Source organism: Rutidosis leptorrhynchoides, chromosome 11 (assembly GCF_046630445.1).
Source record: "Rutidosis leptorrhynchoides isolate AG116_Rl617_1_P2 chromosome 11, CSIRO_AGI_Rlap_v1, whole genome shotgun sequence".
Lineage (NCBI taxonomy): Eukaryota > Viridiplantae > Streptophyta > Magnoliopsida > Asterales > Asteraceae > Rutidosis > Rutidosis leptorrhynchoides.
The window spans coordinates 365821177-365965355 of NC_092343.1; the positions used below are offsets into that span (position 1 = coordinate 365821177).

At 34.3% G+C, this 144179-nt stretch overlaps 1 protein-coding gene across 1 annotated transcript; it reads right to left on the reverse strand.

Annotated features, from left to right (window-relative positions):
• Window positions 1-4531: 4531 nt before the first annotated feature.
• On the reverse strand, window positions 4532-107062 carry LOC139875906 (uncharacterized). Its single transcript, XM_071863204.1, has 9 exons — window positions 107018-107062; window positions 48611-48952; window positions 47200-48562; window positions 47003-47082; window positions 6876-7054; window positions 5889-5900; window positions 5792-5807; window positions 5589-5633; window positions 4532-4612 (listed from the first exon to the last, which is right to left on the reverse strand). Exons 1-9 carry the CDS (start codon window positions 107060-107062, stop codon window positions 4532-4534), a joined length of 2163 nt encoding a protein of 720 aa, XP_071719305.1.
• Between the last annotated feature and the right edge of the window lie 37117 nt (window positions 107063-144179).

Consider the following 144179-nt stretch of genomic DNA (forward strand, 5'->3'; position numbering starts at 1 on the left):
TGCGAGCATTAAAGCTGCGCCATTCGAAGCATTGTACGGAAGGAAGTGTAGATCTCCTATCTGTTGGAATGAAGTAGGAGATCGACAATTAACTGGTCCCGAGATCATACACGAAACGACTGAGAAGATTGTACAAATCAAGGAGAGATTGAAAACAGCCCGTAGTCGCCAAAAGAGCTACGCCGATGTCCGAAGGAAACCATTAGAGTTTCAGATCGGTGACATGGTTATGCTAAAGGTGTCACCTTGGAAAGGTGTAATACGTTTCGGTAAAAGAGGTAAACTGAACCCAAGATATGTAGGCCCGTTCAAGATCATCGAACGCATTGGACCGGTAGCTTATCGACTCGAGTTACCGCAACAACTCGCCGGAGTACATAATACATTTCACGTCTCGAACCTTAAGAAGTGTCTTGCAAAGGAAGACCTCACCATTCCTCTTGAAGAAATCCATGTTGACGAGAAACTACAATTCATCGAAGAACCAATCGAAATCATGGATCGTGAAGTTAAACGGCTCAAGCAGAGCAACATACCGATCGTTAAGGTTCGTTGGAATGCTCGAAGGGGTCCCGAGTTTACTTGGGAACGAGAGGATCAAATGAAACAAAAATATCCACACTTGTTTTCCGATGACGCAAAATAGGTACAATTTTAAAATTTCGGGACGAAATTTATTTAACGGGTAGGTACTGTAATGACCCGCACTTTTTCGATCGTTCTATACTTATAAGATTAATATTTATATAAATTAAACCTTACCAACATGATAAGCAATCCAAATTGTTAAGATTTATGTTTTTGAAAAGAGTTTTACACAACGTTTGACCGTCTAGTTTGACCGATGATATCACGAACTATACAATATATGATAATTATACATACATATTTAACATGATCTAAGGATGTTTTAATATCTCATTTTGTATTAATAACAAAAAGTCATAAGTATATTTTGAAACTACTAACTTAAGTTTTCAAAACAATAACCTACGTAACGTTATTTGACATAAATACTGATGATTTATAATGTTTATACATATATCGTATAAGTAATGTATTTAATCATTTTTAAAGGGATTTTATACATAAAACAATATAAGTATATTTACAAAAGATAGTTATATTTGAATTCTCGTTCCGTTTCCTCAATAATCCTATACGTATATCTAGGGTACTATACACAGCTTCTAGAAGTATTTACTATTGGTATATACCAATAGAAATCTTCAATTATTGGAATAATATGTCATTCATGACATAATAAATTTTAACTTATCTTAGATATTTTCACTAAAAACCAAATTTTCAAGCCTATAAATAAGCACCATTTCTAACTCATTTTTACACATTCATTTTCCAAATTTTACTTCCAATTTTCACACACACTTGCAAGAACTCTCTCAACTTTTATTTTACTACTTCTTTCCAGCAACTTTACATTTTAAACTTGAGGTAAAAACTCTACTTCAACTCTTTTTCAATTCATATATTTAAAGCTATATATATAAGAGTTTATAAACTAGAACATAGTTTGAATGATTTCAAACTTGTTCGCAAACTAAATAGATCCTTCTAACTTAACTTTTAAAATACTTCAAGACCTGTAACATATCTTAATTATATGCTAACTTAACAAGGTATAACTTGGTTTTTCAAAGAACACCTTAAAAACTGAATTTACGACTTCGGAGTGCAACCGGGGGCTGTTTTGGGTTGGATAATTAAAAACCATCTTAAACTTTGAATTGGAGGTTTATTTTCTGGAAAAATGATTTTTACTATGAATATGATAACACATAAAAATTTCATGATTTAACTCAAAGTATAAGTATTTTTAGAAAAATAATCATTTGAGGTTGTTTACATGATGGAAAATGATTAACTTCATAAGTTTCACTAAAGTTTGACCTATGCCGTGTGATTTTGAATACAAACTAAGGTATTTACAGTTCATAGTCTTAAAGAGGGACTCGATCCAAGGAGATGGCAAGTTGAATCAACGAAAACGGAGTTGTAACGAAGAAACTATGACCAAAACGAGATCGGATATCTAAGACTAGTTTGGCTACGAAAATAATTGGAGAAAATTAAATAAATCACATCTTTTTAAAATAACATGATATTTTATATATATGTACTCATAATTTAATTTTATATGGTTCAGGATCACCCGTAAACAATACGAGAAGATTAATCATAAGATCCCATGATTGTACGCAACACGTCATTTGACAACACCGGTACTTTATGTACGCAACACGTCATTTGACAACACCGGTACCATGGGTCAAGATTAATCTCGACCAATACATATACGATGGGGGTTTTTATTTATTTCATTGGGGGTTTATTAAACACCTAAAAATGAACCATTAAAATTGAATTACTAACATCGGACTGCTAACTACGGACTAAGAAATTATTAAAACTATTAAAAGTATAAAAAGTATATATATGTGACGATTGTTTAAAATAGAAATATATTGATAAACTATATATGGATAGGTTCGTGATATCAATCGGAGACCAAGTCGAAATTACATATCTTCAAGACGAAAGTGAGTATATAGTCCCACTTTTAAACTCTAAATATTTCGGGATGAGAATACATGTATTTTATGTTTTACGTTATGGACACAAGTAACTGAAAAATATATTCTACGTTGAGTTGTACCACTGGCATACTTCCCTGTAGCTTGGTAACTAATATTTACAGCGGTATTGTAAACGCGAATCCTGTTGATAGATCTATCGGGCCTGACAACCCCAACCGGACTGGACGACCAGTATTCAACGGTTGCACAGTACTTCGTTTCGTGACTACACTTGGTACGGTGTAGTAAGATTTCATAATAAAGGGAATATGCGACGTGATTAAATGTTAAGTATGGTTACCAAGTGCTCAACCACTTAGAATATTTTTATTAAACTGTTTATATATGAAATCTTGTGGTCTATATATATATTGCTGCCGGCACTAAACCTATATCTCACCAACTTTATGTTGACGTTTTAAACATGTTTATTCTCAGGTGATAATTAGAAGTTTCCGCTGCATCATGTTGAATCTAAGCAGGATCTTGCGTACGCATATTTGTGTCAAAAATAAGACTGCATATCCAAGAACTTGTGTTGTAAAATATGCTAGAAATCGGGTTGTTATTATCATTTGTAAAGTTTGTAAGTCGAAGATTATCGCTAAACGATAATCATCTTTACTTTGTCCAAATCTTGAATCAAAAATAAGGATCATGGTTTGTAATGTATAATATATGCAGTTTTTCTTTAAAAAAATGTCGCATATAGAGGTCAATACCTCGCAATGAAATCATACGTTATCTAACACGTTCTTATGGTTAAGGACGGGTTATGACAAATACCCCGTCAGAATCGACTAACCGCGTATTAACTCGGGTCTCATAGTTAACGGTCACAGCCTCTATATGAGACATTTTCGAAAAAGCATTCGCATTAAAGTTTAATAAACAAAGTCATTAAATAAATGTACTTCAAAATAGTTTAACAGAAATAACTAATGTAAATGACTTTCGAACATTGTTTAAACAAACGAAAAGATTTCATAATGCGAATGTATTTTATTCTTGAGAGAAATAGTAAATAATGCAGGATTCCACTCTAGTGTATGCAATAAGCAACCAATAAGACATCAGCTAACGAAAGCAAACCTCTAAGGACTTGAGATAAAAATATACGAAAAGTCAACAAAATTGTTGAATGAATCTACAGGTTTAGTAAAACATTTATCTTAAGTTAGGCCAAGAGATTTCATTGAAAGCTTCGTAATTACATTTGTCATGAGCACTTGAATATAAGACTTTAACCAGCGCATAGCTCATTTGCTACGCGTCTTCCTTTTACCCTTTCTAAGCATACACCGATCAAGTGTACAAGTTACAACAAAATAAGCACCCCCGTGTATTGGGGCGAGGTTTGTCAAACCTAACGGTACCAACCTTATAAATCGAGCTTACGTAAAGTAATTATTATAATCAAGCTAAGGGATTTATGATCAAACTCATATGTATATTGTTTAGTTACTCGTGCCTAATATGTAAAGTAGTTGAAACAGTATGTTATCTCATCCCAATAGAAAAGTAGTAGGGACTGTAGACTCACCTTGCGCACAGTAAAAGTTTAGTAAAACAGTACGATAGTCGGACGATCACAAACGTATAACGCAACCTAATCAATTAGATTACCTTAAATAAGTACATAAGTCATACTATGTCAACCCATAGTGTACGCGTAGTCCTAGTGCTCAGACTGACTCAACATGTAAGCAAAAGTCAACATCAAGTCAACAAATCCAAGTAAGTCAACAAAAGTCAAACCTTGGTCAAATTTGTCAACCATAACAGTAGGTCATGAAATCTTAGTCAACATGTCAATCCTAGGTCCACTAACATGTTTTAGTTCACGGTTTGTCAAGTATACGTTCACAGTTTATCGTATAACATAGAATTCAGGCACACCTTGCAAACAACGAACATAAATCACAACACATAATTCATGGTAACAAGGCAAACTCCATATAATAAGTGGACTCGTAAACGTTTCTAAAAAACCTAGCCAAGCCCTCATACGATGTCTACAAGTCACGTTTCAGATAAGGTTTACCAAAACAGTTTTAGCACGCGTGAAAGTTTTAGAAAAATTCTCATTTAATATAAAAAAATGAAAATGACAAACGGCCAATTGGAGATGACTCTAGACACACCGAATTATCATTGGTAAAATAATCAAAGAATTTCATATAGCCAATGTGTACAGTTTTGACCATCTTATCGGACATTCTGATTTAGACGATCAAAGTCTCAAATAATTTCTAGTTCATGTTAGGTCAATTAGAATGCATGTGAAATCAGTTTCGGAACAATACAAGTTACCATTATTCGTTTAATCATATCGAGAGCTATACATAACCGTTTAACATGATTCTTAAGTCTAAATTGAGTGGTTTTTAACAAAGAATCCAATGGTTAGCAAAACAATCAACAACAACAACAACAACAACAACAACAATAATACCCAATCCCAAATGAGTGGGGTATGGGGGAGGTGAGATGTAGACAATCCTTCCTCTATCCTAGAATAAAGAGAAATCATTTCTTCACCCCGAGTTAAACACTCACAAGAGCGGAGAAAGTCCTCCCTCTATCTATTCGACGGGTAAAGAGATTGCTTTCAAGGGGACCTCCGGCCATAAAGAATGAAAAAAAAATGAAATAAATAGAAAAATATATATAAAAAAAAGTAATAATAAATAAGAAAATAAAAAAATAAAATAAACGGAGACGCCATGAAAATGGTAGAATCAAATTTTTATAGGTTTTACATCGTGCCTGGAGTTCAATTTAGGCTCTAAGCGGCAGTCAAGTCGCCAATAAATCGACGCTTGCTAAGCCTCGCTTAACAGAACCGTGTATATGTGTGTGTATATATATATATATAAATAATAATAATACTCATAGTACAAAAAAAAGTATATATATATATATATATATATATATATATATATATATATATATATATATATATATATATATATATAAATGAGAACGTACCTTACGCTGCTGAGCAGGGCTCCAGACAAAACGAGAAAAGCTACACTAAAAATAAAACATAAAACATACATATCTACAGACATAAACCAACATACATACATACATACATACATACATACATACATACATACATACATACATACATACATACATACATACATACATACATACATACATACATACATGCCCCCATACATACATACATTCAAACAACCGTATCTAAACAATACATAAAACAAACACATATGAAACATACAAGCGTACATATAAACCTACCCACAAAGACAGAAACATACAAACAGACTAACAAACCTACATCCATAAACATACAAACAAAGAAACAAACATTAGCATACTTACATACGCATACATACAAAAACATACAAATATCCATAAACATGCTCAAAGCAACCATAAATGAACACATATAAAATACATACCCAAAAAGCATCCGTACCTAAACATGCACACAACCATACCCTAAACCCTAAACATGCGTCCAAACATGCACGAAACTCCGTACAAACACACACATACCAGCACACACATTCAAACCCAATACCAAGCCGGGGTCCTGGTTAAATGCAAAGCACGGAATACCCGATACATGAAGATAAATATGTACACAAACAATCATACAAAGAACACTACAAAGGAAGACACAAACACACAATCCCCCAAACCCACATACTCACACGCCCCTACCCGCGTACACACAAATAAACCAAAGCCTACTCGTATATTCTAATTCTAGCCCTCCACGCATTCCTATCAGAAGTCATGTCCTCGGTCAATAAAAGCTCCTTCAAGTCGAGCTTTATTCTATCCTCCCACCTACGTGTGGGTCTACCCCTTCTCCTTACACCGTCAACTGTAAGTGCCTCGACTCTTCTAACAGGTGCATTAAGCGGTCGCCTCCTCACATGCCCAAACCATCGAAGCATTTCTTCTCTTAGCTTGTCGATGATGTGTCTAACTTTCAGGTTCTCCCTAAAAACACTATTTGGGATCATATCCAACATCGTCTTCCCACATGTCTACCTAAGCATCCTCATCTCTGCCACCTCCATCCTTTTCTCTTGCTCCTTCGTCATTGGCCAACATTCTGATCCGTATAACATGGCAGGTCTAATTGCCACCTTGAAGAATTTCCCTTTCAGCTTTAAAGGGATCTTCCTGTCGCATAAGACTCCGGTCGCTGCCCTCCACTTCACCCACCCTACTTTGATACGGTGAGACACGTCTTCATCTATCCTCCCCGATTTGTGGAGCATCGAGCCTAAGTACCTAAACGAGGTTTGTGGATGCAAGATCTGGTCTCCAATGCAGATGTTCACCCCATCATCTTGTTCATCAGAGTTTCTATCAAAATCACATCTAAGATATTTTGTCTTTTGTCTACTAATTTGTAGACCATTAGCTTCTAAGGCTACCCTCCATTGCTCCAGTCTTCTATTAAGTTCCTCCTTAGATTCGAAAACAAGCACAATGTCATCAGCAAAAATTAGGCACCAAGGGATACACTCTTGAATTCCTCGAGAAAGCTCATCAAGGATCAAAGCGAAAAGAAAAGGGCTAAGGGCCGATCCCTGATTGTGATGACCCGAAAATTTTTGACCAAATTTAAACTTAATCTTTGTATGATTAACATTTCCGACACGATAAGCAAAGTCTGTAAAACTGAATCTCAAAATTTTTGAACTACTTTCATATATTCAAATACCTTTCGGTTGTTCTTGAAGATTCACGAACAATTATATGTATATATATATATATATATATATATATATATATATATATATATATATATATATACTATAACTTGAAAACGTAACAATGTATTAATTGTTTGATACCGTACATTAAACTTATTGGTTTAAATATTTATTTGAATATATATGATAAGTTGGAATATTAATTATGTGAATAACTTGCGACGTATATTTAAAACGTGTTTATGAATGTTGAAAATATATATTAACTTGGTCATAAAATGATTTGTTATTATATATATTAACAAATAGCGAGACAATGATTTATAGAAGTAAATGACAAAAACACTCGAAAGTTTAAGATACACTTTGAATGATATAGTTTATTGATAATTTAAGACTATATTTTGACAAAGGTACGAGTCACAAAACGTAAATTGCGAGTTTTCTAAGCGTACAAAAATGCGTTCGAGAAACCGGAACTGAGAAATTAGTCGAGCATAAACGTACGAGTCATCGGACCAAAAATTAAAAGTCAACTATGCACGTGAATATAATATAATATATAATTAATTAATATAAATTATATATTATATATATATTATAAAAATATGTCGACAAACAAAACAACAAAAAATTATGAGCTGGATTTTGGGGTCATGCGATCGCATGAGAAATAGGCATAAAACCCATGCGATCGCATGGGCATCAGATTCCAAAAAGTTGCCTATAAAAGGTCAGTTTTTGCTCGAGTTTTGTTTACACTTATACTACTCCCTCTGTAATATTAATATTATTTATTATTTATATTAATAATATTATTATTATTATTATTATTATTAAGATTATTATTATTATTTATTTTATTATTATTAGTAGTATTATTATTATTACTAATTATATCACTTAAAATACTACGACGAGGTCATGAGCGTGTCACTTTTAAAATGGGTTTTCAAGCGGGATAGAGCTAAGGAAACTATGGGTTATTACTAAAGAGGTTTTGGGTATTGTTCAAGGGTTTTGCTCGTGAGTCAAACTAGTATTTATCATCTCCGCTGCATCTACGTACTTTCCTAAAATATTGAATCACAATATTCATATGTAAGCATTTATATCTTATCTATTATATATTAATAGTGTATCCCTGACTAGTGCTCGAGTATATAGGATTATGCATGCTAGTACGATTAATTTTGTCGTTAAATAGTTTATAATAGATCACGAATTTAATACATATATTACTGATATAAGGTATATGATATGCATGTTTTTGGAAAGCTGACAAAAAATCAATAACTTTTCTTTTAGATATCGTATGATTTCGATGAACGAATTAAAAGATATGATCAACTGAATTATGATTAACGTTAATTGAAATTGCTTTTGAATCTGCAATTAATATTTAAACAACTTGTTTATAAGATTGATAAATTGATTTTTTAAATATTATCAGCAGAGTAAATGAATTCTCATATAAGGCACGTCTCGTTTTGTTGAACAATTGTCAAAATTGATTGTTTTATCATATTTTAAAGCCTTATAAAAACTATAGTTTAATTTTACAAAAATTAGGAAACTATGTGAAATATTAAAATGTTTCGATTATCATGATCATTCAACTATTGTATTGAGTCAGATTGACTTTTTGAAATGACTTTTGATAACTTTTATATGTCGATCTCGAGCATTAGGATTGTGATACACTATGACCTAACCTAGCTTGATAGACATTTATTGACCAACATACGTTCTCTAGGTTGAGATCTACGGTTATTTGGTAATCCGAGTTTCGGTCACATTTTGGTGAACGACTTTATATGCTGCTAAGGTGAGTTTCATTGCTCCCTTTTTAATTGCTTTTGCAATATATTTTTGGGCTGAGAATACATGAAATTTATTTTAAACGTAATGGATACAAGTACATACTTAATTCTACACTGAGTTTAAACCGAAAATCCCTTAGCTTTGGTAACTAGTAACTGCCAGTACATAGGATGTGGACTGGTGGGCGCGAATAACAGTATATGGATCCATAGGACTTGACATGCCTGTCCGAGCTAGAGCGCTAGCCTTTTAACGGGCGTGTGTTATTTGAGTTTAGGACACGTTGGTTTGTGTGTATTATTAAAATGATTATACAAAGGGTATAAATTATATATACGTTAAGTTTAGTTACCAGGGTGCTCAATTTCGTAGAATATTTTGATAAACGTTTCTGGATGAAACAACTGAAATCTTGTGATCCACCTTTATGTACAGATTATGCAAAACATTAAAACTATAAACTCACTAACCTTTGTGTTGACACTTGTTAGCATGTTTATTCTCAGGTTCCCTAGAAGTCTTCCACTGTTTGCTTATATGTTAGACAAGCTATGTGCATGAAGTCTTACATGGCATATTTTTCAAGGAAACGTTGCATTCACCAAATCATCACCATGTATCTTATTTTGACTGCATTGTCAACGGAAGTACTATTGTAAACTATTATTTAAGGTGATTGTCTATATGTAGAAATCATCAGCTGTCGAAAACCTTTGATTTAAATATTCATTTATGGTGTGCCTTTTCAAAAGAATGCAATGTTTACAAAATGTATCATATAGAGGTCAAATACCTCGCAATGAAATCGATGAATGACGTGTTCGTCCATATGGATTTGAAGCGATCGTCACAGTTGGTATCAGAGCTGGTATAACGCCGTCCATGTGTGGCGGGTTAGTCGTAAAGGAGGTTCTCACAGTGTTACCTGTGACGAAGCATTGGCTCTTACTCCTTGCGATCCCTTACGAGGGTTGGCAGTAGCCGAGAGGCAAGCCCTAAAATCAGTATCTGAGGTACACTCAGTGGTCACCAGGCGGTTAGCTGGGAAGGCACTGGGTGGGACGGTGGTTGTCCCCAACTGTTCTACAATTTGTATCAGAGCGTTGGTCCTAGCGAACCAGGTCTTGCATGAGTGTGTCTAACTGATAGTTGTTAAGATGCATTAGTAAATCTGGACTTCGACCGTGTCTGCATGTTAAAAGTTTTGCTTATCATTTCTTGTCGGAAATTACATGCTTATCATTCTCAAGTCTAGACACATTTTCCTGCATTTATTGCATAAATAGTGTATAGACAAAAATTCATATCTTAGCGTATCTGTTACTGTAAACTTTTCCTGACATCTTTCGAAAATTTCTTCGTGATTTATGGAATTTGGTATTATATATACATATGTAAATTATGTATTGAAGAATACCAAACTAAATTCTATAATCTAATTCATATCAAAAATCATCTCCCTAATTATACAAGATGGATCCTGTATCTAGTTCAAATTCCTCAAACTCCGACAGCTATTCCGATATGGATATTCACCTGAATTCCGAAGACAGTGTAACCCGAATGGATCAACCAATCAGCCATCACCTATTCTGGATGAATTGGGGATGGGTTCGTAGCCTACTTAATTATTGGAGACAAGAAGAAGGCGATCCCTTCCATCCACCACATTGCCCTCTTGGCGAAGAACCTGAAGCACTTACCGGCGAACCTATTCGAGACATCATTTTCTCTCTCATTTCCAGAGTGTCTCGTCATGATTATATATTATCTCAAATTCTAGATCTTATTCGTCCACTAGTCCGAACCAAAAATCACCCTGGTGTAATAGAAGAAGTCAACGAGCTTCGCGCTCGGGTAGTGGCTTTGGAGAATGTGGTGCAAAGGTTACAAGCACCAGCAGCAGCACCGACAGCAACAGTACCACCATCAGCAACACCAACAGTACCATCACCACCACCAACAACAACATCCGTATCCCACACCTCAACATCATAATCTGTACCTCAAACATCAACGTCATAAGCACCATAGATACCAAGGAATACCAACAACAACAAACGATGAAGTATTGATTCATAACTTCATCGAAGAAATATTCTGCAGAGAATATGTAGTTTCTAAAAGTTTTAGAGATTATATATTCTAGTCCTAGTCGAAAACCAGATGAGATTAATATTATGTTAACTCATTAAATCCATGATTACATCTAAGGAAAATATATATGTAGGTATATTTTCATAAAGATTGTAATTAAGAAAATTCTTTTGTACAAACTGTTAATGGTGAGAATATTTTAACGGGTAGGTAATACCCGAGAGATATATAAATTCACAATTAATATGTTACATTCTTCGATTCTGATTCAACAAATCCTCAACTATACTCACTACTTTCACAACAATATATATACTTTTATAAAAATCAAAGCAACCATCCTCATCCAAATTTAATTACATATTTTGATTTTGACAAATCAAAATCCAAGTCAAGATTTAACAAAAGACATAATTCTTAGATTCCTACATCTTTCGAAGCTATACTTTGACTTCAAAACTGTGCTAGAACATCATAGAACCCAGAAAAGTATTTGTATCATTCAAATTCCTAGAACATTATATGAATATTAACGATTACAATCTATGTTCAAATCCCTCGAAATTCCTGAAGACACTTCAAATAATGAACAATCGAGATGATGATCCAACCACATGTTAACCGCAGTCTTGTACCTGAAAAACCCTCAAAACCAAAGTCATAGTGTAACACGTATCCGTGTAATACCCTTTGGCATTTATTAGCTAAAATAACTTTTCAATCCCTTTTCAAAATAGACTGTTTTGTCACAGCTCCAGCAAGTCAACTTCGATTCTTCAGTTGAAACAGCCTTATTATAACCTTGATATATACGTTGCCTCTTTCGCCATAGTTACTGGGGAACCGTTTATGTTCCACCACAATAGCAATAAACTTACCATCAACTTCATTGATCTTTGACTTCTCGAAAAATCATTATATTTATTGAAACCCCATCATTTACTCATCTGCATCTTGTAACAAGAATTGTCTTGCCAATTACTGGGAATCAGCAATCCATATTTTGAAATCTCGCAGCATGTATATACCAACAGTTATATGTGTATATATAACATCTATCTCCTATACTTACGTACTTTGAATGTGAAGTTTCTGAAAAACACCCTAAATGCGAACTAATTCTCAAAATTTTGAAAGATGCTGATGAAGCAGCAAAAACTGTAAACGACCTTAACAGTAAAAAGTTTGATGATAAAGAATAGTGTGTTGGCAAAGCTCAGAAAAAGAGAAGGTTTGAAACTGGAAAACGAATTGAGCAAAGTATGAAGGAGGCTGTGGACAAATCACAAATACTAAACCTGCCTTCAAAGAATACAAATGATTCAGTATCTGCTGAAGTCATTAACGAATACCTTGCTCCTAACTCTAAACCGTCACAGACAAATCTTCTTTACCATCCGTTAATATTAGAAATTCTAAGATATTATCGTATCTTTCATTATAAATATCCTCGATATTTCTGAAGATATTTTCATAACTATTATTATCTGAAATTATTTATCTCTTCACAATATCTGTGTTACATCATAAAAGAAACTATTTTAGTTTCTAAATTCTGAAACCTTCGAGTTTAAAATATGAATGTGTTTGAAGTAGCGTTGGGAACTGAAGTGATAATGCAAAAAACGAACATATATTTCATAGCATTATTCCTCAAGAAAGACAAGCTTTTAGTTGCAATTGTTCTATTTACAAGTGATATTCGTTTGTATAATAAAAGGTGAAGACAAAAGACAGATTCGACGAATTTTAGACGCAAACGACCAAAAAGCTCAAAAGTACAAAAGACAATAAAAAAGGTTCCAATTATTGATAAGAAACGTCTCGAAATTACAAAAGTACAAGATTCAAAACGCAAAGTACAAGATATTAAATTGTACGCGAGGACGTTCGAAAATCCGGAACCGGGACCAGAGTCAACTCTTAACGCTCGACGCAACGGACTAAAAATTACAAGTTAACTATGTATATAAATATAATATAATATATAATTAATTATATTAATTATATATATATTATATTTATAAATAAAAAACCGTCGGCAGAGAAAAACTCCAAGGACTGAGCTGTAAAAGTAACCTCCGCGACTCGCGGATTTTGAAGAGGTTTTCACCGCGAGTCGCGGAGCCCCAAAATTGAAAACTGCCTATAAAGCCAACCGAATTCTGATCAAAATCATCATCTTTTTCTTCCTCATTCATACGTAAAATTTATATTTATATTTATAATTTATATTTTAATTTTAATTATAATTCTAATAATAAGGGTATGTTAGCGAATATTGTAAGGGTGTAAGTCGAAATTCTGTCCGTGTAACGCTACGCTATTTTTAATCATTGTAAGTTATGTTCAACCTTTTTATATTAATGTCTCGTAGCTAAGTTATTATTATGCTTATTTAAAACGAAGTAATCATGATGTTGGGCTAATTACTAAAATTGGGTAATTGGGCTTTGCACCATAATTGGGGTTTGGACAAAAGAACGACACTTGTGGAAATTAGATTATGGGCTATTAATGGGCTTTATATTTGTTTAACTAAATGAAAGTTTGTTAATGTTAATATAAAGATTTACAATTGGGCGTCCCTATAAATTACCATATACACTCGATCGGACACGATGGGCGGGGTATTTATATGTACGAATAATCGTTCATTTAACCGGACACGGGAATGGATTAATAGCCACTAGAATAATTAAAACAGGGGTGAAATTACATTCAAGGGTAATTGGTGTAATTGTTAACAAAGTAGTAAAACCTTGGTTTACACGCAGTCGATAACCTGGTGTATTCATTAAACAAAGTATTAAAACCTTGTTATAATTCGAATCCCCAATTAGTTGGAATATTTAACTTCGGGTATAAGAATAATTTGATGAGGACACTCGCACTTTATATTTATGACTGATGGACTGTTATGGACAAAAACCAGACGGACATATTAAATAATCCAGGACAAAGGACAATTAACCCATGGGCATAAAACTAAAATCAACACGTCAAACATCATGATTACGGAAGTTTAAATAAGCATAATTCTTTTATTTCATATTTAATTTCCTTTATTTTATATTTAATTGCACTTCTAATTATCGCACTTTTATTTATTGTTGTTTAATCGCACTTTTAATTATCGTACTTTTTAATTATCGCAAGTTTATCGCACTTTTATTATTCGCAATTTCATTATCGTTATTTACTTTACGCTTTAATTTAAGTCTTGTATTTATTTTATATTTTACATTAGGTTTTAACTGCGACTAAAGTCTTAAAATCGACAAACCGGTCATTAAACGGTAAAAACCCCCCTTTATAATAATAATATTACTTATATATATATTTGTATTTTTAATAAAAGTAAACTAATATAGCGTTGAGCTTTGTTTAAAGATTTCCCTGTGGAACGAACCGGACTTACTAAAAACTACACTACTGTACGATTAGGTACACTGCCTATAAGTGTTGTAGCAAGGTTTAAGTATATCCATTCTATAAATAAATAAATATCTTGTGTAAAATTGTATCGTATTTAATAGTATTTCCTGCTAAAATTAATAACTATTTTATATACACCTCGCATAACATCAAGTATTTTTGGCGCCGCTGCCGGGGAACACTCTTAAACGCCGAAAGCGGAACGCTAATATAAAAAAAAAAAAAAAGAATTTTTAGTTAACTTTTATTAAAATTCGTTTTTGTAAAAATACGTTTTAATTATTCAAAACTATAAAAAGAAAAACAAAAATATAAGTATTTTTAAGATTTTGTTAAATATTTAAGTTTTATAAGTTTCTTTATCTTTATTTTAATTTATAAAAATATAACTTTTATTAAATATCTTTTATATATAAAAAAAACAGAAAACAGAAAAAAAAAAAAAATAAAGAAAAAACGCGTCGAATATTCAAACCTGTCAGCTGAATTTCTGAACCCCGCGAGTCGCGGGGTTTGATGTATTAATTACCGCAACTCGCGGAGCCTTTCTGACAGGCGACAAAAAACCCTAATCCTGCATTAATTACGGGTTATTATTAATTATAATTATTATTTAAACCTAATTATTATTATTATTAGTTTTATTTTTATTTTTACTTTTTATTTAATTTATGTATTTAGTATTAATTAGTTTTATTAAATTGTAAAATTAGTAGTTTTATTAAAAAAATAATATAAAAATAATATTTTTATAAAAAATTGTACTTTTTACAACTTTTTGTATATTTTTATATTTTGTCCCTTTTTAATCGTTGTAGCATAACTTTTGTATTTTTAGCTCATATTTAATTTTAAACTTAGTTTTTGCTATAGTTATTTTTACTCCTAGATTTTTAGGCTTTGCCGTAGAATTCCTTAAGTGCTTTTTCTTTAGACTAAGATTTAGGTGCTTTAGAATTTTGCGACGCCTTTTTAAGTTTTAGTTTCTTTTTAAGTTATTTCCATTTGGGATTTAGTTTCTCCTGTAAGCTTTAATATTTTTAGACCTTTTACTATGTATCAATTATCATTCCAATTAGTAATTTCAATTTGCGATTATAATTTTAAGTTAGTTGTAGTAATAAGATTAGGTTAGTAAAGTATTTTTAAGTTTTTATAAGTTTCTTTTATTTTTCCGTCACCTTTTATTTTTCAACCATTTTTCTTTTTCGACCTTTTGCGACGAACTCTTTTTCTCTCTTATTTCTCGCCATTCTAGTTTTTAGGACTTAGAATTTTTTCTACTTCTTATCTAAATTTCTTAAAATTACGAAAATTTATTTTAAGTGGTTAAATTAATAGACATCAAAATTTTCTGGTTCGTAGTAATAGTTGGATTTGTACGTGGACCGGGTTATTGGAGCCAAACAGTCCTCAATTATATTGAGACCAAACGAATCCTGCCCCTCTGCTGCATCTTTTGGCTATTCGAAACGTGGGCAAAATCAGAAAAGTCTATTAATTGGATAACTTATTATAATTTTTCTTTCCTTTTAAAAACTAATAGGATATTCAGTGAATGCACCGAGCAAGACGTTCATCACCTTTTGTACGTTCACCACCTGTAACTAGATCAAGACATTTAGCAAATATAACCGCCGTTGATTTTTCTTTAGAATCGTCATCTAGTCAACCAAGTACTTCAGTTCAAATTTCCGATAATCCATTTTTTGAACCCGACCTCACAATTGAGAATCCGGAAAATATTCAGGAACGGTTCGTAGATCCTGAACCACTAAACTTTCCTCCGGAACCACCAATCATTCAAACAGAGATTGTTGAGGAACGAACCATTAAATCAGAATCATCTAGTGATACCGATTCAACAAATTCAATTATGGAGAATCTGGAACCTTTAAGTATGGAAGACCGAATGAGAGCTAAACGCACTGGCCAAGGTCACGCAATTACTCATCCAGACATTAATGCTCCAGATTAGGAAATCAAAGGACAAATTTTACACATGGTGACTAATCAATGCCAATTTAGTGGTGCGCCGAAGGAAGATCCAAATGAACATCTACGTACCTTTAATAGGATCTGCACACTATTTAAAATACGAGAAGTGAAGGATGAACAGATATATCTCATGTTATTTCCCTGGACTTTAAAGGGAGAAGCCAAAGATTGGTTGGAATCGTTACCTGAAGGGGCGATTGATACATGGGATGTTTTAATTGACAAATTTCTTAAACAATTCTTTCCTGCATCTAAAGCCGTAAGACTTCAAGCAGAAATTGTTACGTTCACACAGAAACCAAATGAAACTCTATATGAGGCGTGGACAAGATATGGAAAGTTGTTAAGAGGATGTCCGCAACATGGTTTAGACACCTGTCAAATAGTACAAATATTCTACCAAGGATGCGACATCACTACAAGGAAAGACATAGATATAGCAGCTGGTGGTTCTATTATGAAGAAAACCGAAACTGATGCTTACAAAATTATTGATAACACTGCTTCCCACTCACATGAGTGGCACCAAGAAAAAGATATCATTAGATCATCTAAAGCAGCTAGAGCCGATTCTAGCCATGACTTAGATTCCATTTCCGCAAAGATAGATGCTGTGGAAAGACGAATGGAAAAGATGACTAAAGATATTCACTCAATACGAATTAGTTGTGAGCAGTGTGGAGGACCACATTTGACAAAAGATTGTCTCAGTATTGAATTAACAATGGAACAAAGAGAGAATATTTCATACATAAACCAAAGGCCTGGAAATAATTATCAGAATAATTATCAACCGCCAAGACCGATTTACAATCAAAACCAGAATTATAACCGAAATATTCCATACAACAACCAACAAGGTCCTAGCAATCAACAAGTATCCAATAATACTTATAATTAGCAAAGACCTAATTTTCAAAACAAACCACCACAACAAACCGATGATAAAAAGCCGAATTTAGAAGATATGATGACGAAGCTAGTTGAAACTCAAACGCAGTTTTTCACATCTCAAAAACAAACTAATGAACAAAATGCTCAAGCATTTAGAAATCAACAAGCTTCTATTCAAAATCTGGAACAAGAAGTAAGTAACCTAGCAAGGTTAATAGGTGAAAGAAAACCGGGAAGTTTACCAAGCGATACAAATGCTAACCCCCGGAATGAAACAGCTAAAGCCATTACCACAAGAAGTGGTACAACACTTAAACCACCTGAAATACCTGTAACTTCTGATGAAACTATTCCTACTCCACAAGAACCACAACCTGATCAAGATAAGGAAAAAGAACCGGTAGTTGAAAAGATTAATGAAGATAACACAGTTAAGGATAAACCTTATGTTAAACCATACCAACCACCACTTCCTTATCCGAGTAAAATGAAGAAAGAGAAACTTGAAGCCGAGCAATCCAAATTCTTGGATATGTTTAAACAGATAAATGTAAATCTTCCTTTCATTGATGTGATTTCAGGAATGCCAAGATATGCTAAATTCTTGAAAGATCTAATCTCAAATAGAAAGAAAATGGAAGAACTCTCGGCTGTTACTATGAATGCTAATTGTTCAGCAGTGCTGTAGAATAAGATACCAGAAAAACTATCTGATCCAGGAAGTTTCACAATTCCATGTTTTCTGGGTAGTCTTAGTTCAATAGAAGCATTGGCAGACTTAGGTGCTAGTATAAATCTAATGCCGTATTCACTATACGCTAAACTAGACCTTGGAGAATTGAAACCAACCAGAATAAGCATACAACTAGCCGATAGATCAATAAAATATCCTAGAGGGATAATGGAGAACATGCTAGTTAAAGTTGGTACTTTAGTATTTCCAGTAGATTTTGTTGTTTTGGACATGGAAGAAGATTCTCAAGTTCCTCTCATATTAGGAAGACCATTCTTAAACACGGCTAAAGCAATGATAGACGTGTTCGGTAAGAAATTGACCCTAAGTATAGAGGATGAGAGTGTTACCTTTTCAGTTGATAGAGCAATGCAACAACCACAATCTGCAGATGATACATGTTATTATATTCAAACTATAGATGCACATGCAGAATTATTAGAAGAATTTCCAGAATTACAAGGAACAGGAGAATGTTCTTTAGGAGAAGGTAATGAACCAATTGATGAAGCTGAAATGTTAGCTACACTTATAGCTAATGGATATGAACCAACAACAGAAGAAATTCAAATGCTAAAAGAAGAAGACAGATATCGATATAAATCATCGATAGAAGAACCTCCGAAATTAGAGTTAAAGCCACTTCCAAACCATTTGGAATACGCTTATTTACATGGTGAATCTGAATTACCTGTAATAATATCGTCTTCTCTTACTAAAAATGAGAAATCACAACTCATTTCTGTGTTGAAAGCTCATAAACCAGCCATTGCATGGAAGATTCATGATATTAAAGGAATAAGTCCTTCGTATTGCACACATAAAATCCTTATGGAAGAAGGTCATAAAACGTATGTGCAACGCCAACGAAGACTAAATCCTAATATGCAAGATGTAGTTAAGAAAGAGATTATTAAACTGCTAGATGCAGGTTTGATATATCCAATCTCTGATAGTCCATGGGTAAGCCCAGTTCAATGCGTACCTAAGAAGGGTGGCATGACTGTCATTACAAATGAGAAAAATGAGCTTATTCCTACTAGGACTGTAACAGGATGGCGTGTATGTATTGATTATAGAAAATTAAATGACGCCACCAGAAAAGATCACTTTCCCTTACCTTTCATAGATCAAATGTTGGAAAGATTAGCCGGAAATAGTTACTATTGTTTTCTAGATGGATTTTCCGGATATTTTCAAATTCCAATAGCACCCGAAGATCAAGAGAAAACCACTTTCACGTGCCCTTATGGTACTTTTGCTTACAAACGCATGCCATTTGAACTTTGTAACGCCCCTGCAACCTTTCAAAGGTGTATGATGGCGATTTTTCACGACATGATAGAAGAATGCATGGAAGTATTCATGGATGACTTTTCAGTCTTCGGTGATACATTTAAATCATGTCTAGTTAATCTGGAACGAATGCTAATTAGATGCGAACAATCAAATCTAGTACTTAATTGGGAGAAATGCCATTTCATGGTTAAAGAAGGCATCGTTCTTGGACATAAAATTTCAAAAGAAGGAATTGAAGTGGATAGAGCTAAAGTAGATGTAATTGCTAAACTTCCACATCCCACCAATGTTAGAGGAGTTAGGAGTTTTCTAGGGCATGCCGGTTTTTACCGACGTTTCATAAAAGATTTTTCTAAAATTGCCACTCCTATGAATAAACTCCTAGAAAAGGATGCTCCATTCATCTTTTCAGATGAGTGTATCAAATCTTTTAATATTCTTAAAGAAAAACTCACTAATGCACCGATCATGATAACACCAAATTGGAATCTACCATTTGAACTAATGTGCGATGCAAGTGATTTTGCAATGGGAGCCGTTTTAGGACAAAGGATTGAAAAACGATTTCAACCTATATATTATGCTAGTAAGACGTTACAAGGAGCACAAACGAACTATACAACTACTGAAAAAGAACTCCTTGCTATTGTCTTTGCTTTTGACAAATTTCGATCATATCTCGTTCTAGCAAAAACGGTGGTCTATACCGACCATTCTGCTCTTAGATACCTATTTTCAAAACAAGATGCTAAACCAAGATTAATCCGTTGGATCTTACTCTTACAAGAGTTTGATATTGAAATCCGAGATAAAAAAGGAGCAGAAAATCTCGCCGCTGATCATCTTTCTCGTCTTGAAAATCCCGAATTAGAAGTTCTAAATGAATCAGCCATACAAGACAACTTTCCTGATGAATATCTATTGAAGATAGATTATAAAGAAATCCCATGGTTTGCAGACTATGCAAATTATTTAGTATGTGGATTCCTTGAAAAAGGATTATCGTACCAAAAACAATTTTGATCACTATTTTGACACCACAGCTAACTAATTGTGGGGAGAATCAAGTCTTTAAAGGATAATATGTATTTCTGTTAGAGTTAGATTGTCTGTTTTCGTGTAGTTCTCGAAAATGGAACCCGAATGGTCTTTCCCTAGCAGACCCTAAAGAACTAGTCTTCTTCCCCCATTCTGAATTTTTATTTTTTTTAGGTTTTTACGAAATGAAGACTGCCTGTGAACTAAACCATGGTCTAATGCTACACGCTTTGATCACTAAACGTAATAATGACATACTACCGAGTGAAATAGTATCAGTAATCAGAGAAAGAATGGACGGAGTTAGAAAAGAATCCAGATGCGAAGATAATAAGTTACAATTTGGTAAAGGAAAATCAAAATCCGCAGCGAAAAGAAGAGCACGACACCTAGAAAGATGTCACAAATGCGGAAAATGGTCACATGGAGGTAAATGTTTAAATAATCAAACCTATTCAAATACCGAATTTGTTACTTTATGCAGAGACGGACCGTTCATATGTTTAGAAGAAAAGACACTGAATGCTCGAGGTTACGCCTATGTAGCCATGGAAAACCAATTAAACCGACTATCTTATGAATGGGATAGATCATATAACTAAGAAATCTATTCCAAAGGTATGTCTGTACAGTTTTTATTTTTATTTTTATTTTTAACCTTTTGATAATAAACGCTAATTTGTTCGCTAAAAAGTATTAAATTGGTATTAAATAAAATTAGGTTTGGCGACCGAAATTATTGATATCATTCAAAAATTTATTACATCACTGCGAAATTTAACGTTTATTATAAGGTATAAATATCTTTAAACAATCAACCCAAAATATTTCAAAAATTCGTCATGAGTTAAATTAGGTCTTGGAACCGAAATTAATTTACCGAAAAGAGGGGCGCATATTTTTGATAATATTTGATTGATTAAAGTGGGATAAAAAGACAAAAAGATTTTTAAATTTATTTTTACCATGTTTTTAAAATTAATATTTAAATCTTAAATTAATATTGTAAACTTTGTAAAAACAATATATTTAAAATATTTGAAAAATTAATATAAATTTTTAATTTTATGCATTTCAAATTTTAAGTTTGGTGTGAATTTTTAATTTTTAAAATATAAAATTTTAATTTTATGCATTTTAAATTTTGAGTTTGGTGTGAATTTTTAATATTAATTTTGAATTTTATATTTAAGTTGTGTGAATTAAAAAACAAAAATTTACTTTATCTCATTAAGTTAAAAATATGATTTTTAAAATTCGTCGTAAGTTGAAGACTAGGTCTTTGAACCGAAATTGCTTTACCCAAGGGAGGGACGAGAACTTTTATTATCATTATTTTTAATCTTATTAATTTAAAGTATGCCAAAAACATTAAAAAACCCAAAAATCTTAGCTTTTAAAACAATCGCTACAAAAAGACAAATTTTAAAATTTTGTCGAGAGACGGACTAGGACATCGATCCGAAACGACCTCGTCCTAAATAACAAGGGAAACAAAATTTTAAAATTAATTACTTAATTGTTTTAATAAGTTAATGATTATAAAAAAAAAAAAAAAAAAAAAAAAACTCCGCAAGTCGCGGAGTTTGAAGGGTATTTCACCGCGACTCGCGGAGGTACCGAAAATCAGAAAAAAAAAATAAAAAGAGCTGAACGATCAGTACACTACACAACTCAAAAACACAGCGAATTTCACATGTTATTTGAGTTGATTTTTGAAAGATAATGCCATTTGAGACTTGTTTAATTGCTAGTAATGATTATTTTGACATGTTATTTGAGTTGAATGCTTATGAACTTGGCAAACATTTTCGTATATGCTTATTTGAAAAAGTGTAGATTTGATAAAAAATGTGAAAATGAGCTTAAGTTTGATATAAATTGATAATGTCATTGTAATTATTTTGATTGATGATTTTGCTGACACTAATGCATATTTGGATGCACAAAAATTGTGTTTGATGTGTTTTGCAGAATGAAAGGGGTGAATCTTCATCCCAAGCCCGCAATGCTCCTGTTGAGAATTTGGAACAACAGGAGGTGGATAACTACTACAAGCAGGATGTACCTCATCCAGTCATGACCTTTTCTGATATGCATTTGGAAGAGTTGCACCCGAACCTGAGATTTGACAGACTTTGGATAGATTATCCAAAATATCAACGGGGTTTGCATACTCTTCATTCTAAGGTTGTTGAGGTACCGAGGGTCATAGAATGGGGACCCTTAGAAGCTGTAGAATTGGCCGGGCCAATTAGGGAATTACTTGTACAGAGGTATGGTAATTCTTCTTTTAATGACTGGGTATGTTTATTCACCATACGTAGACCTGTATATAAAGTATGGTGTGAAGAATTGTTATGTAGTATAGAGTTGAATGATCGGGTAGCTAGTTTAACCGATCGTTCTTTTATTAGATTTTTGTTAGGCGGTTCGATGCGCCACATGTCTTTACTGGACATGGCTCAGGCTTTACGTATATATACGCCTGAGGAGTTAGCATCTGCCGATTGTAGAGGATTGATACTAAACGGTAGAAAGATAGATGAAAATTTTGATACACACGGTGTGTGGAGTCAAATGACAAGCCATCACCGTTTCAAAGGGGGAAATTACTCTTATTTGGATATAGATAGAGCCGAATTAAGAGTGATACATAGGTTTTTAGCTAATTCGATTACACAAAGGGGTAAGATCAAAGAAAAAGTAAATGAACAGGATTTGTTTTACCATATGTGTATTCGAGACCCACAAAGCGCTGTAAGTATACCATATTGTGTGGGTTATTATTTATCAGCTATGGTTCGGGGGATGCGACCACATAGCATAATAGGAGGTGGTATTTTTATTACTTTGATTGGTGAATATCTCGGTGTGGATATAAGTCGTGGGGGATTATTACTAGAAGAGCCGGAACCCCGCGATACTATAGGTTTAAATGTATACCATGGTGCGAAAGTTTTGAAGAGGCGAAATAACGCCGCAGTACGATACCATGGTAGACATCCACAGGTGGAGAGAAACCAGCAGCAAGGTAATGTAGGAGGGGGGAATGAGATGCAAGAAATGCATAGGTTTATAGCTTCTCAGGAATACGAAAATGCTAGACAGAGAGCATTTGAAGATTGGCAAGTTCATCAGAACCAAATCATAGCTCATTGCCAACATATAGGTAGAAACTATATTCCTACACCGAAACCCATCTTCCCTCCTTGGTCTATAGAGATGCAGCCACCATATCCTACGTATGACCCTGCCGAAGCATTCTATAGCACTTATGGTTATGCCTGGAACCCCTATTGGTACCAATATCATCCTTAGTTTACTTATTATTTTTTATTATTTTGTAATTTGTAATTATTGATACGTTTAATACTTTTGTTAATATTGTAATCATTTTTATAAGTATCTAACTTTTATTCTTAGACTTTAATAATTTTTGAATGTGGGGTAATATACCAAACTTCAAAAATATGTATATATGTTTGCAGTTTATCTTATGTACACAACAGGGTAAAACAACGCATTTTCAAAGACTGGCATTAAGTTCAGCAAAAGCAACTAATTTTGACGACAAGATGCAAAATATATGTGAAATAACAACAAGACGGAATGAACAAATGATGTGCACCATTTATCATTCAGCAAACAAACGCCAATATATTTGGAAACTTTGGTAAAAATTTAATCATTTTCACACAAATCACCCTCAATAATTTAAATTGTTACTGATTTCTTGCAAATGAGGGCATTGCAAGATCTTAAGTGTGGGAAGGGGTTAAATTCTTTCGGATTTTAAAATTTTTTACTTTATACACTTGGTTACCATTAAAAATACTAGTAAAGCAGTAGTTGTATTAGAATCTAGTGCTCTCTGATAAAAAAGAACAGCCCTAGTCTTATATACTGACTACCCAATTCTAGTAAAATTTTTCAATTAAATGAATTCAAATCATGTTTATACATATTTATGAACGATAAAACTAGGTGTTAACACCAAAATTATTGTTATCTCAGAAAGAACATAAATTAAGAAACAAACTAAAATGTCAAAATTCATTTAAAATGGAATAGAGGACGATAAAAAGAAAAATAAAAAGCCAAGTGTGGGAAAATTTACCAAGTTATTTTAAACATATGTCACATATATCTGTAACAAATAACTGAAAATACTTTTGCTTTGGACTAAACTAAACTGTTTTACCCGATGAAAGAAAAGAAGAGATGGATCTACATGATGAATCAATTCCATCATTAAAAGGAAGTAAAGTCTTCCGAAAAAGAAACGCGCTTCTTGATTTAGGTCATGAAGTTGTCGTCCAGACCAGCTGTAGGTTGACGAAAAATCTAGAAAAGTCATCACTAAAATCAGCAGGAAATCCACGGACCTCAGTATTAAACAGGGTCGCCAAGTGGTCAGATTTATCCTAACCATGAGAAGGATTTATCTCGTACAATGGGGGGGCACCATGCAAATTAGCTGGATAAGACTAATGAATCAGATCCCCAGAAAGGATAATCTCCTTAAAGATTAAAAATCAGCTTTTAAGACTGATATTACTCAATCCTAGAGATTGACCTTAAAGATTGAGAATTCAAACTCATGGAATTCAATGATATCTAAACTCGAGCTTAAACGAGAAAATATTTTGATCAAAATTACAAACCGATTTGTTTTCTGAAAACCCTATTTTCAATGCGTTCATTACCATTGAACGTAAAATCCTAGGAATTCACCTGGAATTCATTAGGTCACCTGAACCAAATCGGGTGTCAACCGTAAGAACGGTGGTTGTATAGTGGTCAAAGACAGGACCTTGTGCCAGACCGAAAAAATTATAAGGGTGAGCTTTACTATTGCTCCTACCAAGGATAGTAATTGCGTCCGACACGTTATAGACCATAATTAAAAGCATGTCAGGGGACATTGCCTTAACAGTTGCTTGTTCAACGCTTTCCTTTACAACCGGACGGTAGTTTACCGAAAGGTAATATACGGGACAAGTAAACTGGACGTGTTGCTTTCCAAATACAAGGTTAGCAAGTGGGTGACACAAAACCGCAAGTTTTGAGCTAAAATTTTCAAATCTGAAACCCACCAAACCCACAAAAATATTTTGCAAACACCGGTAAAGGGTTATTCCGGAAAACTTATCTAGGGTAAAAACTAGATTTCAAAAGATCAAATGTTTTCATAAAGATCCAATTTCCTTAATGGATCTAAATTTTTATAGTCATGTGGGACTGTAAACCATATCGTTACTACCATTGTTTATACCGCCGTATAGAAATCACTGATGTACAAAGTGTGAAGAATAAAGAAGTGATTCTAGTATTTCAAGACAATATTGCTTGAGGACAAGCAACGCTCAAGTGTGGGAATATTTGATAATGCTAAAAACGAACATATATTTCATAGCATTATTCCTCAAGAAAGACAAGCTTTTAGTTGCAATTGTTCTATTTACAAGTGATATTCATTTGTATAATAAAAGGTGAAGACAAAAGACAGATTCGACGAATTTTAGACGCAAACGACCAAAAAGCTCAAAAGTACAAAAGACAATCAAAAAGGTTCCAATTATTGATAAGAAACGTCTCGAAATTACAAAAGTACAAGATTCAAAACGCAAAGTACAAGATATTAAATTGTACGCGAGGACGTTCGAAAATCCGGAACCGGGACCAGAGTCAACTCTTAACGCTCGACGCAACGGACTAAAAATTACAAGTTAACTATGTATATAAATATAATATAATATATAATTAATTATATTAATTATATATATATTATATTTATAAATAAAAAACCGTCGGCAGAGAAAAACTCCAAGGACTGAGCTGTAAAAGTAACCTCCGCGACTCGCGGAGTTTGAAGAGGTTTTCACCGCGAGTCGCGGAGCCCCAAAATTGAAAACTGCCTATAAAGCCAACCGAATTCTGATCAAAATCATCATCTTTTTCTTCCTCATTCATACGTAAAATTTATATTTATATTTATAATTTATATTTTAATTTTAATTATAATTCTAATAATAAGGGTATGTTAGCTAATATTGTAAGGGTGTAAGTCGAAATTCTGTCCGTGTAACGCTACGCTATTTTTAATCATTGTAAGTTATGTTCAACCTTTTTATATTAATGTCTCGTAGCTAAGTTATTATTATGCTTATTTAAAACGAAGTAATCATGATGTTGGGCTAATTACTAAAATTGGGTAATTGGGCTTTGCACCATAATTGGGGTTTGGACAAAAGAACGACACTTGTGGAAATTAGATTATGGGCTATTAATGGGCTTTATATTTGTTTAACTAAATGAAAGTTTGTTGATGTTAATATAAAGATTTACAATTGGGCGTCCCTATAAATTACCATATACACTCGATCGGACACGATGGGCGGGGTATTTATATGTACGAATAATCGTTCATTTAACCGGACACGGGAATGGATTAATAGCCACTAGAATAATTAAAACAGGGGTGAAATTACATTCAAGGGTAATTGGTGTAATTGTTAACAAAGTAGTAAAACCTTGGTTTACACGCAGTCGATAACCTGGTGTATTCATTAAACAAAGTATTAAAACCTTGTTATAATTCGAATCCCCAATTAGTTGGAATATTTAACTTCGGGTATAAGAATAATTTGATGAGGACACTCGCACTTTATATTTATGACTGATGGACTGTTATGGACAAAAACCAGACGGACATATTAAATAATCCAGGACAAAGGACAATTAACCCATGGGCATAAAACTAAAATCAACACGTCAAACATCATGATTACGGAAGTTTAAATAAGCATAATTCTTTTATTTCATATTTAATTTCCTTTATTTTATATTTAATTGCACTTCTAATTATCGCACTTTTATTTATTGTTGTTTAATCGCACGTTTAATTATCGTACTTTTTAATTATCGCAAGTTTATCGCACTTTTATTATTCGCAATTTCATTATCGTTATTTACTTTACGCTTTAATTTAAGTCTTGTATTTATTTTATATTTTACATTAGGTTTTAACTGCGACTAAAGTCTTAAAATCGACAAACCGGTCATTAAACGGTAAAAACCCCCCTTTATAATAATAATATTACTTATATATATATTTGTATTTTTAATAAAAGTAAACTAATATAGCGTTGAGCTTTGTTTAAAGATTTCCCTGTGGAACGAACCGGACTTACTAAAAACTACACTACTGTACGATTAGGTACACTGCCTATAAGTGTTGTAGCAAGGTTTAAGTATATCCATTCTATAAATAAATAAATATCTTGTGTAAAATTGTATCGTATTTAATAGTATTTCCTGCTAAAATTAATAACTATTTTATATACACCTCGCATAACATCAAGTATTTTTGGCGCCGCTGCCGGGGAACACTCTTAAACGCCGAAAGCGGAACGCTAATATAAAAAAAAAAAAAAAAAAAGAATTTTTAGTTAACTTTTATTAAAATTCGTTTTTGTAAAAATACGTTTTAATTATTCAAAAATATAAAAAGAAAAACAAAAATATAAGTATTTTTAAGATTTTGTTAAATATTTAAGTTTTATAAGTTTCTTTATCTTTATTTTAATTTATAAAAATATAACTTTTATTAAATATCTTTTATATATAAAAAAAAACAGAAAACAGAAAAAAAAAAATAAAGAAAAAACGCGTCGAATATTCAAACCTGTCAGCTGAATTTCTGAACCCCGCGAGTCGCGGGGTTTGATGTATTAATTACCGCAACTCGCGGAGCCTTTCTGACAGGCGACAAAAAACCCTAATCCTGCATTAATTACGGGTTATTATTAATTATAATTATTATTTAAACCTAATTATTATTATTATTATTATTAGTTTTATTTTTATTTTTACTTTTTATTTAATTTATGTATTTAGTATTAATTAGTTTTATTAAATTGTAAAATTAGTAGTTTTATTAAAAAAATAATATAAAAATAATATTTTTATAAAAATTGTACTTTTTACAACTTTTTGTATATTTTTATATTTTGTCCCTTTTTAATCGTTGTAGCATAACTTTTGTATTTTTAGCTCATATTTAATTTTAAACTTAGTTTTTGCTAAAGTTATTTTTACTCCTAGATTTTTAGGCTTTGCCGTAGAATTCCTTAAGTGCTTTTTCTTTAGACTAAGATTTAGGTGCTTTAGAATTTTGCGACGCCTTTTTAAGTTTTAGTTTCTTTTTAAGTTATTTCCATTTGGGATTTAGTTTCTCCTGTAAGCTTTAATATTTTTAGACCTTTTACTATGTATCAATTATCATTCCAATTAGTAATTTCAATTTGCGATTATAATTTTAAGTTAGTTGTAGTAATAAGATTAGGTTAGTAAAGTATTTTTAAGTTTTTATAAGTTTCTTTTATTTTTCCGTCACCTTTTATTTTTCAACCATTTTTCTTTTTCGACCTTTTGCGACGAACTCTTTTTCTCTCTTATTTCTCGCCATTCTAGTTTTTAGGACTTAGAATTTTTTCTACTTCTTATCTAAATTTCTTAAAATTACGAAAATTTATTTTAAGTGGTTAAATTAATAGACATCAAAATTTTCTGGTTCGTAGTAATAGTTGGATTTGTACGTGGATCGGGTTATTGGAGCCAAACAGTCCTCAATTATATTGAGACCAAACGAATCCTGCCCCTCTGCTGCATCTTTTGGCTATTCGAAACGTGGGCAAAATCAGAAAAGTCTATTAATTGGATAACTTATTATAATTTTTCTTTCCTTTTAAAAACTAATAGGATATTCAGTGAATGCACCGAGCAAGACGTTCATCACCTTTTGTACGTTCACCACCTGTAACTAGATCAAGACATTTAGCAAATATAACCGCCGTTGATTTTTCTTTAGAATCGTCATCTAGTCAACCAAGTACTTCAGTTCAAATTTCCGATAATCCATTTTTTGAACCCGACCTCACAATTGAGAATCCGGAAAATATTCAGGAATGGTTCGTAGATCCTGAACCACTAAACTTTCCTCCGGAACCACCAATCATTCAAACAGAGATTGTTGAGGAACGAACCATTAAATCAGAATCATCTAGTGATACCGATTCAACAAATTCAATTATGGAGAATCTGGAACCTTTAAGTATGGAAGACCGAATGAGAGCTAAACGCACTGGCCAAGGTCACGCAATTACTCATCCAGACATTAATGCTCCAGATTAGGAAATCAAAGGACAAATTTTACACATGGTGACTAATCAATGCCAATTTAGTGGTGCGCCGAAGGAAGATCCAAATGAACATCTACGTACCTTTAATAGGATCTGCACACTATTTAAAATACGAGAAGTGGAGGATGAACAGATATATCTCATGTTATTTCCCTGGACTTTAAAGGGAGAAGCCAAAGATTGGTTGGAATCGTTACCTGAAGGGGCGATTGATACATGGGATGTTTTAATTGACAAATTTCTTAAACAATTCTTTCCTGCATCTAAAGCCGTAAGACTTCAAGCAGAAATTGTTACGTTCACACAGAAACCAAATGAAACTCTATATGAGGCGTGGACAAGATATGGAAAGTTGTTAAGAGGATGTCCGCAACATGGTTTAGACACCTGTCAAATAGTACAAATATTCTACCAAGGATGCGACATCACTACAAGGAAAGACATAGATATAGCAGCTGGTGGTTCTATTATGAAGAAAACCGAAACTGATGCTTACAAAATTATTGATAACACTGCTTCCCACTCACATGAGTGGCACCAAGAAAAAGATATCATTAGATCATCTAAAGCAGCTAGAGCCGATTCTAGCCATGACTTAGATTCCATTTCCGCAAAGATAGATGCTGTGGAAAGACGAATGGAAAAGATGACTAAAGATATTCACTCAATACGAATTAGTTGTGAGCAGTGTGGAGGACCACATTTGACAAAAGATTGTCTCAGTATTGAATTAACAATGGAACAAAGAGAGAATATTTCATACATAAACCAAAGGCCTGGAAATAATTATCAGAATAATTATCAACCGCCAAGACCGATTTACAATCAAAACCAGAATTATAACCGAAATATTCCATACAACAACCAACAAGGTCCTAGCAATCAACAAGTATCCAATAATACTTATAATCAGCAAAGACCTAATTTTCAAAACAAACCACCACAACAAACCGATGATAAAAAGCCGAATTTAGAAGATATGATGACGAAGCTAGTTGAAACTCAAACGCAGTTTTTCACATCTCAAAAACAAACTAATGAACAAAATGCTCAAGCATTTAGAAATCAACAAGCTTCTATTCAAAATCTGGAACAAGAAGTAAGTAACCTAGCAAGGTTAATAGGTGAAAGAAAACCGGGAAGTTTACCAAGCGATACAAATGCTAACCCCCGGAATGAAACAGCTAAAGCCATTACCACAAGAAGTGGTACAACACTTAAACCACCTGAAATACCTGTAACTTCTGATGAAACTATTCCTACTCCACAAGAACCACAACCTGATCAAGATAAGGAAAAAGAACCGGTAGTTGAAAAGATTAATGAAGATAACACAGTTAAGGATAAACCTTATGTTAAACCATACCAACCACCACTTCCTTATCCGAGTAAAATGAAGAAAGAGAAACTTGAAGCCGAGCAATCCAAATTCTTGGATATGTTTAAACAGATAAATGTAAATCTTCCTTTCATTGATGTGATTTCAGGAATGCCAAGATATGCTAAATTCTTGAAAGATCTAATCTCAAATAGAAAGAAAATGGAAGAACTCTCGGCTGTTACTATGAATGCTAATTGTTCAGCAGTGCTGTTGAATAAGATACCAGAAAAACTATCTGATCCAGGAAGTTTCACAATTCCATGTTTTCTGGGTAGTCTTAGTTCAATAGAAGCATTGGCAGACTTAGGTGCTAGTATAAATCTAATGCCGTATTCACTATACGCTAAACTAGACCTTGGAGAATTGAAACCAACCAGAATAAGCATACAACTAGCCGATAGATCAATAAAATATCCTAGAGGGATAATGGAGAACATGCTAGTTAAAGTTGGTACTTTAGTATTTCCAGTAGATTTTGTTGTTTTGGACATGGAAGAAGATTCTCAAGTTCCTCTCATATTAGGAAGACCATTCTTAAACACGGCTAAAGCAATGATAGACGTGTTCGGTAAGAAATTGACCCTAAGTATAGAGGATGAGAGTGTTACCTTTTCAGTTGATAGAGCAATGCAACAACCACAATCTGCAGATGATACATGTTATTATATTCAAACTATAGCTGCACATGCAGAATTATTAGAAGAATTTCCAGAATTACAAGGAACAGGAGAATGTTCTTTAGGAGAAGGTAATGAACCAATTGATGAAGCTGAAATGTTAGCTACACTTATAGCTAATGGATATGAACCAACAACAGAAGAAATTCAAATGCTAAAAGAAGAAGACAGATATCGATATAAATCATCGATAGAAGAACCTCCGAAATTAGAGTTAAAGCCACTTCCAAACCATTTGGAATACGCTTATTTACATGGTGAATCTGAATTACCTGTAATAATATCGTCTTCTCTTACTAAAAATGAGAAATCACAACTCATTTCTGTGTTGAAAGCTCATAAACCAGCCATTGCATGGAAGATTCATGATATTAAAGGAATAAGTCCTTCGTATTGCACACATAAAATCCTTATGGAAGAAGGTCATAAAACGTATGTGCAACGCCAACGAAGACTAAATCCTAATATGCAAGATGTAGTTAAGAAAGAGATTATTAAACTGCTAGATGCAGGTTTGATATATCCAATCTCTGATAGTCCATGGGTAAGCCCAGTTCAATACGTACCTAAGAAGGGTGGCATGACTGTCATTACAAATGAGAAAAATGAGCTTATTCCTACTAGGACTGTAACAGGATGGCGTGTATGTATTGATTATAGAAAATTAAATGACGCCACCAGAAAAGATCACTTTCCCTTACCTTTCATAGATCAAATGTTGGAAAGATTAGCCGGAAATAGTTACTATTGTTTTCTAGATGGATTTTCCGGATATTTTCAAATTCCAATAGCACCCGAAGATCAAGAGAAAACCACTTTCACGTGCCCTTATGGTACTTTTGCTTACAAACGCATGCCATTTGGACTTTGTAACGCCCCTGCAACCTTTCAAAGGTGTATGATGGCGATTTTTCACGACATGATAGAAGAATGCATGGAAGTATTCATGGATGACTTTTCAATCTTCGGTGATACATTTAAATCATGTCTAGTTAATCTGGAACGAATGCTAATTAGATGCGAACAATCAAATCTAGTACTTAATTGGGAGAAATGCCATTTCATGGTTAAAGAAGGCATCGTTCTTGGACATAAAATTTCAAAAGAAGGAATTGAAGTGGATAGAGCTAAAGTAGATGTAATTGCTAAACTTCCACATCCCACCAATGTTAGAGGAGTTAGGAGTTTTCTAGGGCATGCCGGTTTTTACCGACGTTTCATAAAAGATTTTTCTAAAATTGCCACTCCTATGAATAAACTCCTAGAAAAGGATGCTCCATTCATCTTTTCAGATGAGTGTATCAAATCTTTTAATATTCTTAAAGAAAAACTCACTAATGCACCGATCATGATAACACCAAATTGGAATCTACCATTTAAACTAATGTGCGATGCAAGTGATTTTGCAATGGGAGCCGTTTTAGGACAAAGGATTGAAAAACGATTTCAACCTATATATTATGCTAGTAAGACGTTACAAGGAGCACAAACGAACTATACAACTACTGAAAAAGAACTCCTTGCTATTGTCTTTGCTTTTGACAAATTTCGATCATATCTCGTTCTAGCAAAAACGGTGGTCTATACCGACCATTCTGCTCTTAGATACCTATTTTCAAAACAAGATGCTAAACCAAGATTAATCCGTTGGATCTTACTCTTACAAGAGTTTGATATTGAAATCCGAGATAAAAAAGGAGCAGAAAATCTCGCCGCTGATCATCTTTCTCGTCTTGAAAATCCCGAATTAGAAGTTCTAAATGAATCAGCCATACAAGACAACTTTCCTGATGAATATCTATTGAAGATAGATTATAAAGAAATCCCATGGTTTGCAGACTATGCAAATTATTTAGTATGTGGATTCCTTGAAAAAGGATTATCGTACCAAAAACGAAAGAAATTCTTCAGTGATATAAAACACTATTTCTGGGAAGATCCACATCTGTTTAAAAGTTGTCCCGATGGAATAATACGCCGATGTGTATTTGGAGATGAAGCTAGTAAAATTTTAAACCATTGTCACACAGGACCAACAGGAGGGCATTATGGGCCTCAACTAACAGCAAGAAAAGTTTATGAAGCTGGATTCTATTGGCCTACAATTTACAAAGACGCACACCTTCTTTGCAAATCCTGTGATGCATGTCAAAGGGCCGGAAAAATAAGTCAACGTGATGAAATGCCACAAAATGTCATCCAAGTATGTGAAGTATTTGACATTTGGGGTATTGACTTTATGGGTCCATTTCCAAAATCTCATAATAATCTATATATACTCGTAGCCATTGATTATGTATCTAAATGGGCGGAAGCACAAGCTCTCCCAACTAACGATGCACGAGTTGTAGTCAACTTTTTAAAACGTCTTTTTGCAAGGTTTGGAACACCGAAAGCTTTAATAAGTGATCGGGGTACTCATTTCTGTAATAATCAACTTGAGAAAGTTCTTAAAAGATATGGAGTAACTCATAAAATCTCCACCGCATATCATCCACAAACAAGTGGACAAGTTGAAAATACCAACCGAGCTTTAAAACGTATTCTAGAGAAAACTGTAGGATCAAATCCGAAGGAATGGTCCATTAAATTGGAGGATGCACTCTGGGCTTTTAGAACAGCCTACAAAACTCCAATTGGAACCACACCTTTTAGACTTGTTTATGGAAAAGCATGTCATCTTCCAGTAGAAATTGAACACAAAGCATTTTGGGCTTTGAAGACATGTAATCTTGATTTACATGAAGCCGGACGTCTACGATTAAGTCAACTAAATGAATTAGAAGAATTAAGACATGAAGCATACGAAAATTCGTTAATCTATAAAGAAAGAACGAAGAAATGGCATGATAAAAGAATCAGAAGTTCAAAAGAATTTAAAGAAGGAGACAGAGTTCTTCTTTTCAATTCACGATTCAAGCTATTTCCTGGAAAATTGAAATCAAGATGGTCTGGACCATTCATAGTCAAAAGAGTTTTCCCATACGGAACGATAGAATTAATAAATTCAAATGGGATAGAATTTAAAGTTAATGGTCACAGAGTTAAACATTACATACATGGTCCGATGGAAGTCGACAACGAAGTTAATCACAATTTTGACACCACAGCTAACTAAGTGTGGGGAGAATCAAGTCTTTAAAGGATAATATGTATTTCTGTTAGAGTTAGATTGTCTGTTTTCGTGTAGTTCTCGAAAATGGAACCCGAATGGTCTTTCCCTAGCAGACCCTAAAGAACTAGTCTTCTTCCCCCATTCTGAATTTTTATTTTTTTTAGGTTTTTACGAAATGAAGACTGCCTGTGAACTAAACCATGGTCTAATGCTACACGCTTTGATCACTAAACGTAATAATGACATACTACCGAGTGAAATAGTATCAGTAATCAGAGAAAGAATGGACGGAGTTAGAAAAGAATCCAGATGCGAAGATAATAAGTTACAATTTGGTAAAGGAAAATCAAAATCCGCAGCGAAAAGAAGAGCACGACACCTAGAAAGATGTCACAAATGCGGAAAATGGTCACATGGAGGTAAATGTTCAAATAATCAAACCTATTCAAATACCGAATTTGTTACTTTATGCAGAGACGGACCGTTCATATGTTTAGAAGAAAAGACACTGAATGCTCGAGGTTACGCCTATGTAGCCATGGAAAACCAATTAAACCGACTATCTTATGAATGGGATAGATCATATAACTAAGAAATCTATTCCAAAGGTATGTCTGTACAGTTTTTATTTTTATTTTTATTTTTAACCTTTTGATAATAAACGCTAATTTGTTCGCTAAAAAGTATTAAATTGGTATTAAATAAAATTAGGTTTGGCGACCGAAATTATTGATATCATTCAAAAATTTATTACATCACTGCGAAATTTAACGTTTATTATAAGGTATAAATATCTTTAAACAATCAACCCAAAATATTTCAAAAATTCGTCATGAGTTAAATTAGGTCTTGGAACCGAAATTACTTTACCGAAAAGAGGGGCGCATATTTTTGATAATATTTGATTGATTAAAGTGGGATAAAAAGACAAAAAGATTTTTAAATTTATTTTTACCATGTTTTTAAAATTAATATTTAAATCTTAAATTAATATTGTAAACTTTGTAAAAACAATATATTTAAAATATTTGAAAAATTAATATAAATTTTTAATTTTATGCATTTCAAATTTTAAGTTTGGTGTGAATTTTTAATTTTTAAAATATAAAATTTTAATTTTATGCATTTTAAATTTTGAGTTTGGTGTGAATTTTTAATATTAATTTTGAATTTTATATTTAAGTTGTGTGAATTTAAAAACAAAAATTTACTTTATCTCATTAAGTTAAAAATATGATTTTTAAAATTCGTCGTAAGTTGAAGACTAGGTCTTTGAACCGAAATTGCTTTACCCAAGGGAGGGACGAGAACTTTTATTATCATTATTTTTAATCTTATTAATTTAAAGTATGCCAAAAACATTAAAAAACCCAAAAATCTTAGCTTTTAAAACAATCGCTACAAAAAGACAAATTTTAAAATTTTGTCGAGAGACGGACTAGGACATCGATCCGAAACGACCTCGTCCTAAATAACAAGGGAAACAAAATTTTAAAATTAATTACTTAATTGTTTTAATAAGTTAATGATTATAAAAAAAAAAAAAAAAAAAAAAAACTCCGCAAGTCGCGGAGTTTGAAGGGTATTTCACCGCGACTCGCGGAGGTACCGAAAATCAGAAAAAAAAATAAAAAGAGCTGAACGATCAGTACACTACACAACTCAAAAACACAGCGAATTTCACAGCGAAAAAACCCCGAAAAACCACCCAAAAACACCCCAAAAATCACGATTTTTAACCGTTAATCATCAAATCTTTTGCTAAAATCATGTTGAGAAGGATGCTATCTAAGAATTACTCAAGAAAAACGGTAAATTTCTACACCTAAACACCATTTAATTCGAAATTTGATGTTCTTGAGCTATTTTTTCCCCAATTTGATTTTGATGCTTTTTAGTGTAATTAGGCTTAAATTGTTTATGTATTATGCTTGTATAACCTAGATTGATACTGTTTAACATGATTAGAAGCCTTAAACTTCAAATTTTGAATAATCTAGGGTTTGTGTTCTTGAGCAAATTTGGGGCTTTTTGATATAAACAGGTTATGGCCGATTTTTGTCATGAATTGTTGCTAAATTGAGTAGTGTAACATGTCTAGGTAGTTAAATGATCCAAACTTTGAGCCTAAACATGATTTTGAGAATTAAAGTGGACTTTTTCAAGTCTAAAATTCATGAACTTGATTTTTGAAAGATAATGCCATTTGAGACTTGTTTAATTGCTAGTAATGATTATTTTGACATGTTATTTGAGTTGAATGCTTATGAACTTGGCAAACATTTTCGTATATGCTTATTTGAAAAAGTGTAGATTTGATAAAAAATGTGAAAATGAGCTTAAGTTTGATATAAATTGATAATGTCATTGTAATTATTTTGATTGATGATTTTGCTGACACTAATGCATATTTGGATGCACAAAAATTGTGTTTGATGTGTTTTGCAGAATGAAAGGGGTGAATCTTCATCCCAAGCCCGCAATGCTCCTGCTGAGAATTTGGAACAACAGGAGGTGGATAACTACTACAAGCAGGATGTACCTCATCCAGTCATGACCTTTTCTGATATGCATTTGGAAGAGTTGCACCCGAACCTGAGATTTGACAGACTTTGGATAGATTATCCAAAATATCAACGGGGTTTGCATACTCTTCATTCTAAGGTTGTTGAGGTACCGAGGGTCATAGAATGGGGACCCTTAGAAGCTGTAGAATTGGCCGGGCCAATTAGGGAATTACTTGTACAGAGGTATGGTAATTCTTCTTTTAATGACTGGGTATGTTTATTCACCATACGTAGACCTGTATATAAAGTATGGTGTGAAGAATTGTTATGTAGTATAGAGTTGAATGATCGGGTAGCTAGTTTAACCGATCGTTCTTTTATTAGATTTTTGTTAGGCGGTTCGATGCGCCACATGTCTTTACTGGACATGGCTCAGGCTTTACGTATATATACGCCTGAGGAGTTAGCATCTGCCGATTGTAGAGGATTGATACTAAACGGTAGAAAGATAGATGAAAATTTTGATACACACGGTGTGTGGAGTCAAATGACAAGCCATCACCGTTTCAAAAGGGGAAATTACTCTTATTTGGATATAGATAGAGCCGAATTAAGAGTGATACATAGGTTTTTAGCTAATTCGATTACACAAAGGGGTAAGAACAAAGAAAAAGTAAATGAACAGGATTTGTTTTACCATATGTGTATTCGAGACCCACAAAGCGCTGTAAGTATACCATATTGTGTGGGTTATTATTTATCAGCTATGGTTCGGGGGATGCGACCACATAGCATAATAGGAGGTGGTATTTTTATTACTTTGATTGGTGAATATCTCGGTGTGGATATAAGTCGTGGGGGATTATTACTAGAAGAGCCGGAACCCCGCGATACTATAGGTTTAAATGTATACCATGGTGCGAAAGTTTTGAAGAGGCGAAATAACGCCGCAGTACGATACCATGGTAGACATCCACAGGTGGAGAGAAACCAGCAGCAAGGTAATGTAGGAGGGGGGAATGAGATGCAAGAAATGCATAGGTTTATAGCTTCTCAGGAATACGAAAATGCTAGACAGAGAGCATTTGAAGATTGGCAAGTTCATCAGAACCAAATCATAGCTCATTGCCAATATATAGGTAGAAACTATATTCCTACACCGAAACCCATCTTCCCTCCTTGGTCTATAGAGATGCAGCCACCATATCCTACGTATGACCCTGCCGAAGCATTCTATAGCACTTATGGTTATGCCTGGAACCCCTATTGGTACCAATATCATCCTTAGTTTACTTATTATTTTTTATTATTTTGTAATTTGTAATTATTGATACGTTTAATACTTTTGTTAATATTGTAATCATTTTTATAATTATCTAACTTTTATTCTTAGACTTTAATAATTTTTGAATGTGGGGTAATATACCAAACTTCAAAAATATGTATATATGTTTGCAGTTTATCTTATGTACACAACAGGGTAAAACAACGCATTTTCAAAGACTGGCATTAAGTTCAGCAAAAGCAACTAATTTTGACGACAAGATGCAAAATATATGTGAAATAACAACAAGACGGAATGAACAAATGATGTGCACCATTTATCATTCAGCAAACAAACGCCAATATATTTGGAAACTTTGGTAAAAATTTAATCATTTTCACACAAATCACCCTCAATAATTTAAATTGTTACTGATTTCTTGCAAATGAGGGCATTGCAAGATCTTAAGTGTGGGAAGGGGTTAAATTCTTTCGGATTTTAAAATTTTTTACTTTATACACTTGGTTACCATTAAAAATACTAGTAAAGCAGTAGTTGTATTAGAATCTAGTGCTCTCTGATAAAAAAGAACAGCCCTAGTCTTATATACTGACTACCCAATTCTAGTAAAATTTTTCAATTAAATGAATTCAAATCATGTTTATACATATTTATGAACGATAAAACTAGGTGTTAACACCAAAATTATTGTTATCTCAGAAAGAACATAAATTAAGAAACAAACTAAAATGTCAAAATTCATTTAAAATGGAATAGAGGACGATAAAAAGAAAAATAAAAATCCAAGTGTGGGAAAATTTACCAAGTTATTTTAAACATATGTCACATATATCTGTAACAAATAACTGAAAATACTTTTGCTTTGGACTAAACTAAACTGTTTTACCCGATGAAAGAAAAGAAGAGATGGATCTACATGATGAATCAATTCCATCATTAAAAGGAAGTAAAGTCTTCTGAAAAAGAAACTCGCTTCTTGATTTAGGTCATGAAGTTGTCGTCCAGACCAGCTGTAGGTTGACGAAAAATCTAGAAAAGTCATCACTAAAATCAGCAGGAAATCCACGGACCTCAGCATTAAACAGGGTCGCCAAGTGGTCAGATTTATCCTAACCATGAGAAGGATTTATCTCGTACAATGGGGGGGCACCATGCAAATTAGCTGGATAAGACTAATGAATCAGATCCCCAGAAAGGATAATCTCCTTAAAGATTAAAAATCAGCTTTTAAGACTGATATTACTCAATCCTAGAGATTGACCTTAAAGATTGAGAATTCAAACTCATGGAATTCAATGATATCTAAACTCGAGCTTAAACGAGAAAATATTTTGATCAAAATTACAAACCGATTTGTTTTCTGAAAACCCTATTTTCAATGCGTTCATTACCATTGAACGTAAAATCCTAGGAATTCACCTGGAATTCATTAGGTCACCTGAACCAAATCGGGTGTCAACCGTAAGAACGGTGGTTGTATAGTGGTCAAAGACAGGACCTTGTGCCAGACCGAAAAAATTATAAGGGTGAGCTTTACTATTGCTCCTACCAAGGATAGTAATTGCGTCCGACACGTTATAGACCATAATTAAAAGCATGTCAGGGGACATTGCCTTAACAGTTGCTTGTTCAACGCTTTCCTTTACAACCGGACGGTAGTTTACCGAAAGGTAATATACGGGACAAGTAAACTGGACGTGTTGCTTTCCAAATACAAGGTTAGCAAGTGGGTGACACAAAACCGCAAGTTTTGAGCTAAAATTTTCAAATCTGAAACCCACCAAACCCACAAAAATATTTTGCAAACACCGGTAAAGGGTTATTCCGGAAAACTTATCTAGGGTAAAAACTAGATTTCAAAAGATCAAATGTTTTCATAAAGATCCAATTTCCTTAATGGATCTAAATTTTTATAGTCATGTGGGACTGTAAACCATATCGTTACTACCATTGTTTATACCGCCGTATAGAAATCACTGATGTACAAAGTGTGAAGAATAAAGAAGTGATTCTAGTATTTCAAGACAATATTGCTTGAGGACAAGCAACGCTCAAGTGTGGGAATATTTGATAATGCTAAAAACGAACATATATTTCATAGCATTATTCCTCAAGAAAGACAAGCTTTTAGTTGCAATTGTTCTATTTACAAGTGATATTCATTTGTATAATAAAAGGTGAAGACAAAAGACAGATTCGACGAATTTTAGACGCAAACGACCAAAAAGCTCAAAAGTACAAAAGACAATCAAAAAGGTTCCAATTATTGATAAGAAACGTCTCGAAATTACAAAAGTACAAGATTCAAAACCCAAAGTACAAGATATTAAATTGTACGCGAGGACGTTCGAAAATCCGGAACCGGGACCAGAGTCAACTCTTAACGCTCGACGCAACGGACTAAAAATTACAAGTTAACTATGTATATAAATATAATATAATATATAATTAATTATATTAATTATATATATATATTATATTTATAAATAAAAAACCGTCGGCAGAGAAAAACTCCAAGGACTGAGCTGTAAAAGTAACCTCCGCGACTCGCGGAGTTTGAAGAGGTTTTCACCGCGAGTCGCGGAGCCCCAAAATTGAAAACTGCCTATAAAGCCAACCGAATTCTGATCAAAATCATCATCTTTTTCTTCCTCATTCATACGTAAAATTTATATTTATATTTATAATTTATATTTTAATTTTAATTATAATTCTAATAATAAGGGTATGTTAGCGAATATTGTAAGGGTGTAAGTCGAAATTCTGTCCGTGTAACGCTACGCTATTTTTAATCATTGTAAGTTATGTTCAACCTTTTTATATTAATGTCTCGTAGCTAAGTTATTATTATGCTTATTTAAAACGAAGTAATCATGATGTTGGGCTAATTACTAAAATTGGGTAATTGGGCTTTGCACCATAATTGGGGTTTGGACAAAAGAACGACACTTGTGGAAATTAGATTATGGGCTATTAATGGGCTTTATATTTGTTTAACTAAATGAAAGTTTGTTGATGTTAATATAAAGATTTACAATTGGGCGTCCCTATAAATTACCATATACACTCGATCGGACACGATGGGCGGGGTATTTATATGTACGAATAATCGTTCATTTAACCGGACACGGGAATGGATTAATAGCCACTAGAATAATTAAAACAGGGGTGAAATTACATTCAAGGGTAATTGGTGTAATTGTTAACAAAGTAGTAAAACCTTGGTTTACACGCAGTCGATAACCTGGTGTATTCATTAAACAAAGTATTAAAACCTTGTTACAATTCGAATCCCCAATTAGTTGGAATATTTAACTTCGGGTATAAGAATAATTTGATGAGGACACTCGCACTTTATATTTATGACTGATGGACTGTTATGGACAAAAACCAGACGGACATATTAAATAATCCAGGACAAAGGACAATTAACCCATGGGCATAAAACTAAAATCAACACGTCAAACATCATGATTACGGAAGTTTAAATAAGCATAATTCTTTTATTTCATATTTAATTTCTTTTATTTTATATTTAATTGCACTTCTAATTATCGCACTTTTATTTATTGTTGTTTAATCGCACTTTTAATTATCGTACTTTTTAATTATCGCAAGTTTATCGCACTTTTATTATTCGCAATTTCATTATCGTTATTTACTTTACGCTTTAATTTAAGTCTTGTATTTATTTTATATTTTACATTAGGTTTTAACTGCGACTAAAGTCTTAAAATCGACAAACCGGTCATTAAACGGTAAAAACCCCCCTTTATAATAATAATATTACTTATATATATATTTGTATTTTTAATAAAAGTAAACTAATATAGCGTTGAGCTTTGTTTAAAGATTTCCCTGTGGAACGAACCGGACTTACTAAAAACTACACTACTGTACGATTAGGTACACTGCCTATAAGTGTTGTAGCAAGGTTTAAGTATATCCATTCTATAAATAAATAAATATCTTGTGTAAAATTGTATCGTATTTAATAGTATTTCCTGCTAAAATTAATAACTATTTTATATACACCTCGCATAACATCATGAAGCATGAGTTAGTATAATATAATGACACTTGATCAACGTGAATATATTATAGTAAGTCATGCTGAGTTTCTAATGGAATGTGATAAAGGTTCACAGATCATACCGTCATCATGTGCCATGTTGCACGACTCTTACATTCTACCCAATCTCCAAACATATTAAGAACATATCTTTATGATAGTTCTATCTTTCCGGATATTCTAGTAATTTGACAAATCAAGATCGTGCCATTACGATTACCTTCTTAGAACATTAACTATGTTCATCCAAAACTCCATACCTACGAATTCTGGACCATTATTCGCTTGACTTGAAGTCGGGAAGGAAAAATAAAAGCATGAAGCTCCGAAATATAATGGAGAAGATAAAAACCCCGAAATTACAAACCGTGTATATCAATGCGTATAGTAATATAAAGACACGGGAGAATGAAAAACACTATAACCCCAAGGTAATAGTAGAAGAAAATAACCTCCTCTGGTGGCAGATGAAAAAGAAGAATGAAGGATACGATAGTCAAGAAAATATCAAGAATCAGAACTGGATTAAGCATTTTCAAAATCTATTAGGAAGTATGAAATAAGAAAGAAGCTTATAGGAGTGGTGAAAATAAATGAAACGGAAGAGGTCAATTTATAGTAAAATATCAGACATAGCAATCGAGGTATATTACGCATTTAATTAAAGAAGATCTTAATCTCCTTAATTTCCGAAGAATCAAATCTTATTTAGATTATGAAGATTTTCTATTCCTTAAATTCCGAAAATTAATCGTTAATACGTCAAAAGTTAAGATGAATCTCTATTCCCTCATTTCACTTTATTACGATAACTTCTCTCATATGCTTCGAATAATCGGATTGTTTTATCCATATTATTCAACGGTGATAAAACTCTATTTATCAACACATATACGTCATGAAAACATTTTTATTGTTAGTCATGACGACCTCACTCAAATTTCGGGACGAAATTTCTTTAACGGGTAGGTACTGTGATGACCCGGAAATTTTTGACCAAATTTAAACTTAATCTTTGTATGATTAACATTTTCGACACGATAAGCAAAGTCTGTAAAACTGAATCTCAAAATTTTTGAACTACTTTCATATATTCAAATACCTTTCTGTTGTTCTTGACGATTCACGAACAATTATATGTATATAGATACATATATATATATATATATACTATAACTTGAAAACGTAACAATGTATTAATTGTTTGATACCGTACATTAAACTTATTGGTTTAAATATTTATTTGAATATATATGATAAGTTGGAATATTAATTATGTGAATAACTTGCGACGTATATTTAAAACGTGTTTATGAATGTTGAAAATATATATTAACTTGGTCATAAAACGATTTGTTATTATATATATTAACAAATAGCGAGACAATGATTTATAGAAGTAAATGACCAAAACACTCGAAAGTTTAAGATACACTTTGAATGATATAGTTTATTGATAATTTAAGACTATATTTTGACAAAGGTACGAGTCACAAAACGTAAAGTGCGAGTTTTCTAAGCGTACAAAAATGCGTTCGAGAAACCGGAACTGAGACATTAGTCGAGCGTAAACGTACGAGTCATCGGACCAAAAATTAAAAGTCAACTATGCACGTGAATATAATATAATATATAATTAATTAATATAAATTATATTTTTCTAATATATATATATATATATATATATATATATATATATATATATATATATATATATATATATATATATATATATATATATATATATATATATATATATATATATATATATATATATATATATATATTTATTATAAAAATATGTCGACAAACAAAACAACAAAAAATTGTGAGCTGGATTTTGGGGTCATGCGATCGCATGAGAAATAGGCATAAAACCCATGCGATCGCATGGGCATCAGATTCCAAAAAGTTGCCTATAAAAGGTCAGTTTCTGCTCGAGTTTTATTTACACTTATACTACTCCCTCTGTAATATTAATATTATTTATTATTTATATTAATATTATTAATATTATTATTATTAATATTAATATTAATATTATTATTATTATTATTATTATTATTATTATTATTATTATTATTATTATTATTATTATTATTATTATTATTAAGATTATTATTATTTATTTTATTATTATTAGTAGTATTATTATTATTACTAATTATATCACTTAAAATACTACGACGAGGTCATGAGCGTGTCACTTTTAAAATGGGTTTTCAAGCGGGATAGAGCTAAGGAAACTATGAGTTATTACTAAAGAGGTTTTGGGTATTGTTCAAGGGTTTTGCTCGTGAGTCAAACTAGTATTTATCATCTCCGTTGCGTCTACGTACTTTCCTACAATATTGAATCACAATATTGATACGTAAGCATTTATATCTTATCTATTATATATTAATAGTGTATCCCTGACTAATGCTTGAGTATATAGGATTATGCATGCTAGTACAATTAATTTTGTCGTTAAATAGTTTATAATAGATCACGAATTTAATACATATATTACTGATATAAGGTATATGATATGCATGTTTTTGGAAAGCTGGCGAAAAATCAATAACTTTTCTTTTAGATATCGTATGATTTCGATGAACGAATTAAAATATATGATCAACTGAATTATGATTAACGTTAATTGAAATTGCTTTTGAATCTGCAATTAATATTTAAACAACTTGTTTATAAGATTGATAAATTGAATTTTTAAATATTACCAGCGGAGTAAATGAATTCTTATATAAGGCACGTCTCGTTTTGTTGAACAATTGTCAAAATTGATTATTTTATCATATTTTAAAGAATTATAAAAACTATAGTTTAATTTTATAAAAATTAGGAAACTATGTGAAATGTTAAAATGTTTCGATTGCCATGATTATTCAACTATTGTATTGAGTCAGATTGACTTTTTGAAATGACTTTTGATAACTTTTGTATGTCGATCTCGAGCATTAGGATTGTGATACACTATGACCTAACCTAGCTTGATAGACATTTATTGACCAACGTATGTTCTCTAGGTTGAGATCTACGATTATTTGGTAATCCGAGTTTTGGTCACATTTTGGTGAACGACTTTATATGCTGCTAAGGTGAGTTTCATTGCTGCCTTTTTAATTGCTTTTGCAATATATTTTTGGGCTGAGAATACATGCAATTTATTTTAAATGCAATGGATACAAGTACATACTTAATTCTACACTGAGTTTAAACCGAAAATCCCTTAGCTTTGGTAACTAGTAACTGCCAGTACATAGGATGTGGACTGGTGGGCGCGAATAACAGTATATGGATCCATAGGGCTTGACATCCCTGTCCGGGCTAGAGCGCTAGCCTTTTAACGGACATGTGTTATTTGAGTTTAGGACACGTTGGTTTGCGTGTATTATTAAAATGATTATACAAAGGGTATAAATTATATATACGTTAAGTTTAGTTACCAGGGTGCTCAATTTCGTAGAATATTTTGATAAACGTTTCTGGATGAAACAACTGAAATCTTGTGATCCACCTTTATGTACAGATTATGCAAAACATTAAAACTATGAACTCACCAACCTTTGTGTTGACACTTGTTAGCATGTTTATTCTCAGGTTCCCTAGAAGTCTTCCGCTGTTTGCTTATATGTTAGACAAGCTTTGTGCATGAAGTCTTACATGGCATATTTTTCAAGAAAACGTTGCATTCACCAAATCATCACCATGTATCTTATTTTGACTGCATTGTCAACGGAAGTACTATTGTAAACTATTATTTAAGGTGATTGTCTATATGTAGAAATCATCAGCTATCGAAAACCTTTGATTTAAATATTCATTTATGGTGTGCCTTTTCAAAAGAATGCAATGTTTACAAAACGTATCATATAGAGGTCAAATACCTCGCAATGAAATCGATGAATGACGTGTTCGTCCATATGGATTTGGAGCGATCGTCACACTGATGCAGGCCTACTTCTATTGGGAAAACTTTGGTAGTTCCCACCGGCGTTCGAACGCAAGACTTCACCCGTTCGTACATATCCCTAATATCCCGAATATATCTACTCGGGATACTTCTACCTCTAAGGGTCTTCCAAATCAAATTTCGTGGGACGCAATTGTAGGCCTTTTCCAAGTCTAAGAATACCATCTCGAGGTTCTTTTGCTTTTCTCTATACTTCTCCATTAGGTTCCTAATAATATGGATTGCCTCTATCGAAGAGCGCCCTGGCATAAAACCAAATTGGTTTTCCAAAATATTTGTTACACGTCAAAGTCTAGTTTCAATCACTCTCTCCCAAAGCTTCATAGTGTGGCTAAGTAATTTTATGCCTCTATAGTTACCGCAGGTTTGAGCATCCCCCTTGTTCTTATAAATGGGAATAGTCTCGCTCACTCTCCATTCCATAGGTATTTTGGAGTTTCGATACGTTTTGTTGAAAAGGCAAGTCAACCACCTAACACCATTGTCGCCAAGGCACCACCACGCCTCAATGGGGATCTGGTCCGGTCCCGCAGCTTTATTTCTCCCCATTTTTCGTAGTGTCGATCTTACTTCCTCTTGGTTGATCCTCTTACAATCTATGTTGTTCTGGGATTGTTCTATCTCAGAATCTTGCGGATCTTCGAGACATTCAAGTCTTCCTCCGGCTAAAAGGGCTGAGAAGTACCCTTCCCATCTTTTCCGAATTTCGTCTTCCTTTACTAAGGTTTGACCAGCTTCATTTTTGATAAACTTGATGTTATATAGGTCCCTGCATCGTCGCTCCCTAGCTTTGGCTATCCTGTAGATATCATTAGCTCCTACTTTGGAGTCTAGTTTCTTATACAAATCTTTATATGCCTTATCTTTTGCTCGTGCTACAGCCTTCTTAGCTTCTCTTTTGGCTTCTTTATATCTCTCTTCAACCCTAGATCTACTCGCCGGGGTCCCTTCCCGACAAGTGATGAGCTCCCTAAACCTTAGTTGCTTAAGCGCGACTTTGCTTTGGACTTCGTCACTAAACCACCATGATTCTCTATCCGACCTATGTCCTCTCGAAGTTCCTACTGCCACACCCAAGGCTTCCTTGGACGCCTCTCTAATAGTGGACGCCAGACAATTCCACATCTGGTCCGCATCATCATGAGATACCATTTCCACTTCTGCCTCCACTCTTTCTACAACTAAAGTCTTAAAAGTCCCTGCCTTCTCCCTGTTCAACTTCTTCCATAGGATTGTAGGTTGGACGGGCCTTACACTTCTGTTGGCGCGTCTCCTGAGTACCAAATCCATGACCAACAATCTGTGTTGGGAGGAGCATGTCAAGTCAGTCAGGGCCTTACAGTCCCCACATGTCCTAAGATCCCCTCTGCGAAGTAACAAATAGTCAATCTGGGTACTATTACCCCCGCTATGAAAGGTTGCTAACTGAGGATTCGTCTTCTTGAAGAACGAATTCGCAACTACCAAATTGTGAGCAACAGCAAAATTGAGAATAGAGAGCCCTTCCTCATTTCTTACTCCGTACCCAAAGTCCCCATGGGCCCCTGGATATCCCTCGACATTCGTTCCTATATGACCATTAAGGTCCCCACCAATAAGTAATCGATGGTCCGGAGGGCACATCCTCACAACCTCGTCTAACGAATCCCAGAAGTGTCTCTTTTCCGCTGCGCCTAGGCCCGCATGAGGTGGGTAAGTGCTAATGATCGTGTAGGTCACCTCCTAGATTACCAACCTAACCGAAATAATCCTATCGCACCGTCTGCTCACATCCACAACATTCTCGTTATGGGGTGGGCCAATAATAATCCCAACGCCTTTTCTAGCTACTCTCGATCCCGAGAACCACAGCTTGTAGTCCTTGATCTTAACCGCCCCACAACCCTTCCATCTAGTCTCTTGAACCCACAAGATGTCCACTTTACGTTTACGTAAAGTTTCCACTAGTTCGTAACGTTTGCCGGTCAAAGTACCCACATTCCAACTACCCGCTCTAATCCTAACCGGCTTCACTAACCTATTGCCGCTTCTAGATCCTATACACCTACCCGACCCAGAGCTCGAAGGACATGACCTCAAGTAACCATGAGAACGATTAGCGTCTATCTTACCCTATGAAACGACAAATCCGGAAAAGTAGTTGAAAAAAATAAAAAAATAATAAATTAATACAACTAGTCTTATGGATAACAGTAATTGTAAAAAAAAAAAAAACAAAATAAAGAATAATAATAATACTTAATAATAATAAATAATAGTTAATGATACAGATAATAATTAAGTTAAAGTTATACAAATTTACTAGCTCTAAAAACTAATAATATAATACAAATTAATATAATAAGGAGTATATAAGTAGCATAAATAATTAAAGGGATAGAAATTAAACACCAGGAAAGACTATAATGGTTAGCAAAACAATCACTCATTCATAAAGCACAAACACCAGAAAGTTCGTATTAAATGCAAAACCCTAGCAAAACTTCAATTAAGCATAACTTGAGCTATACTTAACGAAATCATGCAATTCTTACGAGCGGACTTATTAATTTTTCGAGGCCTATCCATCTAAATACATTAAATTAATAGTAGATAAACTCGTAACATCAGATTCATAGCAAAAGAATTCAGTTTTCATTCAAAATTACAAATCGATCAAATTTACAAATGCAATCATGATCAAACACGAAGATATGAGCACTAGACCCTTGTACACTATGTAATTGATAAAAATTAGATCTAAAACAATTAGGGTTAATGATTTTATACCTTATAAGCACAATCAATGGGTACTAGAGTGTAGAGGATGAAGCAAGGAAGAACTTTCGTGAGGAAGGCACAAGCAATTGAACAAATTTTGATGGTGATCTATGGTGGTGAAGGTCGACGGTTCATGAAATGTCCCGTTCATATTGATTATAAACGTTCCATATTAATTGATTTTGTCGCGAGGTTTTGACTTCTATATGAGATGTTTTTCAAAGATTGCATTCATTATTAAAACAACCATAACCTTTATTTTATCTATAAAGGTTTAAAAAGCATTACGTAGATTATCAAATAATGATAATGTAAAATATACCGTTTACATACGACCATTACATAATGGTTTACAATAAGAATATATTACATCAAAAATAAGTTTCTTGAATGTAGTTTTTACATAATATCATACAAGCATGGACTCTAAATCTTGTCCTTATTTTAGTATGCAACAGCGGAAGCTCTTAATAATCACCTGAGAATAAACATGCTTAAAACGTCAACAAAAATGTTGGTGAGTTATAGGTTTAACCTATATATTATCAAATCATAATAATTGACCATAAGATTTCATTTTTCAATATACATCTCATACATAGAGATAAAAATCATTCATATGGTGAACACCTGGTAACCGACATTAACAAGATGCATATAAGAATATCCCCTATCATTTCGGGAAATCCTTCGGACATGATAAAAACGAATTCGAAGTACTAAAGCATCCGGTACTTTGGATGGGGTTCATTAGGCCCAATAGATCTATCTTTAGGATTCACGTCAATTAGTAGATCGGTTTACTAATTCTTAGGCTACCAAGCAAAAGGGGCACATTCGGCTTCGATCATTCACCCATATAATGTAGTTTCATTTACTTGTGTCTATTTCGTAAAACATTTATAAAACTGCATGTATTCTCATCTCAAAATATTAGATTTTAAAAGTGGGACTATAACTCACTTTCACAGATTTTTACTTCGTCGGGAGTAAGACTTGGCCACTGGTCGATTCACGAACCTATAACAAATATATACATATATATATCAAAGTATGTTCAAAATATATTTAAAACATTTTTAATACATTTTGATGTTTTAAGTTTATTAAGTCAGCTGTCCTCGTTAGCAAACTACAACTAGTTGTCCATAGTTAGATGTACAGAAATAAATTGATATATATTATCTTGAATCAATCCACGATCCAGTGTACACACGTCTCAGGCTAGATCACAACTCAAAGTATATATATTTTTGGAATCAACCTCAACCCTGTATAGCTAACTCAAACATTACTGCATATAGAGTGTCTATTGTTGTTTCAAATAATATATATACATGGGTCGATATAATATGTCAAAACATTTGCATACGTGTCTATGGTATCCCAAGATTATATAACATATTAAAATACATGTATAATACAATATAAGTTAGCTAGGATATGATTTGTATAGAATTGTTACAATATTTCCCGTAGCTACAACAATAAAAAAATATCCAATCTTGTTTTACCCATAACTTCTTCGTTTTAAATCCATTTTGAGTGAATCAAATTGCTATGGTTTCATATTGAACTTTATTTTATGAATCTAAATAGAAAAAGTATAGGTTTATAGTCATAAATATAAATTATAAGTTGTTTTTGTAAGAGGTAGTCATTTAAGTCGAAAGAACGACGTCTTGATGACCATTTTGAAAAACATACTTCCAATTTGAGTTTAAACATGATTTTTGGATATAGTTTCATGTTCATAAGAAAAATCATTTTCCCAGAAGAACTACTTTTAAATCAAAGTTTATCATAGTTTTTAATTATCAAACCCAAAACAGCCCGTGGTGTTACTACGACGGCGTATGTCCGGTTTTACGGTGTTTTTCGTGTTTCCAGGTTTTAAATCATTAAGTTAGCATATCATATAGATATAGAACATGTGTTTAGTTGATTTTAAAAATCAAGTTAGAAGGATTAACTTTTGTTTGCGAACAAGTTTAGAATTAACTAAACTATGTTCTAGTGATTTCAAGTTTAAACCTTCGAATAAGGTAGTTATATATATATGAATCGAATGATGTTATGAACATCATTACTACCTCAGGTTTTGTGGATAAACCTACTTGAAATGAGAAAAATAGATCTAGCTTCAAAGGATCCTTGGATGGCTTGAAAGTTCTTGAAGCAGAATCATGACAAGAAAACAAGTTCAAGTAAGATTTCCACTCGAAATAAGATTGTTATAGTTATAGAAATTGAATCAAAGTTTGAATATGAGTATTACCTTGTATTAGAAAGATATCTTACTGTAAATAAGAAAGATTTATTGAGGATGGATGATCACTTTACAAGATTGGAAGTAAGCTAGCAAACTTGGAAGTATTCTTGATTTTATGAAACTAGAACTTATAGAATTTATGAAGAACACTTAGAACTTGAAGATAGAACTTGAGAGAGATCAATTAGATGAAGAAAATTGAAGAATTAAAGTGTTTGTAGGTGTTTTTGGTCGTTGATATATGGATTAGATATAAAGGATGTGTAATTTTGTTTACATGTAAATAAGTCATGAATGATTACTAATATTTTTATAATTTTATGAGATATTTCATGCTAGTTTCCAAATGATGGTTCCTACATGTGTTAGGTGACTCACATGGGCTGCTAAGAGCTGATCATTGGAGTGTATATATTAATAGTACATACATCTAAAAGCTGTGTATTGTAAGAGTACGAATACGGGTCCATACGAGTAGAATTGTTGATGAAACTGAACGAGGATGTAATTATAAGCATTTTTGTTAAGTAGAAGTATTTTGGTAAGTGTGTTGAAGTCTTTCAAAAGTGTATGAATACATATTAAAAAACTACATGTATATACATTTTAACTGAGTCGTTAAGTCATCGTTAGTCGTTACATGTAAATGTTGTTTTGAAACCTTTAGGTTAATGATCTTGTTAAATGTTGTTAACCCATTGTTTATTATATCTAAAGAGATGTTAAATTATTACATTATCATGATATTATGATATATTAATATATCTTAGTATGATATATATACAGTTAAATGTTGTTACAACGATAATCGTTACATATATGTCTCGTTTCGAAATCATTAAGTTAGTAGTCTATTTTTTACATATGTAGGTCATTGTTAATACACTTAATGACATGTTTACTTATCATTTATCATGATTAAACATAGTGTAACAATATCTTAATATGATTCATATGTATTTAGTAAGACGATGTTATAACGATAATCGTTATATATATCGTTTCGAGTTTCTTAATTCAATAAACTCAATTTTATGTATATAACTCATTGTTAAAATACCTAATGAGATACTTACTTATCATAATATCATGTTAACTATATATATAATCATATATATGTCATCATATAGTTGTTACAAGTTTTAACGCTCGTGAATCACCGGTCAACTTGGGTGGTCAATTGTTTATATGAAACCTATTTCAATTAATCAAGTCTTAATAAGTTTGATTGCTTAACATGTTGGAAACACTTAATCATGTAAATAACAATTTCATTTAATATATATAAACATGGAAAAGTTCGGGTCACTACAGTTCAAGAGAGGGAGGAGTGAGATACGAGTCGACTGTTATGAGTAGGAGGGTTTAGTTCCAGTGTTTTGTTAATTAACTAGATGGATTAGGGCCCTATACAAGACCCACTAGTGAACAAGTATCCCAAAACACAAAAATTAAGGGGGTAGAGGCAGTGGTTGAAATGTCCCATTCATATCAATTATAAACATTTCATATTAATTGATTTCATTGCGAGGTTTTGACCTCTATATAAGATATTTTTTCAAAGACTGCATTCGATTTTAAAACAAACCATAACCTTTATTTGGTCGATAAAGGTTTAAAAAATATAACGTAGATTATCAAGTATTGATAATCTAAAATATAACGTTTACACACGACCATTACATAATAGTTTATAATAATATTACACAACAATTTAAATCCCCGAATGCAGTTTTTAAACAATATATTACAAACATGCTGACACCAAATCTTGTCCTTAAATTAGCATGCAACAGAGAAAGCTCTTAATAGTCACCCGAGAATAAACATGCTTAAAATGTCAACAAAAATGTTTGTGAGTTATAGGTTTAATCTGTATATATATCAAATTGTAATAATAGACCACAAGATTTCATTTTTTCAATAATATGCAATCTGCATAAAAATCATTCATATGATGAACACCTGGTAACCGACATTAACAAGATGCATATAAAATATCCCAAAAACAGAATCCTCTCGTCTGTATAAAAATAACTCGAAGTACTAAAGCATTCCAAATTTCAGAATGGGGGTGTTAGTTCCCGTAGATCTATCTGTAGGATTCGCGTCAATTAGGAGTACTGTTCCCTAATTCTTAGGTTACCAAGCTAAAAGGGTGATATTCGGTATTCGTAATCCATCATAGAATGTAATTTCAAGTACTTGTGTCTATTTTGTAAAACATTTACAAAACTGCATGTATTCTCATTCCAAAAATATTAGATAGTAAAAATGGGACTATAACTCACTTTCAAAGATTTTCAATTAGTCAGAATTAAGACTTGGCCACTGGTCGATTCACGAACCTATAACAAATATATACATATATCAAAGTATGATAGAAATATATTCATATCATATTTTATTACGTGTTGACGATTTAAGTATGTTAAGCTAGTAGTCCAAAGTTAGTAGTCCACAATTAGTAGTTCACAGTTAGTAGTACATAAATAAATCAATATATCATATTATGCATATTATCTCGAATCTATCCACGACCCAATGTATACATGTCTCAGAATCGATCACAACCCATGGTATATATATTATTTTAGAATTAACCTCGACCAATTATATGCTAACTCGAGCATTACCGCATATAGTGTCTTATGGGTTATTCAAAATAATATATATAGATGATGTCAATATGATATGTCAAAACATTGTATACATGTCTATGGTTTATCAAGGTATATTATATATATATATATATATATATATATATATATATATATATATATATATATATATATATAGAATATAGGATAAGTTAGTTAGGATATGGTTAGTATAGATTTGTTATAAAATTTTCGTAGCTAAAACTAGTAATTCTATCGAATTTTGTTTTACCCATAATTTCTTCATTTCAAATTTGTTTTGAGTGAATCAAAAGGATATGGTTTAGTATCAAACCATAATTTATTAATCTAAACAGAAAAAGTATAGGTTTATTGTCGGAAATACAGGTTACAAGTCATTTTTGAAAGAAATAGTCATTTCCGTCGAAAGAACGACATCTTGATGACCATTTTGAAACACATACTTCCACTTTGAGTTTAACCACGATTTTTGGATATAGTTTCATGTTCATAAGAAATATCATTTTCCCCAAAAAACAACTTTTAAATCAAAGGTTATCATAGTTTTTAATTATCTAACCCAAAACAGCCCCCGGTTTAACTACGACGGCGTATGTCCGGTTTTACAGTGTTCTTCGCATTTCCAAGTTTTAAATCATTAAGTTAGCATATCATATAGATATAAAATATTTGTTTAGTTGATTTTAAAAGTCAAGTTAGAAGGATTAACTTTGTTTGCGAACAAGTTTAGAATTAACTAAACTATGTTCTAGTGATTACAAGTTATAATCTTCGAATAAGATAGTTATATATATATATATATATATATATATATATATATATATATATATATATATATATATATATATATATATATATATATATATATATATATATATATATATATATATATATATATATATATGAATCGAACAAGGTTATGAACACCATTACTACCTCAAGTATAGTAGGTAAACCTACTGGAATTGATGAAAAAAACTTGAGCTTCAAAGGATCTTTGATGGCTTGGAAGTTCTTGAAGTAGAATCATGACACGAAAACAAGTTTAAGTAAGATTACTACTTGAATTAAGATATTTATAGTTATAGAAATCGAATAAAAGTTTGAATATGAATATTACCTTGAATTATAAAGATAACCTACTATAAATAACAAAGGTTTCTTGATCTTAGATGATTCTTTGGAACGGATTAGAAAGCTTGAAAGTAGACTTGCAAACTTGAAAGTGTTCTTGAAGTGTTCTTGAGTTGTTGTTTTGTTTGTTGATTTATGTATGGATTTATGAGCTATATTGATGTAGATTTTGATGAAGATGATTAAGAACACTTAGAACAATATGTGAGAACTTGAGAGAGATTAGTTTGATGCATGAAAGTTGGAAAATGAATGTGTTTGTGGGAGTGTAAGTTCACGTGAATATGCAATGTGTATATAGGCTCCATTAGTTTGATTTTTAGTGTAATCATTCATGCTAGTTGCCAAATGAAGGTTCCCACATGTTTGATGACTCATTAAGGTTGATAAGGAGCTGATCATTGAGTGTATATACCAATAGTATATACAACTAGAAGCTGGGTATTATACGAGTACGAGTACTGAACGAATACGAGTAGAATTGTTGATGAAAATGTATGAGAATATAATTGTAACCAATTTTGTTAAGTACAAGTATTTTGATATGTGTCTTGAAGTCTGCCAAAAGTGTATTAATACATATTAATACACTACGTGTATATACATTTTAACTGAGTCGTTAAATCATCATTAGTCGTTACATGTAAGTGTTGTTTCGAAACTTTTAAGTTAACGATCTTGTTAAATGTAATTAATCCATTGTTATTATACTTAATGAGATGTTAAATTGTTATGTTAACATAATAAAATGGTGTATTAATATATCTTAATATCATATATATATATATATATGTTAAAATGCTATTACAACGATAATCGTTACATATATATATTGTTTCAAAATCCATAAGTTAGTAGTCTCATCTTACTCGTGTAGTTCATTGTTAAGACACTTAATGATGTATTTAATTATCATTTTATCATGTTAAACATAGTATGTTAATATCTTAATATAATACATATGTATTTATTTTAATTAAAACGTTGTTATAACGATAATTGTTATATATATCGTTTCGAGTTTCATTAATTTAGTAGTTTCATTTTATGCATATAACTCTTTGTTAATATACTTTGTGAGATACATATATATATACATATATATATATATATACATATATATATATATATACATATATATATATATATATATATATATATATATATATATAGTGGTAGGATCAAGAGGGAAGTAACCATTCGGGGGGAAGCGGGGGGAAGCAAAAACTTTTTTTTTTCGTTTTTTTAAAAAACTTTGTTCACGAACATTATAGATGAAATGAAAATATGAACATTTAGTAGAGACACTTTGTGATAAATGTTTTTATTTTGGTGGGAAAATGCTCGAAGAAGTAATATATAATAATTATCGTGTTTTTCGAGCGTATTTTGAGGTTTTAGCTATTGGAGTTTAGATATTAGGGTTTAGATATTAGGGTTTATAGGGTTTAGATATTAGGGTTTAGAAATTTAGGGTTTAGGGTTTAGATTTAGGATTTAGATTGAGTTTTTAACATGAACGGTTTAGAGTTTAGGGTTTAGGGTTTAGGGTTTGGTGTTTTGGGTTTATGGAATAAACCCAAAACACCAAACCCTAAACCCTAAACCCTAAACCCTAAACCCTAAACTCTAAATCGAGCTAAATTTTACTTCACGAAACATGGAAAAAAACGTTCATATTCTTCACGAACAATATTATCTTGAATGTTATTTTTGTCGATCATTTTTCCGCCTAAATAATAACATTCATCATGAAGTGTCTCTTCTAAATGTTCATATTTTTGTGTGATCTTGATGCCGGAAAACAAAATTCAAAAAAAACGAATTTTTTTTTTTGCTTCCCCCCGCTTCCCCCCGATTGGTTACTTCCCCATTGATCCTACCCCTATATATATATATATATATATATATATATATATATATATATATATATATATATATATATATATATATATATATATATATATATATATATATCCATATATATAACATCATGTCATTTTTACAAGTTTTAACGTTCGTGAATCGCCGGTCAATTTGGGTGGTCAATTGTCTACATAAACTCATTTCAATTAATCAAGTCTTAACAAGTTTGATTGCTTAACATGTAGGAAACATTTAATCATGTAAATAAGAATCTCATATAATATATAATCATGGAAAAGTTTGGGTCACTACAGTACCTACCCGTTAAATAAATTTCGTCTCGAAATTTTTAAGCAGTTGGAGGTGTTGACGCATCAACTAGAAATAAGTGCGGGTATTTCTGTTTCATCTGATCTTCACGCTCCCAGGTGAACTCGGGTCCTCTACGATCATTCCATCATACTTGAACGATTGGTATTTTGTTTTGATTAAATCATTTGACCTCACGATCCATTACTTCGATGGGTTCTTCAACGAATTGTAATTTTTCGTTGATCTTAATTTCGTCCAAAGGAATAGTGAGATCTTCTTTAGCTAAGCATTTCTTTAGATTCGAGACTTGAAAGGTATTATGTACGCCGGCTAATTGTTGAGGTAATTCAAGTCGATAAGCTACTGGTCCAACACGATCAATAATCTTGAATGGTCCAATGTATCTCGGGTTTAGTTTCTCCCATTTTCCAAAACGAACAACACCTTTCCAAGGTGATACCTTAAGCATGACCATGTCACCGATTTCAAATTCTAAATCTTTTCTTCTAATGTTCGCGTAGCTCTTTTGTCGATTTTGGGCGGTTTTCAACCGTTGTTGAATTTGAATGATTTTCTCAATAGTTTCTTGAATAATTTTCGGACCCGTAATTTGTCTATCCCCCACCTCGGTCCAACAAATTGGAGACCTACACTTTCTACCGTAAAGTGCCTCGAATGGTGCCGCCTCAATACTCGAGTGGTAACTATTGTTGTAGGAAAATTCTGCTAACGGTAGATGTCGATCCTAACCATTTCCAAAATCAATAACACATGCTCGTAGCATGTCTTCAAGCGTTTGTATAGTCCTTTCACTTTGCCCATCCGTTTGTGGGTGATAGGCAGTACTCATGTCTAGACGAGTCCCCAATGCTTGTTGTAACGTCTGCCAAAATCTTGAAACAAATCTGCCATTCCTATCATAGATAATAGAGACTGGTATTCCATGTCCGGAGACGAGTTCTTTCAAGTATAGTCGTGCCAACTTCTCCATTTTATCATCTTCCCTCATTGGTAGAAAGTGTGCTGACTTGGTAAGACGATCGACTATTACCCAAATTGTATCATAACCACTTGCAGTCCCTGGCAAATTAGTAATGAAATCCATAGTAATGTTTTCCCATTTCCATTCCGGGATTTCTAGTTGTTGAAGTAGACCTAATGGTTTCTGATGTTCAGCTTTGTCTTTAGAATAAGTCAAACATTCCCCTACGTATGTAGCGATATCAGCTTTCATACCCGGCCACCAGAAGTGTTTCTTGAGATCTTGATACATCTTTCCAGCTCCAGGATGTATTGAATATCTGGTTTTATCTGCCTTCCTAAGTACCATTTCTCTCACATCTCCAAACTTTGGTACCCAAATTCTTTCAGCCCTATACCGGGTTCCTTCTTCCTGAATATTAAGATGTTTCTCCGATCCTTTGGGTATTCCATTCTTCAAATTTCCTTCCTTTAAAATCCCCTGTTGCGCTTCTTTTATTTGAGTAGTAAGGTTAGTATGAATAATTATATTCATAGCTTTAACTCGAATAGGTTACCTGTCTTTTCTACTCAAGGCGTCGGCTACCACATTTGCCTTCCCCGGGTGGTAACGAATCTCAAAATCGTAATCATTTAACAGCTCAATCCACCTACATGTTTAGTTGTTTTTGATCAAATATGTGTTGGAGACTTTTATGGTCGGTATATATGGTACACTTAACCCCATATAGGTAGTGCCTCCATATCTTTAATGCAAAAACAACAGCGCCCAATTCCAAATCGTGAGTCGTATAATTCCGCTCATGAATCTTCAATTATCTAGACGCATAAGCAATTACCTTCTTTCGTTGCATTAATACACAACCGAGACCTTGCTTTGAGGCATCACAATAAATCACAAAATTATCATTCCCTTCAGGCAATGATAATATAGGTGCCGTAGTTAGCTTTTTCTTCAACAATTGAAACGCTTTCTCTTGCTCATCATTCCATTCAAATTTCTTCCCTTTATGCGTTAATGCAGTCAAGGGTTTTGCTATTTTGGAAAAATCTTGGATGAATCTTCTGTAGTAACCAGCCAATCCTAAAAATCGGCGTATATGCTTCAGAGTTTTGAGGGTTTCCCACTTTTCAACGGTTTCAATCTTTGCCTGATCAACCTGAATACCTTCTTTGTTCACTACATGACCGAGGAATTGAACTTCTTTCAACCAAAATGCACACTTTGAAAACTTAGCGTACAATTTTTCCTTCCTCAACAATTCTAGCACTTTTCTCAAATGTTCTCCGTGTTCTTGATCATTCTTTGAGTAAATAAGTATGTCATCGATGAAAACAATGACAAACTTGTCCAGATATGGTCCACACACTCAGTTCATGAGGTCCATGAACACAACTGGTGTGTTAGTTAAACCAAATGGCATAACCATAAACTCGTAATGACCGTACTGCGTTCTAAAAGCAGTCTTTGGAATATCATCCTCCTTCACCCACATTTGATGATACCCGGAACGTAAATCAATCTTCGAATAAACCGACGAGCCTTGTAGTTGATCAAATAAGTCGTCGATTCTTGGTAGTAGATAACGATTCTTGATAGTGAGTTTGTTCAACTCTCGGTAGTCGATACATAACCTGAATGTACCATCCTTCTTTTTGACGAACAAAACAGGAGCTTCCCACGGTGATGTACTCGATCGAATGAAACCACGCTCTAAAAGTTCTTATAATTAGCTCTATAATTATTTCATTTCACTGGGTGCGAGTCTGTATGGAGCACCAGCTATTGGTACAGCTCCTGGTACAAGATCTATTTGGAATTCAACAGATCGGTGTGGAGGTAGTCCCGGTAATTCTTTCAGAAATACATCGAGAAATTCTTTTGCGATGGGAACATCACTGATGTTCTTTTCTTCGGGTTTGACTTCTTCGAAGTGTGCTAGAATGACATAGCAACCTATTCTTATTAGCTTTTACGCCTTCATGCTACTAATAAGATTTAACTTCGCGTTGCCTTTTTCTCCGTACACAATTAAGGGTTTTCCCTTTTTGCGCATGATGCGAATCGCATTTTTGTAACATACGACCTCTGCTCTCTCATTTTTCAACCAGTCCATGCCAATTATCACATCAAAACTCCCTAACTCTACTGGTATCAAATTAATCTTAAACGTTTCGCCAACCAATTTAATTTCTCGATTCCGACATATTTTATCTGCTGTAATTAATTTACCGTTTGCTAATTTGAGTAAAAATTTATTGTCTAAAGGTGTTAATGGACAACTTAATTTGGCACAAAAATCTCTACTCATATAGCTTCTATCCGCACCCGAATCAAATAAAACATAAGCAGATTTATTGTCAATAAGAAACATACCCGTAACAAACTCCGGGTCTTCCTGCGCTTCTGCCGCATTAATATTGAAGACTCTTCCATGGCCTTGCCCATTAGTATTCTCCTGGTTCGGGCAATTATTCCTAAAGTGGTCCGGTTTTCCACATCCATGACAAATAATAGCGGCATTATTTGTCCTGGCATTATTTATTCCTTTAATTCTGTTAATCCTTGGTCCGTAGACTTCACACTTCGCCGCACCATGACCAATTCTATTACACTTGGTGCAAAATGTCGTGCAGAATCCCGTCGGATGGTATCCTTTGTAGTGACCTGAACTTTTACATGTTTATATATATTAAATGAAATTGATATTTACATGATTAAGTGTTTCCAATATGTTAAGCAATCAAACTTATTAAGACTTGATTAATTGGAATAGGTTTCATATAGACAAATGACCACCCAAGTTGACCGGTGATTCACGAACGTTAAAACTTGTAAAAACTATACGATGACATATATATGGTTATATATATAGTTAACATGATTTTATTATAAGTATGTAACTCATTAGGTATTTTAACAATGAGTTATATACATAAAAATGAGACTATTAAATTAAGAAACTCGAAAACGATATATATAACGATTATCGTTATAACGTCTTACTAGGTACATATGAATCATATTAAGATATTGATACACTTGGTTAATTATGTTAAATGATAAGTAAATATATCATTAAGTGTATTAACAATGAACTACATATGTAAAAATAAGACTACTAACTTAATGATTTTGAAACGAGACATATATGTAACGATTATCGTTGTAACGACATTTAATGTATATAGATCATATTAAGAGATATTAGTACATCATAATATCATGATAATATAATAATTTAAAATCTCATTTGATATTATAAACATTGGGTTAACAACATTTAACAAGATCGCTAACTTAAAGGTTTCAAAACAACACTTACATGTAACGACTAACGAAGACTTAACGACTCCATTAGAATGTATATACATGTTGTGTTTTGATACGTATTCTTACACTTTTGAAAGACTTAAAGACACATATCAAAGTACTTCTACTTAACAAAAATGCTTACAATTACATCCTCGTTCAGTTTCATCAACAATTCTACTCGTATGCACCCGTATTCGTACTCGTACAATACACAGCTTTTAGATGTATGTACTATTGGTATATACACTCCAATGATTAGCTCTTAGCAGCCCATGTGAGTCACCTAACACATGTGGGAACCATCATTTGGCAACTAGCATGAAATATCTCATAAAATAACAAAAATATGAGTAATCATTCATGACTTATTTACATGAAAATAAAATTACATATCCTTTATATCTAATCCATACACCAACGACCAAAAACACCTACAAACACTTTCATTCTTCAATTTTCTTCATCTAATTGATATCTCTCAAGTTCTATCTTCAAGTTCTAAGTGTTCTTCATAAATTCCAAAAGTTCTAGTTTCATAATATCAAGAATACTTCCAAGATTGCAAGTTTACTTCCAAGTTTTCTAAATCCATTCCAAGTAATCATCCAAGATCAAGAAACCTTTATTACTTACAGTAGGTTATCTTTCTAATACAAGGTAATAATCATATTCAAACTTTAATTCAATTTCTATAACTATAACAATCTTATTTCGAGTGGAAATCTTACTTGAAATTGTTTTCGTGTCATGATTATGCTTCAAGAACTTTCAAGCCATCCAAGGATCCTTTAAAGCTAGATCTATTTTTTTCATTTCCAGTAGGTTTATCCAAGGAACTTGAGATAGTAATGATGTTCATAACATCATTCGATTCATACATAAAAAGCTGTCTTATCCAAGGAACTGGATATACGCCGTCGTAGTAAAACCGGGGGCTGTTTTGGTTGGGATAATTAAAAGCTAAGAAGAACTTTGATTTAAAAGCTATACTTCTGGAAAAATGATTTTTCTTATGAACATGAAACTATATCCAAAAATCATGGTTAAACTCAAAGTGAAAGTATGTTTTTCAAAATGGTCATCAAGATGTCGTTCTTTCGACGGAAATGACTACCTCTTTCAAAAATGACTTTTAACTTGTATTTCTGACTATAAACTTATACATTTTCTATTTAGATTCATAAAGTTAAGTTCAATACGAAACCGTGGCCGCTGGAATCACTCAAAACGGATTAGAAACGAAGAAATAGTTAGTAAAACAAGATTGATAAAAACTACTCATTTTACCTACGTGAAAGTTAGTAATAAATCTATTCCAACCATAACCTAATCAACTTATATTGTATATTATGTAATCTTGAGATACCATAGACACGTATACAATGTGTCGACCTATCATGTCGACCCATCTATATATATATTGCGGAACAACCATAGACACTCTATATGTGAATGTTGGAGTTAGCTATACAAGGTTGAGGTTGATTCCAAAATATATATATAGTTTGAGTTGTGATCAATACTGAGATACGTATACACTGGGTCGTGGATTGATTCAAGATAATATTTATCGATTTATTTCTGTACATCTAACTGTGGACAACTAGTTGTAGGTTACTAACGAGGACAGCTGACTTAATAAACTTAAAACATCAAAATGTATTAAAAGTATTGTAAATATATTTTGAACATACTGATGTATATATTGTTATAGGTTCGTGAATCAACCAGTGGTCAAGTCTTACTTCCCGACGAAGTAAAAATCTGTGAAAGTGAGTTATAGTCCCACTTTTAAAATCTAATATTTTTGGGATGAGAATACATGCAGGTTTTATAAATGAGTTACAAAATAGACACAAGTATGTGAAACTACATTCTATGGTTGAATTATCGAAATCGAATATGCCCCTTTTTATTAAGTCTGGTAATCTAAGAATTAGGGAACAGACACCCTAATTGACGCGAATCCTAAAGATATATCTATTGGGCCTAACAGACCCCATCCAAAGTACCGGATGCTTTAGTACTTCGAAATTTATATCATATCCGAAGGGTGTCCCGGAATGATGGGGATATTCTTATATATGCATCTTGTTAATGTCCGTTACCAGGTGTTCTCCATATGAATGATTTTTATCTCTATGTATGGGATGTATATTGAAATATGAAATCTTGTGGTCTATTGTTACGATTTGATATATATAGGTTAAACCTATAACTCACCAACATTTTTGTTGACGTTTAAAGCATGTTTATTCTCAGGTGAATATTAAGAGCTTCCGCTGTTGCATACTAAAATAAGGACAAGATTTGGAGTTCATGTTTGTATGATATTATGTAAAAACTGCATTCAAGAAACATATGTCGATGTAATATATTTCTATTGTAAACCATTATGTAATGATCGTGTGTAAACAGTATATTTTAGATTATCATTATTTGATAATCTACGTAATGCTTTTGAAACCTTTATTGATAAAATAAAGGTTATGGTTGTTTTAAAAATGAATGCAGTCTTTGAAAAATGTCTCATATAGAGGTCAAAACCTCGCAACGAAATCCATTAATATGGAACGTTTATAATCAATATGAACGGGACATTTCAGTTGGTATCCGAGCGTTGGTCTTAGAGAACCAGAATTTTGCATTAGTGTGTCTTATCGAGTTTGTTAGGATGCATTAGTGAGTCTGGATTTTGACCCTGTTTACTTGAAAAATGATTGCTTAACTAATTTTGTTGGAAACTATATATTTTTAACATGTGAATATTATGTGATATATTAATCTCTTAACATGTTTGATATTATGTGATAGATGTCTACCACTAATACAAGTCCCATTGACTCACCTAATAATAATGAAGAGTCAAATGTAATTTGGAATGATTCGTGGACTGATTCACAAGTTCCCGAAGAGGAACCGGAAGAAGAATCGGAACCGGAGGAGGAGGAACCGGAAGAAGAAATAGAACCGTTAAGTAAAAGAAAATCCTTAACCAACCGACCAAGGTTAATTATGGTCAACGGTGTTTCCGTCAAGGAAGCAAAATATTGGGAGGATTACCAATTCTCCGATGAATCAGATCCCGACGAGGATTCTGATGATGTTATAGAAATTACCCCAACTGAATTTAAAAAGGCAAAAGAGAACAATAAGGGAAAGGGCATAAAAATAGAGAAATCTGATTCCAACCCCGATGAACTTTATATGTATCATCAACACAGGTATTTCTTAAGTTGTAACAATAACCCGGGAACCTCTAAACCACCAGGTTTTTCTAGACCAATGTGGAAAATAACGGCTCGTATTAGGGGAACATCATATATCCCTAAAAATTTAGCAAAAAGAACAAAGTTCGAAAAAGAAGAAACGAGTGAGTCGGAATAAGATAGTTGTATTTGTGCGGTGTAATATATGTAATATAGTGTGCTTATGCTTTACGATATATGTAAAAATTGCTTGTATTAATAAGTATATTTTATGAATCTAACTCTTGTCTATTTTACAGTATAAAAACACAAAATGGATAGACAACCTAATATTTTAGAAGACTTACCCGGAGACATGATTGATGAAATCTTGTCTAGAGTCGGTCAGAATTCCTCGGCACAACTATTTATGGCAAAATCAGTTTGTAAGACATTCGAAGAACGTTCCAAGAATGCCTTGGTTTATAAAAGGCTTTCGTTTGAAAGATGGGGGATATCACATTGGGAAACCCATAAGTTACGATGTGTTTACTTTGACGCATATATTGCGGGGAACCCAAATGCTATTTTACGCAACGGGTTAAGAAATTATTTTGACTCAATGTATCCGAATATAGGACTTCATGATTTAGAAAAAGCGGCTAACATGCAACATAAAGAAGCATGTTATGCTTACAGGTTAGTAATGTTCGCTTCTCACCAAAGTGAGAAAAAGATCATCGGGCTACAACTATTAAACAAAACATTCCCACAAGTGACGGAGTCGGTAATTGGGGTAAGAAATGAGGTTTTTAGGTTATTACGAGACTGTTGGTCATTACGTAACCTTCGTCCTTTTGACGACGTTACAACACGTTGTCATACTATCGGTCACAACGGTTACGTTCCACAAGACCAAGGATGGTAAGTGGTATTAGTAAAACCAGAATGCATGACTTGTTTCTGGACGTATGAATTACGTGTCTTTGTTGCCTTTGCTGAACGCCTTATTTATTAACTAGAATTATCTTCGCAACTACTTTGTATCAAAGTTTTATGTGCTATATTTCATGCTATATGTAAAATAGCGGTATTGTAAGTTTGCAAGTTATTGTATAAAGGTTTGAATATGATAATTTTTTTTTTGTGATTAGTTTTTCATATAGAATTGTAGTAGTTAAAATGGTATGTTAGCTACTAAGTATGAACTTAACGGGTAGGTACTACCCGAATTAAAGAGTATAAAACGCTAATATGAAGAAAGAGCTTTTATAAATAAGTTCATATTACGCTACGAAATACTATTGACTACTCTTGATATTCTATATGATTAACTCGTTTCATTTGACTATTTTGAAGGAAATGGCACCGACTACTCGACACACCTTGAATATGAGTGAAGAGGAATTTCGTGCCGTTCTTACTTCAAACATAGCCGCAGTACAGGCCGCGCTACATACCAACAATAACCTTGGATCTAGCAGTATAGGAAATCGTGTAGGATGCACCTACAAAGAATTCACTGCCTGCAAACCTTTGGAATTTGATGGAACCGAAGGACCGATCGGATTGAAACAGTGGACCGAGAAGGTCGAATCGGTGTTTGCCATAAGTAAGTTTACTGAAGAGGAAAAAGTGAAGTACACTACGCATAGCTTCACAGGTTCTACGTTAACATGGTGAAATACCTATCTAGAGCAAGTGGGACAAGATGATGCATATGCACTACTGTGGTCAGCATTCAAGCACTTGATGAACGAGAAGTACCGTCCCAGAACCAAGGTCAATAAGCTCAAGACAGAACTTAGAGGGTTACGAACCCAAGGATTTGATATTACCACGTATGAAAGACGATTCAAAAAATTATGCCTATTGTGTCCGGGAGCGTTCGAAGATGAGGAAGAGAAGATCGACGCGTTTGTGAAAGGATTACCGGAAAGAATCCAAGAAGATATAAGTTCACACGAGCCCGCCTCCATACAACAGGCATGTAGAATGGCTCACAAACTAGTGAACCAGATTGAAGAAAGAATTAAAGAACAGACTGCTGAAGAGGCCAATGTGAAGCAAGTCAAAAGAAAGTGGGAGGAAAACGGTGATAAGAATCACCAATACAACAACAACAGCAATTACAACAATAATCGCAACAACTATCCTAACAATCGCAACATCAATCGCAACTACAACAAACGGCCCAACAACAACAACAACAACAACAACAACAACAGCAACTACAACAATCATCTTAACAACAATAATAACCGCAACAACAACAACAATCAGAAGCAGCTATGCCAAAGGTGTGAAAAGTATCACTCGGGGTTCTGCACCAAATTTTGCAACAAGTGTAAAAGAAATGGTCATAGCGCGGCGAAGTGTGAGGTCTACGGAGCAGGGGTTAACAGAATGAAAGGAACAAATGGTGTCAGAACGAGTAATGGCGGAGCAAGTTATGCCAATGTAGTTTGTTATAAATGTGGAAAACCGGGCCACATTATTAGAAATTGCCCGAACCAGGAGAACACGAATGGACAAGGCCGTGGAAGAGTTTTCAATATTAATGCGGCAGAGGCACAGGAAGACCCGGAGCTTGTTACGGGTACGTTTCTTATTGACAATAAATCTGCTTACGTTTTATTTGATTCGGGTGCGGATAGAAGCTATATGAGTAGAGATTTTTGTGCTAAATTAAGTTGTCCATTGACGCCTTTGGATAGTAAATTTTTACTCAAATTAGCAAATGGTAAATTAATTTCAGCAGATAATATATGTCAGAATCGAGAAATTAAACTGGTTAGCGAAACATTTAAGATTGACTTGATACCAGTAGAGTTAGGGAGTTTTGATGTGATAATCGGTATGGACTGGTTGAAATAAGTGAAAGCAGAGATCGTTTGTTACAAAATTGCAATCGCATTATACGAGAAAAAGGAAAACCCTTAATGGTGTACGGAGAAAAGGGCAACACGAAGCTACATCTTATTAGTAATTTGAAGGCACAAAAACTAATAAGAAAAGGTTGCTATGCTGTTCTAGCACACGTCGAGAAAGTACAAACTGAAGAAAAGAGCATCAATGATGTTCCCGTCGCAAAAGAATTTCCCGATGTATTTTCGAAAGAATTACCGGGATTACCCCCACATCGATCCGTTGAATTTCAAATAGATCTTGTACTAGGAGCTGCACCAATAGCTCGTGCTCCTTACAGACTCGCACCCAGCGAGATGAAAGAACTGCAAAGCCAATTACAAGAACTTTTAGAGCGTGGTTTCATTCGACCAAGCACATCACCGTGGGGAGCTCCTGTTTTGTTTGTCAAGAAGAAAGATGGTACATTCAGGTTGTGTATCGACTACCGAGAATTGAACAAACTTACCATCAAGAACCGCTACCCACTACCGAGAATCGACGACTTATTTGATCAACTACAAGGCTCGTCTGTTTATTCAAAGATTGACTTACGTTTCGGGTATCATCAAATGCGGGTGAAAGAAGATGATATTCCAAAGACTGCTTTCAGAACATGTTACGGTCATTATGAGTTTATGGTCATGTCGTTTGGTTTAACTAATGCACCAGCTATGTTCATGGACCTTATGAACTGAGTGTGTGGACCACCATGACAAGTTTGTCATTGTTTTCATTGATGACATACTTATTTACTCAAAGAATGACCAAGAACATGGTGAACATTTGAGAAAGGTGTTAGAAGTATTGAGGAAGGAAGAATTGTACGCTAAATTTTCAAAGTGTGCATTTTGGTTGGAAGAAGTTCAATTCCTCGGTCACATAGTGAACAAAGAAGGTATTAAGGTGGATCCGGCAAAGATAGAAATTGTTGAAAAGTGGGAAACTCCGAAACACATACGCCAGTTTTTAGGACTAGCTGGTTACTACAGAAGGTTCATCCAAGACTTTTCTAGAATAGCAAAACCCTTGACTGCATTAACGCATAAAGGGAAGAAATTTTAATGGAAGGATGAACAAGAGAAAGCGTTTCAGTTATTGAAGAAAAAGCTAACTACGGCACCTATATTGTCATTGCTTGAAGGGAATGATGATTTTGTGATTTATTGTGACGCATCAAAGCAAGGTCTCGGTTGTGTATTAATGCAACGAATGAAGGTGATTGCTTATGCGTCTAGACAATTGAAGATTCACGAACAAAATTATACGACGCATGATTTGGAATTAGGCGCGGTTGTTTTTGCATTAAAGACTTGGAGGCACTACTTATATGGGGTCAAAAGTATTATATATACCGACCACAAAAGTCTTCAACACATATTTAATCAGAAACAACTGAATATGAGGCAGCGTAGGTGGATTGAATTGTTGAATGATTACAACTTTAAGATTCGTTACCACTCGGGGAAGGCAAATGTGGTAGCCGATGCCTTGAGCAGGAAGGACAGAGAACCCATTCGAGTAAAATATATGAATATAATGATTCACAATACCTTACTACTCAAATAAAGGAGGCGCAACAAGGAGTTTTAAAAGAGGGAAATTTAAAGGATGAAATACCCAAAGGATCGGAGAAGCATCTTAATATTCGGGAAGACGGAACCTGGTATAGGGCTGAAAGGATTTGGGTACCAAAATTTGGAGATATGAGAGAAATGGTACTTAGAGAAGCTCATAAAACCAGATACTTAATACATCCTGGAACGGGGAAGATGTACAAGGATCTCAAGAAACATTTTTGGTGGCCGGGTATGAAAGCCGATGTTGATAAATACGTAGGAGAATGTTTGACGTGTTCTAAGGTCAAAGCTGAGCATCAGAAACCATCAGGTCTACTTCAACAACCCGAAATCCCGGAATGGAAATGGGAAAACATTACCATGGATTTTATCACTAAATTGCCAAGGACTGCAAGTGGTTTTGATAATATTTGGGTAATAGTTGATCGTCTCACCAAATCAGCACACTTCCTGCCAATAAGAGAAGATGACAAGATGGATAAGTTAGCACGACTGTATTTGAAGGAAGTCGTCTCCAGACATGGAATACCAATCTCTATTATCTCTGATAGGGATGGCAGATTTATTTCAAGATTCTGGCAGATATTACAGCAAGCATTAGGAACTCGTCTAGACATGAGTACTGCCTATCATCCACAAACTGATGGGCATAGCGAAAGGAGGATACAAACACTTGAAGACATGCTACGAGCATGTGTTATTGATTTCGGAAACAGTTGGGATCGACACCTACAGTTACCAGAATTTTCCTACAACAACAGTTATCATTCTAGTATTGAGATGGCGCTGTTTGAGGCACTTTATGGTAGAAAGTGCAGGTCTCCGATTTTTTGGAATGAAGTGGGTGATAGACAGATTACGGGTCCGGAGATAATACAAGAAACTACCGAGAAAATCATCCAAATTCAACAAAGATTGAAAACCGTCCAGAGTCGACAAAAGAGCTACGCGGACAGTAAAAGAAAAGATATAGAGTTTGAAATTGGAGAAATGGTCATGCTTAAGGTTTCACCTTGGAAAGGCGTTGTTCGATTTGGTAAACGGGGGAAACTAAATCCAAGGTACATTGGACCATTCAAGATTATAGATCGTGTCGGACCAGTAGCTTACCAACTGGAGCTACCTCAACAACTTGCGGCTGTACATAACACTTTCCACGTCTCAAATTTGAAGAAATGTTTTGCTAAAGAAGATCTCACTATTCCGTTGGACGAAATCCAAATCAATGAAAAACTTCAATTCATTGAAGAACCCGTCAAAATAATGGATCGTGAGGTTAAGAGACTTAAATAAAACAAGATACCGATTGTTAAGGTTCGATGGAATGCTCGTAGAGGACCCGAGTTCACCTGGGAGCGTGAAGATTAGATGAAGAAGAAATACCCGCATCTATTTCTAGAAGATTCGTCAACACTTTCAACAGCTTAAAATTTCGGGACGAAATTTATTTAACGGGTAGGTACTGTAGTGACCCGAACTTTTACATGTTTATATATATTAAATGAAATTGATATTTACATGATTAAGTGTTTCCAACATGTTAAGCAATCAAACTTATTAAGACTTGATTAATTGGAATTGGTTTCATATAGACAAATGACCACCCAAGTTGACCGATGATTCACGAACGTTAAAACTTGTAAAAACTATACGATGACATATATATGGTTATATATATAGTTAACATGATTTTATTATAAGTATGTATCTTATTAGGTATTTTAACAATGAGTTATATACATAAAAATGAGACTATTAAATTAAGAAACTCGAAAACGATATATATAACGATTATCGTTATAACGTCTTACTAGGTACATATGAATATTAAGATATTGATACACTTGGTTAATTATGTTAAATGATAAGTAAATATATCATTAAGTGTATTAACAATGAACTACATATGTAAAAATAAGACTACTAACTTAATGATTTTGAAACGAGACATATATGTAACGATTATCGTTGTAACGACATTTAATGTATATAGATCATATTAAGAGATATTCGTACATCATAATATCATGATAATATAATAATTTAAAATCTCATTTGATTTTATAAACATTGGGTTAACAACATTTAACAAGATCGTTAACCTAAAGGTTTGAAAACAACATTTACATGTAACGACTAACGATGACTTAACGACTCAGTTAAAATGTATATACATGTAGTGTTTTAATATGTATTCATACAATTTTGAAAGACTTCAAGACACTTATCAAAATACTTCTACTTAACAAAAATTCTTACAATTACATCCTCGTTCAATTTCATCAACAAATCTACTCGTATGCACCCGTATTCGTACTCGTACAATACACAGCTTTTAGATGTATGTACTATTGGTAAATACACTCCTATGATCAGCTCTTAGCAGCCCATATGAGTCACCTAACACATGTGGGAACCATCATTTGGCAACTAGCATGAAATATCTCATAAAATTACAAAAATATGAGTAATCATTCATGACTTATTTACATGAAAATAAAATTACATATCCTTTATATCTATTCCATACGCCAACGATCAAAAACACCTAAAAACACTTTCATTCTTCAATTTTCTTCATCTAATTGATCTCTCTCAAGTTCTATCTTCAAGTTCTAAGTGTTCTTCATAAATTCCAAAAGTTCTAGTTTCATAAAATCAAGAATGTTGGGATTTTAACAAGTTTGAAACTCTTAAGTTCATTTAAGATTATATCAAAACGGAAGCGTGAATTACCAATTAAACTTGTTTAATCTTTAGACCAATTAAAGTTAAATCCCACAAGGATCAAGTTATGAAATCATGCTTACAATTAACAAGAAAAGGAAGAGTAATATACCTCCTTAAAACAAGTTTAAGGGCTGTCCAAATGGTAGTAAGATGATGAACAAAAGTGTAGAACTTCAAGCCTTTGATCCTCCAACACCACCCTTAAGTTAGCTAGACTTTGTAACCTTAACACCCTTGTTATTCTAGCTTGAAAACCCACCTTTCTACCTTGGAAAAATTCGAACAGCAGCTCCCAAATATGAGCAGAATGTTTGATGATATTGAAGAGTTTATAGCTTCTATCTTGAAGCCTCAAGTGTGTAATACCCCAAGTAATAACCCCAACACTTATGCCTTTAGTTTGGATTTGTTTTACACTTGATGTGAGCTTGTAAAAGCAAAGTTAGAACCTCCCTCTAGCCCTTAACAGCCCACGGCTTTTGGACAGCAGCAGGAACAATTTTTGCAACTTTTTTACTTGTTGTTATGTTGTGTATTGCATGTGTGTTTTGAGTCAAGACCTTGGTAAACATATTAAGCATGTTACTAGGAGTTAAGACCTCAAAAGTACCAAAAGGAATAAGCATGGGAGGACTTCTTGGGTCTACAAAATCTGCCCACAATTTCCATTATTTTATACAAGATGTAAATTTTATAAAACTTGTAAATAATTTTATAAAACTTGTATAAAATATACATGTACTTATTATTTGCAATAATTTTATAAACCATTTTATAAAATATAATACAACATAATTATTTAAACCTATAAATAATTAAATACAAATTATCCAAATAATTTATTTCAAGTAATAACATTTCAGAAAACCGATTTTCTAAAGTTCAAGTGTCGCGTATTTATTTAACGATCCAGTCGTTAAGATTAAATACATATAAAGTGTTGGTAAGCTTGTTATTAGGTATGACCCGACTTGGATCAAAACATATTAGCCACATTAATTTAATATGTCTCTCGGGCATACTAAATACCTTCAATCTCCCACTTGCACGAGAAACATAAGAAATTAATGCAAGTGATGGATACCACCTAACGACCGTCCATCACCCCCAATATGTTATGACTTTGTGCCATTCAATAACATCATCCCTTTCGAGTTCCCATCTCGAATATGAATAGGTGAATCTTTCATCACATCCTTTTGTCCTAGATGTCATGTTAAATCCAAGAGACACAGAGTGATCACTCTCTTCTAGATCTAACTTTATCACGCCTTAGACATCTGAATCTCAACGAATAAGAGGGACAAATTCCATCTTGACTATACACGTCCTAAATATATACCTTGCACTATACCTGAGCTCTTCCTTATGAACTACCATATTTCAGAATAGCGAAGGAAAGAATCAAGGCACAATACTTGGTAAATATCCGAACCCAATATGTATCTCAGGTCAGAGGATACAATGATATTCGCCTTTACTCAAGATTACATGTGATCAACCACAAAGGCTCTATTTAGTAAATCTTGAGGGCGGGTCTTCCAATATTTGTATCCTACAAATATCTATGAACCTTGGTTGCAACCTTGCCCCATATTCATCCCGTGAATTTATACCAAGCCAAGTTCATAATAGTCTAAACCTCACACTTGTTCCCACAAATGTGATCGACTACGGAATTTAGAATAATTACTTATTCATGGATAAAATATGCAAAATAGGAACATAACTCAAAATAAATTAATGCCATAATGAGTTTGAACAATTTTGTTCCATTACAATACTTAAAACAGATCATGACCAATCACTAGAATATCGAAGCCCTAAAGCACAAACATGTCCTGCATGTTTTGATCCATGTAAGAGCTTCGTGAGTGGATCCGCTATGTTAAGATCTGTGTGAACTTTGCGAATACATATCTTTCCCTTTTCAACTTCATCCCTTATGTAGTTGAATCTACGCTCAATGTGACGGGTCTTTTGGTGAGCACGAGGTTCTTTGATTTGGGCAATCGCACCTTCGTTGTCACAAAAGATCTCAAGAGGGCCCTGAATGGAAGGGACCACTCCTAAGTCATCGATGAATTTCTTCATCCATGCAGCTTCCTGTGCTTCCAATGACGTGGCAATGTACTCTGACTCTGTAGTGGATAATGTAACAACATCCTGTTTTGAAATCTTCCAAGAGACCGCACCACCATTTAATGTGAAGACATAACCGGATTGTGATCGAGAATCATCTCGATCAGTTTGGAAACTCGCATCCACGTAACCTTTTACAGTGAGTTCCTCCTCACCAGACCCATATATTAGAAACATATCCTTAGTCCTCCTAAGGTATTTCAATATACTTTTAACAGCAATCCAATGACTGTTTCCTGGGTTATTCTGGTATCTACTTGTCAGGCTAAGAGCGCATGACACATCCGGTCTAGTGCATATCATTACATACATGATTGACCCAATGGCAGACGCATATGGGACTTTCTTCATTCTCTCCTGTTCATCTTTCGTGGTGGGGCACTAAGATGAACTGAGAAGTGTTCCCTTTTGAATAGGTACCAAACCTTTCTTAGAGTTCTCCATCTTGAACCTTTTCAAGATCTTTTCAATGTATGCACTTTGATTCAAACCTATCAGCTTCTTGGATCTATCTCTGTAGATCCCAATCCCCAAAACGTATTGTGCTTCTCCAAGATCCTTAATGGAGAAGCATTTACTTAACCAAGTTTTAACTCCTTGCATTGCCGGAACGTCATTTCCAAATAATAATATATCATCCACATATAATACAAGGAACATGATAGTGCTCCCACTAGCTTTCTTGTATACACAAGCTTCATCACCATTTTTAATGAAGCCAAATTTCTTGGCCTCCTCATTAAAACGATGATTCCACATTCTATATGCTTGTTTCAATCCGTAGATTGACTTCTTTAACTTGCATACCTTCTTAGGATATTTCGGATCAGCAAAACCTTCAGGCTGAACCATGTAGACATCTTCCTCAAGATGTCCATTTAGGAAAGCAGTCTTGACATCCATTTGCCATATTTCATAATCAAAATGAGCAGCAATGGCAAGTAATATCCTAATAGACTTTAGCATTGCCACAGGCGAAAAAGTTTCATCATAGTCAACCCCTTGAGTTTGAGTGAAACCTTTTGCTACAAGTCTAGCTTTATATGTATCCAAGTTTCCATGTATGTCGGTTTTCATCTTGAAAAGCCATTTACAATCAACTAGCCTTGAGCCAGTAGGTTGTTCAACAAGTTCCCATACATGGTTGTCATACATGGATTGCATCTCAGCGTTCATGGCTTCTTGCCATTTATCTTTATCAATCCTTGATAAAGCATCTTGGTAGTTTATTGGTTCATCCAAATCAACCACATAGCAACCATCCATGAGAAATCCATATCTCTCAGGTGGATTACTAATCCTACCAGATCTGCGAACGTCTTGTGTATTTTGATCATCCATTTGATTACTCTCAACATTTTCATGTTGAGTGCTAGTGTCAACCAATTGTGTATCATCTACTTGATCTTGAACCTCTTCAAGATCTATCTTCCTCTCACTATTTCCTTCCATTAGGAACTTAGTTTTACGGAATTCAGCCTTTCGAGCAACAAATACATTTTGCTCGGTTTGATCATAGAAATAGTATCCCATATCATCCTTGGGATATCCTATGAAGATACACTTCGTGGATCGAGCATTCAACTTATTAGGGACGTAACGCTTAGGATAAGCTTCACATCCCCATACCTTTAAGTATGATAGAGACGGAGGTTTTCCAAACCACATCTCATGAGGAGTTCGTTCCACTTTCTTAGTTGGGGCCATATTTAAAATACGAGCCGCGGAGCATAGACAATAACCCCAAAACGATAAAGGTAACGAGCTTCTTGCCATCATAGATCGAACCATATCCATTAGGGTTCGGTTCCTCCTTTCGGAAACTCCATTAAGTTGGGGTGTTCCTGGTGGAGTAAGTTGTGAGATAATCCCACAACTCCTAAGATGATCTTGGAAAGCATCGCTTAGGTATTCACCTCCTCTATCGCTACGCAGTACCTTGATTGTCTTGTTGAGTTGATTTTGTACTTCGTTTTGATATTCTTTGAATGCTTCAAAAGTTTCATCCTTATGCCTTAACAAGTAGACATATCCGAAATGACTGAAGTCATCAATGAATGTAACAAAGTATCTTTCACCATTCCTAGTCATGGGCTTAAAGGGTCCACACACATCCGAATGTATTAATCCTAATAAGTCTTTAGCCCTTTCATAGGTCCCTTTGAAAGGTGCTTTAGTCATTTTGCCTTGTAAACAAGATTCATATACATCAAACGAGTCCATCTCATTTGATTTCAAAAGTCCATTCTTTTGAAGTGTATGCATTCGGTTCTTGTTTATGTGACCAAGGCGACAATGCCATAAGTAGGAATCACTCAAATCCCTTTTGAGTTTCTTGGTGCTTGTATGGTATATTGAGCTACTAGATGATGTGTCATCATGAATGAATTCATAAATTCCATTTGAAGGTGAAGCCTTAAAATAGAATACATTATCTAAATAAACGTGGATATCATCATTAACAAAATTAAGATTAAAACCACATTATTTCAAAAAGGAAACTGAAATAATGTTTCGACATAAATCCGGTGCATACAAAACATTGTTCAAAATAAGTTCCAAACCACTTGGAAGTTTTAACACAAGGTCTCCTTGAGCCTTCACTTGCACTTTGGCTCCATTACCCATGTAGAGACTTGATGTTCCCGTTTGCTTGCTACTTCTTTTGAACCCCTGCAAAGTATTGCAAATGTGAGTTCCACATCCAGTGTCTAATACCCATGTATTAGAAGAAGTAATACTAAGCTCTATATATACCATATATATATTACCTGAGGATTGCCCCGCATCCCTCTTTTTCTTCAACTCCTTAAGGTAGACCGGGCAGTTTCGTTTCCAGTGACCCATTTCACCGCAACCGAAACACGGGTCTTCCTTAGGGTTTGCTTGTCCGGCAACCTTTTGCTTCTTGTTCTTGTTTTTGGTTGGGGTAACCATCTTCCCCTTTCCCTTGCCTTTATGAGCAGGTCCTTTCCTTTTAGCCACCTTAGGCTTAGAGGTGTTATTACCTTTGGACCCACCATCATTGATCATTAGTACGGGTGAAGCCCGTTTACCCATGCTAGTTTCAGCCGTCCTTAACATGCCATGAAGTTCAACAATGGTCTTATCCATCCCATTCATATTGTAATTAATTACAAATTGGTTGAACCTCTTTGACAAGGAGTTTAGGATAAGATCGGTGGCTAACTCATTAGAAATGTTGAGATTAAGACGGTTTGCACGATCAATAAGGGTTTTCATTTTGAGGACATAAGATGAAACGGATTGGGTGTCATCCATACGACATGCATGTAGTGCTTGAACGGTCTCGAAGCGCTCGACACGTGCTTGTTGAAGGAACATCTCCTTCAATTGTGTGATCATGTCGTATGCAGTATGATGCTCGAAATCCTTTTGAAGTTCGGGTATCATAGTCCCAAGCATTAGGCAAGCGACTTGCACCGAATCGCCGCAATACTTATCCTAATAAGCCATGCCTTCCGTATCATCCTCGTCGGGTTGATCGGGAATGGGGTCCTCCAACACATACGCCTTATCCTCGAGTTTGAGGACAATCCTAAGATTGCGGAACCAATCCATAAAGTTCGTATGGTTGAGTTTGTCTTTCTCGAGGAGAGACCTTAATGATAGGTTGTGTAAGTTAATTGGTGCATTTTGCGTGTTGTTGATGTTATTGGCGGCCATCTACAAAATTTAACAAAGTTCATTTAAGTATTGATTTTAAATTTAGTAAACAATACCCTTTTATATTTTAATTGACATATTAAATATTAGAATCCAACGGTAAATCAAATTTCAGTTAGGTGACCTTTATCCCGTTATTTGATTTAGCTAGGTAGTCATAATGACAATTGCAATCCTTTTGCAACTTCTAAATTATGGGATCATGCAATCCTTTTGCATGGCATATTTATCCCATCAACGCCTATTTGTTCCTCATACTTCGGTGACCCTAAGTTCATGATTCCCACATCAAGTCGTCCTACTTGTGTAAACTTGTAAATTTGACAAACAAGCGGTTAGGTGACCTTTATCCCACAAGCATGTCAAATTCACCTTAACCACATTAGTTTGTTCATAACGGTTAGGTGACCTTTATCCCATCATGAGTTCCCTAATATGTTTAAGTGTCGCACAAAAGGATGGCGTTAAACTTGTTTACCTTGCTAGTAAAAGGGATTTTAAGTTTTCATTAATTCTAGTTTGAGAAAACTTTTATGCCATACACCAACATGCATTTAGTGTATGGTACTTATGAAAAACCATTTTCATGTCTTGTAATTTGCCAATTACTTGATATAAACCATTTTATATATACGTGATCCTTTTCTTGTTCTTAATAACCATTTATTAAGGTCTTTAGTTGCTTTTAATTTAACCAATTAAATTGTCGTTTTGCATGTTATTAATACGTTTAATTTAACCAATTAAATTGTCGTTTTGCTTGTTGTTATCTTGTGATTAATTGTATCAACCAAACATACAATACAATAAACAAACAAACAACCACACATGCAAAACAAATATGTTCACAATCTAGCCATTTTGGTGGACATTTGTTTAGCCGAAAACAAATGTCACCGGGTTAAGGGGTAATAATACAAAGTAGGAGATTTCAAATCTCCCACTTAACCTTGCATCCATATGCTCCTTGTGTTCTTCAAGTTTTCATCATCTTGTATCTTCATTTTTACAAAATATGTATCCTAATACATTTTTCTCTAGAAAATGAAAATATAACCTAATCTATTTTACATGCCAAATATAAATAAATTACATAACCAAATGAATGAATTAATACATGCCAAATAAATAATTATTACAAACCAAATTGAATGAATTAATATTACATACCAAATAAATAATACAATTCATTCAAACACACATGCATGCAACACAAGGTCAATGCTAAAATTGTGAATATTAACATGCAACCAAAATATGAACCAAATGGAAGAACCCAAACCCATTTTGGGACTCCATAAATTCGGCCTTAACTTTAAACCCACCCAAACCCTTTTATTTTTGCATTCTACATTCATGCATGTTTATAGAATGCAAATATAGTGGGTTTAAAATAACATATTGAAGCATATTTCAACAACTTCGGCTCTAGATACCATTGTTGGGATTTTAACAAGTTTGAAACTCTTAAGTTCATTTAAGATTATATCAAAACGGAAGCGTGAATTACCAATTAAACTTGTTTAATCTTTAAACCAATTAAAGTTAAATCCCACAAGGATCAAGTTATGAAATCATGCTTACAATTAACAAGAAAAGGAAGAGTAATATACCTCCTTAAAACAAGTTTAAGGGCTGTCCAAATGGTAGTAAGATGATGAACAAAAGTGTAGAACTTCAAGCCTTTGATCCTCCAACACCACCCTTAAGTTAGCTAGACTTTGTAACCTTAACACCCTTGTTAATCTAGCTTGAAAACCCACCTTTCTACCTTGGAAAAATTCGAACAGCAGCTCCCAAATATGAGCAGAATGTTTGATGATATTGAAGAGTTTATAGCTTCTATCTTGAAGCCTCAAGTGTGTAATACCCCAAGCAATAACCCCAACACTTATGCCTTTAGTTAGGATTTGTTTTACACTTGATGTGAGCTTGTAAAAGCAAAGTTAGAACCTCCCTCTAGCCCTTAACAGCCCACGGCTTTTGGACAGCAGCAGGAACAATTTTTGCAGTTTTTTTACTTGTTGTTATGTTGTGTATTGCATGTGTGTTTTGAGTCAAGACCTTGGTAAACATATTAAGCATGTTCCTAGGAGTTAAGACCTCAAAAGTACCAAAAGGAATAAGCATGGGAGGACTTCTTGGGTCTACAAAATCTGCCCACAATTTCCATTATTTTATACAAGATATAAATTTTATAAAACTTGTAAATAATTTTATAAAACTTGTATAAAATATACATGTACTTATTATTTGCAATAATTTTATAAACCATTTTATAAAATATAATACAACATAATTATTTAAACCTATAAATAATTAAATACAAATTATCCAAATAATTTATTTCAAGTAATAACATTTCAGAAAACCGATTTTCTAAAATTCAAGTGTCGCGTATTTATTTAACGATCCAGTCGTTAAGATTAAATACATATAAAGTGTTGGTAAGCTTGTTATTGGGTATGACCCGACTTGGATCAAAACATATTAGCCACATTAATTTAATATGTCTCTCGGGCATACTAAATACCTTCAAAGAATACTTCCAAGATTGCAAGTTTACTTCCAAGTTTTCTAAATCCATTCCAAGTAATCATCCAAGATCAAGAAACCTTTGTTACTTACAGTAGGTTATCTTTCTAATACAAGGTAATAATCATATTCAAACTTTAATTCAATTTCTATAACTATAACAATCTTATTTCGAGTGAAAATCTTACTTGAAATTGTTTTCGTGTCATGATTATGCTTCAAGAACTTTCAAGCCATCCAAGGATCCTTTGAAGCTAGATCCATTTTTCTTATTTCCAGTAGGTTTATCCAAGGAACTTGAGGTAGTAATGATGTTCATAACATCCTTCGATTCATACATAAAAAGCTGTCTTATTCAACGTTATAAACTTGTAATCACTAGAACATAGTTTAGTTAATTCTAAACTTGTTCGCAAATAAAGTTAATCCTTCTAACTAGACTTTTAAAATCAACTAAATACATGTTCTATATCTATATGATATGCTAACTTAATAATTTAAAACGCGGAAACACGATAAACACCATAAAACTGGATATACGCCGTCGTAGTAAAACCGGGGGCTGTTTTGGTTGGGATAATTAAAAGCTAAGAAAAACTTTGATTTAAAAGCTATACTTCTGGAAAAATTATTTTTCTTATGAACATGAAACTATATCCAAAAATCATGGTTAAACTCAAAGTGAAAGTATGTTTTTCAAAATGGTCATCAAGATGTCGTTCTTTCGACAGAAATGACTACCTCTTTCAAAAACGACTTGTAACTTGTATTTTACACTATAAACTTATACTTTTTCTATTTAGATTCATAAATTTAAGTTCAATACGAAACCATGGCCACTGGAATCACTCAAAACGGATTAGAAACGAAGAAATGGCGAGTAAAACAAGATTGATAAAAACTACTCATTTTACCTACGTGAAAGTTAGTAATAAATCTATTCCAACCATAACCTAATCAACTTATATTGTATATTATGTAATCTTGAGATACCATAGACACATATACAATGTTTCGACCTATCATGTCGACCCATCTATATATATATTGCGGAACAACCATAGACACTCTATATGTGAATGTAGGAGTTAGCTATACAGGGTTGAGGTTGATTCCAAAATATATATATAGTTTGAGTTGTGATCAATACTGAGATACGTATACACTGGGTCGTAGATTGATTCAAGATAATATTTATCGATTTATTTCTGTACATCTAACTGTGGATAACTAGTTGTAGGTTACTAACGAGGACAACTGACTTAATAAACTTAAAACATCAAAATGTATTAAAAGTATTGTAAATATATTTTGAACATACTTTGATATATATGTATATATTGTTATAGGTTCGTGAATCAACTAGTGGTCAAGTCTTACTTCCCGACGAAGTAAAAATCTGTGAAAGTGAGTTATAGTCCCACTTTTAAAATCTAATATTTTTGGGATGAGAATACATGCAGGTTTTATAAATGATTTATAAAATAGACACAAGTATGTGAAACTACATTCTATGGTTGAATTATCGAAATCGAATATGCCCCTTTTTATTAAGTCTGGTAATCTAAGAATTAGGGAACTGACACCCTAATTGACGCGAATCCTAAAGATAGATCTATTGGGCCTAACAGACCCCATCCAAAGTTCTGGATGCTTTAGTACTTCAAAATTTATATCATATCCGAAGGGTGTCCCGATATGATGGGGATATTCTTATATATGCATCTTGTTAATGTCGGTTACCAGGTGTTCTCCATATGAATGATTTTTATCTCTATGTATGGGATGTATATTGAAATATAAAATCTTGTGGTCTATTGTTACGATTTGATATATATAGGTTAAACCTATAACTCACCAACATTTTTGTTGACGTTTAAAGCATGTTTATTCTCAGGTGAATATTAAGAGCTTCCGCTGTTGCATACTAAAATAAGGACAAGATTTGGAGTCCATGTTTGTATGATATTATGTAAAAACTGCATTCAAGAAACATATGTCGATGTAATATATTTCTATTGTAAACCATTATGTAATGATCGTGTGTAAACATTATATTTTAGATTATCATTATTTGATAATCTACGTAATGCTTTTGAAACCTTTATTGATAAAATAAAGGTTATGGTTGTTTTAAAAATGAATGCAGTCTTTGAAAAACGTCTCATATAGAGGTCAAAACCTCGCAACGAAATCAATTAATATGGAACGTTTATAATCAATATGAACGGGACATTTCATCCTTCACACCTTTGGCATGGCTTTTTCTGATTTTTGTTGCCATTGTTGTTATTGAAATGGTTGTTGTTGCAATTGTTGTTGTTGGACATTTGTTGTAGTTGTTGTTGTTGTGGTTATTGTAGTTATTGTTGGGATTGCGATTGTTGTTGCGGTTGTTGTGATTGTTGTTGCGATGGTGGTTACGATTCTTGCTGTTGTTGTATTGGTGACCCTTGTCACTGTTTTCCTCCCACTTTCTCTTGACTTGCTTCATTTTGCCCTCCTCGGCCGCCTACTCTTTAGTTCTTCCCTCAATCTGGTTTATGAGTTTGTGAGCCATTTTGTAACACCCTAGGCAAATCCCACATCGCCCACGAACATGAGTGATCAAGGGATTATAAGGTAATACTCACACTTAAATGACACAACGCGTTTTGGGATCACAGGCTGAGTAGAAATGCGAGTACGTTATGGTTAAGCGTGCTCGGGCGAGAGCACTACCAGGATGGGTGACCTCCTGGGAAAGTGCTTCTTGTGTGTGGTCGCCAAGAAAAATCCGTGCGCCTGCGGGCAAAGCGGACAATATTGTGGTCATGTTAAGCTGGGGTGTTACAGAATGGTATCAGAGCCACTCAGTGCCGTTGGGGGTGGTGGGGCAAACCTCATCGAGGACGATGAGTCCTTAAGGGGGGTGAATGTAACACCCAAGGCAAATCCCACATCGCCCACGAACATGAGTGATCATGGGATTATAAGGTAATATTCATGCTTAAATGACACAACGCGTTTTGGGATCACAGGCTGAGTAGAAATGCGAGTACGTTGTGGTTAAGCGTGCTCGGGCGAGAGCACTACCAGGATGGGTGACCTCCTGGGAAAGTGCTTCTTGTGTGTGGTCGCCAAGAAAAAGCCGTGCGCCTGCGGGAAAAGAGGACAATATTGTGGTCATGTTAAGCTGGGGTGTTACACATTTGACTTGCCTTTTGTATGGAGGTGGGCTCGTTTGAACTCACATCCTCCTGAATCCTTTCTGGTAACCCATTTACAAATGCGTCGATATGCACTTCTTCATCTTCGAACACTCTTGGACACAATAGGCACAACTCTGTGAATCGCTGTTCGTATGTGGTAATATCGAATCCTTGTGTTCGTAATTCTTAAAGCTTTACCTTAAGCTTATTGACCTCGTTTCTGGGACAGTACTGCTCATTCATCATGTGTTTGAATGCTGACCACGGTAGTGCGTAAGCAGCATCTTGTCCCACCTGCTCGAGATAGGTGTTCCACCATGTCAACGCAGTACCTGTGAAGGTATGCGTAGCGTATTTTACCCTATCTTCTTCAGTACATTTACTTATGGCAAACATCGATTTGACCTTCTCGGTCCACCGTTTTAATCTGATTGGTCCTTTGGTTCCATCGAATTCCAGAGGTTTACAGGCAGTGAATTCTTTGTAGGAGCATCCTACACGATTTCTTGTGGCGTTAGTTCCATTACTAGATTCAGAGTTATTGTTGTTTTGCATTGCAGTATGTACTGCGGCTATGTTTGCTGCAAGGAAAACACAGAAGTCTTCCTCGCTCATGTTCATGTTGTGTCGAGTAGTCGGTGTCATTTCCTTCAAAAATAGCCAAAAGAGTTCAGTTAATCCTATAGAATATTAGGAGTAGTCAATAGTATTTCGTAGCATAATATGAACTTATTTATAAAAGCTTTTTCTTCATATTAGCGTTTTATAATTCAAATTCGGGTAGTACCTACCCGTTAAGTTCATACTTAGTAGCTAATATACAAATCAACTACTACAATTCTATCAAGAAAAACTGATAATAATATTTCGCGTTTAAATTTTAAAACAATATTTTACAAACGTACAATATCGCTATTTTACATACAGCTTGAAATATAGTATATAATAACTTTGATACAAAGTAGCTGTGAAGACAATTCTAGTTAAACGCAAATTGTTCAGTAAAGGCAATAAAGACACGTAATTCATAGGACCAAAAACAAGTCGTGCATTCGGGTTTTACTAATACTATTTCCCATCCTTGGTCATGTGGAAAATAATCGTTGTGGCTGTTGGCAAGCCAGCACGTTGTAACATCGTCAAAAGGACGGGGGTTACGAAATACCCAATAATTCCGTAACAACTTAAAAACCTTATTTCTCACCTCAACTACTTAATCCATCACCTTGGAAATGTTTTATTAAGTAGTTTCAACCCATTGTTCTTTTTCTCAATTTGATGAGAGGCGAACATCACTAACCCATAAACGTAACATGCTTCTTTGAGTTGTATGTTTGAAGTCCTTTCTAAAGAACGAAGTCCTATATTGGGATATAGGGAGTCAAAATAGGCCCTCAACCCGAAGCGGAAAGTACATTAGGGTTTCCCGCACACATAGCTTCAAAGAAAACACGAGCCAACTTAGGGTGTCTCCAGTGTGAGATACACCACCTATCGAAGGAAAGCCTTCTATAAATCAAGGGATGCCTGGAACGTCTTTCAAATGTCCTATAAACTAATTTTTCCATAAACAATTGATTGATGAATTCTGACCAACTCTAGACAAGATTTCATCAATCATATCCCGTGGTAGGTCTTCTAAATTTCGGTTTTCTATCCTTAACGTCCATTTTGTGTTTTTATACTGTAAAATAGACGATGATTAGATTCGTAACAGATAATTATCAAACAATACAAGCAATTTTTACATATAACATAAAAGTACAAACACACTACAATACATATATTACATGTCATGATAAAAGTAAATGATTACATCTCTTTATTCAGACTCACTTGTTTCTTCCTACTCAGACTCGGTTCGTTTTGCTATTTTCCTAGGGATAAATGGAGGACCCGTACTAATACGAGCAGTCCTTTTCAAAAATGGTCTAGAAAAATCCGGTTGCTTAGATGTTCCCAGGCTATAGTTAAAGTTTAAGAAATATGGGTGTTTACGGTATATTCCGTCAGGGTATTTCATGTTAACATATAGTTCATCGGATTTGGGGTCAGGTTCTCTATTTTGATAGCTTTTCCCTTATTGTTTTCGTTTGCTTTATTAAATTGGACCGGGGTAATGTCTATTATTTCATCGGAATCCTCATCGGGATCTGATTCATCAGAAAATTGGTAATCTTCCCAATATTTTTCCTCCTTAGAGGAGACACCACAAACCATTTTTAACCTTGGTCCATTGGTTGATGATTTTCTTTTATTTAATTGTTTTTATGTGGTTTTTAACATTTCCTCCTCCGGTTCCTCTTCTTCTTCCGGTTCCTCTTCTTCTTCTTCTTTCGATTCCTCTTCTTTCGGTTCTTCTTCTTCTTCTTCTTCTTCTTCCGAAAATTGTGAATCTTCCCAAAATACATTCGACTCTTCATTGTTATTAGGTGGGTCGATGGGATTGGTACTGGAAGTAGACATCTATCACACATTAACTAACACATTAGTAATATACCACATAATATTTACATGTAAAAATATATAGTTTCCAACAAAAGTGTTAAGCAATCATTTTTAAAGTAAACACGGTCGAATTCCAGACTCACTAATGTATCCTAATAAACTCGATAAGACACACTAATGCAAATTTCTGGTTCTCTAAGACCAATGCTCGGATACCAACTGAAATGTCTCGTTCATATCAATTATAAACGTTTATATTAATTGATTTCGTTGCGAGGTTTTGACCACTATATGAGACGTTTTTTCAAAGACTGCATTCGATTTTAAAACAAACCATAACCTTTATTTGGTCGATAAAGGTTTAAAAAACATAACGTAGATTATCAAGTATTGATATTATAAAATACAACGTTTACACAAGACCATTACATAATGGTTTACAATAATATTACACAATGATTTAAATCCCCGAATGCAATTTTTAAACAATATATTACAAACATGCTAACTCCAAATCTTGTCCTTAAATTAGTATGCAACAGCAGAAGCTCTTAATAATCACCTGAGAATAAACATGCTTAAAACGTCAACAAAAATGTTGGTGAGTTATAGGTTTAATCTGTATATATATCAAATTGTAATAATAGACCACAAGATTTCATTTTTCAATAATATGCAATCTGCATAAAAATCATTCATATGATGAACACCTGGTAACCGACATTAACAAGATGCATATAGAATATCCCCAAAACAGAATCCTCTCATCTGTATAAAAATAACTCGAAGTACTAAAGCATTCCAAATTCCAGAATGGGGGGTGTTAGTTCCCGTAGATCTACCTTTAGGATTCGCGTCAATTAGGGGTATTGTTCCCTAATTCTTAGGTTACCAAGCTAAAAGGGTGATATTCGGTTTTCGTAATCCATCATAAGAATGTAATTCCAAGTACTTGTGTCTATTTTGTAAAACATTTACAAAGATGCATGTATTCTCATCCCAAAAATATTAGATAGTAAAAATAGGACTATAACTCACTTTCAAAGATTTTCAATTCGTCGGAATAAAGACTTGGCCACGGGTCGATTCACGAACCTATAACAAATATATACATATATCAAAGTATGATAGAAATATATTCATATCATATTTTATTACGTGTTGACGATTTAAGTATGTTAAGTTAGTAGTCCAACGTTAGTAGTACACAATTAGTAGTCCACAGGTAGTAGTACATAAATAAATCAATATATCATATTATGCATATTATCTCGAATCAATCCACGACCCAGTGTATACATGTCTCAGACTCGATCACAACCCATGGTATATATATTATTTTAGAATTAACCTCGACCCATTATATGCTAACTCGAGCATTACTGCATATAGTATCTTATGGGTTATTCAAAATAATATATACAGATGACGTCAATATGATATGTCAAAATATTGTATACGAGTCTATGGTTTATCAAGGTATATTTTATATATATATATATATATATATATACATATATATATACATACACACAGATATATATAGAATATAGGATAAGTTAGTTAGGATATGGTTAGTATAGATTTGTTATAAAATTTTCGTAGCTAAAACTAGTAATTCTATCTAATTTTGTTTTACCCATAATTTCTTTATTTCAAATCTGTTTTGAGTGAATCAAAAGGCTATGGTTTCGTATCGAACCATAATTTATTAATCTAAACAGAAAAAGTATAGGTTTTGTAAGTAACTAGAGGGGGTGAATAGTTACTTAATACATTTTTAACATTTTTTTCGATTGATCTCCAAATTCGATTTTACTTTGATCAACCAACTGAACTCAAACTTGATGTGTGTAGTGTATATGTTCAAAATGATAAATGAAGTAATGTAAAGTATATAGACGTAAGGATTTATAGTGGTTCGGGTGGATGTTAACTAATTCACCTTAATCCACTCCCCGATTACACTAATCGGGATTTGTTGTTTCACTAAGCACTTTTCTCCAAACCCGGTGGAGATTCGATTTACAAGTATTCAATCTTCTTTAGTAGACAACAAACCTAATCTTTCTATCCCTTTGAAAGATCAACTCTAACCTAGATCAACTTGTCTTCACCTTGGACAAGTACTAATCTCCAAATGAGATTAATCAACTTCCTAAGTCCCTTTAAGGAAGTAGATCACTAAGCTAGCCTATGCTTCTACTAATTGAAGTTACAAGACTCATACACTCTGCAATGATGACCCTAACACAATACTAGGACATACATTACATTAAGTAAACTCACAAGATAAATGATTTTAATTAGTAAGTTTACAACAATCCAATTCTATATCTATAAGATCATAGAATCTTCTCTTGCTTGATCACATTTGAGTAGTAATTGATGCACTTGTGATCACTGGAGATAATCCTTTTAAATGTGCAAGAGGGTCAGCTTCCAATGCTCTTAAATGTTTGCCTTTTATAGTGGGATTCAAAAAATAGCCTTTGACACACGGTTGCCTGCACGGTCGACCGTGGTGCGACCGTGCGTGCTCCAATCCAAAATTGGTATCCGTTGTATAGCCGTTTGACTCAGATTTGAACACCACATTTTGGCACCTTTACTCCTTCTAGCACCTGCAAAAGAAACCAAACATCCTATACAAGTACTATATGCATTAAGTGTGTGAGATTTGGTCTTATTGCTTGAAAGTGACTAATCAATCCAAAAGTGGCAAACCCAACTTTCTTGGAGAAGTGTCTTGATTGATATTTAGGGAAATTTCAGATTGGTCAAGACTTAGTTAGTCACTTTAATACTCTTGGTTCAATTCTAAAGGCTAGTCACTATATCATTAACTTTCTAGTTCCAATTAATCACAAGTCATGTTTCATTTGAGTATAGTTAGAGATTAATTGAATAATGTCTCTATAAGATAATCATGAAGTATGTAGAGACATTAAGGTTAAGTTAAGCTATCACACTTAGTTACTTAGACTAGACCAAATAGACAATTGACTATAGTTTCATTGTGAACCATTTTACACTTAATCTATTGGAGTAGGTTAGTTACTTGAATCCTAACTAATGAGCACATGGCAAACATATTAATTAAGTTGACAAGTTTATGAGTATTAAGCATATTAGCAAGTAGCAAGTAATACTCACATAGCAAGAGATAGTTATTCTAAGATCAATCATATATATACTTGTACAACTTATAATTCAAGCGATTAACAAGTATAGTGTGCAATATAGCACATTACATGATTAATGTGTAAGCACACATTAATGTCCAACACATGCACAAGGGAAGAGCAATCTCTAGTTGGGACTTGGTGACCATCCTAAATGTATCTAAGTGTGTTTTAGGATTACAAGTCATTTCTAGTTTAACCTTGAGATCATTGTTCTTCATTTAGCCTTAATTAATCACTAAGTCATTTCTAATAGCAATCATTATTCTAGTGACATTGGCTTAAGTGTGTTGGCACTTGATGATCGTACTAAATATATCTAGATAAGAATTAAGATCACAAGTTATTGATTAACACTTATGTGTTATGCCTAATCTTGGTTAATTTGTCATTAAGATGTCATTAGACGTAATTAATCACAATTAGTATTTTTATGACCAAAACTCAATTGAGTATGGAGAGGGCATCTATTCTAAGCATGTTTAGAAAAGTTTCATGAATTATAGATGTCGGGAACTAGTCAAACTTTATTTGGTCAAAATTGGAGAGAGAAGAAACTGCGGTCGCACTGCGGTTGACCGTGGTGGCGACCGTGCAACTTGTTTTCAGAAAACTACGTTGCAATTCAGTTTGGAGTTTCACGGTTGACTATGCGGTCGACCGTACCTCGACCGTATGTTTGCCTGAACTTTTAATTTCATTCTTTAACCTATGTTTGACTTGGTCGTTTGCAAGATAAAGTAGGGATTAGTGACCTTGCGTGTCTTATGTTAAGATGTTAGTCATCACTTATGCGTATGTGTGTGTGTCATCATCAAAACATACTCTTTGGTTAATCATACTTAAGTTTATCATTTAGTGTATTAACCCACATTCAACCAACAGGTTTATAGTTGGAAATATAGATTACAAGTCATTTTTGAAAGAGATAGTCATTTCCGTCGAAAGAACGACTTCTTGATGACCATTTTGAAAAACATACTTCCACTTTGAGTTTAACCATGATTTTTGGAAATAGTTTCATGTTCATAAGAAATATCATTTTCTCAGAAGAATAACTTTTAAATCAAAGGTTATCATAGTTTTTAATTATCCAACCCAAAACAGCCCCCGGTTTAACTACGACGGCGTATGTCCGGTTATACGGTGTTCTTCGCGTTTCCAAGTTTTAAATCATTAAGTTAGCATATCATATAGATATAAAATATGTGTTTAGTTGATTTTAAAAGTCAAGTTAGAAGGATTAACTTTGTTTGCGAACAAGTTTAGAATTAATTAAACTGTGTTCTAGTGATTACAAGTTATAATCTTCGAATAAGATAGTTATGTATATATGAATTGAACAAGGTTATGAACACCATTACTACCTCAAGTATAGTAGGTAAACCTACTAGAAATGATGAAAAAATAACTTGAGCTTCAAAGGAAATTTGATGGCTTGGAAGTTCTTGAAGTAGAATCATGACACGAAAACAAGTTCAAGTAAGATTACTACTTGAATTAAGATATTTATAGTCATAGAAATTGATTCAAAGTTTGAATATGAATATTACCTTGAATTAGAAAGATAACCTACTGTAAATAACAAAGGTTTCTTGATCTTATATGATTGCTTGGAATGGATTAGAAAGCTTGGAAGTAGACTTGCAAACTTGGTAGTGTTCTTGAAGTGTTCTTGAGTTGTTGTTTTGTTTGTTGATTTATGTATGGATTTATGAGCTAGATTGATGTAGATTTTGATGAAGATGATGAAAAACACTTAGAACAATATGAGAGAACTTGAGAGAGATTAGTTTGATGCATGAAAGTTGGAAAATGAATGTGTTTGTGGGAGTGTAAGTTCACGTGAATATGCAATGTGTATATAGGCTCCATTAGTTTGATTTTTAGTGTAATAATTCATGCTAGTTGCCAAATGATGGCTCCCACATGTTTGATGACTCATTAAGGCTACTAAGGAGCTGATCATTGAGTGTATATACCAATAGTATATACAACTAGAAGCTGGGTATTGTACGAGTACGAGTACCAAACGAATACGAGTAGAATTCTTGATGAAAATGTATGAGAATGTAATTGTAACCAATTTTGTTAAGTACAAGTATTTTGATATGTGTCTTGAAGTCTTCCAAAAGTGTATTAATACATCTTAATACACTACATGTATATACATTTTACCTGAGTCGTTAAATCATTGTTAGTCGTTACATGTAAGTGTTGTTTCGAAACTTTTAAGTTAACGATCTTGTTAAATGTAATTAATCCATTGTTATTAAACTTAATGGGATGTTAAATTGTAATGTTAACATGATAACATGGTGTATTAATATATCTTAATATCATATATATATATATATATATATATATATATATATATATATATATATATATATATATATATATATATATATATGTTAAAATGCTATTACAACGATAATCGTTACATATATATATTGTTTCAAAATCCATAAGTTAGTAGTTTCATCTTACTCGTGTAGTTCATTGTTAATACACTTAATGATATATTTAATTATCATTTTATCATGTTAAACATAGTATGTTAATATCTTAAAACAATACATATGTATTTATTTTAATTAAAACGTTGTTATAACGATAATCGTTATATATATCGTTTCGAGTTTCATTAATTTAGTAGTTTCATTTTATGCATATAAATCTTTGTTAATATACTTTGTGAGATACATACTTATCATATATATATATATATATATATATATATATATATATATATATATATATATATATATATATATATATATATATATATATATACACACACATATATATATATATATATATATATATATATATATATATATATATATCATGTCGTTTTTACAAGTTTTAACGTTCGTGAATCGCCGGTCAATTTGGGTGGTCAATTGTCTACATAAACTCATTTCAATTAATCAAGTCTTAACAAGTTTGATTGTTTAACATGTTGGAAACATTTAATCATGTAAATAAGAATCTCATATAATATATAATCATGGAAAAGTTTGGGTTACTACAGTGGTCGGCCGATTGGCCCATCTAGTGTGTCCCTGGGCTTGTTTTGTCTAAAAGCTTGGACGCGCGTGGTCCGTTTCGAGTGCTGTTAACCGTACCGGGTTTCCGGAACGTTAACCGATCATTGAAACGCAATCCACCGGGATTAATTTATTAATTACATCATAAATTAAATAATTTTTCTCAAAGTTAATAATTATAAAAAAATAATTATTTTTATTAAAAACCGTGTTCCGTAATCTGAAAGGCTTTCTATGCTGTTATCGTAACCATGTCGTTTTCTATATATTTCGTTATCCGAAACAAGTTTATCAATTAATATCATCATATTAATTCATGTAATCTTCCAGAGTCAAGTATGCATTTAAATCTATTAAACACATAAAGTTCTATGTAATCACCGTTAAATAATTAATAGACAAGTGACGATAGTAACGGGAAAAGTAGGGTTGTTACAGGTTAGTTCTGGTTTGAGCGGGGATCGAAATACACATTTCAGACTTTTTGTAGGTCAAAATAAGTTTTACGGCCCTCGCTTTCTCGAGGTTTTGTTCCCTTTTGTGAGATATAGATCGAGCATATTCTCGAGTCGTGAACACAAGCATAAGTGATGCGAATTCCTAGTTTCCCAAGCCTCGTAATCATGAAACATATGTATACCAAATCTCGCTAACACAAGATGGGTTCTGACAGGGCACTTTTGCTTAGAACCTAATTCTAAGTCATAAAGTTGGATACCTTTTGCTGGCCATTTTTAGAGTGTTCCTTGATTTTTAGAGAACTCTAGGATCATCTAGTCCATCCATTCAATCCGGAAACAAGTTGCAATCATATTAAGATTCAAGATTACTATTGTTCTTATGTTAATTCTTGTATTTAAAATATGCATTCTCCATTGATCTCAGTTGTGATTTTGCAAGTTTATTCAATGATTGTAAGATAAATTTCTTATTTTCATCAAGGCTACATACTTGGTTGGATGTTACTTATGTGATTTATTATCTTATGTATGATGATTTGTAGCTTGAACAATTTAATACTATTATTGATGCTTTTTGTTGTGTAATTGATAATTGTGATTGTCTAATTGAGTGAACATGTGTTGGAGTCTATTGCATTTATTCATAGGGTTCTAATCTTTTGGTTGACTGATTATTGTGATTGTACAATTTGGTAACGTTTATTGGAGTTTGTCATACTTATTCAATTGATTCAACTAATTTAGGTACTTGTGCGTTGATCGGATACGGTAAAGAATTAAATCACATAATTAGTAGATGTAGGGGTTGATCTTGTACAACGATAGTTGACACGATTGTTGATTACAGTGAACATTGGGTCACACTTAAGGTCTTTAAGTCAATCAAGTTGATTAACCACAATTTAGAGGTCTTTGGTGACAGAGAACTCTGCATCGTGTAATCTTGATTGTTGTGTTTACTCAAGAGAACTTTTGGTGAACTGGTTAGTTAAATTGCATATGTGTGATAATTGATCAGGTTTTAATCTAAAACATCCAACATTAGTGAATAAAGTCTAAGTAAACTTATTTCTATCATCTGAAAATAATCTATCTTTAAAATATTTTATTAACATAAAGCAACAAAAATATTGTATGTACTTTGTCATCACTTTGATTGGTCGATCGTTAAAAGAACACCCCCAATTGTTTACATGCTTATTTGTTTTATTTTGTTAGTGTAATTTCATATTAGTTTACAATCTTAAATTGCGTTAGAACTGTTCAAAGGACGATACTTGAGACTTTACCAATACTGTACTGCTATATAGTTAGGTACACTTGTATAGTTATGTTTTAGTCTTTAATGGTGTATCCTATGGGATACACACTTAAAAACATCACTTTTGTACGAAAGAAAGGCTCGAAACGCATAAAAGACAGCAACAATATCAGTTTTTATTAAATAGTCGTCCAACATTTTACGGTTGTGCCATGCCGCCCAACATCATGCGTAAACCCTGAAGGCATCTTCTTTCTTAAGCCCTTAAATAAGTGCGTGAGCGACACACATGCCACATCAGCACCAAGCCTAAGTCGGTTACGGCTATTTCACATGTTTGAATTAACCAGCATCTGACACGTGTTTTCGAAATTACGCAGGATATGTGCCTATAAATAGACCCCTTGGGTCACTGGTGTTAAAGCAGAGGGGTACGAAATCGTTATATTTTTATTACGAAATACTATTAAATACGATACAATTTTACACAAGTTATTTATTTATTTATAGAGTGGATATACCTAAACCTTGCTACAACACTTATAGGCAGTGTACCTAATCGTACAGTAGTGTAGTTTTTAGTAAGTCCGGTTCGTTCCACAGGGAGCTAGCCAAGTTTAACGTTATATTTTATTTTAAACTATATTTGTATATAAATATATATATATATATATATATATATATATAAGTAGTATTATTATTATAAAAAGGGGTTTTACCGTTTAATGACCGGTTTGTCGATTTTATGTCTTAAGTCACAATTAAAACCTAATGTAAAATATTAAAAATAAATATAACTTAATTTAAAGCTTAAAGTAAATAACGATAAATAAAATGTGATAAATTAAAGTGCGGGTAAATAAAATTGCGATAATTAAAAAGTGCGATAAATAAAAATGCAATAAATAAAGTGACAGTAAATAAAAGTGTGATGAAATATTAAATAAAGGAATTATGCTTATTTAAACTTCCGTAATCATGATGTTTGACGTGTTGATTTTAGTTTATTACCATGGGTTAATTGTCCTTTGTCCTAGATTATTCAATATGTTCATCTGGTTTTTGTCCATAACAGTCCATCAGTCATAAATATAAAGTGAGAGTGTCCTCGTCAATTTATCCTTATATCCGAAGTCAAATATTCCAACTAATTGGGGACTTAAACTTTAACAAGGTCTTAAAACTTTATTTAATAATTACACCAGGATATCGACTGCGTGTAACCCAAGGTTTTAATACTTTGTTAATAATTACGCCAAGTGTCCTTGTACATAATTCACCCCTGTTTTAATGAGTCCATTGACTATTAATCCATTCCCGTGTCCGGTTAAATGAACAATTATTAGTACTTATAAATATCCCGCCCGTCGTATCCGATCGAGTTTATATGGTTATTTATAGGTACGTCCAATTGTAAATCTTTATATTAAATTAACGAACTATCATTCAATTAAACAAATATAAAGCCCATTAATAGCCCATAGTCCAATTTTCACAAGTGTCGGTCTTTTGTCCAAACCCCAATTATAGTCCAAAGCCCAATTACCCCGTCTTTAATATTTAGCCCAACATCACGATTACTTCGGCTTAAATAAGCTAAATAATAACTTAGCTACGAGACATTAATTTAAAAAGGTTGAACATAACTTACAATGATTAATAATAGCGTAGCCTTACACGGACAGAATTTTGACTTACAAACTTACAACATTCACCACTATAACCTTATTATTATTAATTTAAAATTAAAATTAAAATCATAAATATAAATATAAATATATATATATATATATATATATATATATATATATATATATATATATATATATATATATATATATATATATATATATATATATATATATATATATATATTTGAGAGTAAGAGAGATTGATGATGGAGTGTAAACTTCGGCCAGAAATCGTGCTATTTAAAGAATGTGGCTTGCTACAGTGATCCATGTGACCGCATAGATCTTGTGCCTTCTGGCCATGCGATCGCATGGCACCATTTTACAGCTCAGGATCTTTTGTTTTTTTATTTGCCGACGGTTTTAATATATAATATATATATAATTTTAAGAATTAATTATATATTATATTATATTCATGTGCATAGTTGACTTGTAATTTTTAGTCCGTTGCGTCGCACGTTGAAAGTTAACTCTGGTCCCGGTTCCGAATTTTCGAACGTCCTTGCGTACAATTTAATATCATGTACTTTGCGTTTTGCGGCTCGTACTCTTGTAATTTCTAGACGTTTCTCATTAATAATTTGAACCACTTTGATTGTACTTTGTACTTTTTAGCTTTTTGGTCGTTTGCGTCTTCAAATCGTCGAATCTGTCTTTTGTCTTCACCTTTTAATATTTAAACGAATATCACTTGTAAATAGAACAATTGCAACCAAAAGCTTGTCTTTCTTGAAGGATAATGCTATGAAATATATGTTCGTTTTTAGCATTATCAAATATTCCCACACTTGAGCGTTGCTTGTCCTCAAGAAATATAGTCTTGAAATAAAAATACTAGAATCACTTCTTTATTCTTCACACTTTGTACATCAGTGATTTCTATACGGCGGTATGAACAATGATAGTAACGTTGTGGTTTACAGTCCCACATGACTATGAAAATTTAGATCCTTTAAGGAAATTGGATCTTTATGAAAACATTTGATCTTTTTTTTTTAAATACATGCTAGTTTTTACACTAGACAAGTTTTTCGGAATAACCCTTTACCGGTGTTTGCAAAATTGTTTTTGTGGGTTTCAGATTTGAAAATTTTAGCTCAAAACTTGCGGTTTTGTGTCACCCACTTGCTAACCTTGTATTGGGAAAGAAACACGTCCAGTATACTTGCTCCGTATATTACCTTTCGGTAAACTACCGTCCTGTAGTAAAGGAAAGCGTTGAACAAGCAACTGTTAAGGCAATGTCCCGTGACATGCTTTTGATTATGGTCTATATCGTGTCGGATGCAATTACTATCCTTTGTAAAAGCAATAGTAAAGATCACCCTATAGTTTTTCGGTCTGGCACAAAGTCCTGTCTTTGACCATGCTATGCAACCACCGTTCTTACGGTTGACACCCGATTCGGTTCAGGTGACCTAATGAATTCCAGGTGAATTCCTAGGATTTTACGTTCAATGGTAATGAATGCATTGAAAATAGGTTTTCAGAAAACAAATCGGTTTGTAATTTGATCAAAATATTTTCTCGTTCAAGCTCGAGTTTAGATATCATCGAATTCCATGAGTTTGAATTCTCAATCTTTAAGGTCAATCTCAAGGATTGAGTAATATCAGTCTTAAAAGCTGATTTTTGATCTTTAAATAGATTATCCTTTCTGGGGATCTGATTCATTAGTCTTATAAGCTAATTTGCACGGTGCCCCCCATTGTACAAGATAGATTCTCTCATGGTTAAGATAAGTCTGACCACTTGGCGACCCTGTTTGATGCCGAGGTCTGTGGATTTCCAGCTGATTTTCGAGAAAACTTTTCAAGGTTTTTCGTAGTCTCTACAACTGGTCTGGACGACAACTTCCTGACCTAAATCAAGAAACGCATGTCTTTTTCTCGGAAGACTTTACTTCCTTTTAAATTTCATTTATATTATAATAAACTGGGTAAAACTTGATTAAAATCGTCCAAAACAAAAGTATCTTCAATTATTTATACAAAAATATGTGATATATGTTCTAAATAACTTGGTAAATTTTTCCCACACTTGGCTTTTATTTTCCTTTATTTGCCTTTTTATTTTCCTCTATTCCATTTTAAATGAATTCTAACATTTTAGGTTGTTTCTCAATTTATGTCCTTTCTGAGGTAACTATAATTTCGGTGTTAACACCTAGTTTTATCGTTCATAAATATGTATAAACATGATTTTGAGTTCATTTAGTTGAAAATTTTGAAATTTTTTATCAGAATTGGGTAGTCAGTATATAAGACTAGGGCTGTTCTTTATTATCAGAGAGCACTAGATTCTAATACAACTACTGTGTTACTAGTATTTTTAATGGTAACCAAGTGTTTAAATTAAAATTTTAAAAATCCGAAAAAATTTAATCCCTTCCCACACTTAAGATCTTGCAATGCCCTCATTTGTAAGAAATCAGTAACAATTTAAATTATTGCGGGTGATTAGCGTAGAAAAATGATTAAATTTTACCAAAGTTTCCAAACATATTGGCGTTTGTTTGTTGAATGATAAATGGTGCACATCATTTGTTTATTCCGTCTTATTGTTACATCACATTTGTTTCTCGTTTTGTCGTCAAAATTAGTTGCTTTTGCTGAACTTAATGCCAGTCTTTGAAAATGCGCTGTTTTACCCTGTTGTGTACATGAAATAAAATACATACATACAAATAATAACATGCATGGTAATTTGAAATGGGACTTAATATCCCACTTTCAAATTACAAAAATGAAATATTAGTACAAAATAATAAAAATATTAAACATTACATTAAAAGTAACACAATATTATATGTTTTAAACATAAGTAAATAAAAATAGTAAAAGATAAAAATCACCAACGGGAACTGTATCAATCTGGATAGGGGTTCCAGTTCATGTCATCGATCGGGTTCCACGGTTGGTTATAGGTGTACTAATAGGCTTGGTTAGGGTCGTAGAGAGTAAATGGTGGCCACATATCGGGCTGGTGTGGCGGATAGTAAGCAGGTCGAGTCGGTACGTAGTTATTTGGTACCTGAGGTGATAGCTGGCTCATGATCTGACGCTGATGATAGTACCATCTATCATGTTGTCGTTGCCTGGAATGCTGATACCCATTCTCGGCGTGCCACTGCTCGAACTGACTATGTCTAGCCTTGTTTATCATTTCTACCTCATCTATACGCTGGTAAACGTAGTAACATCCTCCCTAATGACATCCCTAATGTCATTCGGTTCCTCCATTTCCTCATCTGAACCTCTCTCTACCTGTGGATGACGACCCTCATATGGCACTGCCTGATTGCGTCTGCTCTTTAATACCTTTGCACCCTGATAGACCCGCAATCCTAAAGTCTCAACCTGTTCCCTACATACCATCAGTGGACCCCCTTGATCCCTATCTACACCTAAATACTCTCCAATGAGAGTAACAAAAATACCTCCTCCTATTATTCCCCCGTCCTGTATTCCTTCCACCATTTTGGACAGATAAAAACCAACACAGTAGGGGATATTAACAAAGCTTCTAGTGTTTCAAATACACTTAAGGTAAAATAAATCGTGTTGAGTCACTTTCTCCTTGTTGTTACCTCTTTGTGTAATCGAATTAGCTAAAAATCTATGTATAATACGAAGCTTGGCTTGGTTAATATCTAAATAGAAGTGCCTTCCTCCCCGCGTAAAAACATCATAATTTGACATACGCCTCCAGACGGTGTCAGCGTCAAAATTCCTATCTACCCTTTCACCATGATAAATCAAATTTGTACAATTAGGTAGTAGTAATTCACCAGGAATGTAAATCTGTAAAGCCCTGGCCATGTTCAGCATGGACATCCTATACATCCTACGGCGAAGTAAAAATGTAAGAAAATTCCTATCGTCTAACCTAACTACATCCGCATCAAGTGATATAGTACTCATAAGCTCAACACACTACCCTTTATATACAGGCCTACGAATGGTGAATAAATGTTCCCAATCGGGAAAAGAAGAGTTCCCATACCTTTGGATCAGATGCTGCCTAACTGAGTTAGCTAGTTGGACCCTTTCCAAAGGCTCCCAATCGATTACCCTCGTTACTTCTACATTTTTCGGTACCAATTTAAATTTGTTACTTTGGTACGTCGGGTAATCTCTCCAGCTTCGATCAAATCTCAAATTGGGATGCAACTGTTCTTCATGAATCGTTAGGTGTTCTATTATTGGGTGAATCGGAATTTGTACGTAGGCATTAACATATTCTTGTTGCGGATCATAGTACAGTATGTGTTGATCATTATGATATTGTTGTTCCTGTTGTTGCTCCTGTTCAGGTTCTAGTTCATATTGTGGCTCATATTGCATTTCTGGTTGTGGTTTGTTTTCAGATTGTCTGGATGATGATGATGCACCGCCAGATTCGGTATATTTCTGCAAAACACATTAAACACAAAATTTGTGCATCCAAATATGCATTAGCGTTAGCAAAATAACAAATTGAAATAATTACAATAACATGTTTAATCCATATTAAACTCACGCTCATTTTCATATTTTTATCAATTCTACACTTTTTTAAATAAGCATATATGAAAATGTTTACAAAGTTCATAAGCATTCAACTCAAATAACATGTCAAAATAATCATTACTAGCAATTGAACAAGTTTCAAATGGCATTTATATCAAATTAATCAAGTTCATGAATTTTAGACTTGAAAAGTCCACTTTAATTCTCAAAAATCATGTTTAGGATCAATGTTTGGATCATTTAGCTACCTAAACATGTTACACTACTTAATTTAGCAATAATTCATGACAAAAATCGGCCATAACCTGTTTATATCAAAAAGCCCCAAATTGCTCAAGAACACAAACCCTAGATTTCTAAAATTTTTGAAGTTTTTGGCTTCAAATCATGTTAAATAGCATCAATCTAGGTTATACATGCATAATATACTAACAATTTAACTATAATTACTCTAGAAATTAACAAAATCAAATTAGGTAAAATTTAGCTCAAGAACACTAAAATTCAAATTTAAAGAGTTTATGGGTGAAATTTTTTACCTTCCTGCCTCCCCATCTGAATATAGGTATGATTATAGCGGATTATTGTGAGAAATTTGGTTGATTTTGGTGAAAAATGGCGAATTTTTAAGAGGGTTTATGGATGTGTTCGTGTATGTGTGTGTTTGTTATGAGAGAAACAGAGCAGTTCGCTGGAACTTATGTTCCTGACCAGGATTTTAGCTCCATGCGATCGCATGGCTTGACAGTTCAAACCCCATGCGATCGCATGGGGTCAGGTATTTTTTTTTTTTAATAAAAACCTTATACTTTTAAAACAAATAATAAAATTTATTTTAAAAATTTTTTTTTTTTTAAGAATGAGGGCGTTTCGGATCGTTGTCCTAGTCCGTCTCTCGACAAAATTTTAAAATTTGTCACTTTTTAAGCGTCGTTTTAAAAACAAAGATTTTTGGGTTTTTTTAATGTTTTTGGCATACTTTAATTTAATAAGATTAAAAATAATGATAACAAAATTTCTCGTCCCGCCCTCGGGTAAAGCAATTTCGGTTCAACGACCTAGTCTTCAACTCACGACGAATTTTAAAAATCAAATTTTTAACTTAATGAAATAAAGTAAATTTTTTGTTTTTAAATTCACACCAAACTTAAATTTAAAATGCATAAAATTAAAAATTCATATAAATATTATTAATATTTTTATACATTAATTTTACAAACTTATATTAAAAATATTACTTTTTAAAATATTTAAAAACTTAAATATATTGATTTTAAAAATTTACATTAATAATTTAATATTTATATATTAATTTTAAAAACAAGGTAAAAATTAAAATTAAAAATCTTTTTGGTCTTTTATCCCACTTTAATCAATCAAATATTATCAAAAATATACGCCCCTCTTTTGGGTAAAGTAATTTCGGCTAAATTACCTAGTTTTACTCCTAATGAATTTCTGAAATATTTTGGATTGATTGATTAAAGATATTTATACCTTAAGAATAAACGGTAAATTTTGCAGTGATGTAATAAATTTTTGTATGATATCAATAATTTCAGTTTCGCATACCTAATTTTATTGAATACTAATTTAATACTTTATAGCGAACGATTCAGCGTTTATTATCAAAAGGTTGAAAGCAATAAATAAAATAAAAACTGTACATACTTACCTGTGAGATAGAATTCTCAGAGACCTGCTTTAGCCGACTCATAGGAGAGTCGTGTGATTTGGTTTTCCATAGCTACATAAGCGTAACCTTGATTCTTCAATAACTTTTCTTCTAAACATATGAATGGTCCTTCTCTGCATAGAGTAACAAATTCGGTATTTGAATATGTTTGATTGTTTGAACATTTACCTTCGTGTGACCATTTTCCGCATTTATGACATCTTTCAAGGTGTCGTGCTCTTTTTTTTGTTGCGGTTTTTGATTTTCCTTTACCAAAATGTGTCTTATGATGATCTTTCCTGAGTTCTTTCCTTACTTCGTCCATTTTTCCTCTTATGAATGATACCAGTTCACTCGGGAAGATGTTATTATTATGTTTAGTAATCATAGCGTGTAGTAGTAGACCATGGTTCAGATCAAAGGAATTCTTCATCTCGTAAAACCTAAAAAAATAAAAATTCAGAATGGAGGGAGAAGACTAGTTCTTTAGGGTCTGCTAGGGAAAGACCATGCGGATTCCATTCTCGAGAACTACACGAAAACAGAATATCTAACTCTAACAGAAATACATATTACCCTAAAAAGATTCGAATTTTCCCACACTTAGTTAGTTGTGGTGTCGAAATTGTAATTAACTTCATCTTCAACTTCCATTGGACTATCTATGTAACGTTAACTCTGTGACCATTAACTTTAAATTCAATCCCATTTGAATTTATTAACTCTACTGTTTCGTATGGGAAAACTCTTTTGACTATGAATGATCCAGACCATCTTGATTTCAATTTTCCAGGAAATAGCTTGAATCGTGAATTGAAAAGAAGAACTATGTCTCCTTCTTTAAATTATTTTGAACTTCTGATTCTTTTATCATGCCATTTCTTCATTCTTTCTTTATAGATTAATGAATTTTCGTATGCTTCATGTCTCAATTCTTCTAATTCGTTTAATTGACTTAACCGTAGACGTCCGGCTTCATGTAAATCAAGATTACATGTCTACAAAGCCCAAAATGCTTTGTGCTAAATTTCTACTAGAAGATGACATGCTTTGCCGTAAATGAGTTTAAAAGGTGTGGTGCCAATTGGAGTTTTGTAGGCTGTTCTAAAAGCCCAGAGTGCATCCTCCAATTTCATGGACCATTCCTTCGGATTTGATCCTACGATTTTCTCTAGAATACATTTTAACGCTCGGTTGGTATTTTCAACTTGTCCACTTGTTTGTGGATGATAAGCAGTTGAGATTTTATGAGTTACTCCATATCTTTTGAGAAATTTCTCAAGTTGATTATTACAAAAATGAGTACCCCGATCACTTATTAAAGCTTTCGGTGTTCCGAACCTAGCAAAAAGACGTTTTAAAAAGTTAACTACAACTCGTGCATCGTTAGTTGGGAGAGCTTGTGCTTCTGCCCATTTAGATACATAATCAATGGCAACGAGAATGTAGAGATTTTTATGAGATTTTGGAAATGGACCTATAAAGTCAATACCCCAAACGTCAAATACTTCACATACTTGAATGACATTTTATGGCATTTCATCATGTTGACTTATTTTTCCGGCCCTTTGATAAGCATCATAGGATTTACAAAGAAGGTGTGCGTCTTTGAAAATTGTAAGCCAATAGAATCCAGCGTCATAGACTTTTCTTGCTGTGAGTTGAGCCCCATAATGCCCTCCTGTTGGTCCTGTGTGACAATGGTTTAAGATTTGAATAGCTTCATCTCTGAATACACATCGGCATATTATTCCATCGGGACAACTTTTAAACAAATGTGGATCTTTCCAGAAATAGTGTTTTATATCACTAAAGAATTTTTTCGTTTTTGGTACGACAACCCTTTTTCAAGGAATCCACATACTAAATAGTTTGCACAGTCTGCAAACCATGGAATTTCATTATAATCGATCTTCAATAGATATTCATCAGGAAAGTTATCTTGTATAGCCTATTCATTTAGAACTTCTAATTCAGGATTCTCAAGACGAGAAAGATGATCAGCGGCGAGATTCTCTGCTCCCTTTTTATCTTGGATCTCAATATCAAACTCTTGTAAGAGTAAGATCCAACGGATTAATCGTGGTTTGGCATCTTGTTTTGAAAATAAGTATCTAAGAGCAGAATGGTCAGTATAGACCACCGTTTTAGCTAGAACGAGATATGAACGAAATTTTTCAAAAGCAAAGACTATAGCAAGGAGTTCCTTTCCAGTGATTGTGTAGTTCGTTTATGCTCCTTGTAACGTCTTACTAGCGTAATAAATAGGTTGAAATCGTTTTTCAATTCTTTGACCTAAAACGGCTCCCATTGCGAAATCACTTGCATCGCACATGAGTTCAAATGGTAGATTCCAATTTGGAGTTATCATGATCGGTGCATTCGTGAGTTTTTCTTTAAGAATATTAAAAGATTTGATGCATTCATCTGAAAAGATGAATGAAGCATTATTTTCTAGGAGTTTATTCATAGGAGTGGCAATTTTAGAAAAATATTTTATGAAACGTCGGTAAAAACCGACATGTCCTAGAAAACTCCTAACTCCTCTAACAATGGTGGGATGTGGAAGTTTAGCAATTACATCTACTTTAGCTCTATCCACTTCAATTCCTTCCTTTGAAATTTTGTGACCAAGAACGATGCCTTCTTTAACCATGAAATGGCATTTCTCCCAATTAAGAACTAGATTTGATTGTTCGCATCTAATAAGCATTCGTTCAAGATTAACTAGACATGATTCAAGAGTATCACCGAAGTCTGAAAAGTCATCCATGAAAACTTCCATGCATTCTTCTATCATGTCGTGAAAAATAGCCATCATGCACCTTTGAAAGGTTGCAAGGGCGTTGCAAAGTCCACATGGCATGCGTTTGTACGCAAAAGTACCATAAGGGCATGTGAACGTGGTTTTTTTTTGGTCCTCGGGTGCGATTGGAATTTGAAAATATCCGGAAAAACCGTCAAGAAAACAATAGTAACTATTCCCGGCTAATCTTTCCAACATTTAATCAATGAAAGGTAAGGGAAAGTGATCTTTTCTGGTGGCGTCATTTAATTTTCTATAATCAATACAAACTCGCCATCCTGTTACAGTCCTTGTAGGAATAAGCTCATTTTTTCATTTGTGATGACAGTCATGCCACCCTTCTTAGGTACGCATTGAACTGGACTTACCCATGGACTATCAGAGATTGGATAAATTAAACCTGCATCTAGCAGTTTAATAATTTCTTTCTTAACAACATCTTGCATATTTGGATTTAGTCTTCGTTGGTGTTGCACATACGTTTTATGACCTTCTTCCATAAGGATTTTATGTGTACAATATGAAGGACTTATGCCTTTAATGTCATGAATCTTCCATGCAATAGCTGGTTTGTGAGCTTTTAGCACAGAAAGAGTTGAGATTTTTCATTTTCCGTAAGAGAATACGATATTATTACAGGTAATTAAGATTCACCATGTAAATAAGCGTATTCCAAATGGTTTGGAAGTGGCTTTAACTCTAATGTCGGTGGTTCTTCTATCGATGATTTGTATCAATATCTGTCTTCCTCTTTTAACATTAGAATTTCTTCTTGTTAACACCTATTTCCTTATGAGGTAAGGCTTAGTGTGCCAACACGATAGTAGAAGTTATCTAGCTTTAGGTGGACGAGTGTTGCCGATTGATGTTTACCCTTGGGAAATAATCCCTGCAGACCCGGTTCACAAGTATAAAAACTTGTGGGGTGGCTTAATCAATCTGTCGTCCGTAGAGCGTAAAAGTGATAGCCGGATGACTTCTAGTGAGAGAAAGTGCTAGAGAGAGAGAGATGAAGTCTCAGCTCTCAAGTTTGTCAGAATGTCTGAACTGTGTAAAATGACGACCCAAGGGGTCTATTTATAGTGTCAGATCCACCGGATTGTTCGGGGACACGTGTCAGATGATGATACGTTCTGTTACTTGTGATCCAAAATTTATGCTGAAAGTGGCGTTCTCCGGCCAGGGCTTACGCGCTAGGCGGCCTTCAGGGTTTACGCATGACGGAGCAACCTGTATAGCGGTGAACGCTAGACGGATATTTCCACAAAACTGTTGTTTCCAGTCTTCCTGATGCTACTTTTATGTAACCATTATGCCTTTTATGCGTGTATACGATAGGATACACCATTAAGTCCCCCCAGTTTAATGACTTAAGTGTTTGAAAAATGATTAAGTTGTTAAACTTTTGATAACTCTTCCAAAACAAGCCTTTTCATTGCCCATTTGCATCGGGAAAACATTGCAGGCATTACATGCAGACGAATTTTACTGATGCTGTGATGATTAACTTTAAATGGTTGAGAATCTCCACGCGCCTCCAGCTGTAAAAAGTGTTACTTCGTACCCCATGTTTAAACTTGCCCGTACACGTGTCACAATCGTGTCCATAAAAATTGCATCGATGAACACCTATATAAACCGTCATAACCATTTTACCTTCACTTTTTTTTACCTTTGTCAAGATCTAAAAGCACATTTCTTCCCAAATTTTCATCGCTTTCTTCAACCTTAAACTCTTTAAGGTTTATCGTCTTCCAAGGTCAGTTACACTTCATCTTACTGCTATTTCTTTCATGTTGATATCTTTTTACTTTATTACCATGGCTTCTGCACTGAGTACTGGCCAAGAACATGCAGAGCCTTCTTCTTCAAATGCTGCTGACATTCCAGAAGTTAGCACGATGGCTTCATCACTAACAGGAGAATACTTAGACGGTTTGAAGATTGCCTTTCGCCATCTTAACCAATACAACCCTGTTCTTCCTACCAACAGGCAAACTGCCAACGATCCTCTGGCTGGAAAAATTTCTTTATATGCTTTACAAATTACTCACGGCAATCTCCGTGTTCTGCTTACTACATTTCTCCTTCGCATCCTTAGATATTATAAGGCCTGCCTTAGCCAAATGCATCCCCATGGCCTTCAAAAAATTATCCTTTTTGAAATGTACTGTAATGCCAGCAATATTAAGCCTCGCATTAAAGTTTTTATCTCTTTGTTTAGAATTCGTACAATTAGCGACTGCTGGCTTACTATTGATAGTAAACGAAATACTCATTTTGTTGGTACAAATAGAGTATCAAACTTGAAGGACTGGAAGAGTCCATTTTTCTTTGTTAATGAGACTGTTATTCCGGAGGAGCATTCCGTTGTCCGGAAATGGGGTGCTATTGATGCTGGTGTAGGAAAGAGTGTTAAGATTTCTGCCGCAGAGCAACGGATAGTAAATAGTTTGAAAGAGCTCCGCGTTCCGCCCAGATTATACGAGAAGTATGAGGGGATTCTTGTGCTGTGTAGAGTGAGTCAAGAATGGCCAAGCACTTCTGTGCCAGTACTCCATGAGAAGAATCAGGGTAGGATGTGATATGATCATCCTAATATATATATAAATGCTTGTCTATTGTTTACCATGTTTGCTTATATTGTTGTCCATGTTTAATTTTTGCAGCCAAATCCGAGATGTTGGTTCGCTCTTCTCTTTTATCCGTCGATCTTGAGGATGAAGTGGAAATCACTGACCGTACTAAAACTGCTGAAGAGCTAGAAGCAGAGAGGGCTGCTGCTGATGCTGCTGCTGCTACTAAAAAGGGTGAAGAAATCATTGTTAGCAGTTCTAACAGTGAGTCTGGGTCTGAACAGACAGACACTGAACGGACAGCGGATGACACCACCACTGCCGAGCAGTAGACATCAGGCTCGGTTGACATCACGGGTGAAACAAACCCCACTCCTCCTCTAATCAAAAAGATAAGGAAGAAGTGCATAGGCTCCAAGAGGGCAAAAATTACTGAGGGGAGCCAAAAGCAGAAACGCAGAAGAAGTATGTCCATTCTGCTCTTTCTTGATAATGCACATGTCTGTACTTATAACTGTTATATTTGTTCATAATGCTAATTTGTTTCTGTTAGTGATTTTAGCAGAGTCTAATGATAGCCAAGGGAAGGCCACTGAAGGTGATGAACGGAGGTGCAAGTTCCATCCGTTCCTGCTCATGTGAGCACACTGCAGGCGCTTATTGATAACCCTGCAACTAAGAGCAAAGATTTTTCAACTGTTCTTCAGGTATTAATGATAAATTATCTTGCAACTATGCGCTTGCATTCTATTTATATAAACTGTCAATATTGATCATAATATGTTTCCTTTGCAGGGTTATGCTATTCCTGAGCTTAAACCACATTTCACTGCTCTCCGCACTGATCAGCTTAGGGAGTCAACTGCTGCAGCTCATGTATTGCTGACTAACCATATAGAGTCCTTTCTGCAACTACAGAAGCATCATGAGTCTGTTCTTGCCGTAGCTCATAAAGATATAGCTGAAGGTGCAAATGCTCATAAGAGAGCTGCTGATGCTGAGCGTACCTTGAGTGATGCTCAGAAAACGATAAAGGCTAGAGAAATTGAGCTAAAAAGTGCTCAAAATGCTACTGCTGCCTTGCAAGAAGAAAAGGATGCTGAAAAGAAAAAGTTTGAGGAGGAGCAGGTGAAAGTGAATGAGCAGGAGAAAAGCAGCTTAGTGCGGAGAAGGAAAAGTCTGCTGAGCTTTTCCAGAGGGCGAAGGAAGGAAAGGGTAACTTTGCTAAGCTTAAGAAGGGTATACCGGATCTGATAGCTAAGGTTCTTGGGTCCAAGCTTGTTGGGGACCCCTACAATGATTATGTTGATGCTATGCGCACCCATGCTATTTCTGATGTGACAGATAAATTGACCAGACGCCTTGCTCCAAACCAGACTCTTCCTACTGGTATTGCTAATCTGATGCTTCCTGTAGCTCTGGAGAAGGTTAATGAAGCAAAGGACAAGTTGGTTAACCTAAAGATAGACGTGTATGATGAAGTATGCAGCAGAGAAGATTCGTCTGCTCAAGATGTTCTTGGTGTGGAGTTTGCATAAACTTTGTATTTATTGATGAACAATAATTGTAATAAATTTTTGCTGTCTTTGATTGAATAAATATATGCTATTGCTGTTACTATTTTTGTGTGCATGCTTGCTCCAAATACTTTGATGTTTGTTGTTTATGACCGATTTTCTATGCACTAAGCATACAATAAATTCTCTATGTTCAATTGTATATTGTATATCCGAGCAAAGCATTTTGAAAAGTGTAGAAGGTAATTCGTATTTTGGATGTCTTGCATTGTTAACTTCAGTTGAATGAGCAACATATCAAAAATTCACTTTGCAAACATTATTCCTTCAAATATTCAGTAGGACACTCGCAGTCTGTTATACGCTTTCCGTCATCAAATTGATGGGGAATAGTTATGAAGCGTTTTTGAAGAGTGATTATAAAATAATCTTTCCGCCATACGCCTTTCATCATAAAGTTTATGAGGAAATTTTTTCTGAAATATATTATAAAGATTAGTTATGAGTTAGTGACCTGTCCGTCATACGCCTTCCGTCATAAAATATATGAGGAAGAATTGTGTAATATATTTGGCCTTCATAAAATATAAACTTCTTTCATTCTGTGAAGTAAGTTTTTTATAATGTTTGTCATGACAAGTATCTGATTTTTGTATTTTGCCTCGGTGTGTTCTAGTAAAACTTTAACGTTTTCTAGCCGATCCGTTGTGCCTTTGCTGGCCGGCACAAAAGCTTCCGCCATCGGAGGTATAAAAATACTCTCCTTCTGTAGGAAGGATATAAATGTAATGTTTTACATTTGTCACAGGCAGCACTTTGCATAAGAAAAATATAAAATTTTATTGATAATTACTGTGCAATACATAAACAATTGATGACGAATTTAGGTGGATCAAGCCTAATTAGTACATCATGAACGTTTAGTGTATGCAATTGAAAACATAGGCACTGTAAAGATGACCACAATGGTCTACAGTATATTGATAAATTTCATTCTTCAGAAATGCTAACAAACTGCTCTTATTGAAATGATAAACTTTGTTCTTGATAAAATGCTGGAATTTGTTTCTTCAAACGCCAAGCGCTTAGCGCTGTCCGGCCTGAACACTTGATTATGGTATAAAGAACTCCTGAACCTCATCCTCCCTGAACAACTGATTATGCCTCCTCTGATTCATACTGCCTTCTGGTAAGTTTGCAAATGTGGATCGTTCCCTTGTTGGTGCCACATACTGTGAGTGTATGGTGGCTACTCCGTTCGGAGTTGGGAATCTGATCTCTGCATGAGCCGTTGATGTTATCGCTCCAAATTTAGCTAACACTGCTGGTCCAAAAAGGACATAAAATGGAGAGTTGCCATCCAGAATAGTGAAATCGATTGTTTCGGTTCTCAATAGTGGAAATGTTCCCACAACGACCTCCAAACGAACTCGCCCCATTGCATTCACTGGCGCTCCTGTTAGCCCTGAAACCTTCAAACTCATCTGCCTAGCTCTAACCTGCACATGCCTTGGAAAAGCCTTGAAATAATGCCAATAAATGATGTCAGCCTCACTGCATGTATCTGTGTAGATATGGCTGATGAACTTGTTTGCAATTTCTGCTAAAATGACCACTGGCTGAACGGACAAGTCCCAATTTTGAATTGGTTGAAAAATGATTGGGGCATATCTCCAGTTATCAACATTGTTATTGAAATGTCCCGTTCTTATTGATTAAAAACGTTCCATATTAATTGATTTCGTTGCGAGGTTTTGACCTCTATATGAGACGTTTTTCAAAGACTGCATTCATTTTAAAACAAACCATAACCTTTATTTCATAAATAAAGGTTTAAAAAGCTTTACGTAGATTATCAAATAATGATAATCTAAAATATCCTGTTTACACACGACCATTACATAATGGTTTACAATACAAATATGTTACAACAAAATAAGTTTCTTGAATGCAGTTTTTACACAATATCATACAAACATGGACTCCAAATCTCGTCCTTATTTAAGTATGCGACAGCGGAAGCTCTTAATAATCACCTGAGAATAAACATGCTTAAAACGTCAACAAAAATGTTGGTGAGTTATAGGTTTAACCTATATATATCAAATCATAATAATAGACCACAAGATTTCATATTTCAATACACATCCCATACATAGAGATAAAAGTCATTCATATGGTGAACACCTGGTAACCGACATTAACAAGATGCATATATAAGAATATCCCCATCATTCCGGGACACCCTTCGGATATGATATAAATTTCGAAGTACTAAAGCATCCGGTACTTTGGATGGGGCTTGTTGGGCCCGATAGATCTATCTTTAGGATTCGCGTCAATTAGGGTGTCTGTTCCCTAATTCTTAGATTACCAGACTTAATAAAAAGGGGCATATTCGATTTCGATAATTCAACCATAGAATGTAGTTTCACGTACTTGTGTCTATTTTGTAAATCATTTATAAAACCTGCATGTATTCTCATCCCAAAAATATTAGATTTTAAAAGTGGGACTATAACTCACTTTCACAGATTTTTTACTTCGTCGGGAAGTAAGACTTGGCCACTGGTTGATTCACGAACCTATAACAATATATTCATATATATCAAAGTATGTTCAAAATATATTTACAACACTTTTAATATATTTTGATGTTTTAAGTTTATTAAGTCAGCTGTCCTTGTTAGTAACCTACAACTAGTTGTCCACAATTAGATGTACAGAAATAAATCGATAAATATTATCTTGAATCAATCCACGACCCAGTGTATACGTATCTCAGTATTGATCACAACTCAAACTATATATATTTTGGAATCAACCTCAACCCTGTATAGCTAACTCCAACATTCACATATAGAGTGTCTATGGTTGTTTCGAAATATATATAGATGTGTCGACATGATAGGTCGAAACATTGTATACGTGTCTATGGTATCTCAAGATTACATAATATACAATACAAGTTGATTAAGTTATGGTTGGAATAGATTTGTTACCAATTTTCACGTAGCTAAAATGAGAAAAATTATCCAATCTTGTTTTACCCATAACTTCTTCATTTTAAATCCGTTTTGAGTGAATCAAATTGCTATGGTTTCATATTGAACTCTATTTTATGAATCTAAACAGAAAAAGTATAGGTTTATAGTCGGAAAAATAAGTTACAAGTCATTTTTGTAAAGGTAGTCATTTCAGTCGAAAGAACGACGTCTAGATGACCATTTTAGAAAACATACTTCCACTTTGAGTTTAACCATAATTTTTGGATATAGTTTCATGTTCATAATAAAAATCATTTTCTCAGAATAACAACTTTTAAATCAAAGTTTATCATAGTTTTTAATTAACTAACCCAAAACAGCCCGCGGTGTTACTACGACGGCGTAAATCCGGTTTTACGGTGTTTTTCGTGTTTCCAGGTTTTAAATCATTAAGTTAGCATATCATATAGATATAGAACATGTGTTTAGTTGATTTTAAAAGTCAAGTTAGAAGGATTAACTTTTGTTTGCGAACAAGTTTAGAATTAACTAAACTATGTTCTAGTGATTACAAGTTTAAACCTTCGAATAAGATAGCTTTATATGTATGAATCGAATGATGTTATGAACATCATTACTACCTTAAGTTCCTTGGATAAACCTATTGGAAAAGAGAAAAATGGATCTAGCTTCAACGGATCCTTGGATGGCTCGAAGTTCTTAAAGCAGAATCATGACACGAAAACAAGTTCAAGTAAGATCATCACTTGAAATAAGATTGTTATAGTTATAGAAATTGAACCAAAGTTTGAATATGATTATTACCTTGTATTAGAATGATAACCTACTGTAAGAAACAAAGATTTCTTGAGGTTGGATGATCACCTTACAAGATTGGAAGTGAGCTAGCAAACTTGAAAGTATTCTTGATTTTATGTAACTAGAACTTGTAAAATATATGAAGAACACTTAGAACTTGAAGATAGAACTTGAGAGAGATCAATTATATGAAGAAAATTGAAGAATGAAAGTGTTTGTAGGTGTTTTTGGTCGTTGGTGTATGGATTAGATATAAAGGATATGTAATTTTGTTTTCATGTAAATAAGTCATGAATGATTACTCATATTTTTGTAATTTTATGAGATATTTCAAGCTAGTTGCCAAATGATGGTTCCCACATGTGTTAGGTGACTCACATGGGCTGCTAAGAGCTGATCATTGGAGTGTATATACCAATAGTACATACATCTAAAAGCTGTGTATTGTACGAGTACGAATACGGGTGCATACGAGTAGAATTGTTGATGAAACTGAACGAGGATGTAATTGTAAGCATTTTTGTTAAGTAGAAGTATTTTGATAAGTGTCTTGAAGTCTTTCTAAAGTGTATGGATACATATTAAAACACTACATGTATATACATTTTAACTGAGTCGTTAAGTCATCGTTAGTCGTTACATGTAAATGTTGTTTTGAAACCTTTAGGTTAACGATCTTGTTGAATGTTATTAACCCATTGTTTATTATAACAAATGAGATGTTAAATTATTATATTATCATGATATTATGATATATAATATATCTTAGTATGATTTATATACAGTTAAATGTCGTTACAACGATAATCGTTACATATATGTCTCGTTTCGAAATCATTAAGTTAGTAGTCTTATTTTTACATATGTATTTCATTGTTAATACACTTAATAATATATTTACTTATCATTTAATATAATTAACCAAGTGTATCAATATCTTAATATGATTCATATGTACCTAGTAAGACGTTGTTATAACGATAATCGTTATATATATCGTTTTCGAGTTTCTTAAATTAATAGTCTCATTTTTATGTATATAACTCATTGTTAAAATACCTAATGAGATACATACTTATAATAAAAACATGTTAACTATATATATAACCATATATATGTCATCATATAGTTTTTACAAGTTTTAACGTTCGTGAATCACCGGTCAACTTGGGTGGTCAATTGTCTATATGAAACATATTTCAATTAATCAAGTCTTAACAAGTTTGATTGCTTAACATGTTGGAAACATTTAATCATGTAAATATCAATCTCAATTAATATATATAAACATGGAAAAGTTCGGGTCACTACAGTACCTACCCGTTAAATAAATTTCGTCCCGAAATTTTAAGCTGGTGAAGGAGTTGACGAATCTTCTGGAAATAGATGCGGGTATTTCTTCTTCATCTGATCTTCATGCTCCCAGGTGAACTCGAGTCCTCTACGAGCATTCCATCGAACCTTAACAATTGGTATCTTGTTTTGCTTAAGTCTTTTAACCTCACGATCCATTATTTCGACGGGTTCTTCGATGAATTGAAGTTTTTCGTTGATTTGGATTTCATCTAACGGAATAGTGAGATCTTCTTTAGCAAAACATTTCTTCAAATTCGAGACGTGGAAAGTGTTATGTACAGCCGCGAGTTGTTGAGGTAAATCAAGTCGGTAAGCTACTGGTCCGACACGATCAATAATCTTGAATGGTCCAATATACCTTGAATTTAATTTCCCTCGTTTACCAAATCGAACAACGCCTTTCCAAGGTGCAACTTTAAGCATGACCATCTCTCCAATTTCAAATTCTATATCTTTTCTTTTAATGTCAGCGTAGCTCTTTTGTCGACTTTGGGCGGTTTTCAACCGTTGTTGAATTTGGATGATCTTCTCGGTAGTTTCTTGTATAATCTCCGGACCCGTAATCTGTCTATCCCCCACTTCACTCCAACAAATCAGAGACCTGCACTTTCTACCATAAAGTGCTTCAAACGGCGCCATCTCAATGCTTGAATGGTAGCTGTTGTTGTAGGAAAATTCTGCTAACGGTAGATGTCGATCCCAACTGTTTCCGAAATCAATAACACATACTCGTAGCATGTCTTCAAGCGTTTGTATCGTCCTTTCGCTCTGCCCATCAGTTTGTGGATGATAGGCAGTACTCATGTCTAGACGAGTTCCTAATGCTTGCTGTAATGTCTGCCAGAATCTTGAAATAAATCTGCCATCCCTATCAGAGATAATAGAGATTGGTATTCCATGTCTGGAGACGACTTCCTTCAAATACAGTCGTGCTAACTTCTCCATCTTGTCATCTTCTCTTATTGGCAGGAAGTGTGCTGATTTGGTGAGACGATCAACTATTATCCAAATAGTATCAAAACCACTTGCAGTCCTTGGCAATTTAGTGATGAAATCCATGGTAATGTTTTCCCATTTCCATTCCGGGATTTCAGGTTGTTGAAGTAGACCTGATGGTTTCTGATGCTCAGCTTTGACCTTAGAACACGTCAAACATTCTACTACGTATTTAGCAACATCGGCTTTCATACCCGGCCACCAAAAATGTTTCTTGAGATCCTTGTACATCTTCCCCGTTCCAGGATGTATTGAGTATCTGGTTTTATGAGCTTCTCTAAGTACCATTTCTCTCATATCTCCAAATTTTGGTACCCATATCCTTTCAGCCCTATACCGGGTTCCGTCTTCCTGAATATTAAGATGCTTCTCCGATCCTTTGGGTATTTCATCCTTTAAATTTCCCTCTTTTAAAACTCCTTGTTGCACCTCCTTTATTTGAGTAGTAAGGTTATTATGAATCATTATATTCATAGATTTTACTCGAATGGGTTCTCTGTCCTTCCTGCTCAAGGCATCGGCTACCACATTTGCCTTCCACGGGTGGTAACGAATCTCAAAGTCGTAATCATTCAACAATTCAATCCACCTACGCTGCCTCATATTCAGTTGTTTCTGATTAAATATGTGTTGAAGACTTTTGTGGTCGGTATATATAATACTTTTGACCCCATATAAGTAGTGCCTCCAAGTCTTTAATGCAAAAACAACCGCTCCTAATTCCAAATCATGCGTCGTATAATTTTGTTCGTGAATCTTCAATTGTCTAGACGCATAAGCAATCACCTTCATTCGTTGCATTAATACACTACCGAGACCTTGCTTTGATGCGTCACAATAAATCACAAAATCATCATTCCCTTCAGGCAATGACAATATAGGTGCCGTAGTTAGCTTTTTCTTCAATAACTGAAACGCTTTCTCTTGTTCATCATTCCATTCAAATTTCTTCCCTTTATGCGTTAATGCAGTCAAGGGTTTTGCTATTCTGGAAAAATCTTGGATGAACCTTCTGTAGTAACCAGCTAGTCCTAAAAATTGGCGTATTTGTTTCGGAGTTTTCGGGGTTTCCCACTTTTCAACAGTTTCTATCTTTGCCGGATCCACCTTAATACCTTCTTTGTTCACTATGTGACCGAGGAATTGAACTTCTTCCAACCAAAATGCACACTTTGAAAACTTAGCGTACAATTCTTCCTTCCTCAATACTTCTAACACCTTTCTCAAATGTTCACCGTGTTCTTGGTCATTCTTTGAGTAAATAAGTATGTCATCAATGAAAACAATGACAAACTTGTCAAGGTATGGTCCAGACACTCGGTTCATAAGGTCCATGAACACAGCTGGTGCATTAGTTAAACCAAACGGCATGACCATAAACTCGTAATGACCGTAACGTGTTCTGAAAGCAGTCTTTGGAATATCATCTTCTTTCACCCGCATTTGATGATACCCGAAACGTAATTCAATCTTTAAATAAACAGACGAGCCTTGTAGTTGATCAAATAAGTCGTCGATTCTCGGTAGTGGGTAGCGGTTCTTGATGGTAAGTTTGTTCAACTCTCGGTAGTCGATACACAACCTGAATGTACCATCTTTCTTCTTGACAAACAAAACAGGAGCTCCCCACGGTGATGTGCTTGGTCGAATGAAACCACGCTCTAAAAGTTCTTGTAATTGGCTTTGCAGTTCTTTCATCTCGCTGGGTGCGAGTCTGTAAGGAGCACGAGCTATTGGTGCAGCTCCTGGTACAAGATCTATTTGAAATTCAACAGATCGATGTGGGGGTAATCCCGGTAATTCTTTCGGAAATACATCGGGATATTCTTTTGCAATGGGAACATCATTGATGCTCTTTTCTTCAGTTTGTACTTTCTCGACGTGTGCTAGAACAGCATAGCAACCTTTTCTTATTAGTTTTTGTGCCTTCAAATTACTAATAAGATGTAGCTTCGTGTTGCCCTTTTCTCCGTACACCATTAAGGGTTTTCCTTTTTCTCGTATAATGCGAATTGCATTTTTGTAACAGACGATCTCTGCTTTCACTTCTTTCAACCAGTCCATACCGATTATCACATCAAAACTCCCTAACTCTACTGGTATCAAATCAATCTTAAATGTTTCGCTAACCAGTTAAATTTCTCGATTCCGACATATATTATCTGCTGAAATTAATTTACCATTTGCTAATTCGAGTAAAAATTTACTATCCAAAGGCGTCAATGGATAACTTAATTTAGCACAAAAATCTCTACTCATATAGCTTCTATCCGCACCCGAATCAAATAAAACGTAAGCAGATTTATTGTCAATAAGAAACGTACCCGTAACAAGCTCCGGGTCTTCCTGTGCCTCTGCCGCATTAATATTGAAACTCTTCCGCGGCCTTGTCCATTCGTGTTCTCCTGGTTCGGGCAATTTCTAATAATGTGGCCCGGTTTTCCACATTTATAACAAACTACATTGGCATAACTTGCTCCGACACTACTTGCTCCGCCATTACTCGTTCCGCCACCATTTGTTCCTTTCGTTCTATTAACCCCTGGTCCGTAGACCTCACACTTCGCCGCGCTATGACCATTTCTTTTACACTTGTTGCAAAATTTGGTGCAGAACCCCGAGTGATACTTTTCACACCTTTGGCATAGCTGCTTCTGATTGTTGTTGTTGTTGCGATTATTATTGTTGTTGGGATGATTGTTGTAGTTGTTGTTGTTGTTGTTGTTGTTGGGCCATTTGTTGTAGTTGCGATTGATGTTGCGATTGTTGGGATAATTGTTGCGATTATTGTTGTAATTGCTGTTGTTGTTGTATTGGTGATTCTTATCACCGTTTTCCTCCCACTTTCTTTTGACTTGCTTCACATTGGCCTCTTCAACAGTCTGTTCTTTAATTCTTTCTTCAATCTGGTTCACTAGTTTGTGAGCCATTCTACATGCCTGTTGTATAGAGGCGGGCTCGTGTGAACTTATCTCTTCTTGGATTCTTTCCGGTAATCCTTTCACAAACGCGTCGATCTTCTCTTCCTCATCTTCGAATGCTCCCGGACACAATAGGCACAATTCTGTGAATCGTCTTTCGTACGTGGTAATATCAAATCCTTGGGTTCGTAACCCTCTAAGTTCTGTCTTGAGCTTATTGACCTCGGTTCTGGGACGGTACTTCTCGTTCATCAAGTGCTTGAATGCTGACCACGGTAGTGCGTACGCATCGTCTTATCCCACTTGCTCTAGATAGGTATTCCACCATGTTAACGCAGAACCTGTGAAGGTATGCGTAGCGTACTTCACTTTGTCCTCTTCAGTACACTTACTTATGGCAAACACCGATTCGACCTTCTCGGTCCACCGTTTCAATCCGATCGGTCCTTCGGTTCCATCAAATTCCAAAGGTTTGCAGGCAGTGAATTCTTTGTAGGTGCATCCTACACGATTTCCTGTACTGCTAGATCCAAGGTTATTGTTGGTATGTAGCGCAGCCTGTACTGCGGCTATGTTTGAAGCTAGAAAAGTACGGAATTCCTCTTCATTCATATTCACGGTGTGTCGAGTAGTCGGTGCCATTTCCTTCAAAATAGTCAAATGGAACAAGTTAATCATACAGAATATTAAGAGTAGTTAATAGTATTTCGTAGCATAATATGAACTCATTTATAAAAGCTTTTTCTTCATATTAGCGTTTTATAAGTTTAAATTCGGGTAGTACCTACCCGTTAAGTTCATACTTAGTAGCTAATATACAATTCAACTACTACAATTCTATATGAAAAACTGATTATAATAATATTTCGCGTTCAAACTTTTATACAATATTTTACAAACTTACAATACCGCTTATTTTACATAAAGCATGAAATATAGCACACAATAACTTTGATACAAGATAGTTGTGAAGATAATTCTAGCTAGTACACAAGTCGTTCAGCAAAGGCAATAAAGACACGTAATTCATACGTCCAGAAACAAGTCATGCATTCTGGTTTTACTAGGATTACTTCCCATCCTTGGTCTTGTGGAACATAACCGTTATGGCCGTTGATAAGACAGCGTGTTGTAACGTCGTCAAAGGGACGAGGGTTATGTAATGTCCAACAGTCCCGTAACAATCTAAAAACCTCATTTCTTACCCCAATTACCGACTCCGTCACTTGTGGAAACGTTTTGTTTAATAGTTGTAGCCCGATGTTCTTGTTCTCACTTTGGTGAGAAGCGAACATTACTAATCCGTAAGCATAACATGCTTCTTTATGTTACATGTTAGCCGCTTTTTCTAAATCACGAAGTCCAATATTCGGATATATTGAGTCAAAATAATTTCTTAACCCGTTACGTAAAATAGCATTTGGGTTCCCCGCAATATATGCGTCAAAGTAAACACGTTACGTAACTTATGGGTTTCCCAATGTGATATCCCCCATCTTTCAAACGAAAGTCTCTTATAAACCAAGACATTCTTGGAACGTTCTTCGAATGTCTTACAAACTGATCTCGCCTTAAATAGCTGTGCCGAGGAATTCTGACCGACTCTAGACAAGATTTCATCAATCATGTCTCCGGGTAGGTCTCTTAAAATATTGGGTTGTCTATCCATTTTGTGTTTTTAAACTGTAAAATAGACAAGAGTTAGATTCATAAAAAAAATACTTATTAATACAAGCAATTTTTACATATATCATAAAGCATAAGCACACTATATTACATATATTACACCACACGAATACAACTATCTTATTCCGACTCGCTCATTTCTTCTTCTTCGGTTTGGTTCGTTTTGCCAAGTTTCTAGGGATATATGATGTTCCCCTAATACTAACTGTCGTTTTCCACAACGGTTTAGAAAAACCTGGTGGTTTAGAGGTTCCCGGGTCATTGTTACAACTTAAGGACTTCGGGGGTTGACGATACATATAAAGTTCATCGGGATTGGAATTAGATTTCTCTATTTTTATGCCCTTTCCCTTATTATTTTCTTTTGCCTTTTTAAATTCAGTTGGGGTAATTTCTATTACATCATCGGAATTCTCGTCGGAATCCGATTCATCGGAGAATTTGTAATCCTCCCAATATTTTGCTTCCTTGGCGGAAACACCATTGACCATAATTAACCTTGGTCGGTTGGTTGAGGATTTTCTTTTACTTAACCGTTTTATTATTTCCCCCACCGGTTCTACTTCTTCATCCGGTTCCGATTCTTCTTCCGGTTCCGACTCTTCTTCCGGTTCCTCTTCGGGAACTTGTGAATCAGTCCACGAATCATTCCAATTTACATTTGACTCTTCGTTATTATTAGGTGAGTCAATGGGACTTGTTCTAGAGGTAGACATCTATCACATAATATCAAACGCGTTAAGAGATTAATATATCACATAATATTCACATGTTAAAAATATATAGTTTCCAACAAAATTTGTTAAGCAATCATTTTTCAAGTAAACCCGGTCGAAGTCCAGACTCACTAATGCATCCTAACAAACTCGATAAGACACACTAATGCAAAATTCTAGTTCTCTAAGACCAATGCTCGGATACCAACTGAAATGTCCCGTTCTTATTGATTAAAAACGTTCCATATTAATTGATTTCGTTGCGAGGTTTTGACCTCTATATGAGACGTTTTTCAGAGACTGCATTCATTTTAAAACAAACCATAACCTTTATTTCATAAATAAAGGTTTAAAAAGCTTTACGTAGATTATCAAATAATGATAATCTAAAATATCCTGTTTACACACGACCATTACATAATGGTTTACAATACAAATATGTTACAACAAAATAATTTTCTTGAATGCAGTTTTTACACAATATCATACAAACATGGACTCCAAATCTCGTTCTTATTTAAGTATACGACAGCGGAAGCTCTTAATAATCACCTGAGAATAAACATGCTTAAAACGTCAACAAAAATGTTAGTGAGTTATAGGTTTAACCTATATATATCAAATCATAATAATAGACCACAAGATTTCATATTTCAATACACATCCTATACATAGAGATAAAAGTCATTCATTTGGTGAACACCTGGTAACTGACATTAACAAGATGCATATATAAGAATATCCCCATCATTCCGGGACACCCTTCGGATATGATATAAATTTTGAAGTACTAAAGCATCCGGTACTTTGGATGGGGCTTGTTGGGCCCGATAGATCTATCTTTAGGATTCGCGTCAATTAGGGTGTCTGTTCCCTAATTCTTAGATTACCAGACTTAATAAAAAGGGGCATATTCAATTTCGATAATTCAACCATAGAATGTAGTTTCACGTACTTGTGTCTATTTTGTAAATCATTTATAAACCTGCATGTATTCTCATCCCAAAAATATTAGATTTTAAAAGTGGGACTATAACTCACTTTCACAGATTTTTACTTCGTCGGGAAGTAAGACTTGGCCACTGGTTGATTCACGAACCTATAACAATATATACATATATATCAAAGTATGTTCAAAATATATTTACAACACTTTTAATATATTTTGATGTTTTAAGTTTATTAAGTCAGCTGTCCTCGTTAGTAACCTACAACTAGTTGTCCACAATTAGATGTACAGAAATAAATCGATAAATATTATCTTGAATCAATCCACGACCCAGTGTATACGTATCTCAGTATTGATCACAACTCAAACTATATATATTTTGGAATCAACCTCAACCCTGTATAGCTAACTCCAACATTCACATATAGAGTGTCTATGGTTGTTCCGAAATATATATAGATGTGTCGACATGATAGGTCGAAATATTGTATACGTGTCTATGGTATCTCAAGATTACATAATATACAATACAAGTTGATTAAGTTATGGTTGGAATAGATTTGTTACCAATTTTCACGTAGCTAAAATGAGAAAAATTATCCAATCTTGTTTTACCCATAACTTCTTCATTTTAAATCCGTTTTGAGTGAATCAAATTGCTATGGTTTCATATTGAACTCTATTTTATGAATCTAAACAGAAAAAGTATAGGTTTATAGTCGGAAAAATAAGTTACAAGTCGTTTTTGTAAAGGTAGTCATTTCAGTCGAAAGAACGACGTCTAGATGACCATTTTAGAAAACATACTTCCACTTTGAGTTTAACCATAATTTTTGGATATAGTTTCATATTCATAATAAAAATCATTTTCTCAGAATAACAAATTTTAAATCAAAGTTTATCATAGTTTTTAATTAACTAACCCAAAACAGCCCGCGGTGTTACTACGACGGCGTAAATCCGGTTTTACGGTGTTTTTCGTGTTTCCAGGTTTTAAATCATTAAGTTAGCATATCATATAGATATAGAACATGTGTTTAGTTTATTTTAAAAGTCAGGTTAGAAGGATTCACTTTTGTTTGCGAACAAGTTTAGAATTAACTAAACTATGTTCTAGTGATTACAAGTTTTAACCTTCGAATAAGATAGCTTTATATATATGAATCGAATGATGTTATGAACATCATTACTACCTTAAGTTCCTTGGATAAACCTACTGGAAAAGAGAAAAATGGATCTAGCTTCAACGGATCCTTGGATGGCTCGAAGTTCTTGAAGCAGAATCATGACACGAAAACAAGTTCAAGTAAGATCATCACTTGAAATAAGATTGTTATAGTTATAGAAATTGAACCAAAGTTTGAATATGATTATTACCTTGTATTAGAATGATAACCTACTGTAAGAAACAAAGATTTCTTGAGGTTGGATGATCACCTTACAACATTGGAAGTGAGCTAGCAAACTTGAAAGTATTCTTGATTTTATGTAACTAGAACTTGTAAAATATATGAAGAACACTTAGAACTTGAAGATAGAACTTGAGAGAGATCAATTAGATGAAGAAAATTGAAGAATGAAAGTGTTTGTAGGTGTTTTTGGTCGTTGGTGTATGGATTAGATATAAAGGATATGTAATTTTGTTTTCATGTAAATAAGTCATGAATGATTACTCATATTTTTGTAATTTTATGAGATATTTCAAGCTAGTTGCCAAATGATGGTTCCCACATGTGTTAGGTGACTCACATGGTCTGCTAAGAGCTGATCATTGGAGTGTATATACCAATAGTACATACATCTAAAAGCTGTGTATTGTACGAGTACGAATACGGGTGCATACGAGTAGAATTGTTGATGAAACTGAACGAGGATGTAATTGTAAGCATTTTTGTTAAGTAGAAGTATTTTGATAAGTGTCTTGAAGTCTTTCAAAAGTGTATGAATACATATTAAAACACTACATGTATATACATTTTAACTGAGTCGTTAAGTCATCGTTAGTCGTTACATGTAAATGTTGTTTTGAAACCTTTAGGTTAACGATCTTGTTGAATGTTGTTAACCCATTGTTTATTATAACAAATGAGATGTTAAATTATTATATTATCATGATATTATGATATATAATATATCTTAGTATGATGTATATACAGTTAAATGTCGTTACAACGATAATCGTTACATATATGTCTCGTTTCGAAATCGTTAAGTTAGTAGTCTTATTTTTACATATGTATTTCATTGTTAATACACTTAATAATATATTTACTTATCATTTAACATAATTAACCAAGTGTATCAATATCTTAATATGATTCATATGTACCTAGTAAGACGTTGTTATAACGATAATCGTTATATATATCGTTTTCGAGTTTCTTAAATTAATAGTCTCATTTTTATGTATATAACTCATTGTTAAAATACCTAATGAGATACATACTTATAATAAAAACATGTTAACTATATATATAACCATATATATGTCATCGTATAGTTTTTACAAGTTTTAACGTTCGTGAATCACCGGTCAACTTGGGTGGTCAATTGTCTATATGAAACATATTTCAATTAATCAAGTCTTAACAAGTTTGATTGCTTAACATGTTGGAAACATTTAATCATGTAAATATCAATCTCAATTAATATATATAAACATGGAAAAGTTCGGGTCACTACAGTACCTACCCGTTAAATAAATTTCGTCCCGAAATTTTAAGCTGTTGAAGGAGTTGACGAATCTTCTGGAAATAGATGCGGGTATTTCTTCTTCATCTGATCTTCATGCTCCCAGGTGAACTCGAGTCCTCTACGAGCATTCCATCAAACCTTAACAATTGGTATCTTGTTTTGCTTAAGTCTTTTAACCTCACGATCCATTATTTCGACGGGTTCTTCGATGAATTGAAGTTTTTCGTTGATTTGGATTTCATCTAACGGAATAGTGAGATCTTCTTTAGCAAAACATTTCTTCAAATTCGAGACGTGGAAAGTGTTATGTACAGCCGCAAGTTGTTGAGGTAAATCAAGTCGGTAAGCTACTGGTCCGACACGATCAATAATCTTGAATGGTCCAATATACCTTGGATTTAATTTCCCTCGTTTACCAAATCGAACAACGCCTTTCCAAGGTGCAACTTTAAGCATGACCATCTCTCCAATTTCAAATTCTATATCTTTTCTTTTAATGTCAGCATAGCTCTTTTGTCGACTTTGGGCGGTTTTCAACCGTTGTTGAATTTGGATGATCTTCTCGGTAGTTTCTTGTATAATCTCCGGACCCGTAATCTGTCTATCCCCCACTTCACTCCAACAAATCAGAGACCTGCACTTTCTACCATAAAGTGCTTCAAACGGCGCCATCTCAATGCTTGAATGGTAGCTGTTGTTGTAGGAAAATTCTGCTAACGGTAGATGTCGATCCCAACTGTTTCCGAAATCAATAACACATGCTCGTAGCATGTATTCAAGCGTTTGTATCGTCCTTTCGCTCTGCCCATCAGTTTGTGGATGATAGGCAGTACTCATGTCTAGACGAGTTCCTAATGCTTGCTGTAATGTCTGCCAGAATCTTGAAATAAATCTGCCATCCCTATCAGAGATAATAGAGATTGGTATTCCATGTCTGGAGACGACTTCCTTCAAATACAGTCGTGCTAACTTCTCCATCTTGTCATCTTCTCTTATTGGCAGGAAGTGTGCTGATTTGGTGAGACGATCAACTATTACCCAAATAGTATCAAAACCACTTGCAGTCCTTGGCAATTTAGTGATGAAATCCATGGTAATGTTTTCCCATTTCCATTCCGGGATTTCAGGTTGTTGAAGTAGACCTGATGGTTTCTGATGCTCAGCTTTGACCTTAGAACACGTCAAACATTCTCCTACGTATTTAGCAACATCGGCTTTCATACCCGGCCACCAAAAATGTTTCTTGAGATCCTTGTACATCTTCCCCGTTCCAGGATGTATTGAGTATCTGGTTTTATGAGCTTCTCTAAGTACCATTTCTCTCATATCTCCAAATTTTGGTACCCAAATCCTTTCAGCCCTATACCGGGTTCCGTCTTCCTGAATATTAAGATGCTTCTCCGATCCTTTGGGTATTTCATCCTTTAAATTTCTCTCTTTTAAAACTCCTTGTTGCACCTCCTTTATTTGAGTAGTAAGGTTATTATGAATCATTATATTCATAGATTTTACTCGAATGGGTTCTCTGTCCTTCCTGCTCAAGGCATCGGCTACCACATTTGCCTTCCCCGGGTGGTAACGAATCTCAAAGTCGTAATCATTCAACAATTCAATCCACCTACGCTGCCTCATATTCAGTTGTTTCTGATTAAATATGTGTTGAAGACTTTTGTGGTCGGTATATATAATACTTTTGACCCCATATAAGTAGTGCCTCCAAGTCTTTAATGCAAAAACAACCGCTCCTAATTCCAAATCATGCGTCGTATAATTTTGTTCGTGAATCTTCAATTGTCTAGACGCATAAGCAATCACCTTCGTTCGTTGCATTAATACACTACCGAGACCTTGCTTTGATGCGTCACAATAAATCACAAAATCATCATTCCCTTCAGGCAATGACAATATAGGTGCCGTAGTTAGCTTTTTCTTCAATAACTGAAACGCTTTCTCTTGTTCATCATTCCATTCAAATTTCTTCCCTTTATGCGTTAATGCAGTCAAGGGTTTTGCTATTCTGGAAAAATCTTGGATGAACCTTCTGTAGTAACCAGCTAGTCCTAAAAACTGGCGTATTTGTTTCGGAGTTTTCGGGGTTTCCCACTTTTCAACAGTTTCTATCTTTGCCGGATCCACCTTAATACCTTCTTTGTTCACTATGTGACCGAGGAATTGAACTTCTTCCAACCAAAATGCACACTTTGAAAACTTAGCGTACAATTCTTCCTTCCTCAATACTTCTAACACCTTTCTCAAATGTTCACCGTGTTCTTGGTCATTCTTTGAGTAAATAAGTATGTCATCAATGAAAACAATGACAAACTTGTCAAGGTATGGTCCAGACACTCGGTTCATAAGGTCCATGAACACAGCTGGTGCATTAGTTAAACCAAACGGCATGACCATAAACTTGTAATGACCGTAACGTGTTCTGAAAGCAGTCTTTGGAATATCATCTTCTTTCACCCGCATTTGATGATACCCGGAACGTAAGTCAATCTTTAAATAAACAGACGAGCCTTGTAGTTGATCAAATAAGTCGTCGATTCTCGGTAGTGGGTAGCGGTTCTTGATGGTAAGTTTGTTCAACTCTCGGTAGTCGATACACAACCTGAATGTACCATCTTTCTTCTTGACAAACAAAACAGGAGCTCCCCACGGTGATGTGCTTGGTCGAATGAAACCACGCTCTAAAAGTTCTTGTAATTGGCTTTGCAGTTCTTTCATCTCGCTGGGTGCGAGTCTGTAAGGAGCACGAGCTATTGGTGCAGCTCCTGGTACAAGATCTATTTGAAATTCAACAGATCGATGTGGGGGTAATCCCGGTAATTCTTTCGGAAATACATCGGGAAATTCTTTTGCAATAGGAACATCATTGATGCTCTTTTCTTCAGTTTGTACTTTCTCGACGTGTGCTAGAACAGCATAGCAACCTTTTCTTATTAGTTTTTGTGCCTTCAAATTACTAATAAGATGTAGCTTCGTGTTGCCCTTTTCTCCGTACACCATTAAGGGTTTTCCTTTTTCTCGTATAATGCGAATTGCATTTTTGTAACAGACGATCTCTGCTTTCACTTCTTTCAACCAGTCCATACCGATTATCACATCAAAACTCCCTAACTCTACTGGTATCAAATCAATCTTAAATGTTTCGCTAACCAGTTTAATTTCTCGATTCCGACATATATTATCTGCTGAAATTAATTTACCATTTGCTAATTCGAGTAAAAATTTACTATCCAAAGGCGTCAATGGACAACTTAATTTAGCACAAAAATCTCTACTCATAAAGCTTCTATCCGCACCCGAATCAAATAAAACGTAAGCAGATTTATTGTCAATAAGAAACGTACCCGTAACAAGCTCCGGGTCTTCCTGTGCCTCTGCCGCATTAATATTGAAACTCTTCCGCGGCCTTGTCCATTCGTGTTCTCCTGGTTCGGGCAATTTCTAATAATGTGGCCCGGTTTTCCACATTTATAACAAACTACATTGGCATAACTTGCTCCGACACTACTTGTTCCGCCATTACTCGTTCCGCCACCATTTGTTCCTTTCGTTCTATTAACCCCTGGTCCGTAGACCTCACACTTCGCTGCGCTATGACCATTTCTTTTACACTTGTTGCAAAATTTGGTGCAGAACCCCGAGTGATACTTTTCACACCTTTGGCATAGCTACTTCTGATTGTTGTTGTTGTTGCGGTTATTATTGTTGTTGGGATGATTGTTGTAGTTGCTGCTGTTGTTGTTGTTGTTGTTGTTGTTGGGCCATTTGTTGTAGTTGCGATTGATGTTGCGATTGTTGGGATAATTGTTGCGATTATTGTTGTAATTGCTGTTGTTGTTGTATTGGTGATTCTTATCACCGTTTTCCTCCCACTTTCTTTTGACTTGCTTCACATTGGCCTCTTCAACAGTCTGTTCTTTAATTCTTTCTTCAATCTGGTTCACTAGTTTGTGAGCCATTCTACATGCCTGTTGTATAGAGGCGGGCTCGTGTGAACTTATATCTTCTTGGATTCTTTCCGGTAATCCTTTCACAAACGCGTCGATCTTCTCTTCCTCATCTTCGAATGCTCCCGGACACAATAGGCACAATTCTGTGAATCGTCTTTCGTACGTGGTAATATCAAATCCTTGGGTTCGTAACCCTCTAAGTTCTGTCTTGAGCTTATTGACCTCGGTTCTGGGACGGTACTTCTCGTTCATCAAGTGCTTGAATGCTGACCACGGTAGTGCGTACGCATCGTCTTGTCCCACTTGCTCTAGATAGGTATTCCACCATGTTAACGCAGAACCTGTGAAGGTATGCGTAGCGTACTTCAATTTGTCCTCTTCAGTACACTTACTTATGGCAAACACCGATTCGACCTTCTCGGTCCACCGTTTCAATCCGATCGGTCCTTCGGTTCCATCAAATTCCAAAGGTTTGCAGGCAGTGAATTCTTTGTAGGTGCATCCTACACGATTTCCTGTACTGCTAGATCCAAGGTTATTGTTGGTATGTAGCGCAGCCTGTACTGCGGCTATGTTTGAAGCTAGAAAAGTACGGAATTCCTCTTCATTCATATTCACGGTGTGTCGAGTAGTCGGTGCCATTTCCTTCAAAATAGTCAAATGGAACAAGTTAATCATACAGAATATTAAGAGTAGTTAATAGTATTTCGTAGCATAATATGAACTCATTTATAAAAGCTTTTTCTTCATATTAGCGTTTTATAAGTTTAAATTCGGGTAGTACCTACCCGTTAAGTTCATACTTAGTAGCTAATATACAATTCAACTACTACAATTCTATATGAAAAACTGATTATAATAATATTTCGCGTTCAAACTTTTATACAATATTTTACAAACTTACAATACCGCTTATTTTACATAAAGCATGAAATATAGCACACAATAACTTTGATACAAGATAGTTGTGAAGATAATTCTAGCTAGTACACAAGTCGTTCAGCAAAGGCAATAAAGACACGTAATTCATACGTCCAGAAACAAGTCATGCATTCTGGTTTTACTAGGATTACTTCCCATCCTTGGTCTTGTGGAACATAACCGTTATGGCCGTTGATAAGACAGCGTGTTGTAACGTCGTCAAAGGGACGAGGGTTACGTAATGTCCAACAGTCCCGTAACAATCTAAAAACCTCATTTCTTACCCCAATTACCGACTCCGTCACTTGTGGAAACGTTTTGTTTAATAGTTGTAGCCCGATGTTCTTGTTCTCACTTTGGTGAGAAGCGAACATTACTAATCCGTAAGCATAACATGCTTCTTTATGTTGCATGTTAGCCGCTTTTTCTAAATCACGAAGTCCAATATTCGGATATATTGAGTCAAAATAATTTCTTAACCCGTTACGTAAAATAGCATTTGGGTTCCCCGCAATATATGCGTCAAAGTAAACACATCGTAACTTATGGGTTTCCCAATGTGATATCCCCCATCTTTCAAACGAAAGTCTCTTATAAACCAAGACATTCTTGGAACGTTCTTCGAATGTCTTACAAACTGATCTCGCCTTAAATAGCTGTGCCGAGGAATTCTGACCGACTCTAGACAAGATTTCATCAATCATGTCTCCGGGTAGGTCTCTTAAAATATTGGGTTGTCTATCCATTTTGTGTTTTTAAACTGTAAAATAGACAAGAGTTAGATTCATAAAAAAAAATACTTATTAATACAAGCAATTTTTACATATATCATAAAGCATAAGCACACTATATTACATATATTACACCACACGAATACAACTATCTTATTCCGACTCGCTCGTTTCTTCTTCTTCGGTTTGGTTCGTTTTGCCAAGTTTCTAGGGATATATGATGTTCCCCTAATACTAACTGTCGTTTTCCACAACGGTTTAGAAAAACCTGGTGGTTTAGAGGTTCCCGGGTCATTGTTACAACTTAAGGACTTCGGGGGTTGACGATACATATAAAGTTCATCGGGATTGGAATTAGATTTCTCTATTTTTATGCCCTTTCCCTTATTATTTTCTTTTGCCTTTTTAAATTCAGTTGGGGTAATTTCTATAACATCATCAGAATTCTCGTCGGAATCCGATTCATCGGAGAATTTGTAATCCTCCCAATATTTTGCTTCCTTAGCGGAAACACCATTGACCATAATTAACCTTGGTCGGTTGGTTGAGGATTTTCTTTTACTTAACCGTTTTATTATTTCCCCCACCGGTTCTACTTCTTCATCCGGTTCCGATTCTTCTTCCGGTTCCGACTCTTCTTCCGGTTCCTCTTCGGGAACTTGTGAATCAGTCCACGAATCATTCCAATTTACATTTGACTCTTCGTTATTATTAGGTGAGTCAATGGGACTTGTTCTAGAGGTAGACATCTATCACATAATATCAAACGCGTTAAGGGATTAATATATCACATAATATTCACATGTTAAAAATATATAGTTTCCAACAAAATTTGTTAAGCAATCATTTTTCAAGTAAACCCGGTCGAAGTCCAGACTCACTAATGCATCCTAACAAACTCGATAAGACACACTAATACAAAATTCTAGTTCTCTAAGACCAACGCTCGGATACCAACTGAAATGTCCCGTTCTTATTGATTAAAAACGTTCCATATTAATTGATTTCGTTGCGAGGTTTTGACCTCTATATGAGACGTTTTTCAGAGACTGCATTCATTTTAAAACAAACCATAACCTTTATTTCATAAATAAAGGTTTAAAAAGCTTTACGTAGATTATCAAATAATGATAATCTAAAATATCCTGTTTACACACGTCCATTACATATTGGTTTACAATACAAATATGTTACAACAAAATAATTTTCTTGAATGCAGTTTTTACACAATATCATACAAACATGGACTCCAAATCTCGTTCTTATTTAAGTATACGACAGCGGAAGCTCTTAATAATCACCTGAGAATAAACATGCTTAAAACGTCAACAAAAATGTTGGTGAGTTATAGGTTTAACCTATATATATCAAATCATAATAATAGACCACAAGATTTCATATTTCAATACACATCCCATACATAGAGATAAAAGTCATTCATTTGGTGAACACCTGGTAACTGACATTAACAAGATGCATATATAAGAATATCCCCATCATTCCGGGACACCCTTCGGATATGATATAAATTTTGAAGTACTAAAGCATCCGGTACTTTGGATGGGGTTTGTTGGGCCCGATAGATCTATCTTTAGGATTCGCGTCAATTAGGGTGTCTGTTCCCTAATTCTTAGATTACCAGACTTAATAAAAAGGGGCATATTCAATTTCGATAATTCAACCATAGAATGTAGTTTCACGTACTTGTGTCTATTTTGTAAATCATTTATAAACCTGCATGTATTCTCATCCCAAAAATATTAGATTTTAAAAGTGGGACTATAACTCATTTTCACAGATTTTTACTTCGTCGGGAAGTAAGACTTGGCCACTGGTTGATTCACGAACCTATAACAATATATACATATATATCAAAGTATGTTCAAAATATATTTACAACACTTTTAATATATTTTGATGTTTTAAGTTTATTAAGTCAGCTGTCCTCGTTAGTAACCTACAACTAGTTGTCCACAATTAGATGTACAGAAATAAATCGATAAATATTATCTTGAATCAATCCACGACCCAGTGTATACGTATCTCAGTATTGATCACAACTCAAACTATATATATTTTGGAATCAACCTCAACCCTGTATAGCTAACTCCAACATTCACATATAGAGTGTCTATGGTTGTTCCGAAATATATATAGATGTGTCGACATGATAGGTCGAAATATTGTATACGTGTCTATGGTATCTCAAGATTACATAATATACAATACAAGTTGATTAAGTTATGGTTGGAATAGATTTGTTACCAATTTTCACGTAGCTAAAATGAGAAAATTATCCAATCTTGTTTTACCCATAACTTCTTCATTTTAAATCCGTTTTGAGTGAATCAAATTGCTATGGTTTCATATTGAACTCTATTTTATGAATCTAAACAGAAAAAGTATAGGTTTATAGTCGGAAAAATAAGTTACAAGTCATTTTTGTAAAGGTAGTCATTTCAGTCGAAAGAACGACGTCTAGATGACCATTTTAGAAAACATACTTCCACTTTGAGTTTAACCATAATTTTTGGATATAGTTTCATGTTCATAATAAAAATCATTTTCTCAGAATAACAACTTTTAAATCAAAGTTTATCATAGTTTTTAATTAACTAACCCAAAACAGCCCGCGGTGTTACTACGACGGCGTAAATCCGGTTTTACGGTGTTTTTCGTGTTTCCAGGTTTTAAATCATTAAGTTAGCATATCATATAGATATAGAACATGTGTTTAGTTGATTTTAAAAGTCAAGTTAGAAGGATTCACTTTTGTTTGCGAACAAGTTTAGAATTAACTAAACTATGTTCTAGTGATTACAAGTTTTAACCTTCGAATAAGATAGCTTTATATGTATGAATCGAATGATGTTATGAACATCATTACTACCTTAAGTTCCTTGGATAAACCTACTGGAAAAGAGAAAAATGGATCTAGCTTCAACGGATCCTTGGATGGCTCGAAGTTCTTGAAGCAGAATCATGACACGAAAACAAGTTCAAGTAAGATCATCACTTGAAATAAGATTGTTATAGTTATAGAAATTGAACCAAAGTTTGAATATGATTATTACCTTGTATTAGAATGATAACCTACTGTAAGAAACAAAGATTTCTTGAGGTTGGATGATCACCTTACAACATTGGAAGTGAGCTAGCAAACTTGAAAGTATTCTTGATTTTATGTAACTAGAACTTGTAAAATATATGAAGAACACTTAGAACTTGAAGATAGAACTTGAGAGAGATCAATTAGATGAAGAAAATTGAAGAATGAAAGTGTTTGTAGGTGTTTTTGGTCGTTGGTGTATGGATTAGATATAAAGGATATGTAATTTTGTTTTCATGTAAATAAGTCATGAATGATTACTCATATTTTTGTAATTTTATGAGATATTTCAAGCTAGTTGCCAAATGATGGTTCCCAAATGTGTTAGGTGACTCACATGGGCTGCTAAGAGCTGATCATTGGAGTGTATATACCAATAGTACATACATCTAAAAGCTGTGTATTGTACGAGTACGAATACGGGTGCATACGAGTAGAATTGTTGATGAAACTGAACGAGGATGTAATTGTAAGCATTTTTGTTAAGTAGAAGTATTTTGATAAGTGTCTTGAAGTCTTTCAAAAGTGTATGAATACATATTAAAACACTACATGTATATACATTTTAACTGAGTCGTTAAGTCATCGTTAGTCATTACATGTAAATGTTGTTTTGAAACCTTTAGGTTAACGATCTTGTTGAATGTTGTTAACCCATTGTTTATTATAACAAATGAGATGTTAAATTATTATATTATCATGATATTATGATATATAATATATCTTAGTATGATGTATATACAGTTAAATGTCGTTACAACGATAATCGTTACATATATGTCTCGTTTCGAAATCGTTAAGTTAGTAGTCTTATTTTTACATATGTATTTCATTGTTAATACACTTAATAATATATTTACTTATTATTTAACATAATTAACCAAGTGTATCAATATCTTAATATGATTCATATGTACCTAGTAAGACGTTGTTATAACGATAATCGTTATATATATCGTTTTCGAGTTTCTTAAATTAATAGTCTCATTTTTATGTATATAACTCATTGTTAAAATACCTAATGAGATACATACTTATAATAAAAACATGTTAACTATATATATAACCATATATATGTCATCGTATAGTTTTTACAAGTTTTAACGTTCGTGAATCACCGGTCAACTTGGGTGGTCAATTGTCTATATGAAACATATTTCAATTAATCAAGTCTTAACAAGTTTGATTGCTTAACATGTTGGAAACATTTAATCATGTAAATATCAATCTCAATTAATATATATAAACATGGAAAAGTTCGGGTCACTATAGTTATCCGACTGCTCACTGTCCTCATAGTGACTTCCATTCAACCACACCATTTTGATTACAACGTCAGGAGTTGACTCACGCTCCGTGATCCGGTCTACGTACTGGTTTCTGTTATCTCTTCCGCCATGCTCTTCCCTTCTTCTGTTATCACCTCGACGACCTCTACCACCATCATTCTTTTGCCATCCTAATTTTCTGCGAGGATCATTTCTCCTATATTGTTTTCCTGGCAACAAGTGGTTTAACTCTCCTACTTTGATCTTTGCGATGATTTCTCTCATCAGAGATTTACAATTATCTGTATCATGACCCCATGCCTCATGAAAGTCACACTATAGTTCACTTTTTGGACTCTCTCTTTCTTCCATGGGTGCTGGAGGATTGAAAGTAGTCCGGATTGACTCAGTGAAAATAATCTCTTTCGGAGTTTTAGTCAGCGCCATTATCAACGGATGTCTCTCTATTGGTCTTCTGTTGTGATGAAAATCATTGGGATGATTGTTGCCTCTCCATCCACCATTGAAATTGTCATTCCTCCTCTGATTTCTGTCAAAGTACCGCCCTCCGTTGTGCGATTTGCTGCTGCTGCTGCCATCAAACTTGTTCATCCCCCGCTCACCGGCTCGAACATGCTTCTGTGCAACTTCCAACGCCTGATGCAGAGTTTTTGGCAAGTCATACCTTAATGCATGGACAAGTGCACTAAACCGTCGCTGATCCAAACAGAAAATGAAACCAGATACTAGCTGAGATTCTGGACAATCAGGTATCTTCTGTGCTTCAAGTGTGTATCGCTTCATGAAATTACTCAAGGACTCATTGTGATGCATTGTGATCTCATGTGCATCAAGATGTGTCAAAGTACAGCTTCGAAGATTTTTATATTGCATAAAAAACTTTGCACGATGGTCCAAATAACTTGTGATGCTTCTTGGCAGCAAGCTAGCAAACCATTCCCTTGCCATTTTCTGCAGAACCATTGGAAACATATGACAAGCTACCTCGTCATCCCAATGCTGCAACCTCATTTCTCCCTCAAACATGGTAAGAAAATCTTCAGGATCCGTTGTACCATCATAAACTCCAATTGCCGGTATGCCAAGATTTCTATGCAACAGATAGTTAGCAATTCGATCAATAAAACATTGAGTAGATTCTGCCATAGCCGGTGGCTTTGTAGCTTGCTCTCCAGTAATTAGTGCGAAAAAATTATCCACAGCCACATCACGGACATTGGGATGCGCTAAGCGTTGCTTATACTTTGCCGAAGCTGTCTGCTTAAGGATGTCATTTAAAAGCAACACTGCCTGCTTCTCAGACATGAACTCATCTTTGTCATCAATCTCATCGTCAGAATCATTATTAATATAGCTCAAGTCATTATCATTCTCAGAGTCATCAATAAGACTGCCTAGCTTGTCAAGTAGTCTAGATAACCTGTACTTTAATATAGATTGCCTTTTCATGATTTGCTTGTCTTTGCCATCTGCCATCCGTCGAAAAGGTATAAATGATGCACATCGTCGTGTTTGCATCAATGGTCTCCTCTCTGGATTAGTGACAAGGTTTGAAAGCCTTTCTGCACTTTTGGTTGTTGTTTCTTTCTAGCCTTTTCTCTGAATTAGTTGCCAAATGCTTAAGCCTTTCTGCAGTTTTAGCAACTGTTTCTTCAATCGTACCGTCTGGTGATAGAACAGGTACATCTTCAACAGTTATCATGTCTTCAGTTAATGGATTGTTGACTGCTTCAAGTACAAATGGAGCTTCAGTTGTTTTCGTTCCTTTTCTGTTTCGCGTGTTCTTTTGCATTAGTTGATGACGCCATTATTAACACCTATTTCCTTATGAGGTAAGGCTTAGTGTGCCAATATGATACTAGAAGTAATCTAGCTTTATGTGGGCGAGTGTTGCCGATTGATGTTTGCTCTTGGGAAATTATCCCTGCAGACCCGGTTCACAAGTATAGAAACTTGTGGGGTGGCTTAATCAATCTATCGTCCGTAGAGCGTAGAATTGCTAGCCGGATGACTTCTAGTGAGAGAAAGTGTTAGAGAGAGAAAGAGATGAAGTCTCTGCTCTCAAGTTTATCAGAGTATCTGAATTGTGTAAAATGACGACCCAAGGGGTCTATTTATAGTGTCAGATCCACCGGATTGTTCGGCGACACGTGTCAGATGATGATACGTTCTGTTACTTGTGATCCGAAATTTATGCTGAAAGTGGCGTTCTCCAGCTAGGGCTTACGCGCTAGGCGGCCTTCAGGGCTTACGCATAACGGAACAACCTGTACAGCTTATTCGTGTTGGTTTCAATTCTCCAAGGTCTAGTTTAGCGTATACTAAATATGGCAATAAATTTATACTAGCACCTAAGTCTGCCAATACTTCTATTGAACTAAGACTACCCAGAAAACATGGAATTGTGAAACTTCATGGATCAGATAATTTTTCTGGTATCTTATTCAACAGTACTGCAGAACAATTAGCATTCATTGTAACAGCCGAGAGTTCTTCCATTTTCTTTCTATTTATGATTAGATCTTTCAAGAATTTAGCATATCTTGGCATTCCTGAAATCACATCAATGAAAGGAAGATTTACATTTATTTGTTTAAACATATCCAAGAATTTGGATTGCTCGGCTTCAAGTCTTTCTTTTCTCATTTTACTTGGGTAAGGAAGTGGTGATTGGTATGGTTTAACATAAGGCTTTGCCTTAACTTTGTTATCTTCATTAACCTTTTCAACTACCGGTTCTGTTTCGTTATCTTGCTCAGGTTGTTGTTCTTGTGGAGTAGGAATAGAGTCATCAGAAATTACAGGTATTTCAGGTGGTTTAAGTGTAATACTACTTCTTGTCGTAATGGCGTTAGCTGTTTCATTCCGGGGGTTAGCATTTGTATCGCTAGGTAGACTTCCCGGTTTTACTTCACCTATCAACCTTGCTAGGTTGCTTACTTCTTGTTCCAGATTTGGAATAGAAGCTTGTTGATTTCTAAATGCTTGAGCATTTTGTTCATTGGTTTGTTTCTGAGATGTGAAAAATTGAGTTTGAGATTCAACTAGCTTCGACATCATGTCTTCTAAATTTGGCTTTTTATCATCGGTTTGTGGTGGTTTAATTGGAAAAATAGGTCTTTGCTGATTGTAAGTATTGTTGGATACTTGTTGATTGTTAGGATCTTGTTGATTGTTGTATGGAACATTTCGGTTATAATTCTGATTTTGATTGTAGATTGGTCTTGGTGGTTGATAATTATTCTGATAATTATTTCCAGGCCTTTGGTTCATGTATGAAACATTCTCTCTTTGTTCCATTGTTTGTTCAATACTGAGACAATCTTTTGTCAAATGTGGTCCTCCACACTACTCACAACTAATTCGTATTGAGTGAATATCTTTAGTCATCTTTTCCATTCGTCTCTCGACAACAATCTTTGCAGAAATGGAATCAAAGTCATGGCTAGAATCTGCTCTAGCCGCTTTAGATGATCTAACGATATCTTTTTTTTGATGCCACTCATGTGAGTGGGAAGCAGTGTTATCAATAATTTTGTAAGCTTCAGTTGCGGTTTTCTTCAGAATGGAACCACCAGCTTCTATATCGATGTCTTTTCTTGTAGTGATGTCACATCCTTGGTAGAATATTTGTACTATTTGCTAAGTGTCTAAACTATGTTGTGGACATCCTCTCAATAACTTTCCAAATCTTGTCCATGCCTCATATAGAGTTTCATCTGGCTTTCGCGTGAACGTAACAATTTCTCCTTGAAGTCTCACGGCTTTAGATGCTGGAAAGAATTGTTTAAGAAAATTTTCAACTAAAACATCCCATGTATCAATCGCCCCTTCAGGTAACGATTCTAACCAATCTTTGACTTCTCCCTTTAAAGTCCAGGGAAATAACATGAGATAGATCTGTTCATCCTTCACTTCTCGGATTTTAAATAGTGTACAGATCCTATTAAAGGTACGAAGATGTTCTTTTGGATCTTCCTTCGGCGCACCACTAAATTGGCATTGATTAGTTACCATGTGTAGGATTTGTCCTTTGATTTCATAATCTGGCGCATTAATATCTGGTTGAGTAATTGCGTGACCTTGGCCAGTGCGTTTAGCTCTCATTCGGTCTTCCATACTTAGAGGTTCCAGATTTTCCATGATTGAATTTGTTGAATCTGAATCACTAAAGGATTCTGACTTAATGGTTTCTTCCTCGACAATCTCTGGATGAGTGATTTGTGGTTGAGGACGAATAATTAGTGGTTCAGGATCTCTGAATTGTCCCTGAATATCCTCCCGATTCTCAATTGTGAGGTCGGGTTCAAAAAATGGATTATCGGAAATTTGAATTGGAGTACTTGGTCGACTAGATGACGATTCTAAAGAAAAATTAACGACGACAATGTTAGCTAGATATCTTGATCGAGTTACAGGTGGTGAACGTATAAAAGGTGGTGAACGTTTTGCTCGGTGCATTCACTGAATATCCTATTAGTTATAAAAGATAAAAATTATATAAGTTATCAAATTAATAGACTTTTCTGATTTTGTCCACGTTTCGAATAGCCAATAGATGCAGCAGGTAGCCAGGACCCTTTAAATCGGAAGCCCACAACTCGCCACTAACAAATCCAACTATTACTACGAACTAGAAAATTTTGGATGTCTATCAATTTAACCACTTAAAATAATTTTTCGTTTTGAAATTTTAGAGAAGAAATAGAAAATTCCATGTCCTAAAAACTAGAGCGTCGAGAAATAAGAAAGAAAAAGAGCGCGTCGAAAAATGTCGAAAAAAATAAAAGGTCGAAAAATAAAAATAAGAAAGAAAAGCGTCGAAACTCAAAAGTCTAAAAACTAAATATTAAAAGTTGCGTCTTGTAGCGACCCGACAAAATCGTCATTTGACGGCGCCGTCTACTTAGGTCCCGTTACGTGGTCATAAGTCTTTAAAACAACGTTTGACCAAAAGATATGTCGCATTTATTTCAAATGTAAAGATTGTTCAAGTTTACAAGAATAGTTCCACCACAAGTTACGATACAAAGTTTTAAGTACAAATGAAACTTATGCGACACAATTTAAAAGTATCCAAAAGACGCTCCATGTATGCATATATACTCGACATCCAATGCAAGTATCAAAATAATGAGCGGAAGCATGTATCATGTATCGTTCAAGGACCTGAGAAAAACATAGAAATCTGTCAACGAAAACGTTGGTGAAATCATAGGTTTAAGTAAGTAAGTATAAGTGAACCACAAGATTTGCATCAATGAAATAATAGTAATACATTCCAAAAGTTTGTTTCACGAGCACCCAATTATCAATGCTTAACATTCCTTCCATTGAACCCCATCACTTAGTGCTAGAACATACACTGTTTCTCGAAAATATATTTCATTCGTAAACGGTAGCGAACCGTTTGAATGAGGGTTTGTCAAACCCATATGGATCCATACAACATAAGTTCTCGCTTACACCCGGCAAGTGTAACTAATGATAATCGAATTGAGGATTTTGTTCTAAACTCGTATGTAGAATGTTTGTTTTCCTGTACTTGTGTTCACTTAGTAAAAGAAATGTTTATGTTTTCTCATCCCAAATGTAAGTTCAAAAAGAGTAAAAGTGGGACTATGATCTCACCTTGAGTGCACGTACGAAAAGTACTTCACAAAATAACGTGTGCGAAGGATAGTGCTAGTCTTGACCTAAACAAATAGGTCGTATCAATAACGGTAAACACGATAGGTCAAAGATGTTCAATTAGTCCTATGGCTCGTTACGACTCGATTATTTAGCATGTGAAATCAAATTGTCAAGTTTCATGCAAGATACAAGTATATAAACAAGTTAGGAAGGTTGCAAAATCATTTGGTTAAGTTTGACAAAAAGTCAAACTTTGGTCGGTCAAAGTCAACGAAAAAGTCAACACATTCGGGTCGTGTCCCGAACTATTTTTCTGAGGTTTTTAATCATGTATGAGCATGTTAGGACAAGTTACATGTGAATCGGAGGTGCGTAGCATAGCAAACATTATTCGAAAATTGACCAAGTTGGACAGACCAAAACGGCGCGCCGCGCGGGTATATGGCGCGCCGCGCCAATACCTGTGCAGAGAATTCTGGCAGTTTTTAAGTTTTATGCACGAACCAAACTTCAAACAATCACCATTTATGATCCGCAAACAATCAAGACAAGTATCTTATACCGTTGGGAAGGTAATTTGACGAGGAAAACAACTAAACACATTTCATCAATCAATCCACCTATTACAACAACCAAAACCGCATCTAATGCTTAACATTAACCGCATACAAGTTCATAAATGCAATTTAATGATTCGGGCAACCAATTTACATGAATGATATGCCGTTTCGAAGGTAATCAAGCATACAATCCAACTAAACACTTACCAATAATGATCCATGGCATTCAATGCATCAAAAGTCCATTTCAAGTTCATCAAACCCTAACCCAAATTCACCAAAATCAATAATCAAGTTCATGAAGTTTTCTAAGGCAACCTACACATCAAATTGAAGCTAGTGATGCTAGTAACATAATTAAAGCATCAACTTTTAACATCTAACAACATATGATCATCCAAAATTCAAGAACAACACACCAAAATTCAAGTTCATGCTAGTTACACTAAAACAACGAGATCGAGCATACAAATTACATACACGACATCACAATGACCCATAGACACTAACTAACACCATTTCAAGTCAAAAACACGAATTTAGAGAAATCTAGAGTTTTAGAAATGTTACCCAAACGAGATGAAGTTGGTACCAAAATGAAGAGGATGAAGAGAGGATTACGAATATGTAATTTATTTTGTTGTAAGCCTCCTAGATCGGATTTAGATGATGATTGAATGAATTTTGTAAATGGGTGTGTGTTCTTGCTAGAGAGAAAGAGAGAGATGGAGATGATAATGAATGGGTGAAAGGGGTTTGACCCTTTGACCTAGTCAAGGGTTTGATCCCTTGTCAAGTTTAGTCCCTCAACTTTCGTTCGGGTGCGTGAATTACCTAAACGAGATAATTTAAAACGCTTATCAACGGGAGATGTTATAAACATATAACGGACTTTATATTAGTATAACGGAAAAGTAAATGGAAAAAGGCGGGATGTTACATTACCTACTCCTTAAAAGAAATTTCGTCCCGAAATTTAAGTAGGCGTAGTAGTCGTTGTTTCTTCCTCGAGATCTTGCGTTTCCGAATTCACGAATAGATGAGGATACTTCCTTTGCATTTGATCTTGTCTTTCCCAAGTAAACTCGGGTCCTCTTTTGGCATTCCAACGAACCTTGACAATCGGGATTCGGCTTTGTTTCAATGTCTTGACGGAGGTGTCCACAATTTCAACCGGTTCCTCCACAAAATGAAGTTTGTCATCAATAGTAAGTTCTTCGAGAGGGATGACGATATCGGGTTCGGCAAGACACTTTTTCAAATTAGATACATGGAAGGTAGGATGAACGGAGTTCAATTGAGGCGGAAGATCTAAACGATAAGCAACGGTTCCAATACGCTCCAAGATTTCGAAAGGACCAATATACCGCGGATTTAGCTTCCCGCGTTTCCCAAAACGGATTACACCTTTCCAAGGTGCGACTTTTAACATTACTCGGTCACCGACTTGAAATTCAAGATCGTTGCGTCGTTTGTCGGTATAGCTCTTTTGACGACTTCGGGCCGTCCTAAGCCTATCTCGGATTTGAACGATTTTCTCGGTGGTTTCGTGAATGAGTTCGGGTCCGGTGATTTGCACGTCGCCTACCTCGGCCCAACAAAGAGGTGAACGACATTTGCGGCCATATAGCGCTTCAAAAGGTGCGGCTTTAATACTCGCGTGATAACTATTGTTGTAAGAGAACTCGGCGAGAGGTAAGTGCTTGTCCCAAGCTTTTCCGAAATCAACCACGCAAGCTCGTAACATGTCCTCTAAGGTTTGAATTGTACGTTCGCTTTGTCCATCGGTTTGAGGATGATATGCGGTGCTCATGTCTAAACGCGTTCCCAACGCTTCTTGTAATGTACGCCAAAATCTAGAAACGAAACGGCCATCTCGGTCGGAGATAATCGATAAAGGTACACCGTGTCGGGCTACGATCTCCTTAATGTAAAGTTGTGCAAGTTTCTCCATTTTGTCCGTTTCTTTCATGGCAAGGAAGTGTGCGGATTTGGTGAGACGGTCAACAATAACCCAAATGGTATCATAACCGCCCGTCGTTTTTGGTAGCTTGGTGATAAAATCCATCGTTATCCTTTCCCACTTCCATTGCGGGATCTCGGGTTGTTGAAGTAGTCCGGACGGTCTTTGGTGTTCGGCTTTGACTTTGGAACATGTCAAACACTTGGAAACATAAGTAGCTACGTCCCTTTTGATGTTCGGCCACCAATATAGTTGTTTAAGGTCGTGGTACATCTTATTGGCACCGGGGTGAATCGAGTATCGTGACTTATGGGCTTCATCTAAAATAAGGCTTCGTAGGTCCCCATAACTAGGCACCCAAATCCTTCCGGCGTAATATCGGAGTCCGGTCTCCCTAATTTCGAATCGAGAGACGAGAATGTTCAAGAGCTCGTGTGAAAGGTTTTCATCCTTGAGAGCCTCATCTTGGGCTACCCGAATTTGGCTATTAAGGTTTGTGTGGATGGTGATGTTTAAGGCTCGGACACGAAGAGGCACCGCTCTTTCTTTTCGACTTAAGGCATCGGCTACTACATTTGCCTTCCCGGGATGGTAACGAAGCTCGCAATCGTAATCGTTTAAGGTTTCAATCCACCTTCGTTGTCTCATGTTTAGTTGCTTTTGATCGAAAATGTGTTGAAGGCTTTTGTGATCGGTGAAGATAGTACTCTTGGTTCCATAAAGATAGTGTCTCCACATTTTAAGTGCAAAGACAACGGCTCCGAGTTCGAGATCATGTGTCGTATAGTTTCGTTCATGAATTTTGAGTTGTCGAGAAGCATAAGCAATGACTTTCGTTCGTTGCATCAATACACACCCAAAACCATGTTTTGAGGCATCGCAATATACAACAAAGTCATCATTGCCTTCGGGAAGTGACAAGATAGGAGCGGTGGTTAGCTTCGTTTTCAAGATTTGGAATGCGGATTCATGTTCGGTCGCCCAAATGAATTTCTTTCCCTTGTGAGTCAATGCGGTTAGAGGACGTGCAACCAAAGAGAAATTTTCGATGAATCTACGATAGTACCCGGCGAGACCCAAGAATTGACGAATGTGAGTAGGAGTAGTAGGAGTCTCCCATTTACTAATGGCTTCGATTTTCGTGGGATCGACTTTAATACCTTGATCACTTACAACATGACCAAGAAATTGAACTTCCTTTAACCAAAATTCACACTTGGAGAATTTGGCATAGAGTTGTTCTTGTCTTAAAAGTTCAAGCACAAGTCGGAGGTGTTCCTCGTGTTCTTCTTCGCTTTTTGAATAGACTAAAATATCATCGATGAACACGATAACGAATTTGTCAAGATACGGTTTGCACACGCGGTTCATAAGATCCATGAACACCGCCGGTGCGTTAGTGAGACCAAATGGCATTACAAGAAATTCATAACTACCATAACGAGTTCGGAAAGCGGTTTTGGAGACATCTTTCCCCTTAACCCTTAATTGATGATAACCCGAGCGGAGATCGATTTTCGAATATACACAAGACCCTTGTAGTTGATCAAAGAGGTCATCGATGCGAGGAAGAGGATATCGGTTCTTAACCATCAATTTATTTAGTTCACGATAATCAA

What these genes read in the sequence shown, in the direction of transcription:
- LOC139875906 (XM_071863204.1), bottom strand. Translation starts at nt 107,062, where the DNA reads ATGTCAGCAGCATTTGAAGAAGAAGGCTCTGCATGTTCTTGGCCA. An exon ending in ATAACGAGAATGTTGTGGAT is followed by an intron (nt 48,563 to 48,610) that starts GTGAGCAGACGG and finishes TTGGTAATCTAG; the next exon opens with GAGGTGACCTACACGATCAT. An exon ending in AGCAAAAGAACCTCGAGATG is followed by an intron (nt 7,055 to 47,002) that starts GTATTCTTAGAC and finishes TTCGAATCTAAG; the next exon opens with GAGGAACTTAATAGAAGACT.